Source organism: Oncorhynchus mykiss, chromosome 23 (assembly GCF_057628025.1).
Source record: "Oncorhynchus mykiss isolate SJ-2025 chromosome 23, ASM5762802v1, whole genome shotgun sequence".
NCBI lineage: Eukaryota > Metazoa > Chordata > Actinopteri > Salmoniformes > Salmonidae > Oncorhynchus > Oncorhynchus mykiss.
The window spans coordinates 3,755,204-3,899,382 of NC_143044.1; the positions used below are offsets into that span (position 1 = coordinate 3,755,204).

The 144,179-nt window shown below is 41.6% G+C and overlaps 4 protein-coding genes across 9 annotated transcripts; 3 read left to right on the plus strand and 1 right to left on the minus strand.

Moving 5' to 3' along the window:
• Positions 1 to 607: 607 nt before the first annotated feature.
• Positions 608 to 50,893, plus strand: LOC110502291 (brorin-like). Its single transcript, XM_021580216.3, has 4 exons — positions 608 to 981; positions 18,538 to 19,295; positions 21,698 to 21,827; positions 48,076 to 50,893. Exons 2-4 carry the CDS (start codon positions 18,618 to 18,620, stop codon positions 48,216 to 48,218), a joined length of 951 nt encoding a protein of 316 aa, XP_021435891.3. The 5' UTR covers positions 608 to 981; positions 18,538 to 18,617; the 3' UTR covers positions 48,219 to 50,893.
• Positions 50,894 to 61,955: 11,062 nt separating this feature from the next.
• spmip7 (sperm microtubule inner protein 7) lies at positions 61,956 to 81,750 on the plus strand. The gene is made up of 9 exons (XM_090216647.1): positions 61,956 to 62,492; positions 62,721 to 62,812; positions 62,908 to 62,984; positions 63,217 to 63,355; positions 63,503 to 63,570; positions 63,695 to 63,736; positions 63,933 to 64,040; positions 67,664 to 67,759; positions 81,574 to 81,750. Exons 1-9 carry the CDS (start codon positions 62,000 to 62,002, stop codon positions 81,695 to 81,697), a joined length of 1,239 nt encoding a protein of 412 aa, XP_090072773.1. The 5' UTR covers positions 61,956 to 61,999; the 3' UTR covers positions 81,698 to 81,750.
• A 10,573-nt stretch (positions 81,751 to 92,323) lies between these two features.
• On the plus strand, positions 92,324 to 115,426 carry ikzf1 (IKAROS family zinc finger 1 (Ikaros)). Of its 6 annotated transcripts, none has more exons than XM_090216496.1 (8): positions 92,581 to 92,765; positions 97,448 to 97,501; positions 97,705 to 97,827; positions 108,533 to 108,814; positions 111,194 to 111,361; positions 111,946 to 112,071; positions 113,204 to 113,335; positions 113,909 to 115,426. In XM_090216496.1, exons 1-8 carry the CDS (start codon positions 92,621 to 92,623, stop codon positions 114,601 to 114,603), a joined length of 1,725 nt encoding a protein of 574 aa, XP_090072622.1. In that variant the 5' UTR covers positions 92,581 to 92,620; the 3' UTR covers positions 114,604 to 115,426.
• Positions 115,427 to 125,076: 9,650 nt separating this feature from the next.
• On the minus strand, positions 125,077 to 134,267 carry fignl1 (fidgetin like 1). The gene is made up of 2 exons (XM_021580217.3): positions 134,027 to 134,267; positions 125,077 to 127,343 (listed from the first exon to the last, which is right to left on the minus strand). The coding sequence occupies exon 2, from the start codon at positions 127,324 to 127,326 to the stop codon at positions 125,383 to 125,385; it is 1,944 nt and encodes a 647-aa protein (XP_021435892.1). The 5' UTR covers positions 127,327 to 127,343; positions 134,027 to 134,267; the 3' UTR covers positions 125,077 to 125,382.
• Between the last annotated feature and the right edge of the window lie 9,912 nt (positions 134,268 to 144,179).

Genomic DNA, 144,179 nt, shown 5'->3' on the forward strand with positions numbered 1-144,179 from the left:
GTTTTTTAGAGTCAGTAGAAAGGCCTCTTTAGTGTCCTAAGGTTTCATAACTGTGACCTTAATTGACTACTGTCTGTAAACTGTTAGTGTCTTAACGACCATTCCACAGGTGCATGATCATTAATTGTTTATGGTTCATTGAACAAGCATGGGAAACAGTGTTTAAACACTTCACAATGAAGATCTGTGAAGTTATTTGAATTTTTACGAATTATCTTTGAAAGTCAGGGTCCTGAAAAAGGGACGTTTCTTTTTTGCTGAGTTTACGTGCGTGTGTGTATGTGTGTGTGTGTGGGGGGGGGGGGGGGGGGGGGACTTTGCCTGCTATTAGACTATAGGATTGATCCATCTGGGCACACTCAGTTCACCATGTATTTCTCATATCAGCTCAATTAAATTACAGTCGTAAAACATTACACAGAGACCATTAAAGATTAAACAGGATACTAAAATCAATCTTAATTGGTTAATCTGAGCGTCTTCTCAGAGTTCACTCATTAATTCTCTACAGAGAAGCTATACCCCTCCTAGTGGTCAAGTCGGCGCTCCCATTTCACTGAAAAAAATAATATGTGACGTAAGGACCCTAATATTTTTTTTGTCACTCATACCCAAAAAAGTGCCAACGTAGACGAGGAAGAAAGCTTTGGCGCCACTCGCCTTGCAGTATTTCGAACGAGCGACTGGAAGGGAAGGAGGACCTCTTTATATCAAGGAGGACCTCCCTATATGAAAGAGGACCGCAAGTTGCTCAAGACGCATCTACGGACAATCAAGCATCCTTATTGGAAACTACTAGACCCGTGTTTGCAATAGTGTTTGTAGTTTTGTTTTGTTGTAGGCTATATGCGACAGTTGTTATGTCTCTATAGTGATATGTTGTTACCGTGAGCAGCTTATAGCCTGCACTAAAAAAAGCTTCGACTTCTACCTCAACCCAACGGTCACCCAACGGATAAGGACACATGCAGAAGCTTACAGGTATGCATTTATATTATCTGCCACTCTTTCAATTGTTTCGCAACTTAACAGGTGAATACTCAACCAATTAATCCAATATGAAGTAATGTACATTCATACCAACTTACTTTGTTGCAATAGGAGATAGTATCTATACATATTGATGCATAACGTTACGCCCCTGACGTCCATAGTAGCCAATCTGCAAAGGATTTAAAGGTAGTAAATGCAAATGCACAAGCAATTTTTTATGCATCTGAAAAGCATGGAATCCAGTGAGGTAGTAATAAGAGCACCATTCGAAGACAGTCCACCTGCTAAGACTGTGGTGCTCTATTGTGCCAACCAATTGAATGAACTCAAATTGTGTATGCCGCTATATTCAGAATAATTAACGGTTTTATTGTCATTTTGAAGTGGACTACAGTACGATGTGGATTGGCTGCCCCCCCTCCAAAAAAAAATGATTTATTGTTTGATCGTGCCTCCTGTTTTGCGACGTTTTGCAATGTCTGAAGTGCATGCAGTAGACTAGGCTAGGGCTGTAACAGGTGGGGATGTCAAGACTAAGCATCATCTATTTGATCATACAATGCATTATACAGCAAATGCACGCCTTGGAATGAGCAATTGCAATATGGAACATTGCATTCTCCTATCACATGAATCATTTGTCATCAAGTTAAATCATATTGAAAGGTATGTATGCATACATTGTGTTGAATGACCAGCAAACCCCATTTTTCATGGGGACCCATACATTATCCACCTGCACGATTCCAGACATGCATGGACTTCAGGGGCCAATTTTTTATAATATTAATCAATATCAAAATGATCATGCTTTAAGATTCTGTTCACCCATAGGAGTGGCAATTTTTCAGCCAAAGGCAATATTTGGTTGAAATGCAATATTTCAATTACATAGCATGGGATCATTAATAAAACAGGTTCTTTGCTGTTGCACAATATGCAGTATCATCAGATATCATCAGATACATTCAAATTTGATTTCAAGTTCCACCCAAAAGCAAAGAGATACCAGGGTGGTGGTGGTGAGGGGATACATTTGATCTGGATTACTGGATCAAAGATTTTGCAACCTCACACAATTTCTGAATAATCCCACACATCTCAGATAGCCCACATGGTTAACACATTAACCCCAGCAGACATGAACCTGGGACATTTTGCATATCAGCCTTATTAACTGGCCATTAAGCTTGAGGATCAATATTGAGGATCCAATGTTGTTATTTACAGTTACAACCTTCAACAGGCTTAAAGTATTTGGGCATACACAATTACATTGATAAATTACATTTTGGGATCATTTAATTATTTTTGATTAAGGATTGTTATTGCATGTTTAGGCTTCTTTTTTTGGGGAGTTGGGATTTGGGTCAGTAATAAATATAACAGTCAATGCATGCAATTCAATGAAACACTGGCAGGCAGCATTAGAAACGTATTGGATTCTGTCTCAGCCACTCTCATTGCTTTAATTCAATTTTTCTAATTTCACACCATTTATTCACATAAACATATGGAAGCTTTTCAAGTGAAGGAAAATGTATTCAATGCCGTCCCAACACTGTCAACTCTCAGCCCACTTGCTGTTGGAACACTTTCCATTTCATCTCACTTGATCTACATTGTCACAAAATTAAACCGATCTCAAAGGAAATGCTTGAGTTGCATATGCCTTCTTTGCAGAACATGCAATTTCATCTATGCATACAGTGCCTTCAGGAAATATTCACACCTCACATTTTGTTGTGTTACAGTCTGAATTTACAATGGATTAAATCGAGATTTTATTCAGCTGGCCTACACACAATAACCATTGGCCAGATCAATTTGAATTATGTTTTTAGAAATTGTACAAATTCATTGAAAATTAAAAGCTGAAGCGTCTTGTTATGGCAAGCATAAAATTCAGGAGTAAAAATGTGCTTAACAAGTCACATAATACGTTTCATGGACTCACTCTGTGTGCAATAATAGTGTTTAACATTTCTTTTGAATGACTGCTTAATCTCTGTACCCTACACATACAATTATCTATAAATTCCCTATATTCGAGCAGTTAATTTCAAACACAGATTCACCCACAAAGACAAATGCCTCGCTTAGAAGGGCACCTATTTTTAGATGGGTAAAAATAAAAAAGCAGGCATTGGGATTTCACCATCAGGCCAATGGTGACTTAAAAACAGTTACAGAGTTTAATGGCTGTGATAGGGGAAAACTGAGAATGGATCAACAACATTGTAGTTACTCCACAATACTAAACTAAATGACGGAGTGGAAAGAAGGAAGCCTGTACAGACTAAAACTATTCCAAAACATGCATCCTGTTTGCAATAAGGCACTAAATTAAAACTGAACTTTGAACTTTACTGTGCATTCGGAAAGTATCCAGACCCCTTGATTTATTTCACATTTTGTTACGTTTACAGTCATATTTTAAAATGGCTGTAAAAAAAATTGATGAGAACTCTATTGGTAGATAGTGTGGTCTACAGCTTATCATAAGGTACTCTACCTTAGGCAAGCAATACCTCAAGACTTCTTTAATATTAGACATTGCACACCAGCTGTTATTGACAAAAAGACACACACCCCCACCCCTCGTCTTTGTTCTGCCGGTGCATTGAAAATCTCTCCAGCTCTATATTATCCGTGTTGTCGTTCAGCCACTACTCGGTGAAACATAAGATATTTCAGTTCTTAATGTCCCGTTGGTAGGATAATCATAATCGTAGGTCATCAATTTAATTTTCCAATGATTGTATGTTAGCAAGTAGGATTGATGGCAAGGGAAGTTTACTCACTCGCCTACGAATTATCAAAAGGCAGCCCGATCTGCGTCCTCTTTTCCTCCGTCTTTTCTTCACGCAAATGACGGGGATTTGGGCCTGTTCCTGGGAGAGCAGTATATCTTTCTCATCGGACTCGTTAAAGGAAAAAGCTTCTTCCAGTTCGTGGTGAGTAATCCCCATTCTGATGTCCAGAAGTTATTTTCGGTCATAAGAGACGGTAGCAGCAACATTATGTACAAAATAAGTACACAAATAAGTGACAAACAATGCAAAAAAATGACCAAAAAAGCACAATTGGTTACGGGCATGTAAAATGTCAGCCATCCTCGCTGATGCCATCTTAACATGATTGGAGTTCCTCTGTGGAGATGGGAGAACCTTCCAGAAGGACAACCATCTCTGTAGCACTCCACTAATTAGGCCTTTATGGTAGAGTGGCCAGAATGAAGCCACTCCTCAGTAAAAGGCAGTGGTGGGAAAAGTACTACATTTTCAAACTTAAAGTAAAGATACCTTAATAGAAAATGACTCATGTCAAAGTGAAAGTCACCCAGTAAAATACTACTTGAGTAAAAGTCTAAAAGTATTTGGTTTTAAATATACTTAAGTATCAAAAGTACATGTAGTTGCTAAAATGTATCAAAAGTAAAAGTATGAATAATTTACAATTCCTTAAATTACCCAATCCAGAAGGCACAATTGTTTTTTATTTTTTATTTATGGATCGCCAGGGTCACAATCCAACACTCAGACATAATTTACAAACAAAGCATTTGCATTTAGTGAGTCTGCCAGATAAGAGGATTGGACCATTTTCTGACCTGCTAAGCATTCAAAATGTACTTTTGGGTGTCAGAGAAATTGTATGTAGTAAAAAGTGCATAATATTCTTTAGGAATGTAGTGAAGGAAAAATAAAAGTTGTCAAAAATGTTAATAGTAAAGTAAAGGACAGATACCAAAAAAAAAAAACTTAAGTAAAAAATACTTTGAAGTACTACTTAAGTACTTTACACCAATGATAAAAGGCACATGACAGCCCGCTTGGGGTTTGACAAAAGGCACCTAAAGGACTCTCAGACCATGAGAAACAAGATTCTCTGGTCTGATGAAACCAATATTGAATTCTTTGGCCTGAATGCCTGCATCATGTCTGGAGGAAACATGGCACCATCCCTACAGGGAAGTAGGGTGGTGGTAGCATAATGCAGTGGGGATATTTTTCAGCGGCATGGACTGGGAGACTAGCCCGGATCGAGGGAATGATGAACGGAGCAATATACAGAGAGATCCTTGATGAAAATCTGCTCCAGAGCGCTCAGGACCTCAGACTGGGGTGGTTCACCTAAGGTTCACCTTCCAACAGGAAAATTAGCACACAGCCAAGACAATACAGGAGTGGCTTAGGGACAAGTCTGAATGTCCTTGAGTGGCTCAGCCAGAGCCTGGACTTGAACCCGATCGAACATCTCTGGAGAGACCTGAAAATAGCTGTGCAGCGACGCTCCCCTTCCAACCTGACAGATTTTCAGTGGCTCTGCAAAGAAGAATGGGAGAAACTCCCCAAATACAGGTGTGCCAAGCTTGTAGTGTCATACCCAAGAAGATTTGAGGCTATAATTGCTGCCAAAGGTGCTTCAACAAAGTACTGAGTAAAGGGTCAATACTTACAGTACCAGTCAAACGTTTGGACACACCTACTCATTCAAGGGGTTTTCTTTATTTGTACTATTTTCAACATTGTAAAATAATAGTGAAGACATAAAAAAATATGAGTTAACACATTTGGAATCATGTTGTAACCAAAAAAGTGTTCAACAAATCAAAATATATTTTATATTTGACATTCTTCAAAGTAGCATTTGCACACTGTTGGAATTATCTCAACCAGCTTCATGAGGTAGTCACCTGGAATGCATTTAAATTAACAGGTGTGCCTTGTTAAAAGTTAATTTGTGGAATTTCTTTCCTTCTTAATGCATTTGAGCCAATCAGTTGTGTTGTGACAAGGTAGGGGTGGTATACAGAAGATTGCCCTATTTGGTAAAATACCAAATCCATACTATGGGAAGAACAGCTCAAATAAGCAAAGAGATACGACAGTCCATCATTACTTTAAGACATGATGGTCAATCAATCTGGAAGAGTGCAGTCGCAAAAACCATTAAGTGCTATGATGAAACTGGCTCTCATGAGGACCGCCACAGGAAAGGAAGACCCAGAGTTACCTCTGCTGCAGAGGATAAGTCCATTAAAGTTACCAGCCTCAGAAATTGCAGCCCAAATAAATGCTTCACGGAGTTCAGGAAACACACACATCTGAACATCAACAGTTCAGAGGAGACTGCGTGAATCACACCAAATTTCAAATCAAATGTTATTTGTCACATGTGCCGAATACAACAGGTGTAGTAGACCTTACAGTGAAATGCTTACTTACAAGCCCTTAAACAACAATTCAGTTTTAAGAAAAATGCCAAGAAAACTAAGAAGTAAAATGAACAAATAATTAAAGAGCAGCAGTAAAATAACAATAGCGACGCTATATACAGGAGGTACCGGTACAGAGTCAATGTGCGGGTGTACCGGTTAGTCGAGGTAATTGATGTAATATGTGGGTAGAGTTATTCACCTCTCTGGGATAGGTGGGATGTTAGCGTCCCACCTGGCCAACATCCGGTGTAATGGCAAAGCACCAAATTCAAATTACTATAAATATTCAACTTTCATGAAATCACAAGTGCAATACATCAAAATAAAGCTAAACTTGTTGTTAATCCAGCCAAGGTGTCAGATTTCAAAAAGGCTTTACGGCGAAAGCATACCATGCGATTATGTTAGGACAGCGCTTAGCCACAAAAAGCCATACAGACATTTTCCAGCTAAGGAGAGAAGTCACAAATCGGAAATAACACATATGGAATCATGTAGTAACCAAAAAATTGTTAAACAGCTCAAGAAATATTTTATATTTCAGATGTTTCAAAGTAGCCACCATTTGCCTTGATGACAGCTTTGCACACTCTTGGCATTCTCTCAACCAGCTTCACCTAGAATTATTTATTTTCCAACAGTCTAAAAGGTGTTCCCACGTGTCAGAGGAAAGCCCTAAAAATGGATTTGACTTATCACTTGGGGATAGAAGCTGTTTAGAAGCCTCTTGGACCTAGACTTGGTGCTCCGGTACCGCTTGCCGTGCGTTAGCAGAGAGAACAGTCAATGACTAGGTTGGCTGGAGTTTTTAACCATTTTTAGGGCCTTCCTCTGACACCGGCTTTCATGGTCGAATTGCTGCAAAGAAACCACTACTAAAGGACACCAATAATAATAAGAAACTTGCTTGGGCCAAGAAACACGAGCAATGGACATTAGACTGGTGGAAATCTGTCCTTTGGTCTGATGAGTCCAAATTTGAGATTTTTGGTTCTAGCCGTTGTGTCTTTGTGAGACGTAGAGTAGGTGAACGGATGTTCTCTGCATGTGTGGTTCCCACCGTGAAGCATGGAGGAGGAAGTGTGATGGTGTGGAGGTGCTTTGCTTGTGACACTGTTGGTGATTCATTTAGAATTCAGGGCACACTTAACAGCATTCTGCAGCAATACGGCATCCCATCTGCTTTGCACTTAATGGGATTATCACTTGTTTTTCAACAGGACAATGACCTAACACACATCCAGGCTGTGTAAGTGCTATTTGACCAAGATAGAAAGTGATTGAGTGCTGCATCAGATGACCTGGAATCTACAATCACCTGACCTCAACCCAATTGAGATGGTTTGGGATGAGTTGGACCGCAGAGTGAAGGAAAAGCAGCCAACAAGTGCTCAGCATATGTGGGAACGCCTTTTAGACTGTTGGAAAATAATTCTAGGTGAAGCTGGTTGAGAGAATGCCAAGAGTGTGCAAAGCTGTCATCAAGGCAAATGGTGGCTACTTTGAAACATCTGAAATATAAAATATTTCTTGAGCTGTTTAACAATTTTTTGGTTACTACATGATTCCCGTATGTGTTATTTCATAATGTTGATGTCTTCACTATTATTCTAAAAAGTAGAAAGTAGTCCAAATAAAAAGAAAACCTTGAATGGGTAGGTGTGTCCAAACTTTTGACTGGTACTGTATGGAAATGTGATAAATTCAAAACCTTTTCTAAAAAACATTATTTTTCTTTGTCATTATGGAGTATTGTGTGTATATTGATGAGAGCAAAAAACGATATCATCCATATTAAATAAGGCTGTAATGTGACAAAATGTGGAAAAAGTCAAGCCGTCTGAATACTTTCCAAATGCACTGTATGTCCTGAATACAAAGCCTTATGTTTGGAGCAAATCCACAACACATTACTGAGTACCACTCATCATATTTTCAATCATGGTGGTGGCTGTATCATGTCATGAATATGCTTGTCATTGGCAAGGAACTAGGGAGTTTTTTGGGGGGGTAAAAAAACAGAATAGGGCTAATCACAGGCAAAATCCTAAATAAAAGACTGTTTCAGTCTGCTTTCCAACAGACACTGGGAGTTTAAATTCACCTTTCAGCAGGACAATAGCCTAAAGCACAAGGCCAAATATACACTGGAGTTGCTTACCAAGATGACATTGAATGTTCCTGAGTGGCCGAGTTACAGTTTTGTCTTAATCTGTTTGAAAATCTATGGGAAGACTTGAAAACGGTTGTTTAGCAATGATCAACAACCAACTTTACAGAGCTTGACATTTTTTTAAAGTATGATGTGCAAATATTGTACAATCCAGGTGTGCAAAGCTCTTACCGAGACTTACCCAGAATTCACCCACAGCTGTAATCGCTGCCAAAGGTGATTCGATTATGTATTGACTCAGTATTTCATTTTCAATACATTTGCTAAAAGGTCTAAAAACATGTTTTCATTTTGTCATTGTGCGGTATTGTGTGTAGATGGGTGAGAAAAAATATCTATCTAATCCACTTTGAATTCAGGCAGTAACACAACAAAATGTGGAATAAGTCAAGGGGAATACTTTCTGAAGGCAGAACAGAAATATGAGCCCTCAGTGTGCTTAGTAAACATCTCTCACACAATCCGTTTAGAAAATTGTGTGTCTATGTTATAGTTGTAATAGTGCTTACTATAAGCCTAAGGAGAACACTGCCTTTCCCTTTAATTGCAGCTTAGCTTTAATTGGGGAATTTTGGTTGTAGACTCCATTTATTGATGTATCTTTTTAAATATTTGATTTGACTAGACAAGTCAGTTAAGAACACGTTTTTATTTACAATGACGGCCTACCCCGGCCAAACCCTAACCCGGCCAATTGTGCTCCGCCCTATGGGACCTCAACATGATGGAGTTGAACTACTCTGGAGATTTGTGGGGCTTCATTGCTGATGTGATAGGTGACCTCCAACACACAGATGCTACCTGATTCAGGAGGCAATGCCTCTGTACACACTCACGTTGTACAACTGATACAAATGGTAGTGATACAACAGAAAGTTTTTCTGCACAAAAGAAATACACAAGCATTTTGGAGTCACCCCACAGTCATTGTGTAAACATTATTCGTGCAGTCAAGCTCTCTGTTTGACTCACAAAAAAATATCAGCTGTATCACAACCATTGTGAAAAATTCTTTGTACACCAGTTGTACAACATGAGTGTTGTACACGGCCACAAAAGAGGAAATGCTGTCGCCAGTTATCCTCTTTCCAGCCGTAGTCTGTTATAATACACTGCTGATAATATCCTACCTCGGAGGTAAGAGCACACTCCACACTCATTCCTATTTGCATAAGAGTACATTTTTGGGTAGACACTCCCTGACACAGGAGGCTGAACAACATAGTGTAGAGATGATAATCATTAATAAACAATTATGGTAATTATTTGCTCATTGCCCCCAGAAGATTTTGGCATGAAGTGAGAACTCCACTCAAGAATAAGAGATTGCCCCTTCATAGATGTGTGTTGGACCAACAAGAGCATTAGAACAATCAGCCATGGAACAACCCTAGGCTCACAACGAACCCACTGGGCACAGACGTCATTTCAACGTCTAGCTTTGATTTACATTTGTTTGAGATGTCAACTAACATGAATTCTACGTGAAATTAACACAAAAAAGGTCACCATGTCATTGGATTTAGGTTAAAAGTTTGGTGGAGAAAAAAAAGACGAAATTCCATTACCTTGATGAGTTTTTGCAAATCCCAATCCGTTGATTCAACGTCATCAGATTGCGTTTTTTTGTTGTTGAAATGACGTGGAAACAACATTGATGCAACCAGTTTTTGACCGGTGGGAAGGAAGGAAGGAGGAGGAGGATCAAGTCCCCTATAGTGCTACTTTGCTATGTGTGCCTCCAGTTGACGAACTACACTGCCTCCCCAGTTACGCTTACACACAGGTGTTCCTAGCACGCTAGATAGCTAACTAGTACAGGTGGCCGCCTATGTCTTCCGTCTGTCTTCTGTAAACAAGCAATATAACATGGCGATATGGCCGTGTGGGAACACTCACCCTATAAAGGTGTGTAGTATTTTAGCCTTGTGTTTTTGGAAAATTATTTCTCGCTGATATGAAAGACAAGTTCCATATGTTTCCAAAACCGTACTGCAAACGATACGTTTTAACGATCAGAACGAGTTTCGGGGATTTTAACAAAACTCCTGACCAGATGATAATATCGTCCATAGGCGCGAAAGCAGTTTGCGTCTACGAATGGGTTAATATAGGACAGAGAAAATTACCCAATGAAATGACTGTAAGCAGCCAGTTACATTATATCAAAGTACTGATGTACAAAAAAATAAACAGACAAGCCCTTGTAGAATGGATCATTGTGTAATATGATGAGAAGTAGGGAGAGAGATCAATCTTCAGTCAGTCTTCAATCAGGTTAGATCTTGACCACTTAGCCGGCCACACGGGGACTGACTCTTCCCATCTATCGATGTGGAGCTCCTCTTGATGAGCAGCTTGCCATAAGTCCCTCCCACCTGGCCCATGGTCCAGGATTGACACACACACACAGCCAATCACATCCTTGATGAAGTAGCGCACATCAGGACTGAGGGGTATCTGGCCCTAGCTCTGGAATTTCTAATTTCATCAGCAGGTATAGGGGGTAGTAGCTTCTCTGGGTCAGCATGTGTTTCAAGATGCGTGAGAATCTTTCCGAACCGGCAGCACATCTGATCTCCTCTGCTCCCATGTTGAACACGATGTTCGTAGTGGTCAAGCCAAAGGTCACGTCCTCAATGACAGCGTAGCCTAATGGTTAGAGCGTTGGACTAGTAACCGGAAGGTTGCAAGTTCAAACCCCAGAGCTGACAAGGTACAAATCTGTCGTTCTGCCCCTGAACAGGCAGTTAACCCACTGTTCCTAGGCTGTCATTGAAAATAAAAATGTGTTCTTAACTGACTTGCCTAGTAAAATAAAGGTAAAATAAAAAAATAAAAATGAGCATGGTGCAGGGGTCAGGCACCAGTGTCACGCGCTCAGCATCATGCTTGCTGAGGTTCGGCAGGGTGAAAGGGGGTTGTGGGTAAATTAAGCGATGGAGGACATATCTCTGGGAGGGAACAAATGCCAACCGCCATCCAACTCCTTGTGTGTCCTCTACAATGCTTCCCATACATCTGGAGAAGATGGCGTCAAACGTCTCAGTCACCTGAGATTTCTTTATCTGCTCATGCAAAGTCGCCAAGCAGTATGCAGACGTCGGGGCGGTCCCTGACGATGACGTTAATGAAGTCCACCAGGAGGTGAAAGGTTAGGCTGTTAGACGGGTTTAGGGACCACAGGCCATTAGCTGCTCTGGTACATCAGGAATGTCCATTTCCTGTTTGATGGGATTTGAGTAGAACAGAAGAGGGACTCCTTCATAGAGTTTAGATGCCACCAACTCCCTAATACAGTCTTACAGAATAAGACTATAATATAACATATGTCACAATTTCAATGTCTCAATGAGTGCTATTGAACCTGGCAGTCTCACACTCTTCAATACCTCAGCTCAATTAAATGCGGCTGAAATATTGCTCTGTTCAGTCAGATACGCACTGTATCATTTTTAGAATCCTTTGCACTCCAGTATCTCTACTTGCACCTTCATCTTTTGCACATCTATCACTCCAGTGTTTAATTGTTAAACTGTAATTATTTCGCCACTATGGCTTATTTATTGCCTTACCTCCCTTACCTTACCTCATTTGCACACACTGTATATATACTTTTTTTCCTATTGTGTTATTGACTGCATGTCTGTTTATTCCATGTGTAACTCTGTGTTGTTGCTTGTGTCGCTTTGCTTCATCTTGGCCAGGTCGCAGTTGTAAATGAGAACTTGTTCTCAACTAGCCTACCTGGTTAAATAAAGGTGAAATAAAAAAATAAAAAATCAATAAAATAATTTGAGATGTCAAGACAGCCTTGACCTTAAACAGAATGAATTAAAACTATGTCAACAGGTATGACTTAACCTTCTCTCTTTAACAATGAAGACAAAACACGTTTATTCATTCTGACCGCAGTAGAGCAATAACGCCATACACCTTTAGAAGTCACCGGAAACATTGATAGTCTTCTGTCCGCCAGAGAGGAACCATTCATTCGGTGCTGATAAAAACCACCACGCTTGTTCTGTGCTATACAGAAATAGCTAATAACCACTGTTTGATAACCATTGGGATTTTTTTCTCCACACACACAATTTCCTTTCACATGCACTAACAGATGAAAGGCAATAAGAAAAAAAGAATATGAGCAAAACAAAGATGAACATGCAACTGACTAGGGCCACTAGAACCAAGGAGATGATGGTTAGCCTGAGGGCCATCCAGAGGCAAGTAGGAGGAGAAGAGGACAGCTAGCAGCAGTAGCAGTGTGGGACTGTGACAGCCAGGCACTAGCAGCTGTTAAAGGTAGTGAGGTTATGGAGAACGGAGCCAAATTAAGTACTTTTACTAATGAACTATTGGCTCCGTCTGCTGCGGCACTATCTGTATGGCACTATCACTACCTCGTTCTGCTACCTCGTTCGGCCCAGTCTTAGCCTTGCTCCTTGGATTTTGCCTCTTGGCTCATACACAACAATATAACAGAACAGAATCACCTCACAACTACCAAACACCAGTGGTGTAACAGCTGGGTAGAGTCCATTCATTTTCAAGTCGGGCCTTTTCTGTTCTGTGAATAGATTGGACTGATTTTCGGGCATTGCAAAATTGTCATTATTTTGAAATGCATACAGTGCATTCAGAAAGTATTCAGACACCTTGACTTTTTCTTCATAATGACAAAGCAAAAACAGGTTTTTAGACAATTTTGCACATTTATTACAAATAAAAACAGAAATACATTATTTATATAAATTTTCAGCCCCTTTGCTATGAGACTCGAAATTGTTTCCATTGATCATCCTTGAGATGTTTCTACAACTTGATTGGAGTCCACCTGTGGTAAATTCAATTGATTGGACTTGATTTGGAAAGGCACACACCTGTCTATATTTGAGGTCGACCGATTATGATTTTTCAACGCCGATACCGATTGTTGGAGGACCAACAAAGCCGATACCGATTAATCGGACAATTTTTTATTTATTTATTTATTTTGTAATAATGACAATTACAACAATACTGAATTAATTAACACTTATTTTAACTTAATATAAAACATCAATAAAATCCATTTAGCCTCAAATAAATAATGAAACATGTTCAATTTGGTTTAAATAATGCAAAAACAAAGTGTTGGAGAAGAAAGTAATATGTGCCATGTAAAATATGTACCATGTAAAAAAGCTAACGTTTAAGTTCCTTGCTCAAAACATGAGAACATATGAAAGTTGGTGGTTCCTTTTAACCTGAGACTTCAATATTCCAAGGTAAGAGGTTTTAGGTTGTAGTTAATATAGTATTTATAGGACTATTTCTCTCTATACCATTTGTATTTTATATACCTTTGAATATTGGATGTTCTTATAGAAACTATAGTATTGCCAGTGTAACAGTATAGCTTCCGTCCCTCTCCTCGCCCCTACCTGAGCTCGAACCAGGAACACATCGACAACAGCCACACTCGAAGCATCATTACCCGCTGCAAGGGGAATAACTACTCCAAATCTAAAAGCGAGTGACGTTTGAAACAGTATTAGCGCACACCCAGCTAACTAGCTAGCCATTTCACATTTATTACACCAGCCATTGTTATAAACAGCGCTGTGCTTGCGAAGAGCTGCTGGCAAAATGCACGAAAGTGCTGTTTGAATGAATGATTACGGGCCTGCTGCTGCTCTATCAAATCAGACTTAATTATAACATAATAACACACAGAAATACGAGCCTTTGGTCTTTAATATGATCGAATCCGGAAACTATAATTTTGAAAACAAAATGTTTATTATTTCAGTGAAATACGGAACCGTTCGGTATTTTATCTAACGGATGGCATCCCTAAGTCTAAATATTCTTGTTACATTCTTGTTACATTGCACAACCTTCAATCTGTTCTACTCAAATCCCATCAAACAGGAAATGGACATTCCTGATGTACCAGAGCAGCTGATGGCCTGTGGTCCCTAAACCCCTCTGACTGCCTAACCTTTCACCTCCTGGTGGACTTCATTAACGTCATCGTCAGGGACCGCCCCGATGTCTGCATACTGCTTGGCGACTTTGCATGAGCAGATAAAGAAATCTCAGGTGACTGAGACGAGACGTTTGATGCCATCTTCTCCAGATGTGTGGGAAGCATTGTATGTCATAATTACGTAAAATTCTGGCAAATTAGTTCGCAATGAGCCAGGCAGCCCAAACTGTTGCATATACTCTGACTCTGCGTGCAATGAACGCAAGAGAAATTACAATTTCACCTGGTTAATATTGCCTGCTAAACTGGATTAGTAGTTATAACTAGTGATTATGATTGATTGATTGTTTTTTATAAGATAAGTTTAATGCTATCTAGCAATTTACCTTGGCTTCTACTGCATTCACGTAACAGGCAGGCTACTCGTGGAGTGCAATGTTTAGAGCGTTGGACTAGTTAACTGTGCGGTTGCAAGATTGGAACCCCTGAGCTGACAAGGTGAAAATCTGTCGTTCTGCCCCTGAACAAGGCAGTTAACCCACAGTTCCTAGGCCGTCATTGTAGATAGGAATGTGTTCTTAACTGACTTGCCTAGTTAAATAAAAGTATAAAACAACAAAAAATAATATATATATATATATATATTTTATAATCGGAAATCGGCGCCCAAAAATACCGATTTCCGATTGTTATGAAAACTTGAAATCGGCCCTAATTAATCGGCCATTCCGGTTAATCGGTCGACCTCTAGTCTATATAAGGTCCCACAGTTGACAGCGCATGTCAGAGCAAAAACCAGGCAATGAGGATGAAGGAATTGTCTGTATATCTCAGAGACAGGATTGTGTCACGGCACAGATCTGGGGAGGGGTACCAAAACATTTCTGCAAACCTGGCACCATCCCTACGGTGAAGCATGGTATCATTTTTCAGGGACAGGGACTGGGAGACTAGTGAGGATCGAGGAAAAGATAAATGGAGCAAAGTACAGAGATCCTTGATGAAAACCTCAGGCTGGGGCGAAGCTTCACATTCCAACAGGACGACGACCCTAAGCACACAGCAAAGACGATTCAGGAGTGGCTTCGGGACAAGTCTCTGAATGTCCTTGAGTGCCCAGCCAGAGTCCGGACTTGAACAAGATCTAACATCTCTGGAGAGACCTGAAAATAGCTAGGCAGCGACACTCCCCATCTAACCTGACAGAGCTTGAGAGGATCTGCAGAAAATAATGGGAGAAACTCCGCAATTACAGGTGTGCAAAGCTTGTAGCGTCATACCAATGAAGAATAGATGCTGTAATCGCTGCCAAAGGTGTTTCAACAAAGTACAGGGTAAAGGGTCTGAATAGTTACGTAAATGTGATACTTCAGTTTTTTTTATATGGGTTATTGGTATAGATTGAGGGGGGGAAAACAATTTGATCAATTTTAGAATAAGGCACTAACGTAACAAAATGTGGAAAAAGTCAAGGGGTCTGAATACTTGCTGAAGGCACTGCATTGTCACGTAACTGCATCCCCAGGCTGGAAGTCTGAGGCTGTGGTGTTCGAGACTACACATGAAGTGACTTTCAATCTATGTTTAGAGTTGTCTAGAATTGAGCTTGACCACAGCCCTTATCTCTATCTCTTATCTCCTGCTGTTTTCAACTCTCTAGAGACAGCAGGTAGAGATACTCTGAATTATCAGCTATGAAAAGCCAACTGACATTTACTCCTGCGGTGCTGACCTGTTACACCCTCTACAACCACTGTGAATATTATTATTTGACCCTGCTGGTCATCTATGACCATTTGAATATCTTGGCCATGTTCTGCTATAATCTCCACCCGGCACAGCCAGAAGAGGACTGGTTCCTCTCTAGGTTTCTTCCTAGGTTCTGGCAGTCCTAGGGAGTTTTTCTTATCCACTGTGCTTCTACACCTGCATTGCTTGCTGTTTGGGTTTTTAGGCTGGGTTTCTGTACAGCACTTTGTGACATCAGCTGATGTAAGAAGGGCTTTATAAATACATTTGATTGATTGATCTCAATATACACTTCCCTGAGGTGCCAGGACATGATTTTACTTGTCAGGCACATCCATTTATTAAAATGTAGTATTCCCTAAGAAATACTATGTTTTTATTCTTACTGATAACATACGTTTTTCATTCCCTTTATATTAACCTACTGCATTTTTTAACAAGGCTGACTTGCTCAGGGAAAGCTTAAAGTATTTATATACCTTCTGTTCTTTCTTGAGAATCCTAATTCGGAAACAGCAGTTGTACTCTACTCTATTGAAAACGAATTCATTGCCAGCGGAGTTGACATATTAATAAATACTGAAGGGTTTATTCTTAAATGAGTCCAGACACTCATCTACAGCTAATTGTCAGGTCAGTCAATACAGCTAAAATCTCACCTTTTTACACAAAGATACAAATATTGATTCCACTGCAAGTGTTTTAGTAGAGAGAAGAAAAAAAAATGTACTCAACATACTACTCTTAAGAACATGATTGAAAGTCGAAACAAAACACAGCAAGGCATTCAAACTCAAATCATTAAGATGTCAAGTTAGTTGGGTAATCAAGTCATGTGATTAGTAATGAAACCAAAAAAGAAACTCATCAACTCAATGCATTCATTGTCGTATGTCCTGCTTACCTAAGACCAACTTAGTGGCATTGCGGTTAGTGTCCACCCTGAGATTGGAAGGTTGGGAGTTCGATCCCCGGCCGAGTCATACTATCAGAGAGCGACTCTCTGCTTTTGCTGGTCTGTGACTCTGCCCCCGGTCAGAGGGGAATAAGGCCTCACAAAAGGTACACACAGGGAAACTTTATTCACACACACACACACACACACACACACACACACACACACAGTGAGATTAATTATCTATACATACCAAAGACTGTAAAAATGGGACCAGATGTGGACCCATAGGGTAAACCCTGTCTCACGCTACAGAAACTGCAGAAACCCTGTTCCTACAGCATGAGTCATTCTGGCTCGCAGAAGCCAAGCCTTGTTGCAAGGCTACGACTTAACCAGGATGTTGGTGCCATGATAATATCATAGCCAATGTCATATATAGTCATGACAGTTTGTCTGTTTATGACAGCATGTTTGTCATAAAACAACCATTGTTTGATTACTGAATTCAATAGATTTCATTGTAACAAAAAAACGGGGGGGGGGGGGGGGGGGCATTATTTGACCAATGAAAATAGTGAAATAAATATTGATTCCCTTAACATTAGTGGTCTTAAACTCCTGGCCTGCATGCCACATCAGATCCGTAAGCTGCAGTTTGCTGGCCCCAGGCCTGGTGTGTGAGACCATTGCACATGTACAAAACCAGAGCCATAGATTTAGAACATATAATGGAACACTTCATTTTATTGTTATTTTTGTTCAAATCTATTTTTTGGGGTTGCATACACATATTTAGCAGATGTTATCGCAGGTGCAGCGAAATGCTTATGTTTCTAGCTCCCACAATGCAGTAATGCCTAACAAACACCAAACAATGCACAACAAGTCCCCCAAAAATGTAAAGAAATAAATGAAGCAATATACACTTTTTACTCTGTTCAGTGATCTAAGTTGGTCTAGAAATGTCCTCTAGCTACAGTAAATTCATTCTTCCTGAAAAGAAAGATCTCTTTTCTAATCAATTTCTCCCTGTATAGTTGTCTGATTTTATTTGAACCGGAATCCATTGATTATATTTCCTTTGTTCCGGGTGGGGAGTGAGATTCAGGTTAGTTTTTGGCCATTTTCTCCACAGTCTGTCCCTGCTGGGAGCATTTGATGCAAGGAAGTGTTAGTGTAAGAAAGCCTATTGATTTCCTGACACCGGCAATATGAATGCACTCCGTTCTGACAGCCCAAGTCGCTGAGGTTTTCTTTAGGTCATGTGAGGTGTTTCTTTGATAGGATCCGGTATTGCAATGAAAAAGCAGAACCCTTATTGGGGCTAACATGAAGACAATTAGTCAGATATTTTTATGCTTGTATGGCCAACTCCTGTGGTCATTGTCTTGGTCATTGTTTGGCCATGATAACGACAAGAGGAGTTTGCTATAAAGCACAGAATTAGGACCAGGCTAAGAGACAATATCAATGTCTAGCCTACATATGGTCAAATACTTAATTCCAGTTTCATTCTCTTTTTCCAGATGGACTGGCTCACACCTGAGATATGAAGTGTGTTATGTGAAGCCAAGGTGTCATCCCACCTTCCAGGTGGTGGGGAGAGATGGTGCACTCTGTTGCCATGACAGTGGAAGTCCTCTTTGTTATGTTGTTTCTGACCAGTACTCAGTGTAATCCCCTGGCAGACTTGTCAGTGAGCCGGGAACGCTTGGAGCGTGTCCTGACCCAGGCCAGAGAGGACAAGCAGGACAAGCAGCAGGCCTCAGGGGGGGCGCTCAGCTACAGCACCCAGCAGCAGCTGGAGGAGATCAGCTTCATGGGCCTGGAGACCCACAGAGGGGCCAGCAACAGAACCTCTGTCAACAGATCCAGGCCAAACTCCAGCATCCAGAAACTTGCTGGATCCAAGGGTGGGAAGGCATCACAGGAGTTGTGGGAAGAGCAAGAGGGGGGCCTGAGCCGAGTAGACGAGGGTCCCACGAGTGAAACAAATCTTTCTCTTGACGCTATCGACGAGTACGCATATCCAGATTACAGGGGGAAGGGCTGCATGGACGAAAGTGGCTTTGTGTTTGCCATCGGGGAGAAGTTTACCCCGGGGCCCTCCACATGCCCTTGCCTCTGCACGGACGAGGGACCCCTGTGTGCCAAACCTGAATGTCCCAAAGTTCACCCTCGCTGCATCCGGGTGGACACCAGCCAGTGCTGTCCAGAGTGCAAAGAGAAGAAGAACTACTGTGAGTTCAGGGGAAAGGTCTACACAACGCTACAAGAGTTTAAGGTGAGTCTGGAAATTATATCTTTAAAGGTTGACAGGGTGTTATTCTCTAGGAAGCAAACATAAGAAAATGAGCCAAAACGGGAATGGATTACCTGAACGTGTACAACAAGAAACGCTAGTGTTTGTTATCCGTTTCAAAATGTTTTTCCACATGAATACAACCCAGGTGATGATGACATCCTTAGGCAACCTCTTTTATAGTGCTATTTAATTGAAATGTTTTCTTGTGACAGTTTTCTTATGACAATCTGTGTTTCAAGAGATCAACCTCTGAATTGAAAAGAAACTCCAGCACACTAGTGATCTAGTAGCTGATTAAACGCAACTCCACGATTTACGATGGAGTTGAGCGGCGACTTGTGTGGGAAGACTGGAGCTCTGACGTCACATAAAATGAATTACACACTACCAGTGGTTGAAAAAGTACCTAAATATCATACTTGAGTAAAAGTAAAGATACTTTAATAGAAAATGACTCAAGTAAAAGTGAAAGTCATCCAGTAAACGACTACTTTAGTAAAAGTCTTAACGGTATTTGGTTTTAAATATACTTAAGTATCAAAAGTAAATGTAATTGCTCAAATATACTTAAGTATCAAGTAAACGTATAAATCATTTAAAATTCCTTATATTAAGCAAACCAGACGGCACTATTTTCTTGTTATTTTTTTATTTACGGATAGCCGGGGGGGGCACACTCCAACACTCAGACAACATTTACAAATGAAGCACGTGTGTTCAGTGAGTCCGCCAGATCAGAGGCATGTTCCCTTGACGAGGGATGTTCCCTTGCTTAGTGTATGAATTGGACCATATTTCTTTCCTGCTAAGCATTCAAAATGTAATAATTCATTTTGGGTGTCAGGGAAAATGTACGAAGTAAAAAGTACATTGTTTTCTTCAGGTATAAAGTATTTTTACTTAAGTACTTTACACCTCTGCACACGACATTGTTCTGGGTAGCTATTCTTTGGATGCTAAAATGACGTCGGAGCTCCAGTCCCCACTAGTCGCTGCTCAACTCCATTGTAAATCATGGAGTTGAATTTAGTCGGCTGGCAATCTAGATGTTCCACAGTTTTAGTGGAACTTGTTACCAACGTTTCGGTCTCCGTAGACATTCCATGTGGGAAACTGTTGATAGATTGCCAGTGTATCGTGAATACTATGACAAAATACTTTTCAGTGTAGCGAGCAAACAAGCAGCGAAGCACATTAGATGATGGCAAAAGTCAGCATTTATTTTATTCACACAAAGTTTGAACATTCCTTGGGCTGCTAAATTCTATAGTATGTTTAAGCTTAAGAGCAATTGTGTTAATATTCTTATCTTGATATATTCTAGTCTTGGTGGAGTTATCTATTTTAAGCCAAGCCCAGGAGACCTCAAAAGGGCTTATTCTTTTATTTATTTTAGAAGTTCCATTCACAACTATTCCATCAGCCTTCTATTCTATTTTTGATGAAAGAAAGGTATTATATGTGACTGTTTAAGGCATCCCTTTGTGCTAGCACTGGAGGGTCACACCAGGAGGTTAGGTCTAATATGGGACTTATTTCCATTAATGCAGAGTGATACAAGCAGCTCTGTATTGAGAGGCACAGCTTGTAGCTCTCCTGGGAGAAGTCTGTGCAGAGAGAGAGAGAGATCAAAAAGAGAGAAAGGAAAGAGAGAGAGAGACCCACTTCCACTAAAGTAAATGTCTCCTATCCTCTGTGGATGCCTGCCTAGAGGTTTAGAAACAAAGCAACAGGCAGAGCCTTGTGGTCGATTGCTGTGTTCTGCGGCGGTACTGTTAGTGGGGTCTCTCTCTTGCCGTTTTTCACATTGGAGTGCTGGTCAGAAGCTCGAGCCGCTCTGCAACCGTCTTGATCCATGCTGTTAGGTTTAACCTATGTTCTCTGATTTAAAGGGAAATGCTCACACGGCCACAAGTGGCTTCAGACTAAAGCCTACGGTGGTAGCATCTCCAGTCAAGGGGGGTGACTTGGTGGAAGGCATATTGTCGACACAAGTTGCATCATGGGCCCTGTTTTTCCACAATACTTTCAGACTTGGAAATCTCCATTAATCAAACTGTTCTCTCTAGTTCACAAAGCAAGACATTTGCAGCTTATATCTTCTGTTTCCAACTGAGCGCACAATCAGCACATTGATTTCCCTATTCTCGGTTGATTGTGCACTGAAGTTCATTTCTCAACTCATGTCTCCTTCAAATGAAGTATGTATTTCCAATAAAGTGCCGTGAGATGGGACCTCCCTGTGTTCTATGCTCTGTGGCTGAATGTTTGATGTTCAATGTCCCTGTATTGGCTAGTGGACCAGACAGGCGAGTGAGTGAGTACTTGCATGAGAGAGAGAGAGAGAGATTTTTAAACAGTCTTTTTCCCTCTGCCCCCAGGTGTCTCCGTGTGAGAAGTGTCGCTGTGAGGGGAGTGGAGAGGTGTTGTGCTCTGTGTCAGCTTGCCCCCAGACAGAGTGTGTGGACCCAGTGTATGAGCCTGATCAGTGCTGCCCCATCTGTAAGACCGGTGAGAGATCCTGCTTGTCTCAACATTTTTGGTACCTTAATACGGAACACACGACATTTCATTTACCATTTTGATTTGACTGTATGTCTTTGAGAAATCATACATGATTGGCCTGACAAATTATTGCCAATAGTTGGTTGCAGTGCTAGATTTATTCATATGATTGTGTGCATGTGATAATGTATGACTCTTTATTAGCCAGCCCTGTTTGTTTCCAACGCGAACAGATATTCTAGGTTCGGTGCCACAATATGCTGGTGTGAATAAAAGGCGAAATCAGGGTTTGAGCATCCTGGGTTAGTGTGTGAGAGCTCTCTGATTTGAAAGAATTACACTGTCTTATAAGGGCGCTTCTCTGGCTCACTGTGGACTCTCTGAAGTTGTTTCAGATGATTTTAGACAGCATGTCCTAGATTGTGTCCCCTTATTTTTCTTGGCGTGACTCTAATGCAACATGGCAATGTCAGCAACGTAGCTTCCTTCAGCAGAAAGAATGATGGCTGGTGAGACTCATCTCAGGCGTGGCCTCTTAAAGCGATGATGTTTATCACAAACAAGGGAAATGCTATCAACATTACATTAAATACAGTGCACTTGGAAAGTATTCCGACCCCTTGACTTCTTCCCTGTATTGTTACGTTACAGCCATATTCTAAAATGTATTAAATAAAAAAAAATATCCTCATCAGTCTACACACAATACCCCATAATGACAAAGAGAACTGGTTTTCAGACATTTTTTTACAAATGTATGAAATAATTCAGTACCATGGCTATGAGACTTGAAATTGAGCTCAAGTACATCCGGTTTCCATTGATCATCCTTGAGATGTTTCTACAACTTGATTGGAGTCCACCTTTGGTCAATTCAATTGATTGGACATGATTTGCAGCGGCACACACCTGTCTTTATAAGGTCCCACAGTTGACAATGCATGTCAGAGCAAATACCAAGCCATGAGGTTGAAGGAATTGTCCGTAGAGCTCCGAAACAGGATTGTGTCGAGGCAGAGATCTGCGGAAGGGTACAAAAAAATGTCTGCAGCATTGAAGGTCCCCAAGAACACATTGGCCTCCATCATTCTTAAATGGAAGACGTTTGGATCCACCAAGACTCTTCCTAGAGCTGGCCGCCCAGCCAAACAGCAATCGGGAGAGAAGGGCCTTGGTCAGGGAGGTGGCCAACAACACAATGGTCACTCTGATAGAGCTCCAGAGCTCCTCTGTGGAGATGGGAGAACCTTCCAGAAGGAAAACCATCTCTGCAGCACTCCACCAATCAGGCCTTTAGTGTAGAGTGGCCAGGCAGAAGCCACTCCTCAGTAAAAGCACATGACAGCTGGCTTGGAGTTTGCCAGAAGGCACCTAAAGCACTCTCAGACCATGAGAAACAAGATTCTCTGGTCTGATGAAACCAAGATTAGACTCTTTGGTCTGAATGCCAAGTGTCACATTTGGAGGATGTCTGGCATCATCCCTACGGTCAAGCATGGTGGTGGCAGCATCATGCTGTGGGGATGTTTTCAGCGGCAGGGACTGGGAGACTAGTCAGGATCGAGGCAAAGATGAATGGAGCAAAATACAGAAATCCTTGATGAAAATCTGCTCCAGAACGGTCAGGACCTCAGACTGGGGTGAAGGTTCACCTTCCAACAGGACAATGACCCTAAGCACATAGCCAAGACACAGAAAGGTCGCAAGGAAAGTCTTTGAATGTCCTTGAGTGGCCCAGCCAGAGCCTGGACTTGAACCCAAACGAACATTTCTGGAGAGATCTGAAAATAGCTGTGCAGCAACACTCCACATCCAACCTGATAGAGCTTGAGAGGATCTGCTTGAGAGGATCAGCAGAGAAGAATGGGAGAAACTCCCCAAATACAGATGTGCCAAACTTCTAGCATCATACCCAAGAAGAACCGAGGCTGTAATCGCTGCCAAAGGTGCTTCAACAAAGTACTGAGTAAAGGGTCTGACTACTTATGTAAATATTATATTTCTGTTTATTTTACATGATATATTTGGAATAAATTAAATGTTTTTGCTTTGTTATTATAGAGTTTTGTGTGTAGAATTTTAGAATAAGGCTGCAATGTAACAATGTGGGAAAAGTCAAGGGGTCTGAATACTTTCCGAATGCGCTGTACCTTGATATCATTTACCCTATAGCAGCAAACATTCAATGAAAAGTGGTACCAACAAATATTTTGGGGGGGTGTATTTATTGATACACATCAAATAACCAGTGTTGGTGTGGCATTTCAAGTGAAGTTAAAAGGTCACTATGAACCTTATCAACTTCACCTGACCTATGTCAACTACATTTGAGAAATACAATATTTTAATATTTTTATATATATTTCTAAGTACTGTATTGTTTTAAATTGCAATTTTTGCAACAGATATTTTTGCATACATGTGCATTTGTTCTCTTCAGCAGTAATACTGTCTCTCTATGGATGTTATGGGGTTACTATAGTTACTGCAAGTTCCCTGGTGCAGAGATTTAGACAGTAATCAATGTTTGCCCCAAAGTCAGGATTTAAATGTTTGCCCCAAAGTCAGGAGTTATTAAAGAGGCACAGACTAGCAGAACTATGACATACTGAATGTAGTGTCCATGTATATTCAAAGATCGTAACAAATTCATGTGCTCATTCAGGCAATAAGAGCTTTGTGGTTTCATGCTTTTAAGACAAATCAAGGCCAGTGTCAGGCCCTCTATTACCATAAGATTACTACATTACCATTTTCCCCGTTTCAGAGTGCCACTTTAAAAGTGTCAAGTGGTACTTGACTCTACATTTAACGCAAATGTTGTCATGGCTTCATTGAGAAGTACTTGGATCAGTAGATTATTACATGGGTAGCCACATAGGTCTGTCTGGTAACAATGAAACATTTTCCTCATCCTGAGTCCGTAAGAGGACCACTGTCAGCTATAGTAAAGGCCACTTGTATCTGAGTCAAGCTGAGAAGTTAACCTTTTTCTCATTTGTCTCTGTTAAAATGTCACACCTCCAGCTGCTTTAAAAGGACTATGCGTGAACATTTTGGCACCCCCAGTCACACCCATTCGCCACGTTACGCAAATCTAAAATAATTCAAATCAGTGAGGCTAAGTGAACAAGTGCACACCTTGCTAGGAAGCACAGATAGTTGTGACGTGGCCAGTGTTGATGCAGTAAGTCGTGTTACTGGGCCAGAAGGCAGCATCGTCATTCTGATCTCAATGTCCCAGTGTATCATAGACACTGGGCTGTTTAGGTTCTCATGTTTTTGATTCCCCTCATCAAAGAGATTGAAATACACAAACACATGTTTGGTTGAGCTCATTTGCTTCCCTCGATGGTTCCCTTGCCACCTCATTCACATTTCTTACATTAGGTTTCCTCGTATGCGAACGTGTAGTTAGACAACACACCTTTTCATATTTTCCTACAGTAGGCTACTTTTTGGGCTCTATTTTAACAAACCTAACACAATGGTACATCTTGGAGCCGGCAGTAGCGCTATAGGTACGATGTCGTAGTTGTTGAACATAGCATTCACACTGATATAGGGGCTAGGCCCTACCGTAAATCCATTATGGCTGAGTTATGGACATGCAAGAATGTTGTCAATAAGCAAGATAGAATGCATTATTTATAAGGCCTAAATAGAGAGGGAATAACTCTACTGAAATTCTAATCAAAACAGCTTGTTTTAAATGGGCTATGTCTGAATACAGTTGGGGGGGTGGGCAGGACTGCTGGTGTGTGTAGACAACACTACAAGAAACATGCATGGTCCAATTCCTCATTAAGCCCTTGTGGGTGTAGAGTTTTTAAGGAGAACATCCATAGGGCTTCGCACTGGAGAAGGCACTCATCCGTATTGCGGCATCTGCAGCTTGAGAATGCGGTCAAAGGCACAGAATTTAAGATCAACCACAACATGATTAGCCTCATGAAAACGTCTGGCCACTGGTAACCTATGGATCTTCTCCTTAAAAACCTCAAGGGCTTAATGACCTTTTATGTTTCTTCTAGTGTTGTCTACACAAACTGGTAGTCCGTCCATATCTATTGCTTCTGGTATTGCTATGTAGCCCAGACTGTTGTCTCTTCCCAATTATATCTGACAATGAATTGTCAATTTTTTTTTTTTTATTCCTTTTTATATATTCTTTTATATATTAATAAGCATTGACTCCCTATTTGCCAGTCTCTAATTAACTATCTGCTTGCACCTGTTGCACTTGTTACACACAGCAGGTGTTTTAAGTACGTGTCGTCTTAATTTGTTTGTACAGCACTGATGAAGGCATATGGTCGAAATGTATGCTCTGTTTATTTAAAAGAAATATATATTTTTTATAAAAGCACCACAGCACTTTCACTTTGTGTATTCTTTTGAGCATGGAATAAATGAATTGTATCATTTTTGCACATCGGCCTGCTTGGGTTATTCCTCTTCATGGTTTTGAGTGCAAGTACTTTTTGAACTCTATAAACATAATGGAACCATCTTGTAACGGTTTTCTGTATGAGAAGGAGAGTCGGACCAAAATGCAGCGTGTAGATTGCGATCCATGTTTTAATAAACAAACGTAAAACACAAATCAATACAAACACTACAAAATAAAGAACGTAATGACCGTAACGAAAACCTAAACAGCCCTATCTGGTGAAAACACATTGACAGGAACAAGGACACTAAGGACAATCACCCACAAAACCCAACACCAAACAGGCTACCTAAATATGGTTCCCAATCAGAGACAATGACGAACACCTGCCTCTGATTGAGAACCATATCAGGCCAAACATAGAACTAGACAAACTAGACATGAAACATAGAATACCCACTCAGCTCACACCCTGACCAACCAAAACATAGAAATATACAAAGTAAACTATGGTCAGGGTGTGACACATCTTACGAATCTCATTCACACTTCTCCAGAAATAGCAGACAGCTCCTTAATTCTTATCTTAAAGCCATTACGGTGAATAATTCTAATATGTTTGGTTTTTAATGAAATTGTGTATGTAAAAAAATATATATTTCTTTTGCCATAATATCTCTAAATAAATTGGTCAGGAGCATGATATCATAAAATTGCCAAGATAATAAAGACATGACACATTGCTTTTGAACCAGCCTTCATTATAGTAGCCTAGGCCAAGGGTAAATGTAGCCTATGGAGGGCTTGGTTTTTAATCATATGAAATGGAAAACATGCAATTGTTACAGAAACATTACTTCTAAATACGAGGGTCACCGGCATCATCTCATCTCTCGTTTCATGATGATCATATGGACAAATACAGGACATTTTCCACATTTTGTTACGTTACAGCCTTATTCTAAAATTGATTAAATTCATTTTTCCCTCATCAATCTACACACACTACCCCATTGTGTCGAGGCACAGATCTAGGGAAGGGTACAGTTTGGATCCACCAAGACTCTTCCTACAGCTGGCCGCCTGGCCAAACAGCAATCGGGAGAGAAGGGCCTTGGTCAGGGAGGTGGCCAACAACCCAATGGTCACTCTGACAGAGCTCCACAGTTCCTCTGTGTAATTAAAATATATATTTTTAACTGTAAAGTAAAAATAGTATCAGTTCAACTTCAACTTCCAGAAGGACAACCATCTCTGCAGCACTCCACCAATCAGGCCTTTATGGTATAATTAAAATATATATTTTTAACTGTAAAGTAAAAATAGTATCAGTTCAACTTCAACTTCCAGAAGGACAACCATCTCTGCAGCACTCCACCAATCAGGCCTTTATGGTAGTGGCCAGAAGTAAGCCACTCCTTGGTAAAGGGCACATGGCAGCACACTTGGAGTTTGCCAAAAGGCACCTAAAGCACACTCAGACCATGAGAAAAAAGATTATCTGGTCTGATGAAACCAAGATTGAACACTTTGGCCTAAATGCTAAGCGTCAAGTCTGGAACAAACCTGGCGCCATCCCTACGGTGAAGCATGGTGGTGGCAGCATCATGTTTTGGGGACGTTTTTCAGCTGCAGGGACTAGGAGACTAGTCAGGATCAAAGAAAAGATGAACAGAGTAAAGTACAGAGATCCTTGATTAAAAACCTGCTCCAGAGTGCTCAGGACCTCAGACTAGGGCGAAGCCAATACAACGCAGGAGTGGCTTCGTGACAAGTCTCTGAATGTCCTTGAGTGGTCCAGCCAGAGCCCGGTCTTCAACCCGATCGAACATCTCTGGGAGACCTGAAAATAGCTGTGCAGTGATGCTCCCCATCCAACCTGACAGAGCTTAAGAGGTCTGCAGAGAAGAATGGGAGAAACTTCCCAAATACAGGTGTGCCAAGCTTGTAGCATATTACCCAAGAAGACTCAAGGCTGTAATCGCTACCAAATGTGCTTCAACAAAGTACTGATTAATGGGTCTGAATAATTACAGTACCAGTCAAAAGTTTGGGGACACCTACTCATTCCAGGGTCTTTATTATTATTTTTTTTTACAATTTTCTACATTGTAGAGTAATAGTGAAGACATCACAACTATGAAATAACACAAATGGAATCATGTAGTAACCAAAAAAGTGTTTAACAAATTCAAAATATTTGAGATTCTTCAAAGTAGCCACACTTTGCCTTGATAACAGCTTTGCACATTCTTTGCATTCTCTCAACCAGCTTCATGAGCAATGCTTTTCTATCAGTCTTGAAGGAGTTCCCACATATGCTGAGCGCTTGTTGGCTGCTTTTCCTTCACTCTGCGGTCCAACTCATCCCAAACCAACTCAATTGGGTTGAGGTCAGGTGATTGTGGAGGCCAGGTCATCTGATGCAGCAATCCATCACTCTCCTTCAAAACACAATCCATCACTCTCCTTCAAAACACTTTGTCTGGAGGTGTGTTTTGGGTCAGTGTCCTGTTGAAAAACCAATGATAGTCCCACTAAGCGCAAACCAGATGCGATTGTGTATCGCTGCAGAATGCTGTAATAGCCATGCTGGTTAAGTGTGCCTTGAATTCTAAATAAATCACCAGCAAAGCACCCCCACACCATGCCTTATCGCATTGTTATTATTATGTGTTTAGATTGATGAGGGGAAAAAACTCATGTATCCATGATATATTTTTTTTAACTAGGCAAGTCAGTTAAGAACAAATTCTTATTTTCAATGACAGCCTAGTAACAGTGCTGCTTTGTTCAGGGGCAGAACGACAGATTTTTACCTTGTCAGCTCAGGGATTTGATCTTGCACCCTTTCGGTTACTAGTCCAACGCTCTAACCACTAGGCTACCTGCCGCCCCATAAGGTTGTAATGAGGCTGTATAAGGCTGTAATGTCATAAAATGTGGAAAAAGTCAAGGGATCTGAATACTTTTCGAATGCACTGTATAGCTTACATGAAGGGGGTTTTACGCATGTTTAAAATGGGAGCTGGCTAAAATGTCAGCCTCTAATACATATATAAAAAGGGGATGTCCGCTCACTGTTTTGCTGCTCCCAAGCTTGATCTTTTAATACATCTTTGGTTGTTAAGATTGATTTCAAACCAGTCACACGAGCCAAACCCTTTATTGATAGGCTTGCCTAATTGGCGAACGCATTAGGCAGAACAAAAAAATGTGGCTTCATGCTTGTTTTAAATCTAATGAAACTAAATCGAAAAAAACATTAGTTTTTTATCTTTATTAATGCAAGGGTTACTGGCACAAAAGCAGACCTCTCTTGTTCCAAGAGCATAAAAGGCACTGTGCATCGCGGCCGGATAGGTTGCGCTTCCACTCACAAAATCCATGGCATTACCAACTGCCTTACTGCTATGACCTGCTTTTTGTTGGTCTTTAAAATTCCGATATGCGCTTAATTTTAAGCACACACCTCAAATATTGCCACCTCTCCCACCTCGGCACAAGCGAGCTGTTATTAGACAAGTGAATTGCTGAACCTGGCTCAAGGGTTGGAAAATGCCAGAACGCCAGTTTTTACATGCTGAAATGGCCAACTAATGTGCGTTTGGCACTTGCACCGCCTTAGTAGAGCCCTATGTGATCTTTATGTCCTTATCCACTTCAGTGTTGATTATACATCTACCAATATTCAACAACTCACCCATTCTCCAATAAGTTTGACTCAGGGTAGTCTCAAGTTTTGATTGTATTGTAGGTGTCAGGCTCACACGCAGATGTTGTTTAAGGCGGAAACAGCTGTTGCAACCTCCTGAGAGCTCCGTGCATCTGAAGTGTGACATCAAAGCATCTCTCATTGCTAATGGCCATCATGCTGTAGACAGGGTGGGAGCCTCACAAAAAAAGATTGTGCAGTCATGGAAATACCTTATTCTTACCCTTTCCTTACGGACATGTACAACAGGAATTGTTTTTAGAAGAAAGACTGAGAAATAGAAGTTGGTCATAGAATAGTTGTCATCATTTATGCTGTCATTCTTTTTATCTAATTTTCACACACATTACATTACTATCATTCATTTGATAGTATGCCTTGTATTACCATTGTAAAAAACCTAAGGTTTGGGAAGATTGACACAGTCATTTGGGCTTTTTCAGGCATGCCAAATCCGTTATAATCAGCAGCTAGAGAGCACCATGTCTCAGATGTGTTGTTCACACTGTATGCAAAGAGACACTTGAGGAAGAGCCAGGGAGAGAGATGAAAGTGAGCGGTATTGCTAACATCCACTCCAGGCAGTTGTTCATGAATATCAAAGAACATCTGTGGCATGGCACCTTTGTGAAATGAAAACAGGTTCCACCAGGTTTTTACCTGTTCATTTAACCAGGGTAATCTGTCGTGACGATACAATCATCATGTTATATTTTATTTCATATAACAGCTCAAATACAATTAGTCGATTGTTTGGTCGTTGGGCTGTTGGTCGACCGAGATTGTTTTAGTCGAGAAAGTAACAAATATATATATTTGCGCCCATCCCGAGGCATGCAGAGGCCAAATCGAGCTCTGTACCACATTGCCAGTTCTGTCAATTTAGTCATTGTCTTTTGTTTGGAGCACTCCAGTCAATGTTGAGTAAGGACACACATGCATAAAAATAGGCCTATGGGCTACTTGGCCTGTGCGCAAATGTAGGCATATAAATGTGCCCATTTGGGGATCTGATAGTATTTCTGATTGGCCTTAACTCACCACCACTAATGAATGACCTGTGGAGCTTCTCCAATTTAATGTTTTCTTCACATCAAACAGCAAACAACAAAGTCTGTTTTTACATCCATTGAGATTTACAATAGTTTCTAAATGTATTTGAAAAATCATTCCAGCTCTCTCCCTTTCGATATCCACTCAGCGTGAAAGGAATTTTTTTTTGTGTTCTGATCTAGTGGAAACGTCATAAAATAGGCTTCTTATCAGTGCATGACTTGGACTGAAATAGGTTCCGGTACTCATTTTGGGTGCTGGTACTGTTTTATATTTAGGTGGAGGAGCTCCATAATATTTTTGAGCAAATATTCTACAAGAGGAACAGGAGCTCAAGCAGTAGAACATTTGAGGTACCGCTACTCAGCTCTGGTGAGCTCCTGCCCAAGTCAAGCACTGCTTCTTATCCCTTGCGTAAATAGCCTAAAGCTGTTTCTGCCCCGAGCTCACTGGCGCGGGCAACTGCGGGCCCAGAATATTTTATATAATGTTGTAAGTTTGCTAGCGCAAGCTTTGGACCAGACCCAAGTTAATAGTTGATACAATGTATCAAGTTTGTTGCAGACAGGCCATGTGTAGCCAATGCGATTTATAGGATATTTATTTTTTCATTATATTTTCTACCTGCAGGTTGCAATGTTCATATTTGTTGGCTTTATGTAGGCTATTTTTACATAGTTGGCAATGGCAGTAGAAGTTACTTTTTAGGTTTGTATTATTTTCATTTAGCTTTGGATATAATTTTGATTAGCCACATGACAATGATTTTTGAGATATGAAGACTTAATTATAAAATTAAACTGTTTCACGAAAATGTGCATATGAAAACCATAATTGGCATGCAGATCAGTAGAAATGGTAAGATAATTTGGCATTCCATATGAGAAAGGTTGCCGATTTCCTCGTGTAGCCTATTAACGGCATCTTCAGGAGAGTAATGGCAGAATCTGCGAAAGCCAGCAGGAGCGGGGAGGAGAATAGTTGGGTCAGGTTATTTTATTTCTTCTGGTTATCTAGATCTCTGGCACCCTCTTGAAGCATCAAACCATAACCTTAAAGCATCAGACAACCTCAATGCACATAGTTGATTTTATTAAAACACATAGGGTGTGTCTATATATGGAAAAATACACCTATAACATTTTGAGCAAATGATTGGTCGAAATAACAGAACTTTCGGTCGACCAATATTTTTTTTAGTTGGGGACAGCCCTAGTTTACCATATAGTAGAATCTGGAATGATACAGTAGATGTCAGAATGCATGCACAGTCAATTTTGTAATATTTGTGTTGTGGAGAGTAACACCAGGCAGGAGACGGGAGTACAGGTTAGCGTGTCGTTTAGTTAAACATCTCGTGTAATACCACTTAGGACCATAGTGCGCATGTGCACTGTCTAATAGGTGTCGTAACGTAACACTTTCGTAATGCATTACTGCTTAGTAACATCATTGCAACTAATATAGACAGACGTAGATCACAGATACTGCACTCCTGCGCCATAGCTTTTAACTCCTAAGAATGAGGTAAGTATTTTGGAAATACTCTAATGCAATACCTGAACAATGCATATTTAAAATGTCTCAACTACTGGGTGGAAGTAGACTTATCAGAGCCCAGCACAAGTCCAGGGGATTATTCTGCCCTGAAGGAGGAACTTGTGCTCTATTAACTAAAGACAGGTAATGTCCTTTTTCTTTCACTTTGCTTTTGAACGTATCAGTCTTTGTTATTTCACTGTTCATTTTTCAACTCAAAGGTCAAGCTTTCGAGGTGCTCTTTGCTGTTGAAAAGGATACCTCCGCTCTTCCTGGGCTTCCAGTGGTAGGCCAGGTTCGGGTGGAAGGTCAGGCTCTGTCTCTTTTGTACGTCCACAGTCAGGAGCATCGTCCTGGGGGTCGTTGTTGTCGTTGTCTCTGCTGGGGCATTGGACAGTAGCAGGTGATCCACATAAACGTTGAAATGGCCAACTTGGATATGGAAGGTAAAAAGAGCTATGCGTCGAAGGATCACACCTTCTTGGGGTGTCTGAAATCATGTACATCACCCTTTTCTCCCTCTTTGAATTATCTGACAGTCTGAGTCTGTCATGAGCTTTCTTCTGCTGTATCTGGTGCTTAGCCACAGTGTTGGACAACTCTGGTTTCAACAGTGTCAGGTGGGTATGTGGTTGGCGTTTCAGAAACATTTCAGCTGGTGTACATTCCGTTACTGTGTGTGGTGTGTGTGCCGGTAAATGAACAGCAAGTGGGCAAGCCTTTGGTGGGTGGGCACAGACTGAACCTTGAGTCTAGTCCTTCTTAAAGGTTTGCACTGCTCTCCGTTGCTCCTTTTGATGCAGGATGGTAAGGTGGTAGCAGGATGTGCCTTAATCCGTTGTTTTGCAAAACATTTAGAAGTGGTTCCAGATAACTGCGGGCAAGTGTTTTAATTTGAGTGACCCCTGGAAGTCCCTCATACAGGTCAGACAGCAGTCTCCTCCAGAACTTGGGAGGTAACACCACCCTTGATCCCCACAGAACACAGCCTTGATTCGTAGATAACTGATATTTGTTATTGTTGAATGGACAAAGGCTATTGTCGCTTACAAATGTTGGCCCGCCCACCTATGTTAAGTCCAAGACTTTTGAAAGCACTGGGTCTTTCTTGGTTTCCTTTGCCCTGTCTGAAGGAGATATATGCAGTTTGTCGATGAGAGAGATCTGGAAGTCTGCTCCATTACTTCAATGGCGGTGTCACTTTTGCATGGTAGTCTTGATAGTGCATTGGCATTTGCGTGATCACTGGATCGTCTGTACTCGATCTCGTGGTCGTAGGCTAGCCCTATCAGAGCCCAAAGTTGCATTCGAAGTACAGCCATGGTTGGTATGGCTGATTTTGGTCCAAGGATGGCCAACAAAGGCTTGTGATCTGTCAGCAATTTGGAAGTTCATTCCGTAGAGGTATTTGTGAAAGTTCTGCACTCCAAATATTATGCTCAGGGTTTCCTTCTGAATTTGAGCTGAATTTTTCTCACTTGGTGACAGTCTGTGTGTCACGGTCGTCGTTAGAATGAGGTGAGGACCAAAGCGCAGCGTGGTAAGTGTTCATCATATATTATTAAGCCGAGAACATTAAACAAAATAACAAAGGAAAAACGAAACGAAACAACTAACGACACCTGCCTCTGATTGAGAACCATACCAGGCCAAACGCAAAACACAACATAGAAAAGGAACATAGACAACCCACCCAACTCACGCCCTGACCATACTAAAACAAAGACATAACAGAAAGAACTAAGGTCAGAACGTGACACTGTGATGCAAATGCGATGGGGGTGTTCTTCACCTGATGATAAAATATCTGAGATGACGGCTCCTACTCCTTATGAAGATGCATCACAAGCGAGCCTCCGCTTCGTCTCTGTGTCGTAGTGGTCAAGCCGCTTGCTCTTTCGAAGATGCTGTTCGGAAGTTTTGAATGCTTCTTCTAATTGCGAAAACCATTTCCACTTTGTTGGCCTGCAGCAGTTGGTGAAGTCGATGCAACAGTGTGGATAGGTTTTTGTAGGGGATAATACATTTTTCGTAACGAAAAAAATCTAGTCTGAAATTTCAAAGTGGAAATTACAAACTTCATATGCCTTTTTAAATCTCAAATACACTATAGAAGTTTTACATTTCCTACATTGCAGGGTGATCAAATTAAGATCCTACGTCTGTAGTTCAGGAACCCCAACAATTATCTCCGCTCTGATACATTCGTGGTTGCTGTTGCTGTCGGTTTGGTGCAATCCTTGTGCATTGATCTTGTATCTGAGATACCTGGAGAAACTCACGCAATTGTCTGCGTTTAATTCTCACTCCAAAACATTGAGAAACACGTGTGCTTTTTTTCATCTTTTAAATTCATTTGCAGCCAGCCAACGCTCAAAGCACTCTAAATAGTAATCCTCTTTTGTAGCCTCAAACTCTGGTACTTGACCAATGGTTGCCATTTTCATAGTTATTTGTTCTGTTTCTACATTCACTTGTATTCCTTAATTTTCAGAATGTTCATCTAATTCTTCAAGTTTTTGCAATTTCTTCATTCTCTGCACACATTTGTAATCATGCACACACTGTTTTACGTTTATTTTGTCTTCGTATGCCTATTTTTTTTGTTAAAAATATTTCCCCCTTTATCAGAATACATATTCTCCACTGAGATCACCTTTTTTTCAATGGGTTCAATGCCAGTTCTTACTTTCCCCACCAGTGTCGATTTTCTGGACTCCAATAGGATCACTATTAGCAGCTTCCGATCACTGTGCTATTTAGCAATGCTTAGCTAGCTTTATAGCAGTCTTCTACTGGTGGTAAAAACTGGCGATTGCCCATGCCATCATATTTTCGAGTTTCATTACTCACGCGACATTCTTCCCTTCAAGCAATGTCTGTTGATGAAGTTTTATCACCTCATCGCCACTGTAATATTTGTGTTGTTGAGAATATCCCCAGGCAGGAGACAAGAAGTGTGTCGTTCATTAAAACATCTTGTGCAATATCACTTAGGACCATTAGGTGTCTGTCTATTAGGTGTTGTAACATAACACTGCCGTAATGCATTACTGCTTAGTAACAGCATAGTAACTAATATTGACAGATGTAGATCACAAAACTAAAAATGTAAGTCTCGGTAGTTCTAAAGATTCCATTTCCATATTTTGTACACACAATCAATTATACCTGTCAACACAATATATAAAAAGCATGCTGAGGAACTTCACTGCTGTACATTTTCAGTTTCCTGCACTCTCCAAGAAGGCATGAAGAAGAAAGTCAATCCGGTAGTTGACTTGACTGACTTTCAATCAGTGTTGGGGAAGCTACATTTACATTTAGAAAATATAGTTTACCAAGCTACCAATTACTTCCCATTGGAAGAAGTTAAGCTACCCTTAAGAAAAATATAGTTTACTTAACTAAAGTTACCTTGAAAAAGTCGTTTTTTTACGGAAATAAACTGAACCAGAGCCAAAACCACTTCAAACAGCGAAACATGATGAAGCCTGGTCGTCAGGGGAAGCCTAGTCATCAGGGGGAACAGGAACTCTCATTTAAAATGAGGTAAAAATATTAATGGAATAGGTTTAGAGATGCTGCAAAAATATATTCTTCTTGCTTGGACTATAAATGGAATTAAGTGGCTATAGTTTACAAATGTTTTGTTATTTAATGAAATGTTGTTTTTATAAATGGGCTGTTTTCCCCAAGTACCAGGGCAATAACAATAACGAGGTAATAAACAGGGGGTACCGGTACCAAGTCAATGTGTGGGGGCACAGGTTAGTCGTGGTAATTTAAGTATTATGTACATGTAGGTAGGGGTAAAGTGACTATGCATAGATAATAAATAGCGAGCATCAGAATTGTAAAAAAAAGGGAGGGGGTGTCTAGACTTGGTGCTCCGGTACGGCTTGCCATGCGGTAGCATATAAAACAGTCTATGACTTGGGTGGCTGGAGTCTTTAACAATTTTTTTGGGCCTCCCCGAGACACCGCCTAGTGTAGAGGTCCTGAATGGCAGGAAGCCTGGCCCCAGTGATGTCTGTGCCGTACGCACTACACTCTGTAGCACCTTCTGTTCGGATGTTGAGCAGTTGCCAGGTGGTGACGTAACCGGTCAGGATACTCTCGATGGTGCAGTTGTAGAACTTTTTTAGGATCTGGGGCCAAATCTTTTCAGTCTCCTAAGGGAGAATAGGCGTCATGCCCTCTTCACGACTGTCTTGTTGTGTTTGGACTATGATAGTTTGTTGGTGATGTGGACACCAAGGAACTTGAAGATCTCAACCCGCTCCACTTCAGCCCTGTTGATGTGAATGGGGGTGTGGTCGGCCCCCCTTTTTCTGTAGTCCACGATCAGTGTGGCAGATGTGGTGTTGCCTACCCTTATCACCTTGGGGCGGCCCGTCAGGAAGTCCAGGATCCAGTTGCAGAGGGAGGTGTTTAGTCCCAGGGTCCTTAGCTTAGTGATAAGCTTTGTGGGCACTATGGTGTTGAACACTGATTTGTAGTCAATGAACAGCATTCTCACGTAGGTGTTCCTTTTGTCCAGGTGGGAAAGGGCAGTGTGGAGTGCAATTGAGATTTAGTCATCTGGTGCTGATGTGAGCCATGACCTGCCTTTCAAAACACTTCTTGGCTACAGACGTGAGTGCTACATGGCGGTCGTCATTTAGGCAGGTTACCTTCTCTGTCTTGGGCACAAGGACTATGGTGGTCTGCTTGAAACGGGCAAGTGTCAGTGAAGACACGTCCTGGTAATCATCTGTCCCCGCTGCCTTGTGAATGTTGACCTGTTTAAAAGTCTTACTCACATCGGCTACGGAGAGCGTGATCGCACAGTCGTCTGGAACAGCTGGTGCTCTCATGCATGCTTCAGTGTTGCTTGCCTCGAAGCGAGCATAAAAGGCATTTAGCCCATCTGGTAGGTTTGCGTCACTGAGAAGATCACGTCACTGGGCAGATTGCACAAGGTTGTGCTATTTTCTTTGTTTTTTTGCATTGTTTGTAACTTTAAAAAATATATATATATTTTGTGCATAATGTTACTGCTACCGTCTCTTATGACCAAAAATAACTTCTGGACATCAGAACAGCGATTACTCACCTCAAACTGGAAGAAGATTTTTATTGTAACGAGTCCGATGTGAAGGATATACTGCTTTCCCGGGAACAGGCCCAAATCCCTGTCATTTGCATGAATAAAAGACGTAGAAAAAGGAGGCGGAGGTCGGGCTGCCTTCTGAGAATTCGTAGGCGAGCGAGTAAACCCCCACTGCCATCCATTCTATTGACCAACGTGCAATCATTGGAAAATAAAATCAATGACCTACGATCAAGATTAAACTACCAACGGGACATTAAAAGCTGTAATATATTATGAGTTGTGGCTGAACGACGACATGAATAACATACAGCTGTCGGGTTGTACACTGTATCGGCAGGATAGAACAGCAGCCTCTGGTAAGACAAGGGGTGGCTGTCTATGTATCAAGGTTTTGCTTGCCTTAGGTAGAGTTTTCATCTATACTCTTCGTAGCAGTCTGTTTACAACCAAAAACCGATGCTGGTACTAAGACTGCACTCAACGAGCTGTATACGGCCTCCTAGTGGCCGCGGACTTTAATGCAGGGAAACTTAAATCTGTTTTACCTAATATCTTACAGCATGTTAAATGTGCAACCAGAGGGAAAAATAACTCTAGACCACTTTTACTCAACACACATAGACGCATACTAAGCTCTCCCTCGCACTCCATTTGGCAAATCTGACAATAATTTTATCCTCTTGATTCCTGCTTACAAGCAAAAATTAAAGCAGGACGCACCAGTGACTCGGTCAATAAAAAAGTGGTGATATGAAGCAGATGCTAAGCTACAGGACTGTTTTGCTAGCACAGACTGGAATATTGTCTGGGATTCTTCCTATGGCATTGAGGAGTACACCACATCAGTCACTGGCTTCATCAATAAGTGCATTGATGACGTCGTCCTGACAGTGACTGAACGTACATACCCCAACCAGAAGCCATGGATTACAAGCAACATCCACACTGAGCTAAAAGGTAGAGCTGCCATTTTCAAGGTGCCGGACTCTAACCCAGAAGCTTATAAGAAATCCCGCTATGCCCTCCGACGAACCATCATACAGGCAAAGCATCAGTACAGGACTAAGATTGAATCGTACTACACCGGCTCCCACGCTCTTCGGATGTGGCAGGGCTTGCAAACTATTACAGACTACAAAGGGAAGCACACCTGAGAGATGCCCAGTGACACGAGCCTACAGACGAGCTAAATTATTTCTATGCTCGCTTCAAGGCAAGTAACACTGAAACATGCATGAGAGCACCAGTTGTTATGGACGACTGTGTGATAACACTCTCCGCAGCCGATGTAAGACCTTTAAGTAGGTCAACATTCACAACGCTGCATGGCCAGACGAATTACCAGGACGTGTACTCCGAGCATGCGCTGACAAACTAGCAAGGGTCATCACTGACATTTTCAACCTCTCCCTGTCTGAGTCTGTAATACCAACATATTTCAAGCAGACCTAAATGACTACTGACCCGTAGGACTCAGGTCTGTAGCCATGAAGTGCTTTGAAAGGCTGGTCATGGCTCACATCAACACCATTATTCCAGAAACCCTAGACCCACTCCAATTTGCATACTGTCACAAACAGATCCACAGATTATGTTATCTCTATTGCACTCCACACTGCCCTTTCACACCTGGACAAAAGGAACACCTATGTGAGAATGTCATTAATGGAATAGAGCTCAGCATTCAACACCATAGTGCCCTCAAAGCTCATCACAAAGCTAAGGACTCCGGGACGAAACACCTCCCTCTGCAACTGGATCCTGGACTTCCTGACGGGCCGCCCCCAGGTGGTAAGGGTAGGAAACAACACATCCGCCACGCTGATCCTCAACACAAGGGCCCCTCAGGGGTGCGTGCTCAGACCCCTCCTGTTCTCCCTGTTCACTCATGACTGCATGACCAGGCATGACTCCAACACCATCAAGTTTGCCGATGACACAACAGTGGTAGGCCTGATCACCGACAACGACAAGACAGCCTATAGGGAGGATGTCAGACCTGGCCGTGTGGTGCCAGGATAACAACCTCATCGTCATTGTGATGGACTACAGGAAAAGGAGGACCAAGCATTCCCCCACTCGGCAGGTAGCCTAGTGGTTAAGGCGTTGGACTAGTAACCGAAAGGTTGCAAGATCAAATCCCAGAGCTGACAAGGTAATAATATGTCGTTCTGCCCCTGAACAAGGCAGTTAACCCACTGTTCCTAGGCCGTCATTGAAAATAAGAATTTGTTCTTAACTGACTTGCCTAGTTAAATAAAGGTAAAATAAATTAAAAACAGGGTTAAGATCAGGTTGAGAGCTTCAAGTTCCTTGGTGTCTATTTCACCAACAAATTAACATGGTCCAAGCACACCAAGACATGTTGTGAAGAGGGCACGACAAAAGCTATTCCCCCTCAGGAGACTGAAAAGATTTGGCATTCGTCCTCAGATTCTCAAGAGGTTCTACAGCTGCACCATCGAGAACTGGTTGCATCACTGCTTGGTATGGCAACTGCTCTGCCTCCAACTGCAAGGCACGACACGGCCCAGTACACCCCTGGGGCCAAGCTTCCTGCCATCCAGGACCTCTGTACCAGAGGAATGTCAGAGGAAGGCCCTAAAAATTGTCAAAGACTCCAGCCACCCTAGTCATAGACTGTTCTCTCTGCTACCGCACTGCAAGCGGTACCGGAGCGCCAAGTCTAGGTCCAAGAGGCTTCTGAACAGCTTCTACCCCCCAAGCCATAAGACTCCTGACCATCTAATCAAATGACTACCCAGACTATTTGCATTGCCCCCCCCCCCCCCCTTTACGCTGCTGCTATTCTCTGTTATTGTCTATGCATAGTCACTTTAATAACTCTACCTACATGTACATATTACCTCAATTTCCTTGACTAACCTGTGCCCCCGCACATTGACTCTGTACCTGTACCCCCTCTTTATAGCCTCGCTATTGTTATTTAACTTCTGCTCTTTAATTATTTGTTACTGTTAATGCTTTTTTTAAAGATATTTTTCTTAAAACTGCATTGTTGGTTAAGGGCTTGTAAGCATGTGACAAATACAATCTTATTTATTTTTTATATGTTAGGAACCCGTAAAACGGCAGCCTTCCCCTCCCGCGCCATCTCTCTCAGCACTAAATAAATCAAATGTTGAAACAGAATGGCATTGCACATCTCACTGTTAATATTCCCACTATGATGCGGTTTTAATATAAGGTCCTTATTTTTTAATTTTGTCCAAATCATCCTAAAGTATCAACAAACAAAAAAATATTTTTTATCTGTGTAAATAGACTTTATTAGGGCAAGTCTACAGTGAGCACAAATCAGTTCACTTGCAAGACCTATTACGCTGGAAATATTTTAATGTTAATTTCAAGCACTTTTGATTTAGCTAGAGTGCGCTTGCCAAAGATCAGAATGAGCACAATCACTTTATAACGCAACATTTTTACAGACAAAACCATCAGTAGAGACATTTTTATTTGCACAGCCTTTTATCCCCAACAAGTCAGTTTGATGGAAACACCCCTCTTGTGGGACAATGTGTATAGTGTTTTTATGCAGATTTTTTGAATATTCTGTCGCCACATGGATGGCAACCTAGCTAGTAACCAGATTTCCATCCAACCTTTCTATGTGAGGAAAGTACATGTACATAATCATTCCGTGCCTACTTGTTCGGTCTGTGGTTGTTTATTTTATGCCTGCTGGTTAGTCGGGCAGACACAGAGAGAAGTGACAGAGGAATGCATTATCAAGAAGGATAGAGAACAGTTGCTTCACGAGGTATCTCTACCTGAAAATGCATGATCTAAGTGATTGATAGTTGTTATTAAGCATTCATAAAAGTATGCCTTATTTACTTTGAAGACCTACTAAAATAGTGATTTTTGTCAGACAGCATATGCAACAATTGAAATATTTTATTAAAGAAAAGTAATGTGAACAAATTATGGTTAAGTAATGGGCAGTCTACCATCATGAGACTTTTATGAATTGCTTTATTCTGTCTGGTTACAACATTCAACCCACATAATACATTTCATTTAGAAATGCATTTCATTTAGAAACTGAAAACCGTGATCATTTTTTAATAATAGATCAGAACCCAAACCGACACTAATCGCTTAGCACTAGTAATCGCTCAGCATTGATGGTTTTGTGTTTCATGACAAAACCACTAGTAAAGTTCAAAAGCCATTTAACTTTTTTTTGGGGGTACATAGGAATTTAATCAATTTTTTTTGGGATGTACACTATTTCATTACACACAGTCAATTTGATGGAAACACATCTCGGGTGGGAAAATAGGCATATTGTTTTTATGCACTGGTGTAAAGTACCTCAATAAAAACACTTTAAAGTACTAGTTAAACTTTTTTGGGAGGGCATCTACTTTACTTTACTATTTATGTTTCTGACTAATTTTACTTTTACTTCACTACATTCCTTAAGAAAATATTGTACTTTTTACTCCATACGTTTTCCTTGACGCCCAAAAGCACTTGTTACATTTTGAATGCTTAGTAGGACAAGAAAATTGTCCAATTCACGCACTTATCAACAGAACATCCCTGGTCATCCCTACTGCATCCGATCTGGCGGACTCACTAAACACACATGCTTTTTTTGTAAATTATGTTTGAATGTTGGAGTGTCCCCGTGGCTATCCGTAAATCATTTTAAAAAACGAAAAAGTGGTGCCGTCTGGTTTGCTTAATGTAACGAATTTTAAATGATTTATAATTTTACTTTTGATACTTAAGTATATTTTAGCAATTACATTTACTTTTGATTACTTAAGTATATTTTAAACCAAATACTTTGACTTTTACTCAAGTAGAATTTTACTGTGTGACTTACTTGAGTCATTTTCTATTAAGGTATCTTTACTTTTACTCATGTATGACAATTGAGTACTTTTTCCACCACTGTTTCCATACGGATTTTAGAATATTCACATTAAAATCTGTAGCCAATTGGATGGAAACCTAGCTAGTGACAGCTTATGAGATAAACAAGAATGGAAAACGCTCTACTTCTAGATCAACACTAAAACCTAATATACCCTGTCGCTTCACAAGATAAAACCTTCTGCTGTCTTACAGCATTGTTCCGGAATAATAAGATAAAAAGAAAGAAACAAAGTCACACACTCTAATTATTCTCATAGTTTACTCTCCGTTAGTCAGCACCTCTACAAAACAAACATTTTTGGGTGTGCGTCAGCTTATGCCTTTTACTAGACTAGAATAAAAAGAGGACTTTTAACATGTGACAGCACATATTCAAGACTACACACTCATTCTATTGCAACATGTTGGGAAGTAAATGATTCATACCATAGAAAAATCACTGCTCCAAAGGCTTCTCCCCTTCAAACACTTTCACTTACCATTTTCACAAAGCCAAGGCATTTTGCTGCATTCATAATGCATATGTACTAAGGAACTGCATTACGGGGAAGTGATTTTTGTCTATTCTGCTATTTCCCTTACCTCAGCTCGCAGAGCCAGAAAAGTGGAGCATTAAGGTGTCCCTGATTTCTCTCATATGGCAATGGCTGTTCCTTTCACACTCAGTCCACCTGCTTAGTGACATATTGGGACAAGTTTTCAGTACCTGCATATTACACAAGCACATATTACACCAATCCATTTGTGTTTTCTGATACATTCTGATGCTGGAGGTTATTAATGGTGGATAATGCTCTTTTGAGTCCCTTTTTAATGTGTTCGGATAAAAACACGATCTACTGTCAGAGAAGAGAGATGTGTTAATGAAGCCACTGTGACTAAAAGGTGGGTGTTCAAGTGCTAAGCAAAATAAAGGGTGACAGCAATGAGTAAGCACAGCGAAGCACAGAATGGGTGCATAAATTAATAGCCATGAGTGTCATGCTAATCATTCTGTGCACAAATTGATGACCGGCTGTCGCTTAAGTCTTGGCTGCATAATAACGTTTCGTCTGATTTGTATTGGGGTGCAGTCTACCTCTTTATAGTGTCAAACATATGATTATATGCCAGTTTGTTCATTCAGAAGTGTGTCTCAATAATTTTGACTGACTATCCTTGAGGCAATATTTTGCTTATTATTATTAATGAATCAATTGCGACAGCAGACAGGGACATGTGGTGAGTTGTTATTCAGGGAGTGTTTCTTCAGTTTCCATTTGAAGAGTTATAAATGTGTGAGTGCTCACATTTTTACAGCCTCAACAAACTGTTCATTATTGATTGATGCACCAGCATGCTTTTCCTTAGTATTTCTGTCCAGTGAAGATTCCTTTGCTTCAGCTGAAAGACTTGCAATTTATCAGTGGCAGTGGCATCTTAATACTATAATAGTGTTGCTCAAGCCCATGTTAAAGGAGAAACCATTCCCTGCAGCTGTATGCCATGTTGTGGCTGCAGCTCCAGGAGTGGGTATTTGGGTCCATGCTGCTTGAAGGGGTGATTTATGTGAATATATTTTTCGCCAGTTGGGGAAGACAGATGGGGTTTTTCGAGACAATGGCTAATGTTTCACATTGGGAACCAGAGCTAAGTAGGTTATAATGTAGGTTATGTGTAACTGAAGATTGATGAACAGAGATTGTACTTTTCATTGCAACTGCATCATTTATCAAGTCAATGTTTTATTTGTCACATGGGCCGAAAACAACCTTACCATGAAATGCTTACTTACAAGCCCTTAACCAACAATGCAGTTCAATAAATAGAGTTAAGAAAATATTTACTAAATCAACGAAAGTAAAAAATAAAATGAAAAGTAACACAATAAAATAGCAATAACGAGGCTATACACAGGGGGGGGGGGGGGGGTCAATGTAAATACAGTGGTTTGCGAAAGTATTCACCCCCTTGGCATTTTTCCAATTTTGTTGCCTTTACAACTGGGAATTAAAATAGATTTTTGGCGGGTTTGTATCATTTGATTTACCCAACATGCCTACCGCTTTGAATATGCAACATATTTTTATTGTGAAACAAACAAGAAATAAGACAAGAAAACAGAACTTAAGTGTGCATAACTATTCACCCCCCCCCAAAGTCAACACTTTGTAGAGCCACCTTTTGCAGCAATTACAGCTGCAAGTCTCTTGGAGTATGTCTCCATGAGCTTGGCACATCACAACTCCTTCAAGTTGGATGGGTTCCGCTGGTGTACAGCAATCTTTAAGTCACACCACATATTCTCAATTGGATTGAGGTCTGGGCTTTGACTAGGCCATTCTAAGTCATTTTAATGTTTACCCTTAATCCACTCAAGTGTTGCTTAAGGTCATTGTCCTGCTGGAAGGCGAACCTCTGTCCCAGTCTCAAATCTCTGGAAGACTGAAACATGTTCCCCTCAAGAATTTCCCTGTATTTAGCGCCATCCATCATTCCTTCAATTCCGACCAGTTTCCCAGTCCCTGCCGATGAAAAATGGATGCTGTTCTCGGGGTGATGAGAGGTGTTGGGTTTGCGCTAGACATAGCATTTTCGTTGATGGCCAATAAGCTCAATTTTAGTCTCATCTGACCAGAGTCTCCCACATGCCTTTTGGCAAACACCAAACATGTTTGCTTATTTTTTTCTGGACACTCTTATGTAAAGCCCAGCTCTGTGGAGTGTACGGCTTAAAGTGGTTGTCACACCCTGACCTTAGATATCTCTGTTTTCTATATATTTTGGTTAGGTCAGGGTGTGACTAGGGTGGGTACTCTAGTGTTGTACAGTATGTCTAAGGTTTTGTATGTCAAGGGTTTTGTATGTCTAGGGTTGTTGTAGGTCTAGGGGTTTTTGTATTTATATGTTGGCCTGATATGGTTCCCAATCAGAGACAGCTGTTTATCATTGTCTCTGATTGGGGATCATATTTAGGCAGCCCTGTTTTCTACTTTCTGGTGTGGGATCTTGTCTACGGTTAGGTGCCTGTGTGCACACTAGTAGCTTCACGTTTAGTTTGGTTGTTTGTTTTCGATGAGTTTCAGTTGATTAAAAATATGTGGAACTCTATTCACGCTGCGCCTTGGTCCCATCATTTCAACGAACGTGGTCCTATGGACAGATACTCTAATACTCTAGATACTCTAACTCCTTCAGGGTTATCTTTGGTTTCTTTGTTGCCTCTCTGATTAATGCCCTCCTTGCCTGGTCCTTGAGTTTTGTTGGGCAGGTTTGTTGTGGTGCCATATTCTTTCCATTTTTTTGATAATGGGTTTAATTGTGCTCCGTGGGATGTTCAAAGTTTTGGGTATGTTTTTATAACCCAACCCTGATCTGTACTTCTCCACAACTTTGTCCCTGACCTGTTTGGAGAGCTCTTTGGTCTACATAGTGTCGCTTGCTTGGTGGTGCCCCTTGCTTAGTGGTGTTGCAGACTCTGGAGCCTTTCAGAACAGGTGTAAATATACTGTGATCATGTAACAGATCATGTGACACTTAGAGTGCACACAGGTGGACTTTATTTAGCTAATTATGTGACTTCTGAAGGTAATTGGTTGCACCAGATCTTATTTAGGGGCTTCATAGCAAAGGGGGTGAATAGATATGCACGCGCCACTTTTCCATCTTTTAACATTGTAATTTTTTTTGAAACAAGTTATTTTTATAATTTCACCTCACTAATTTGGACTCTTTTGTGTTTGTAATGCAACAAAATAGGAAAAACACCAAGGGGGGTGAATACTTTTGCAAGGCACTGTAGTCCTGGGTGCCATGTGATTTAATTGTTAAGCATTCTTTCGCTTGGGGGAAGAAGCTGTTAAGGAGCTTTTTGGACCTAGACTTGGCTCTCCGGTACCTCTTGCCATGTGGTAGCAGAGAGAACAGTCTATGACTTAGGTGACTGGAATCTTTGAAAAAATGTTGGGCCTTCCTCTGACACCGCCTATTATATACACTTCCGTTCAAAAGTTTGGGGTCACTTAGAAATGTCCTTGTTTTTGATAGATAAATGATTCATACCATAGAAACATCACTGTTCCAAAGGCTTCTCCTCTTCAAACACTTTCACTTACCATTTTCACAAAGCCAAGGCATTGCGCAGTGAAGAGGCGACTCCAGGATGCTGGCCTTCTAGGCAGAGTTCCTCTGTCCAGTGTCTGTTCTTTTGGACATCTTAATCTTTTCTCTTTATTGGTACTATTTGATGAAGCTGCCAGTTGACACTTGTGAGGCATCTGTTTCTCAAACTAGCCACTCTAATGTACTTGTCCTCTTGCTCAGTTGTGCACCGGGGCCTGCCACTCCTCTTTCTATTCTGGTTAGAGACAGTTTGTGCTGTTCTGTGAAGGGAATAGCACACAGCGTTGTACAAGAACTTCAGCTTATTGGCAATTTCTCGCATAGAATAGCCTTCATTTCTCAGAACAAGAATTGACTGATGAGTTTCAGAAGAAAGTACTTTGTTTCTGGCTATTTTGAGCCTGTAATAGAACCCACAAATGCTGATGCTCCAGATACTCAACTAGTCTAAAGACGGACAGTTTTATTGCTTCTTTAATCAGAAAAACAGTTTTCAGCTGTGCTAACATAATTGCAAAAGGGTTTTCTAATGATCAATTAGCCTTTTAAATTTATCAACTTGGATTAGCAAACACAACGTGCCATTGGAACACAGGAGTGATGGTTGCTGATAATGGGCCTCTACGCCTTTTCCAGCTAAGATAGTCATTTACAACATTAACAATGTCTACACTATATTTTGTATCAATTTGCTGTTATTTTAATAGACAAAAATGTGCTTTTCTTTCAAAAACAAGAATTTCTAAGTGACTCCAAACTTTTGAATGGTAGTGTAGGTCCTGGATGACAGGAAGCTTGGCCCCAGTGATATACTGGGCTGTACGCTTTACCCTCCTTAGTGCCTTACGGTCGGATGCCAAGCAGTTGCCATACCAGGCGGTGATGCAACCGGTCAGGATGCTCTCGATGGTGCAGCTGTAGAACTTTTTGTGTATTTGGGGATCATGCCAAATCTTTTCTGTCTCCTGAGGGGGAAAAGGTGTTGTTGCGCCCTCTTCACGACTGTCTTGGTGTGTTTGGACCATGAACCTGCTCCATTGCAGCTCCTTCAATGTTAATTCGGGCCTGTTCGGCCCTCCTTTTCCTGTAGTATCCATTGGATATCTGTGTTTTACAAAGTTGTACAGTGTGTTGTATGGTATGTTGGTTGATATACTCATGATGTTGAAATGGTTTTGTTTGGATAATCCCTCAACTATTAGTAAATATTTTTGGTTAATGGTCATTTGTGCATCAGTAACATTATCTTTCATCAGAGAGATGAACCAAACGAAAAACAGCTCTGTGGGATCGTGGGTGGAATGGCCCTACTGTGTTTGCCATTCCATCCACTCCAACCACAATCCCACTAAACATTTTTTCAGGTCTTGGATTGACTGTATACAAGATCATGAGATATTGACTGAGACCAATTTAACAGTTTATTCAATTCCTCTTTTGCCAGGGCCAAACTGTTATGCAGACACACAAGTGATCCCAGCTGGACGTGAGGTGAAGATCGATGAGTGTTCAATCTGTTACTGCACGTATGAGGAGGGCACGTGGCAGATTGAGCGTCAGGCCACCTGCAGCAAGAATGAATGCTAGCAGAACTAGAGACTGGCACTGGAAGTGGGCATGGGGGCAGGGGTTATGGGGCCATGGGTGCTCCCGTCGTGATAATTGCCAGTAAGTACGCAACTCAATGCTAGCCTGACTAAACCAAAGTGAACTCTGTTGAGCACAAACAATGGTGAGCGCAGTGTTCATTCTGGTTTGACCAGGCTAACTCAACGCAGCCTTCACTCAGTCTAAACCTGAGGTCAGGGTCACCCTCCAGACCGTATGATTTCTGCATTTATAACCACATGGATTATTAAATCAAGCTTTGTATGAAGATTTGTAATCCACATACAGAATATCTATTTATCTATGTACTGAATTATTTATGGAGATATACAGTAGAAAAACTATAAACTAGCCAAAATATATTTTTTATAGGCACTGTATTTTATTAAGCTGCTATGTATTGGGTTAGAGGTCAAATAAACATCATGGAATGTATAGAATCCTTACTGTACAGCTGTCTGTGTTTTATAGAGGTAGAAACCATAGCCTACAGACAGGCAAGTGTCATTACCTGAAGTTAACCAATTGGTAAGGTTTCAATAGGACAACTTTATGTAATTTTGAAAATGACTTGTTGAAGAAATGTAAGAAGTTACTTGACTGTTTAAAGATTTAGCTCTCTTTTCTTGCCATTTTGATGTGTTTTGATTTTATGTGCATTTTGTAAGCAGTTCTCTATTACGGTGCCTTGCGAAAGTATTCGGCCCCCTTGAACTTTGCGACCTTTTGCCACATTTCAGGCTTCAAACATAAAGATATAAAACTGTATTTTTTTGTGAAGAATCAACAACAAGTGGGACACAATCATGAAGTGGAACGACATTTATTGGATATTTCAAACTTTTTTAACAAATCGAAAACTGAAAAATTGGGCGTGCAAAATTATTCAGCCCCCTTAAGTTAATACTTTGAAGCGCCACCTTTTGCTGCGATTACAGCTGTAAGTCGCTTGGGGTATGTCTCTATCAGTTTTGCACATCGAGAGACTTAATTTTTTTCCCATTCCTCCTTGCAAAACAGCTCGAGCTCAGTGAGGTTGGATGGAGAGCATTTGTGAACAGCAGTTTTCAGTTCTTTCCACAGATTCTCGATTGGATTCAGGTCTGGACTTTGACTTGGCCATTCTTACAACTGGATATGTTTATTTTTGAACCATTCCATTGTAGATTTTGCTTTATGTTTTGGATCATTGTCTTGTTGGAAGACAAATCTCCGTCCCAGTCTCAGGTCTTTTGCAGACTCCATCAGGTTTTCTTCCAGAATGGTCCTGTATTTGGCTCCATCCATCTTCCCATCAATTTTAACCATCTTCCCTGTCCCTGCTGAAGAAAAGCAGGTCCAAACCATGATGCTGCCACCACCATGTTTGACAGTGGGGATGGTGTGTTCAGGTTGATGAGCTGTGTTGCTTTTACGCCAAACATAACGTTTTGCATTGTTGCCAAAAAGTTCAATTTTGATTTCATCTGACCAGAGCACCTTCTTCCACATGTTTGGTGTGTCTCCCAGGTGGCTTGTGGCAAACTTTAAACAACACTTTTTATGGATATCTTTAAGAAATGGCTTTCTTCTTGCCACTCTTCCATAAAGGCCAGATTTGTGCAATATATGACTGATTGTTGTCCTATGGACAGAGTCTCCCACCTCAGCTGTAGATCTCTGCAGTTCATCCAGAGTGATCATGGGCCTCTTGGCTGCATCTCTGATCAGTCTTCTCCTTGTATGAGCTGAAAGTTTAGAGGGACGGCCAGGTCTTGGTAGATTTGCAGTGGTCTGATACTCCTTCCATTTCAATATTATCGCTTGCACAGTGCTCCTTGGGATGTTTAAAGCTTGGGAAATCTTTTTGTATCCAAATCCGGCCTTAAACTTCTTCACAACAGTATCTCGGACCTGCCTGGTGTGTTCCTTGTTCTTCATGATGCTCTCTGCGCTTTTAACGGACCTCTGAGACTATCACAGTGCAGGTGCATTTATACAGAGACTTGATTACACACAGGTGGATTGTATTTATCATCATTAGTCATTTAGGTCAACATTGGATCATTCAGAGATCCTCACTGAACTTCTGGAGAGAGTTTGCTGCACTGAAAGTAAAGGGGCTGAATAATTTTGCACGCCCAATTTTTCAGTTTTTGATTTGTTAAAAAAGTTTGAAATATCCAATAAATGTCGTTCCACTTCATGATTGTGTCCCACTTGTTGTTGATTCTTCACACAAAAAATACAGTTTTATATCTTTATGTTTGAAGCCTGAAATGTGGCAAAAGGTCGCAAAGTTCAAGGGGGCCGAATACTTTCGCAAGGCACTGTATGTATTCATGTTTAAAATAAACAGCAACCTGGTGCACTGTAGGCGCTTGTATGGTAATATCAATTCCTTGAACCAAATACAGTTTTTAGATGTCGCAGCACACATCCTATTGATTCATGTTGATTTAGATGTTTCATTTTTGCAACTGTTATCTCACAAGACCGTTTTTATATGCTTGATGCAAGAGCTGATGGTTAATATTTCATAGACTGTCAAGAGAACATAGAAGAAATGAGTAAACAATTGTGCCAATTAATATGCAACCGCTATCTGCATTACAATAGAGGTTCAATGGTAACTGAAAATCTTGAATTTCCATAAAATCTGCCTAAGGACATAAGCTGGAATCATGTTCTTTTTAACTGAATTAATAAGGAGGAGACTGGGCTCTAATTACGTTGATCCCCACTTCCTGCTCTCTTTTCCAGCTGTAAAAGGTTTGCTTACTGGGAAGGTGTAAGTCGGAATTAATATTTAGGGAAGAGAAAAGGTTGTCTTTAATCATTACAGGTAGGCTAAGGATGAAAATACAGTACAATGTCATGATACAGTGCATTTGGAAAGTATTCAGTCCCCTTCCCTTTCCCCACATTTTGTAACATACAGCCTTATTCTAAAAACCCGTCTTTGCTTCATCAGTATGGGGTATTGTGTGTGGATTGAGGGATTGTTAAAAATAAGGCTGTAATGCAACAAAATGTGGAAAAGGGGTCTGATTACTTCCCGAATGCACTATATGATGGAGTACTAAAACCAGCTCCAGGGTTGGAGACACAATCTGCAATGGTGGATTTAGTGTTGAGCTGTGTTTTTGTATTGAACCATTTTCACTCACAGTGTGATCGGTTGCAGTAGTACCAGATGTTTATACAGCTAAACTCAGCAAAAAATAAACGTCCTCTCACTGTCATCTGCGTTTATTTTCAGCCAACTTAACATGTGTAAATAGCTGTATGAACATAACAGGATTCAACAACTGAGACATAAACTGAACAAGTTCCACAGACGTGTGACTAACAGAAATGGAAAGATGTGTCCCTAAACAAAGAGGGGGTCAAAATCAAAAGTAGCAGTCAGTATCTGGTGTGGCCACCAGCTGCATTAAGTACTGCAGTGCATCTCCTCATGGACTGCACCAAATTTGCCAGTTCTTGCTGTGAGATGTTACGCCACTCTTCCACCAAGGCACCTGCAAGTTCCCGGACATTTCTGGGGAGAATGGCCCTAGCCCTCACCCACGATCCAACAGGTCCCAGACGTGCTCAATGGGATTGAGATCCGGGCTCTTCGCTGGCCATGGCAGAACACTGACATTTCTGTCTTGCAGGAAATCACGCACAGAACGAGAAGTATGGCTGGTGGCATTGTCATGCTGTAGTGTCATGTCAGGATGAGCCTGCAGGAAGGGTACCACATGAGGGAGGAAGATGTCTTCCCTGTAACGCACAGCGTCGAGATTGCTTGCATAGACAACAAGCTCAGTCTGATGATGCTGTGACACACCGGCTCGGTGTAATGCTCATTCCTTCGACAATAAATGGCAAAAACCATGACTCGTCAGAGAAGAGCACTTTTTACCAGTCCTGTCTGGTCCAGCGACGGTGGGTTTGTGCCCAAAGGTAACGTTGTTGCCTGTGATGACTGGTGTGGACCTACCTTACAACAGGCCTACAGCCCTCAGTCCAGCCTCTCCCAGCCTATTGCGGACAGTCTGAGCACTGATGGAGGGATTGTGCATTCCTGGTGTAACTCGGGCAGTTGTTGTTGCCATTCTGCACCTGTCCTGCAGGTGTGATGTTCGGATGTACCGATACTGTGCAGGTATTGTTACACATGGTCTTCCACTGCGAGGACGATCAGCTGTCCATCTTGTCTCCCTGTAGCGCAATCTTAGGCGTCTCACAGTACGGTCATTGCAGTTTACTGCCCTGGTCACATCTGCAGTCCTCATGCCTCCTTGCAACATGCCTAAGGCACGTTCACGCAGATGAGCAAGGACCCTGGGCATCTTTCTTTTGGTGTTTTTCAGAGTCAGTAGAAAGGCCTCTTTAGTGTCCTACGTTTTCATATCTGTGACCTTAATTGCCTACCGTCTGTGAGCTGTTAGTGTCTTAATGACTCTTCCACAGGTGCATGTTCTTTAATTGTTTATGGTTCACAAGCACGGGAAACAGTGTTTAAACCCTTTACAATGAAGATCTGTCAAGTTATTTGGATTTTTACGATTTATCTTTGAAAGTCAGGGTCCTGAAAAGGGGACGTTTCTTTTTTTGCTGAGTTTATGTCTGACTCTACTACAGACTACTTTTGGACAATTACCCTTCTTAATACTGGTGGAAGAATTTAGCCTAATCCCATTATGGTTTTACAAAGTAACAGCACAGAACAGTGCATGATGAAAAGGAGGCAAATGGACAGATGTGGTGATGTTTTGTCGGAGAGGGTCTGCTCTTCAGCTTGGCTCTCGGTGCCCCGGACCCTAATGAGCAAGCCACACAGCAGCGTTCTTTGATCCAGGGTTGCCAGACAACGGTAGTGTGCCTCCAGCAGTGAGACGTGCCTGTGAGCCAGCCCTGCAGGATCGAGGTAAATAAGCCCAAATGTGTGCATTTACATGACAAGCTCCGCTCAAGCAGCAGGGGAGCAGTGCCACACATCCGTTTCTGTCTCTCCTCATCTACCCCTGTTCCCATACGCTTCCGCTCCCTTTCCAATCACATCTCAATTCACTCTCAAGATTTATGGATTGGGAATGTACTTGTGTGAAATGAATGCTCTTCTTTCCCTCTTTTCCTGTATACAATAGGTTACACTTGCTGGTGTGCACTGTGCATACTCCAGTCTCCATTTAGATGTTGATCTCTTTACTTTGTTTGGATAGTCCATCTGTAGATGCTTTACAGACTATCTGCAGCTTCTCTCTCCCCCCTCCCTTCCGTCTGTCTCCGTCTGTCTCTCTCCCCTCCCTTCATCTGTCTTTGTCACTCTCTCTCCTCTCTCTAAGTTAGCAATGAAAGAAAATGTAAGATTCACTTCCAAATGACTAATTGTCAAAACAGAAGAGAGGCCAGCTGTGTATCCACTCCAAAAGTAATGAATGTGTGCATGGACTTTATTTTATATCTCTGGTGATTGTGGATCCAATATTAATGAAATATTGGTTTTGGGATTCAGCCATTTATTCAACAGTTATCCATTCAAAGTTGTCTGACGTGAAGTTTAAGATTGAAAAGCATGATTAAAACCATCTCGAATGTTTACATACTCTAAGAGAGACTAAATGAGTTATCTACTTTGAAATGAAATTCCCAAAGTATCGTGCTTCAAGACTGCCGAGTCTTCCTTCAAAGAGTGTACATTAATTGGAGACATATGTCTGGGAAAAACACAAGAGATTATCCTGGTTCTCTCGACACAGTCACCTCACAATGAATCCCTATCGTTCTGGACAATGCTCATATCAGTGAGCCTGCATGCCTTTGCTCCTATTGAATGACGAAATTCATTATTCTTTAATGGCACCCAGCCATGGACCTCTGTCAAATTAAAAAAGTGCCTGCAAGGGTTGAAGGACCATTTGAGTAGTCAAGTGTTCAAATAATGAAGGCACCATCAGTTAACCAGTATCTGCGACAGTATACCAGTATTTGAGACTAGAATCTGTCATTAATTACATGTTGTTAGGATTACATTGCTGAGCTATCTCTTATATTAATGTGTTAGTAACATCTACATAAATTACTTACAATATCCATACGGCTGTGGAATAAACAAGTTGGGATAAATACCATTTACATGTGGATGCCAATGTAGCTAATCTATGCATACTGTACACACACACATATATATATATATATATATATATATATATATATATAACTCTTTGAATGCTGACATATATATATATATATATATATATATATATATATATATATATATATATATATATATATATATATATATATATATATATATATATATATATATATATATGTGTGTGTGTCAGCATTCAAAGAGCTACAGATCACTGCATTTGAGCTCCTCAAAGGTTCCAGGGATATTACAAGGACACCTCAAACAGAACATGTAAAGGGTCTGTGTGCGTCATAAATACGGCGGATTCAAATGATGTATGATATCAAACATAGGCATAGCCTGAGATAATTTGTTTACAGACACATTCTCTTGATATTTTTCATCATTGCCCCCAGTGGAAAAGTCTGGCAAAGAAAAAGTCAAGAGTTTTACGGTACTGTACTGGAGGTTTGGAAACAGCCCAGACCTAGACTACTGCCTGTGTATGCCAAGAAGAGTTGAGGCATTTTGTTGGCTAATCTGTTAGGAGTGCATCTCATGCAGCTTGTCAGTTCTCAGAGTATAGGATGCAACATCGCTGAATTCTGAATGTGCCCAAAGGAAATATCTGTAACAAATGCTTGTGCTGAAATATGTTTTTTTTCTTTTTACTCTTTAAGTTTAGGAGATGTGAGTCATTCTGAGTCTCCTTTCTATCTGTTTATGACATTGAAAGTAATATTGTTTACCATTTTACATCTTTCTTGCTTCATGACCTGTACCTTTAATGGGAGCTAAAGGCCATGCTTCCATGTTGTCATGTAGAGGCCAGCCATTTAAAATGATTTCTGCTTCTGGCAGAGTTCACATTGATAAGAGGATTCTGTTCTCCAGGTTCATAACCCAATTGAATTATGTTACTCCGTCTGCAAACCAGAATTTGTAAGATCCTGGTCGAATGAAACAGACGGAGGCCCAGCTAGGTCAAAAAGGTTTATTCACGGAACGTTCTAAAGTCAAGAATACAAAACAATTCATTTTATACTGACTTCTCACGCGCACACATACACACAAACATACGCACACACATACACACAAACATACGCACACACATGTCCTGCTACGCACACACTGTCTGTCTCACTACCCTTGTCCTTGAGACGTACTCCCTGTTCTCTCCCAAATCTCTAGACAGGTCGGCACCAAGCTCAGACAGTCTGTGTTTGAAATACCATAAAGACATTGTTTTACCCTAATTCTGACTAGGACTACACATTTATTATTATGATTTTATACATTCTAATCAATTCCATACAATTATATGTTTCAGGGCGGAATATTCTAATCATTCAATTAACAGATAATTCTCACCTATCACACATCCACAAACAAATCTACCTTTATACCATTTCAGTCCGAATATTAGGAATGTGTGTTGCTTGTGAGTGCATTGAGGTGTGCTGTTTTCTGTAATGTGTGGCTGTTATTATCAACACTCTGACTCGTTAAGATATTTCATATACACAGACTTCGAGACTAAAGTTGCAGTAATTCAGTCAGTCCTTCTTTATGTATAGATAGAATCGTTTTTTCTGCCTTTGTGTATTTCAGTCATGCTCTTCACTTTATTTCTTAAGAATTCTGCAGTGCAGCTGTACACACTGTACATGAATTACACCAGACAGCAGCCTAATGCTAGTAAACAGCTTCTGAATCAGATCTGTCCAAATCCATTAAATCCATCTCACACAACACGTACAGTAACATTCCCATGTGACCTGGCACTCCTTGATCAATTTAAGTTCATCTGTTCATGATTGAATGCTGAGCTCTAGAGAGTCTGACTGGCCTGAAATTGTGCTTTAGATTCAGTGTTATATTTCGTCTGTTGCTATCAGCCACACGTTAACATTTTGAATTTCACATTTCTGGATGGGGTTACATTCAGCTGGGGTTGACACAGTCACAGGGGTGAAACGCCAACATCTCTGTAACATACCCTACCATAGCATTATATTCCAGAATCCCAGTCACCATGTTTGGTTGAAAAGGGTCCAGTTGTGGTATCAGAAACCAGCATCAGCAACAGACAATGCTTTACCTCCATATCAACATCAATCACTAATGAAGAGAGGAAAGCATGTCTCCGTCTCCCCTTCTCCCAAAAGTAACTGTCTAATGGATATTGGGGATTTAATCTAGCTCTATCCATCATGGCTTGTTTTCCGTCCAGATGGGTGAATGATAAGATAAGGACTACACGTCTTCTAGGACAACACTGCAACACCATCTCCTCCAGAGAGAGGCAGCCAAACTCCGGTGTGACCTGATTACTGGATGCATGCCAGGTGGTTCAATAACGAAGAGCATTGTTTTGATAGGCACATCTGCGTAACTAGCTGTCAGTCAGATTGCAGGGAGGATTGTGTTATCGTAAAGAAAGCAGCCTTTCTCTTCGCTCGACTGAGTTCCACATGTTTGTATTTATAACCCACCATTTTATATGCCCCTCGTATTGTAATTCATCATCTAACACTTGATACGGGCTGTCAGAGCACACAGTGCATATATTAACTTGGCTTACAGTAATATCGATGGCCCATCTTCTCCCCTGCGGGTACCTAGTTTGTGAACAACACAGGTGTGTCAGAATTAAATGCAAACAACTCTTGACATTTTTAACGGAGTCTTTCCTTAATGATATCTATCCTCCAGATACCTGACAGCAGTTATTGGTTAGCGAGTGACTGACTGAGGCAGTGCATTTGCTGCATTTAAGTTTCAAAAGCAGGTAATTCCACTTTGGTCGGTGGGAATGAAAACAGCTTGGCTAGGCAATAGTGGGGTTGTTTAATAATGGACACAAGGTCTCTGAAGACAAGTCCATTTCTCTGAGCAACAGAGAAAGTCCATTACCCTCGGGGTTTCTTTGCCTAATGCAAACGCGTACTATCTTAATTCAGAATCAGAGATGTATTATTGCACACAGATAAAGAGCTTTTAGCCACATCCAGAGCTGTCTCTTTCTTCTGCCTCACATATGGAAAATACTACACAACAAAATATATACAAGGAGAATGGGTCTGAAATTCCTTCGGGTAGATTGTTTCCTGTGAGCAATTTCCTATTGTTTCCTATGATAAACCATCTGAATATACTTTGTTTCTGAGGAATAATTGTTTGATTGATTTTTCTATAGCCTTGTAATGCTGGGTCATAGTCTACATGTTAAAAACCTATTTGATTTAAGTACAAATGGGTGTAAACATGGGCGCTTGCCAAAAATGGAATTCCATATTTCAGTCATAGACCATTGACCTAAACAGTTACACATATTCAGTCATCACTGTTCTATTACTAAAATAATGCATCTTATTGGTTGATGCTGATGCATTATTTTAGTAATAGAACAGTGATGACTGAATATGTGTAACTGTTTAGGTCAATGGTCTATGACTGAAATATGGAATTCCATTTTTGGCAAGCGCCCATGTTTACACCCATTTGTACGTAAATCAAATTGTATACTGCTAGCTAAGTGTACTGTTAGCTAGCTAGCCAACGTTAGCTGGTTGGCTTGCTAGCTAACATCACGTGCATGATCTTATTATTCGTATCTCAGAGCCATTTGCTTGGCTAGTTACAGCCTAATGTTAACATTGAACCTGGTTGCTTAGCTACCTGCAGATTCATGCAGGGTAGTAACGTCATGAGTTGGGATTATGGTTCATTATTTAGCTGGCTAAATAGCTACATGTCTTAACAAAAGACTAAGACTAAGTAACCATTTTGCGTGTGTTCGTAAATTCAATCTGGCCATCTACTCCGGTTACAGAGCACTCTCGTCTGACTGTGCAAGAGCACGGAATAACTGATGAATTTACAAACGCTCAACACCTGTTGAATATGGCCGGTGTCAGTAAACGTCGTTAAAAAAGCGGAATTCAATTGTTGCCAGCAGCGCAATTAGTCACCAACTCTCTGGATAACATGAAAACAGCCTAATCAGCTTTGCTAGGGCGAGTAAAATGGTCAGAGTTTGGGTGGGGCTAAAGCTTAAGAGGGTGTGATTGGTGCTGAATGGGTGTAGACAAAGAAGAGCTCTCCAGTAGGTACCAAAACATTCAAAGGCCATTTTTTTCAAAAGTGAGGTCACAAGTTGATCAACTTTCAAAGCAGAATTACGTACCCATTGTTCCTCAAATGCAGTGTATGATATACCATTTTGTAGCGAGTCTCTACTTTTATCCAATGTAAAAAAAAACACAATTTAAAATGTTGAGTTAAGACTGAATCAATTCGGTCGGTCACATATGGTTGGATTTTCTGCTAATAAAATTGTTTTTAACATTGCTTATGTACATTTGCATTATTCTTTGAAGCGCTATGCTTTAGTTGCATAATCCAGGTTAGGTTGAACACCCACTAAAAGCTTTAATTAGCAGTATGTTTAGTGGAGACTCCACAGCTGAATTAGTGATGGGAATGAACAGGATAAACTTAATGAGGTGACTCATCACTTTTCTCCAGCAGGTAGACCTTTGTTTGCGTAGGTAGGCTGCTTACTTTTCTTTTGTGAGTTCTATCTACTCATGAATTCTTCATCTGCATGTTCTGTAGGTTTCCTAGTCTCTGACAGCTTCGCTGAGCGTGACATTGGTATATGATGATTTTCAGTAATATTCAGCCTTGGGGAATCTGAACATTAACCATCATGCTCATACAGCGTCATGATGGCGCCTTAGAGGCTGGACTGGGGAAATAATGTGTGTGAAAAGCTCCATATTAGAAGCATTATAAAGTGGAGATTTTCCGCCCCCCACCTCCTTCATGAAAAATGTACAGAGGCATATTTATGACTTCATTGAACTAACTGAGTGTGACAAGTACAGAGCAGGAGCGACTGAGGGCAGGGAAGCAGTAGCACAATAAAGCCCTTGGCCACTCTCAGAGGACATGACTGCCCCTGGTGCTCATGGGAGTTTTCATCTAAGCATTCTGTTAGAATTGTTTTTCCCAGTGGTTGGAGGTACAACATGAGACCGAATCTACTACATCCACTTTGCCCTGAGTCAACTCTTATGCATGGCCAGTGATCAATTCACTGCCTCTTTACAATATGATGCATACATCCCAAGTGCCATGACCTACAGCACGAGGCTATAAATATATGGCCATACATTTTCACGAGTTTAGATAGACATATGGACATACTGTACTCCAAGTAACCAGTACAAAGAAACACCATGTATGGACAGTGTTTGATTCTCTTTGCTTCTAGCTTATATATAAGTGGACATTCCTCACATACCTCATGTATAAGGATCCCTATAGATCAGATTTCTCTCAGGCCATCACAAGACCCAATAACTTCTTCTGGAATGCTCCACTAATTCTTTATTTCCTTTTGGTTATCAGCTTTTCTGGCTAATTTATGTATTTATATGTTACATTGAGACTTTGGAATTCCGTTAATGATTAAAACAATATCAAATTAATTGTTGCTGGATCCGTTTTATTTCTAGGTCTGCTATGTACTCTCGAACCCAAGACCCCAGAGATCCATGCCCTCCTAACAGTATCTGTCTCTCTTTCTCCCATCAAGATTGCCTGATCTGTAGGTGTCATTCTGGGTCACCATCAGTCTTCAGCCCGTTGTCTGATTGCTTAAAATAATCCCTGCCCAGGAGGAGAATCAACCCCACACACATTGCCTACGACAACAACACTGAAATCATGACTTTGCTTTAATGACCCTCTTCATCACAACAGCTCCAAATTCCAAAGCTGCATTTTCTTACAGAGGAATGCAGCCAGTTCAGATCTGTCGCTGCAGCGCGGTAGTGTTAGGACCGGCACTATGGGATAGATGTGAGATTTAAATCATTTCCGAGACTGCAGAGGAGGAGGAGAAAGAGGCAGACAAGCTGACTAATAGTAGAGAATTCTGTAACAAGGACTGCTTCAACGGAAATTTCTCACTCCAGAAATACCCTTGTCCCTGCCAAAAATACTTTCATCCTGGGGCAAAAGGGGAGGGTTTCAATTCATTAATAGCTTTTCCCGCTACATAACTAGAATTTTTTTTAAAACACATTCATTGAAATAAATGATGGGATATCATATAGAATACACTTTGAATGGGAGTGTAATAAATAGGGCACTGGGTGGAATTAATTATTTGACCTCAGGAGTAATGGACATGGAACTTTTCAATATTATTCTATGCCAGGGCAAATGTATTGTACTTGACACATACTACCTGACACATTCTACAAAGGGTATATTGACTTGGTAAATGGTTGTATTATTAATACGGTAGGCCTATTCAGTTCTGTGAAACGCCAGTGTCATTTGAGACACTGTGAGAGACAAGCAGTGTGATTTTTCACAGCACATGGTTATCAGAATAACTAATTAGGTTATTTTTAACCCAGCACTTTTAACATGTACAGCTCTTGAAAGGTTTACGTTAGCTAAAGACAGCCTGACTAAAGATCATCCATCAACAGACGTCACCATCATCACTATGACAGCCTAGATTAGAATGAATTACCGCTCAAGATCAGAGCATAAATAGGCCTTCATTTAGCCACAATGAACAATTGAGATTGAGACGACCATATTGTAAGATAGTGTTTAATATGGAAGAGTTTCAATTTATTTGCACAAACATTTACTTGTCAAATTGCAATTTTAACAACCCAAGCATCTTCTAATGTATGGGCACTGAAGCAGATTGTATGTGATGTCTTTTGCTCCACTGCACATAACAAAACAGCCCTTTGCAGGCAGAACAGCAATATCACCAGATCAAGCAATTTACAAATGAACAACCCTTGTGTATCCAATGCACCTACTGTATTTGTCTTGCTTCAAATTAAAAGTCAGCTATTCCTTATAGTCATGTCAGACTGTCAGCACTATCTTTGTTTTGAATTTTGACTTTTAATTTTCACACTGGATAGTTTACATGCAACAACTTCAAACGTATTATATTATTTTCACCAAACTGGTTCTGTCCAAGAAAAACTATCTGGTAGTCTCACATATCCACTAGGCCTAAATTGTAGGTCTACAATTACTATTAGGATACTGAATTGTCATGGATAGTGGATCTGTGCCTCCATCTAGTGATGATTTACAGGTATTGCTAAAAATAATGCACACATTAAATAAAGAGAATGCCCGCTGTGCAGTGCATACTTAAGTGGGTAAATGTATTTGTTATAATTTTGAATTTCCTCCAAATTACAGGGGAGCTCCATTCTGCAAATTCTCCTTGTAATATCCTCTCCTGTGTTAGATCCTTTTTGCTCCACCAACCCTCAAACCGCCACCACAAATGCACAGAAAGTGTTTATAGCTAAACGATATTACAATCTAAATAAATGTAATCTTATTCTTATTTTCTCTCTCTGATTAAATCATTGATTTGCTTAAATCCTTGAAAGGGTGATCCTCTTTCCAAATCAGTAATTTGACCCAGCAGCCAACATAGCAGTCTCCAGGCAACAAGATACTCAGAAAGTCATTACCTGCCTTGACTCCGTCATAGTTATCCAACAAAGGCTCTGTGACTCAAGCAATCGTGGGTTGATTTTTTTTATTTTTTTTTATCTTGGTCTGTCACTCGGTGTCCGAATAAACGATGGCTGGAGTGTGCGTTCCATCTGAGCCATCCTCTACGGATTTGCACCGGGTCAGACTTCTGCAATCAAATGTAAACCGAGTTAGTGCAAGATGGATGCACAGGCAAATGAACTTGCCCTGCGAGAGAGGTCCGGAGGGAAGATATTACTTTAAAAGTTTACTAGAACAACAGAGGAGTGCATTCTCGAAATTCAACCTACTGGCCCATCCACCTGCGGACAACGCGCCCTTGTCGCCTTTACGAGATGAGGTCTTGTTGATTGATCCGTGCTCTGGCCATCTAAGTGCGGGGGCTGAGGTGGATTTGTCAACTAAAGGAAGACCTCAATTTATAGATATCCCTTATATTCCGTCTGGATTATGGGTCGCCGCCGGTTCCAGAGAAAGGCCCCAGACTCCTTCAGTCAGGCCATCAGCCTGCGACCTGTCAGAAAACAAGGCATGGAACTCAAGGACAATGCCAGACGCAGCTCTTCGGGCCAGTCTTGGAGGTACAAATTTAAACTAACCTAGGCCTAATTATAAAGTTAAATGTCAAGTACACTTATAAGGCTAACAGTATAGCATAATACACATAAGCCGACCCAATTCTTTAGGCAAATTTATTTATTTTAGTTATAAAGACTGTATGTATATAAATCCAACATTTCACTGTAGCCTACTATGCCAAATAGGCTTGCAGTTTCCCGCACTTTACTAGCCTGATATGTCGTCAACAGGTTGGACAAGTCATTCGAAGGTGAAACCAGGGCCTCCCAAAATGCCATGTACCTTGAAATCCTTCAGTTTTTTCCCTGAAAGAGATAACCTGGTATAACCTCAAGCGTTTACATAATGATACATTTTAAACGGTTTCAAAGCAGTGAAGTGAAATCTTGTTGATTGTTTATGTGTTTGATTTTGAAGGATGTCAGCCCCTCTGGCCCCAGTCAGTGGATAGAGAAGGCAGCACAACGTTATATCTACACTTCAGTGGCTCAGAGGTCAGGTGCCAACCAGGACCTTCATATTTTCTCCAAAACACATTGTGCAGCATAATATAGTCACTGTGTTCCATTCTGATATGTATCGTATGGTTTCTTTGACCTTGTGCATGATCAAGACATTGCAACCATAGCATCCAGTTATATTCTAACTTGTGTGCGCTTTTTTAATAAATCACAAACAGTGTAGGCCTAAGTGTGTCACCCTGCTTTGTCATATATTAACTTGCAGGGGCTATGAGGACGTCGGTTGGGACGCAAAATTACCGCGGCGCGTGAAGCCCCCAGCAACCACCCTTGAGAAAATGGCGGACCCTGTGAATCAGCATTTCACCCAGAAGTGTTACCACAGCAAACCAGAGCTGTGGCAGGTGAGTGCATGTGTTTGGAAAATACACAACACTGAAGTTAATTTAAATGCTGTCCATCCCAGTTGGAATGAGAGGATTTGGTTTTAATGGGACACCCTAAACTAACAAATAATGCAGAAATAGTGCTGCCTCTAACTCTTCTCTAAGGCGATTGGAGCCCATTGGAACAGACACCAGCTTCGTGCTAGGAATGAAGTGAGGAAACCTATAACATTGTGAGTGTTTTGGCCTAGCCTTATTTCATGATGTAATTACATGAACGGATTTTGCTAGATGCTCGTCTTGTTGAAAAAACAAGCCTGTTTCTTTGTTCTAAGATTGTTTCATTTTATTTCACAGCACCAGCCCCTGCCCAAACACCTGTCAAATTCCATTGTATGGGTAAGAAGTTCTAGCCTCTGTTTGTGCTCTTGCCAACATTTTGTATTTTACTATTTTTGTTATCTTTTTTTCACGTCAATTTGTTTTGTTTGTAGGTTCATGTGTAGGCTAAAGCAGTGCCTCTGAGGAAGAGTGAAAATGTGTCTCTGAGTGTGACTGGACGTGCTTGTTGTGTGTCCTCTTTATGTCATTGGAGTGGTGTGGTGGGGTCCATGAACATGGACAACATAGATAAGACAGGACATGACTTCTACCCCTTGACTATGCAGCGGACCACATTGCCCCCATACACTCCCACGGCACAGTATGTATCTTCATGATGTACCTTCGCTGATCATTATACCACACTTGCCCAATATAAGGGAAAGGGGGATACCTAGTCAGTTGTACAACTGAATGCGTTCAACTGAAATGTGTCTTCTGCATTTCACCCAACCCCTCTGAATCAGAGAGGTGCGGCGGGCTGCCATAATCGACATCCAATTCTTTGGCACCCGGGGGTTAACTGCCTTGCTCAGGAGCAGAACAACAGATTTTTACATTGTCAGCTCGGGGATTCGATCCAGCAACCTTTCAGTTACTGGCCCAACGCTCGAGCCACTAGGCTACCTTACACAAGATACCTTGACTAATAATACACTAAGCATTATTGGTGGCATTGAAGATTCTAGTAAGATTGGAATCACACACATTCAAACATATTATCTGTTTGTTTATAGTGTCATTCATTAAATTGTATTCTATTGGATATACACTACCGTACAAAAGTTTGGGGTCACTTAGAAATGTCCTTGTTTTTGAAAGAAAAGTACATTTTTTGTCCATTAAAATAAAATAAAATAGATCAGAAATACAGTGCCTTGCGAAAGTATTCGGCCCCCTTGAACTTTGCGACCTTTTGCCACATTTCAGGCTTCAAACATAAAGATATAAAACTGTATTTTTTTGTGAAGAATCAACAACAAGTGGGACACGATCATGAAGTGGAACGACATTTATTGGATATTTCAAACTTTTTTAACAAATCAAAAACTGAAAAATTGGGCGTGCAAAATTATTCAGCCCCTTTACTTTCAGTGCAGCAAACTCTCTCCAGAAGTTCAGTGAGGATCTCTGAATTATCCAATGTTGACCTAAATGACTAATGATGATAAATACAATCCACCTGTGTGTAATCAAGTCTCCGTATAAATGCACCTGCACTGTGATAGTCTCAGAGGTCCGTTAAAAGCGCAGAGAGCATCATGAAGAAGAAGGAACACACCAGGCAGGTCCGAGATACTGTTGTGAAGAAGTTTAAAGCCGGATTTGGATACAAAAAGATTTCCCAAGCTTTAAACATCCCAAGGAGCACTGTGCAAGCGATAATATTGAAATGGAAGGAGTATCAGACCACTGCAAATCTACCAAGACCTGGCCGTCCCTCTAAACTTTCAGCTCATACAAGGAGAAGACTGATCAGAGATGCAGCCAAGAGGCCCATGATCACTCTGGATGAACTGCAGAGATCTACAGCTGAGGTGGGAGACTCTGTCCATAGGACAACAATCAGTCGTATATTGCACAAATCTGGCCTTTATGGAAGAGTGGCAAGAAGAAAGTCATTTCTTAAAGATATCCATAAAAAGTGTCGTTTAAAGTTTGCCACAAGCCACCTGGGAGACACACCAAACATGTGGAAGAAGGTGCTCTGGTCAGATGAAACCAAAACTGAACTTTTTGGCAACAATGCAAAACGTTATGTTTGGCGTAAAAGCAACACAGCTCATCACCCTGAACACACTGTCAAACATGGTGGTGGCAGCATCATGGTTTGGGCCTGCTTTTCTTCAGCAGGGACAGGGAAGATGGTTAAAATTGATGGGAAGATGGATGGAGCCAAATACAGGACCATTCTGGAAGAAAACCTGATGGAGTCTGCAAAAGACCTGAGACTGGGACAGAGATTTGTCTTCCAACAAGACAATGATCCAAAACATAAAGCAAAATCTACAATGGAATGGTTCAAAAATAAACATATCCAGGTGTTAGAATGGCCAAGTCAAAGTCCAGACCTGAATCCAATTGAGAATCTGTGGAAAGAACTGAAAACTGCTGTTCACAAATGCTCTCCATTCAACCTCACTGAGCTCGAGCTGTTTTGCAAGGAGGAATGGGAAAAAATGTCAGTCTCTCGATGTGCAAAACTGATAGAGACATACCCCAAGCAACTTACAGCTGTAATCGCAGCAAAAGGTGGCACTACAAAGTATTAACTTAAGGGGGCTGAATAATGTTGCACGCCCAATTTTTCAGTTTTTGAACTGTTAAAAAAGTTTGAAATATCCAATAAATGTCGTTCCACTTCATGATTGTGTCCCACTTGTTGTTGATTCTTCACAAAAAAATACAGTTTTATATCTTTATGTTTGAAGCCTGAAATGTGGCAAAAGGTCGCAAAGTTCAAGGGGGCCGAATACTTTCGCAAGGCACTGTACAGTGTAGATATTGTAAACGTTGCAAATGACTATTGTAACTAAAAATGGCAGATTTTTTATGGAATATCTACATAGGCGTACAGAGGCCCATTATCAGCAACCATCACTCCTGTGTTCCAATGGCACGTTGTGTTAGCTAATCCAAGTTTGTCATTTTAAAAGGCTAATTGATCATTAGAAAACACTTTTGCAATTATGTTAGCACAGCTGCAAACTGTTTTTCTGAATAAAGAAGCAATATAGCTGGCCTTCTTTAGATTAGTTGAGTATCTGGAGCATCAGCATTTGTGGTTTCGATTACAGGCTCAAAGAGGCCCAGGTGCACAACTGAGCAAGAGGACAAGTACATTAGAGTTTCTAGTTTGAGAAACAGACGCCTCACAAGTCCTCAAGACTGGCAACTTCATTAAATAGTACCCGTAAAACACCAGTCTCAACGTCAACAGTGAAGTGGGAACTCCGGGATGATGGCCTTCTAGGCAGAGTTCCTCTGTCCAGAGTCTGTGTTCTTTTGCCCATCTTAATATTTAATTTTTTTGGCCAGTCTGAGATATGGCTTTTTCTTTGCAACTCTGCCAACTCTGCCTAGAAGGCCAGCATCCCAGAGTCACCTCTTCACTGTTGACATTGAGACTGGTGTTTTGCTGGTACTATTTAATGAAGCTGCCAGTTGAGGACTTGTGAGGCATCTGTTTCTCAAACTAGCCAATCTTGTCCTCTTGCTCAGTTATGCACCAGGGCCTCCCACTCCTCTATCTATTCTGGTTAGATCCAGTTTGCACTTTTCTGTGAAGGGAGTAGTAAACAGCATTGTATGAGATCTTCAGTTTCTCTGCAATTTCTCGCATAGAATAGCCTTCATTTCTCAGAACAAGAATAGACTGACGAGTTTCAGAAGAAAGTACTTTGTTTCTGGACATTTTGAGCCTGTAATCGAGCCCACAAATGCTGATGCTCCAGATACTCAACTCCAAATGCTGATGCTCCAGATACTCAATACTCAACCTGAAGAAGGCCAGCTTTATTGCTTCTTTAATCAGAAAAACAGTTTGCAGCTGTGCTAACATAATTGCAAAAGGGTTTTCTAATGTCCAATTAGCCTTTTAAAATGACACACTTGGATTAGCTAACACAACGTGCTGTTGGAAAGCAGGAGTGATGGTTGCTGATAATGGGCCTCTGTACGTCTATGTAGATATTCCATACAAAATCTGCCGTTTCCAGCTACAATAGTCAGTTACAACATTAACAATGTCTATGCTGTATTTCTGATACATTTTTAATTTTATTTTAATGGACAAAAAAAATGTGCTTTTCTTTAAAAAAAACAAGGATATTTCTAAGTGACCTCAAACTTTTGAACGGTAGTGTATGTCAATTTTTTCCCATTGTACAGTGGACTGTATGCAATTTATGAATAATGTACAAATGTACAATATTTTTGTCCCAGCCGCCCCACCATCCCTGGCTATACCGGCAAGGCTCACTGTGATGGTGCTCGGTCCTCTGGGTTCAGTCTGCCTCTTCTACCCAGCTCTGCCCCATGGTGAGTCCCTAGTACCCTACATGTAGTCATACACAATGATTCATTACCATATTGCATATATGTCAACCTCATTCAGCTGTGTGGGACATACAGTATGTGAAACAAGTGTTTTTTTCCCATTCACATTGGACGAGGGTTACCACTATAATCCATTAGAGGGCATCCTGAACTCTCTAACAACATCTGCCGCAGGCTACGTCGATGACTGTGAACCCCAAGGCATCCATGGGCTTGCCAGTGATTAGACCGACAATTCCTTGATAACAAAATTAATGTTTTTAATAGTGTGGGCCCTATGGTACCTTTATTTCACAAAGGAATGTTCTGTTTTGTCCTTGAGCGACGCTATATATACAAAAGTATGTGGACACCCCTTCAAATTAGTCAATTTGTCTCTTTCAGCCACACCCGTTGCCGACAGGTATATAAAATCGAGCCCACAACCATGCAATCTCCATAGACAAACATTGGCAGTAGAATGGCCTTACTGAAGAGCTCAGTGACTTTCAGCGTAGCACCATCATAGGATGCCCCCTTTCCATCAAGTCAGTTAATCAAGTTTGTGCTCTGCTAGAGAGCTGCCCTGGTCAACTGTAAATGCTGTTATTGTGAAGTGGAAATGTCTAGGAGCAACAATGGCTCAGTTGTGAAGTGGTAGGCCACACAAGCTCACAGAATGGGACCGCCGTGTGCTGAAGCGCGCAGCATGTAAAAATCGTCTGTCCTCGGTTGCAACACTCACTAGAGAATTCCAAACTGCCTCTGGAAGCAACATCAGCACAATAACTATTCGTCGGGAGCTTCATGAAATGGGTTTCCATGGCCGAGTAGCCACACACAAGCCTAAGATCACCATGCGCAATGACAAGCGTTGCCTGGAGTGGTGTAAAGCTCGCCGCCATTGGACTCTGGAGCAGTGGAAACCCTTTCTCTGGAGTGATGAATCACGCTTCACCATTTGCAGTCCAACTGACAAATCTGGGTTTGGCAGATGTCAGGAGAAAGCTACCTACCCGAATGCATAATGCCAACTGTAAAGTTTGGTGGAGGAGGAATAATGGTCTGGAGTTGTTTTTCATAGTTCAAGCTTGGCCCCTTAGTTCCAGGAAAGGAAAATCTACAGTATACAATAACATTCTAGGCGATTCTGTGCTTTCAACTATGTGGCAACAGTTTGGGGAAGGCCCTTTCCTGTTTCAGCATGACAATGCCCCGGTGTACAAAGCGAGATCCATAAAAAAAATAGTTTGTCAAGATCGGTGTGGAAGAACTTGACTGGCCTGCACAGAGCCCTGACCTCAACCCTATCGAAAACCTTTGGGATGAATTGGAATACCGGCTGCGAGCCAGGCCTAATCGCCCAACATCAGTGCCACGAACGACCTCACTAATGCTCTTGTGGCTAAATGGAAGCAAGTCCCTGCAGCAATGTTCCAACATCTAGTGGAAATCTTTCCCAGAAGAGTGGAGGCTTGTAGCAGCAAAGGGGAGACCAACTCCATAATAATGCCCATTGTTTTGGAATGAGATGTTCAATGAGCACATACTTTTGGTCATGTAGTGTATATCAGTTCAGAACCACAGCAGGTAGAGGAAAAATATGTTTTTATTTAAATAATAATCCTGCAAAAAAAAAATCAAATTCGAAACAACAAACTTCAAATAAAAATATAGTTATTTTGAATTGTGACATGATAGCTCAAAAATCATATACTGTATTATTTAAAATGTTAAGGAGTTCTGAATACAATCTAAGCAGCTAGTTACCAATCGTATCACTTGGAAGTTTTGGGAATTAAAGCTGATCCACATGACTACTTGTTTATCAAATGGAGAATTCGTATTGGCTCAAGCTTTTCAAGTCCTGTAGCAATCAGCACCAAGCAAAGAGTTTGGGCCTTAGTTATACAAGTTTTCTAAAGGTTCCCCCAGTATTGTTGCCCGAACACAATATGGATGTTTTGAGAATGTGTTTAGGATGACTTTTGTGTCCCCAATATACCCATAGGAACCATGTTTCTTTCATTAATGATTGTATGCAGTATGACAATATCCCATACTAACCGCAATATAAATACTCTGCTGTACATTGTAGCTGAAGATTAGATATCCAACTATTACTAAAATGAAAATAACTGCTTGCAGTTTGAAATTAAAAGTATTTATGTGGTTACATTTAATTTCACCATGAAATCTAAATTCCATGTAATAACATGGTATCTGTGCGACGCCCATTTAAAATGTGGGGAATACCTTTAGTTTTTAAATGAACCAAGGCCGGGTTCAAATCCAATCAGCAGCAGATCCACGTTATAGCGCGCTTTACATTTATAGGTCATTTCCGATTGAGCAGACGTATGCATCTTTTATCGTGAATGTGGTCTCTGTGAACGTGGGAACATTGTCTTTAAAAGGTGCTATTGCTGTCAATGCGCAGTAAGATTGAATCCCGGGCCTAAATGTTTCTGTTAAGAAGGACAGTAAACTGAGGGCAAATTGCAATCTTATAAGTACTGTATCCAGGCCCGGCTTTAGGATATGTCTGAGGAGTTATTTTAAATCCTTGGGAGGCACAACTAGTATCACTTTCGAGTCCTAATATAACAAGGCAGATTGGTCCTACTGTAACGAGTGCGCTGAGAGTTGGGAAACAAGTTCAGGGAGTGAGTGTTTTAATAAGTAAATTAAACAATAAACATGTAACACAAACCGACATGAAAACAGAGTCAATAACACCTGAGGAATCAGATATAGGGAAGACAATTAAGGAGGTGATGGAGTCCAAGTGAGTGTCATGAGGCGCAGGTGCGCGAGACGATGGTGACAGGTGTGCGGGATAATCAGCAGCCTGATGACCTAGAGGCCAGAGAGGGAGTATACAGTGGGGCAAAAAAGTATTTAGTCAGCCACCAATTGTGCAAGTTCTCCCACTTTAAAAGATGAGAGAGGCCTGTAAAATCACATTGTAGGATTTTTTATGAATTTATTTGCAAATTATGGTGGAAAATAAGTATTTGGTCAATAACAAAAGTTTATCTCAATACTTTGTTATATACCCTTTGTTGGCAATGACAGAGGTCAAACGTTTTCTGTAAGTCTTCACAAGGTTTTCACACACTGTTGCTGGTATTTTGGCCCATTCCTCCATGCAGATCTCCTCTAGAGCAGTGATGTTTTGGGGCTGTTGCTGGGCAACACGGACTTTCAACTCCCTCCAAAGATTTTCTATGGGGTTGAGATCTGGAGACTGGCTAGGCCACTCCAGGACCTTGAAATGCTTCTTACAAAGCCACTCCTTCGTGGGCTCATTGTCATGCTGAAAGACCCAACCACGTTTCATCTTCAATGCCCTTGCTGATGGAGGGAGGTTTTCACTCAAAATCTCACGATACATTCATTCTTTCCTTTACACGGATCAGTCGTCCTGGTCCCTTTGCAGAAAAACAGCCCCAAAGCATGATGTTTCCACCCCCATGCTTCACAGTAGGTATGCTGCAACTCAGCATTCTTTGTCCTCCAAACACGACGAGTTGAGTTTTTACCAAAAAGTTATATTTTGGTTTCATCTGACCATATGACATTCTCCCAATCTTCTTCTGGATCATCCAAATGCTCTCTAGCAAACTTCAGACGGGCCTGGACATGTACTGGTTTAAGCAGGGGGACACGTCTGGCACTGCAGGATTTGAGTCCCTGGCGGCGTAGTGTGTTACTGATGGTAGGCTTTGTTACTTTGGTCCCAGCTCTCTGCAGGTCATTCACTAGGTCCCCCCGTGTGGTTCTGGGATTTTTGCTCACCGTTCTCATTTTGAGCCCCAGATCGAGGGAGATTATCAGTGGTCTTGTATGTCTTCCATTTCATAATAATTGTTCCCACAGTTGATTTCTTCAAACCAAGCTGCTTACCTATTGCAGATTCAGTCTTCCCAGCCTGGTGCAGGTCTACAATTTTGTTTCGGGTGTCCTTTGGCAGCTCTTTGGTCTTGGCCATAGTGGAGTTTGGAGTGTGACTGTTTGAGGTTGTGAACAGGTGTCTTTTATACTGATAACAAGTTCAAACAGGTGCCATTAATACAGGTAACGAGTGGAGGACAGAGGAGCCTCTTAAAGAAGAAGTTACAGGTCTGTGAGAGCCAGAAATCTTGCTTGTTTGTAGGTGACCAAATACTTATTTTCCACCATAATTTGCAAATAAATTCATTAAAAATCCTACAATGTGATTCTCTGGATTTTTTCTTCTCATTTTGTCTGTCATAGTTGAAGTGTTCCTATGATGAAAATTACAGGCCTCTCTCATCTTTTTAAGTGGGAGAACTTGCACAATTGATGGCTGACTAAATACTTTTTTGCCCCACTGTACATGACATTTACTGCTGTTTAAATGTACAAAAAATGTATCTGAAATGTAACCGGACACATCAACAACTGTTGTTTTATACAATTGTGTTATATAAATACAAGGAAGATATGAGCCCCCGCTATGACATAAGTGTGTCTAAAATGCAGCCGTAGCTGCCATAGGCCTACACATAATTTGCGCCTACCGACACGCACAGATCAGCTCGACAGAATGAGCACCACTACCCTATCAAAGATTCTTATGAAGCTTCATGGCTTCAACTTGAATCATTACAACTATATGCTACATTTCTGTCGAATTTGTGACGCTACACAATGTGCGCAACCTACAGTAAGCCATGCCGCCACTTCTCCAGGTGTGCAATATTTTCTGTGGGAGAGTTTCAGAAAAGCAAACTAAATTTAACTTAGTGCATATTCTATATTCATAGCCAATTTGCCATTTCCTACCTGACAGTAGCCTATTTGAATCTGCCGTGAATAACAGTAAATGCCCATTCACATTCAGAAAGCAACACACACGCGCACACACACGCTAAAGCAAGAGAGCAGGGAGGTTTTGAAAAAGTAGGCTGTGTGTCGTTTTCATACTATTGACATCACTTGTACAGTAGCCTATCACACAATGACTGTGTGTAATGAAAATGAATGACGACAGAGGGAACTTCTTTGAGTAGGCTAGGCACAGCAATGGTCCTGTACTACTGCGACATCCAAAATGTACAAAAATGTAGGCCTATCTGAAATGCAGCCATATACACAAACGTTTTCATTTTTCCGCAAGAAAGCACACAATGTTGAAGAGAAGCCCCACAAAGACTGGCAGGCCAAGATGCGCTCATTAAACAGCACACACCATACCCATCGATTCAGGACCACGGACAGAAGGCTACCGCCAGTCAGCGCGATGAAAGGATGCGCTGCCAATTTCAGCACCACCGCAGTGGACAGCCAGGACAGTAGGAGGACCGCGCCAGGGCTGACCTCAGAGCACAACAAGAGGCTTCATTGGTCATTGTCCCTATACCCATAAAATAACGCAAAGCTGAGAATGTTAAAGCTCACTGAACCCTACAATGAAGCAATTAGGGTTGCAAACCGTTGGTAATTTACCAAAGTTACCAAATATACACATTAAGAACTTAAAGTGGTAAAGCTTTCTGATCCCTACAATATATATACAATATATAACAAAAGCAGCGGCATCCGCCGTACGCGCGGTAAATCAATTAGTCTAATTCATTTGATCAATGCAATTTCATCTTTGTAGACTGCAACCACCACATAATTGTTCACTCAACCCCCCCCGCAGAGCACAAATTAATGCTGCTAATTACAACTTCCTCGTCTTCTTCAATTACATTTGCCTCCACAGTTCACCACACACTAAAAATGTATGGAACAAACTGACCAGGCCCTGTCACACTCCCAGTGGTTGTGGTGTTGCACCTTGTGGAGGGTTTGTGGCCACTTGTCTGCTTCTATCCATCTGCTTCTATTCGTCTACTTTCTAATTTGACATTTCTTCATTGCTGGTTCTGTTGTGTTTGGTGGCCAGCTGGCTGTGGCTATCATGGTGGCATTCGGTTTTGATGTGTCACTGTTGGCGCGTAAAGCTGGAGCTTGGGTTGGTGGTAAGTGCGGGAGGAGAGAGAGACAAAGGTGGGTCCATGCCTCATTATAAAGGGACCCAGGCAGGTGCACCCGTGAGGGCAATCAGAGACAACCAAACCGGGGTTGAGTTCGGTATTACAGAATGGTGTGCAACGTTGAATTCAACGGAAACGGTACTGTACTGAATGACTAGTTGGAAAATGTTGTGATTATGGTGACCCAGAGGCTAGTTACCATATAGTGTGCTGCACAAGTTTTGCAATTTCAGATGGTCACACCCATATTGATCAGGTCAGACCTCGCCACAACCACCAGACATGAGCAAACGTACCTCAAAGGCTGTTGAAGAACGGTGCACACTGTTTTGGAGAAATGTGTTGTTTAGTACAAGCTATCACGCAACATAGCAAACATTGAAGCGAAACTGAAGGCACCCCAGAGTTGGCCTCACACACAAAGGGTCGGGTTAACAGCATGAACTTGACACATCGTATACAAATCATAATAGCCCCTTTTCCCACATATGACATAAAATCCTTGAAAGTTCCCAAGGTTCCGGTAGTTTACTGGTACATTTCTAAAGTTACTGTTAATATTCCCTCCCTTTGCAACCCTAAGAGCAATCAAATGGAACCTAATGTAACTATCACTCAATCCTCCTTTCTCCTTCACTCTCCCAAATTGGCAGCCATGATTAAAGTTCAAGTTGAAGTTGTTGGACATAAGGAGGCTTTTATAATAGGGACCTTGCAGCAGTCAAAGTAGATATACTAAATATACACAAACAACAGCCCAAAAGAAATAACCTCTGTATCAGGCTTAATCTGTCCTATCTACACAGAAATAGGTAGAGGGCAAGACTGTGCAGACTGTGTCGTCTTGATTCAGAATCTGCCTAACAGGACCTCAAAAGCCTTGTTCACGCTGTAGGCCTTAATGCTCAAATCTGTTTTATTTTTTCAAATCCAGTTTTGTAATTCTGACAGCAAGTTACGAGTGATCAAATTGTATTTGTGTGTTTAGACTGTGGTCATTTGCTGACATGGCTATGCTAGTTGTCATGGTAATGGCCGGTGTGTGTCCAGTTGCATAGGCTGAGGGGTGGTGGTGCTTGTGCTTCCTCCGACTCAGACGTTGCTTGGTAGCAAGCTTTGGTTACAACAATGCTGGCCATGGAAGTCTCCCAGTTGCTTTGAATGTTCGAAATCATAGTGTAAGAACACTTTTAAAGCCTCAAAGGATAAGTCCTTTTTGGCTAGCCACAGCAGTCAACTAGCTAGATAGGTAGCTGTTTAGCTTGCTAGCACATTCCCTCATTTGTTTGTAAACAATTAGCAAGGTAGTTACAGTACCTACCACATGTTCTTGTCAAACTGTCAACAGACTACAGGTAAATCCCAACATATTGTCTTGATAGGGCGTTGGGCCACCACAAGCCGCCACAACACCTTCATTGAGCATTGGCATAGATTCTACTGTCTGGAACTCAATCTGAGAAATGTGACACCATTCTTCCCAGGAAATTCCATCATTTGGTGTTTTGTTAATGTTGGTGGAAAACGATATCTCAGGCACCGCTCCGCAATCTCCCATAGGAATTGAATTGGGTTAAATCTGGTGACTTTAGACGGCATATAGTGAGACATCAGTAAGTTGAGCAGTCTTCGCCACTGAAGCTCCTGCCAAACGTGCCCCAACAATCACACCAGTCACTGAGATCTCTTCTTCTAGCCATGGTAGCCAAAATAATGGGAAACTAGGCCTGCCCAGAATTTTTACTCATAACCCTAAGCATGCTTTCAATATACTTTGTATCCCTCATTTACTCAAGTGTTTCCTTTATTTTGGCAGTTAGCTGTTGGTACCGAGATATGCAGCCACAAGTCGCATGGCCGGTATTCAGATTTGTATCTAATTTCAAACCACCTGCGAAGGTGGTTTGAAATGTGGCTTGGAATATCTGATTCCATGTGCTTTTTGGCTGTTCAGATTGAAGGAAAAAGATCTGATTAGAATCGGATATACAAAAAAATGTATTTGTGTCACTTCAAACTGCTAGTGTGAACAGGGCCGGTACGTACTGTATACTCACTTGGCACCTACCAGGACCATTCAATTACGCAATTGGCAATTGAAGAGTTTATTTCCAAAATGCTATCTACACCAATTTTTCACATTTGTGTTTTTTCATCAGAAATAATTGCTTATGGGTACATTCATGTGTGTATAAAATATTACTGTTCTCAGATTTTGTATTCATAGATGTTAGATGTGTATGAAAAATATTTTTTTTTTGCTAAATTTTTATATATCCATTGTTTAGCTGGAATTGAATGTTCGTATGCTGTATATTTTACTGTGTTATGTGGTTGTCTCACCTAGCTATCTAAAGAAGAATGCACTTACTGTGTGTCACTCTAGATAACAGCATCTGCTAGAATTACCAAAATGTAAAATTTACATGTTTTACATATACAGTGCATTCGGGAAGTATTCAGACCCTTCACTTTTTCCACATTTTGTTACGTTACAGCCTTGTTGAAAAATGTATTTAAAAAAAAAAATCCTCATCAATCTACACACAATACCCCATAATGACAAAGCGAAAACAGGTTTTTAGAAATGCCTTATTTACACAACTATTCAGACCCTTTTTGCTATGAGACTCAAAATTGACCTCAGGTGCATCCTGTTTCCATTGATCATCCTTGAGATGTTTCTACAACTTGATTGGAGTCCACCTGTGGTAAATTCAATTGATTAGACAAGCATGTCAGAGCAAAAACCAAGCCATGAGGTCAAAGGAATTGTCCGTAGAGCTCCGAGACAGGATTGTGGCATTCTTAAATGGAAGAAGTTTGGAACCACCAAGACTCTTCCTAGAGCTGGCCACCCACCCAAACTGAGCAATTGGGGGAGAAGGGCCTTGGTCAGGGAGGTGACCAAGAACCTGACAGATCTTCAGAGTTCCTCTGTGGAGATGGGAGAACCTTCCAGAAGGACAACCATCTCTGCAGCACACCACCTATCAGGCCTTTATGGTAGAGTGGCCAGGCGGAAGCCACTCCTCAGTAAAAGGCACATGACAGCCCTCTTAGAGTTTGCCAAAAGGCACTTAAAGGACTTTCAGAACATGAGAACAAGATTCTCTGGTCTGATGAAACCAAGATTGAACTCTTTGGCCTGAATGCCAAGCGTCATGTCTGGAGGAAACCATGCACCGCTCATCACCTGGTCAATACCACTCCTTCGGTGAAGCATGGTGGTGGCATCATCCTGCTGTAGGGATGTTTTTCAGTGGCAGGGACTGGGAGACTAGTCAGGATCAAGGGAAAGATGAACGGAGCTAAGTACAGAGAGATCCTTGATAAAACATGCTCCAGGGCGCTCAGGACCTCAGACTGGGCGTTCACCTTCCAACAGTACAACGACCCTAAGCACACAGCCAAGACAATGCAGGAATGGCTTTGTGACAAGTCTCTGAATGCCCTTGAGTAGCCAAGCCAGAGCACGGACTTAAACCCGATCGAACATCTCTCGTGACCTGAAAATATCTGTGCAGCAATGCTCCCCATCCAACCTGACAGGGCTTGAGAGGATCTGCAGAGAAGAATGGGAGAAACTCCCCAAATACAGGTGTGCCAAGCTGGTAGTGTCGTACCCAAGAAGACTCTAAGCTGCCAAAGGTGCTTCTACAAAGTCCCAAGTAAAGGGTCTGAATACTTATCTAAATGTGATATTTGCGTTTTCTATTTTAAATACATTTGCAAAAATTTAAAAAATCTGTGTTTGCTTTGTCATTATGGGGAATTGTGTGTAGATTGATGAGCAAAATATTTTTTTTATAATACATTTTAGAATAAGGCTGTAACGTAACAAAATGTGAAGGGGTCTAAATACTGTCTGAATACACTTATTACTCATATTATAATTTTTTTTTAAATATTGATTTCCCTAATGTATCATTTGTACAGTTCTTTACACAGTACATTTGACTGTGTAAAACCTAGCAGTACGTCTTATTTCTCTGAGAATGAGGCAGATATGTACAATTTTGCACAAAGAAAACATGATTTTTTGTCCCTCTGAAATGAATACATGCCATGATTAGATAGTGAAAAAACACACCAATCTCTTTCATAATTCCTTTAAACAATAAAAGCTAATTTACCAACATTTCTGAAAATGGATATACAGTATACCATTTTGTAATGAAGCTCTTCAATTACAACCAATAAACCGGTTCTACAACGTAAAGGCGATTTCCACATCCCTTGTTACATTTGTAAATTTGTCGAAATCAGACTTAATCTTAATATTTCATCATCATTCATAATTGAACACAATTTAATTTACATCATAGTAAACTCATTCATATTAGTGTCCTCGCAGGAAGGGAGCGCACCCACAGACTAACAGCAAACAAGCACATTTTCAGAAAATAAAATTAGCTTATTCCTCAAGAGTCTATATAAACACACTCAGAAGAGAGGAAATGATAGGCCTAAAGGAAAATGTAACTTTGGTGCCTATCGTAGTCTACCAAACATGAAACAGAAATGTCTAAATGTTGTAATAAACGGTATGGAAATGGAATGAGGAAACGCTAGCAAGTATTGTATGCATTTTGAACTTGGGAAGGAAACATAAAAAGAATGTCGATGCGGAAACTCTCTCGTTTGGTGGGATTTTGAAGGGTGCACAGGCGGAGAGACATGCCTAAGTGCGTCTTGGCCACAAGGCTGCTCTGTGACATAAACTCAAGAGCGACAGGGAAAGAAAATACGATGAACCCTTCAATGAGTGGCCTGGGAATATAACATAATTGATGTTCAAGGACATCTGACCTCCTTCACCTTGCCTTTGGCCCTCTTCACCCTGTCTTTGCCCCTCTTCCCCTTGCCGTTGCCCCTCTTTACCTTGCATTTGCCCCTCTTCACCCTGCCTTTGCCCCTCTTCCCCTTGCCTTTGCCCCTCTTCACCCTGCCTTTGCCCCTCTTCACCCTTCCTTTGCCCCTCTTCCCCTTGCCTTTGCCCCTCTTCCCTTTGCCTTTGCCCCTCTTCACCCTGCCTTTGCCCCTCTTCACCCTGCCTTTGCCCCTCTTCACCGTGCCTTTGCCCCTCTTCCCCTTGCCTTTGCCCCTCTTCCCCTTGCCTTTGCCCCTCTTCACCCTGCCTTTGCCCCTCTTCACCTTGCCTTTGCCCCTCTTCACCCTGCCTTTGCCCCTCTTCACCTTGCCTTTGCCCCTTTTCACCTTGCCTTTGCCCCTCTTCACCTTGCCTTTGCCCCATCTTCACCTTGCCTTTGCCCCTCTTTCACCTTGCCTTTGCCCCTCTTCACCCTGCCTTTGCCCCTCTTCTCCTTGCCCTTGCCCCCACCTTGCTATTGCCCGTCTTCACCTTGCCTTTGCCCCTCTTCCCCTTGCCTTTGCCCCATCTTCACCTTGCCGTTGCCCCCTTCACCTTGCCTTTGCCCCTCTTCACCTTGCCTTTGCCCCTCTTCACCCTGCCTTTGCCCCTCTTCACCCTTCCTTTGCCCCTCTTCCCCTTGCCTTTGCCCCTCTTCACCCTGCCTTTGCCCCTCTTCACCCTGCCTTTGCCCCTCTTCACCTTGCCTTTGCCCCTCTTCACCCTGCCTTTGCCCCTCTTCACCTTGCCTTTGCCCCTTTTCACCTTGCCTTTGCCCCTCTTCACCTTGCCTTTGCCCCATCTTCACCTTGCCGTTTCCCCTCTTCACCTTGCCTTTGCCCCTCTTCACCCTGCCTTTGCCCCTCTTCTCCTTGCCCTTGCCCCCACCTTGCCTTTGCCCGTCTTCACCTTGCCTTTGCCCCTCTTCCCCTTGCCTTTGCCCCATCTTCACCTTGCCGTTGCCCCTCTTCACCTTGCCTTTGCCCCTCTTCACCTTGCCTTTGCCCCTCTTCACCCTGCATTTGCCCCTCTTCACCTTGCCTTTGCCCCTCTTCACCCTGCCTTTGCCCCTCTTCCCCTTGCCTTTGCCCCTCTTCACCTTGCCTTTGCCCCTCTTCACCCTGCCTTTGCCCCTCTTCACCTTGCCTTTGCCCCTCTTCACCCTGCCTTTGCCCCTCTTCCCCTTGCCTTTGCCCCTCTTCACCTTGCCTTTGCCCCTCTTCACCCTGCCTTTGCCCCTCTTCACCTTGCATTTGCCCCATCTTCACCTTGCCTTTGCCCCTCTTCCCCTTGCCTTTGCCCCTCTTTACCTTGCCTTTGCCCCATCTTCACCTTGCCTTTGCCCCTCTTCCCCTTGCCTTTGCCCCTCTTCCCCTTGCCTTTGCCCCTCTTCACCTTGCCTTTGCCCCTCTTCCCCTTGCCTTTGCCCCTCTTCCTCTTGCCTTTGCCCCTCTTCACCTTGCCGTTGGCCCTCTTCAACTTGCCTTTGCCCCTCTTCACCTTGCCTTTGCCCCTTTTCACCTTGCCTTTGCCCCTCTTCACCTTGCCTTTGCCCCATCTTCACCTTGCCTTTGCCCCTCTTCACCTTGCCTTTGCCCCTCTTCACCCTGCCTTTGCCCCTCTTCTCCTTGCCCTTGCCCCCACCTTGCCTTTGCCCGTCTTCACCTTGCCTTTGCCCCTCTTCCCCTTGCCTTTGCTCCATCTTCACCTTGCCGTTGCCCCTCTTCACCTTGCCTTTGCCCCTCTTCACCTTGCCTTTGCCCCTCTTCACCCTGCATTTGCCCCTCTTCACCTTGCCTTTGCCCCTCTTCACCCTGCCTTTGCCCCTCTTCCCCTTGCCTTTGCCCCTCTTCACCTTGCCTTTGCCCCTCTTCACCCTGCCTTTGCCCCTCTTCACCTTGCCTTTGCCCCTCTTCACCCTGCCTTTGCCCCTCTTCCCCTTGCCTTTGCCCCTCTTCACCTTGCCTTTGCCCCTCTTCACCTTGCCTTTGCCCCTCTTCACCCTGCCTTTGCCCCTCTTCACCTTGCCTTTGCCCCTCTTCACCCTGCTTTTGCCCCACTTCCCCTTGCCTTTGCCCCTCTTCACCTTGCCTTTGCCCCTCTTCCCCTTGCCTTTGCCCCTCTTCCTCTTGCCTTTGCCCCTCTTCACCTTGCCGTTGGCCCTCTTCACCTTGCCTTTGCCCCTCTTCACCCTGCCTTTGCCCCTCTTCACCTTGCCTTTGCCCCTCTTCACCCTGCCTTTGCCCCTCTTCCCCTTGCCTTTGCCCCTCTTCACCTTGCCTTTGCCCCTCTTCACCTTGCCTTTGCCCCATCTTCACCTTGCCTTTGCCCCTCTTCCCCTTGCCTTTGCCCCTCTTCCCCTTGCCTTTGCCCCTCTTTACCTTGCCTTTGCCCCGCTTCACCTTGCCTTTGCCACTCTTCACCTTGCCTTTACCTCCCCTGTTGTCTTGTCATTTTTTCATCAATATGGCTATTTTCTCCTGAACCATTTGGTCTATCCACTGGAAACTCAAGAACAATATAGACACATACAGTATATAAAGAATCAGATTTTTTTTACGTTCAAAAAATATATATAATTCAAGTATATTTCTATAGATGTTCAAAATAAACTGTTAATTACCATCGTTTCTGAAAATTACCAGGAGTTTTGCAACCCTACCATTGAAACATTTCCAAAATTAAAGTGGGTAAGTTAAATGCCGGGCCAATGTTTGTAAAGTCAGGACTGTAACTTTAGGTGAGCTCCATATATATATATATTAAAAAATCCCATTCATCGTAACTTATTACCTTTTTAATTGTGCAAATTGTTTCATTATTTTTTTGTATGGTCAGAGAGAGTTATGTTCACAGTTAAGTATGTGTTAGAATTCTGCTTTTAATATTATTTATGCTCCAACTAACTCCCTCAGTGTTGATGTGTTTCACAGGACCAATCAGGGTTTATGGAATCCTCCGGTTTATGCTCGCACTGCACCTCTGTCCAGAATGGTGACCACTGTGCCTCCACAAAACCCATTCCTACACTCCAAGCGACCAGTTTTTCCTATTTAATGCCTCTTCAAGAACACATGAGAAATATTAAACAAAGCGTATGAGAAACTTTGGAACGTGTAGTCGTCCATTTTATGCCATCCAATCTGTGTGTGTGAATAGATCTATAATGATGTGATGTCAATGACTGATTCTGGCGGAGTTGGAGAATAATGAAAGACCTCATTAGCATAATTCCCCTGATTTAGATGAGTGGTTTTGTGACTTCAGGGCTGTGAGCTTTTAGTTATCATTGTCCTCTCCAGCCTGCGCGCGCGCGTGTGTGTGTGTGTGCATGCGTGCGTGTGTGTGTGTGAAGGTACAGTTGTTTAGCTGTCGAGAAGAGGCGTCCAGAGAATCCGGCCACGCAGCCACTCCGAATAAGAAAACAGTGAGAGCACTAACCAAAGACCCAGTTCTTTAGGAAGAATAAGAAATAAGAAATGTGTATGTGTGTGTAGTCAATGTAAATTTCCCCATAAGTTATCTATTTTACAGTAGGTATATCATGCAGGTATAACACTTACTGAGTAATAAAAATCTACACGGGTAATTTTTGAAGTGAACGCTTAGATCTGCAGTAAGGTGAATAAAAGACAGAGTGCTGTTACAGGTTCGTCTGTTGACAGGAAACTGGGGTGTGCGGCTTTCCTGTCTCTTGTCCATCATCTAATATGTGTTTCTGCGTTGAAAAGGGTCTTGCCAGGATTTAGCTCTGTGAGATTGACTCGAGAGGGTTGTAGAATGGGTTGGAGTAGTAAAAATTCTCCAAAAGTAATTTTGTTGCGCAGGGGTGGAAGGAATTGTAGAATGGGTTGGAAGAAATTCACAGTGAACTCAATCAAATAAAACTCTAGGATTTACCTTCAAAAAACAACAGACATGCTCCTCTTCAATACCACCCCATGGTTATGCACCATTAGAAATCAACATGTTCCTCTTCAATACCACCCCATGGTTATGCACCATTAGAAATCAACATGTTCCTCTTCAATACCACCCCATGGTTATGCACCATTAGAAATCAACATGTTCCTCTTCAATACCACCCCATGGTTATGCACCATTAGAAATCAACATGTTCCTCTTCAATACCACCCCATGGTTATGCACCATTAGAAATCAACATGTTCCTCTTCAATACCACCCCATGGTTATGCACCATTAGAAATCAACATGTTCCTCTTCAATACCACCCCATGGTTATGCACCATTAGAAATCAACATGTTCCTCTTCAATAATCAAACACAGTTCACGAGGATACAATAGTTGTTTAGCTAGTGGTTTAAGACCTTTTCAATTCACATGAGCTTTCACTACCTGTAGGGCCTCTGGACCGATTGAAGGATTTCCTCCCTAATGGTTCGACAGCCTGACTGCTGACACCTCTGGTGTCAAACCTCGTGTGTGAAACAGTTGGGGCTGAAATGGAAATGTTTTCACTCTCTCCTTCCACAGAGAGAGGGAGTTGATAAGGTTCAAATGTGAATAGTGTCTTCAGTTTTATGTTTGCTTTCCTTTACATGCAGCTGGTCATACAGCTCCTGGAGTCCTACATACTTGAATCTTTTATCATATAACTTATCTGTATATGCTTGATCATCGTGCGTTTTTTTCTTATATTTTAAGGATTTTTCCCAGTTTTATTGACTAGAATAGGCATGGAATGAAGATGACAGATAGATGGAACATATAACGTTGAGTTTATTAGGATCCCCATTAGCTATTGCACATGCCGCAGCATGGAGTCCACACAAAACATAAAATACAGTGCATTTTTCAGAAAGTGTTCAGAGTCCTTTTTTCCACATTTTGTTAAGTTACAGCCTTATTCTAAACTGTATTACATTGTTTATTTCCCCTCATCAATCTACTCAAAATACCCCATAATGACAAATCAAAAACAAGTTATTAGAAATGTTTGCAAATGTATTAAAAAATAGAAAAACTGAAATATCACATTTACATAAGTATTCAGAACCTTTACTCTTTGTTGAAGTACATTTGGCAGCGATTACAGCCTCGAGTCTTCTTGGGTATGATGGTACAAGCTTGGCACACCTGTACAGTATTTGGGGAATTTACCCCATTCTTCTCTGCAGATCCTCTCAAGCTCTGTCAGTTTGGATGGGGCACGCCGCTGCACAGCTATTTTCAGGTCTCTCCAGAGATGTTCGATCGGGTTCAAGTCCGGGCTCTGTCTTGGCTGTGTGCTTAGAGTTGTTGTCCTGTTGGAAGGTGAACCTTCGCCCCAGTCTGAGGTCCTGAGCGCTCTGGAGAATGTTTCATCAAGGATCTCTCTGTACTTTGCTCTGTTCATCTTTCCCTCGATCCTAACTAGTCTCTCAGTCCCTGCAGCTGAAAAACATCCCCACAGCATGATGCTGCCACCACCATGCTTAACTGTAGGGATGGTGCCAGGTTTCCTCCAAACGTGACGCTTGGCGTTGAGGCCAAAGAGTTCAATCTTGGTTTCATCAGACCAGAGAATCTTGTTCCTCATGGTCTGAGAGTCCTTTAGGTGCCTTTTGGCCAACTCCAAGCGGATTGTGTAGCTGGATTCTCAGGATGCCTTTTACTGAGAAGTGGCTTCCATCTGGCCACTACTATAAATTCCTGATTGGTGAAGTGCTGCAGAGATGGTTGTCCTTCTGGAAAGTTCTCCCATCTCCACAGAGGAACTCTAGAGCTCTGTCAGGGTGACCATTGGGTTCTTGGTCAACCTCCCTGACCAAGGCCCTTCTCCCCCGATTGCTCAGTTTGGCCGGGTGGCCAGCTGTAGGAAGAGTCTTGGTTGTTTCAAACTTCTTACATGTATAAATGATGGAGGCCCCTGTGTTCTTGGGAACCTTCAATGCTGCAGAAATGTTTTGGTACCCTTCCCCAGATCTGTGCCTCGACACAATCCTGTATCGGAGCGCTACGGACAATTCCTTCAACCTCGTGGCTTGGTTTTTGCTCTGACATGCACTGTCAACTGTGGAACCTTATATAGACAGGTGTGTGCCTTTCCAAATCATGTCCAGTCAATTTAATTTACCACAGGTGGACTCCAATCAAGTTGTAGAAACATCTCAAGGATGATCAATGGAAACAGGATGCACCTGAGCTCAATTGTGAGTCTAGTGAAGGGTCTGAATAATTACGTAAAAAAGGTATTTCTGTTTTTATTTTAAATACAATAGCAAAAATGTCTTTCTTTGTGTGGACATTTTTTATTGAATCCATTTTGGAATAAGGCTGTGACGTAACAAAATGTGTAAAAATGGGAAGGGACCTAAACATAGCCCTAAACACATTAAATCAGTTTTTGGTTTAGGTACAGTGAAGAAACCCATAGTGGTGTGTCTGGTGGGGTATTTTAAGGTAGTAAGATGGCGCCGACAGATAGGAAAACTCTGCTTCTAGCTCCTAAGACACGTTGCACTAGTTTTTTGTGTGTGTTATTTCTTCATTTTTTGCACAGAAAATCTTTTGTGTTATTACATACAGCCGGAAATAACTTTTGGAAATCAGAGTAGTGGTAACTCACCAGCATCACCACCAGGAATACGACTTTCCCGAATTGAATCTTTTGTTTGTAACAATTTAACTTATCCCAGAGGCTGTTCCAAAACACCGCCGGCGAAGAAGAGCTAGTCAGAGTGGACTTCTAGTCTGACTCAGGAGGCGTGCACACCACCCATCACTTCCGAGTATATTACTTGCTAATGTTCAGTCTCTGGATAATAACATAGACGAGCTCAGGGCGAGGATCTCCTTCCAGAGAGACATCAGGGATTGTAACATACTCTGTTTCACAGAAACATGGCTCTCTCGGGATATAGTGTCCCCATCCATACAGCCAGCTGGGTTCTCAGTACATAGCGCAGACAGGAATAAAGAACTCTCTGGGAAGAAGAAAGGCTGGGGTGTATGTTTCATGATTAACTACTCATGGTATGATTGTGATAACATACAGAAACTCAAGTCCTTTTGTTCACCCAACCTAGAATACCTCACAATCAAATGCCGACCGTATTACCCCCAAAAGATAATTATCTTTGGTTATAGTTACAGCCATGTATATTCCCCCTCAAGCCAAAACCACAATGGCCCTCAAAGAACTAAACTGGACAAAGCAAATCTGAGGAAAACGCTACCAACACATTGACTGTAGTACTCGCATTGGGAAAACATTGTACCACTGCTACTCAACTTTTCGAAATGCCTACAAGGCCCTCCCCTGCCCTCCCTTCGGCAAATCTAATTCCCCTCCTTTCCTATAGGCAGAAACTCAAACAGGAAGTACCTGCGCCAAGGTTTATTCAATGCTAGTCTGACCAATCAGAATCCATGCTTCAAGATTGTCATGACTCTCCTGTGAGGATCCAAAGATCAGGTTACAGTGGATCAGTGTCTACTGAGCCCTCTCACCCGCAAAGGGGAGGGATTGATGTGAGGGTTTTATCACGTTTGATTGTAAATTGTAGGCAGCAGACTACTCCTGTTGGTGTCTAGAATGGGTGAATGGAATGTCTCTTTGTTACAGATTATTTTTCTGCCCAAAAACTCTTAAAATCCAACAATGAACACTGGGACAATATATTTCAACATCCGAATGTTGGGAATGATGAGAGATGGAATATGGGAAATGAATGTCTATTTTCTGACGTCATAAAAAATGCTATTAAGACGTTATAACGAAAATATTGTAACTTGATGAGCTTTTACACTGTGTATATCAGGTTTACATCCTTTACATTGTGTAGAAAATGGATGAAGAGAATATTTTTGTGACAATAGGATTGTGATTTTAGTTCTCTAACGAGATCATAGAAGTGATGATACTTTGCCTCGTAACTAGCCACGCCCGAGGGAGCTCAGAGTGTGTCAGTATGACGGAAATTACTATTTGTACCCAAGGTTATAAAAGATTGATTTAAGAATTAACATACCAGACTAGAAGGACCACCAGCTCCAGCTAGATCTACATTGGTCATGACCCTGAAAATCAACACGAGGTTGGAGAAGACAAAGGAGCCTCTAACAATCAAGGTTACAGTTGAGTAACTGTATCTAAGAAAGGGAATTTAAGTAGGACCATCCAGTTATTCTCTTCAAATCATCATCACCTACACTGCTTTCATCACCACTCTGGGGATCATCGACACAGCTGATTAGCTGTCCTCAGAAGACCACTGAAAGTAAACACAGACAACTAAGAAGAGGGACACTGTGACCTCTTTTGGACAATCACAGCCTTATACTGAAGAATGAAGGAGAAGGCCCAATCGAACCCTTCTAACAAAGCGGAACCCTTTTCACGAAGGCCCGGATCCAACAGAGATACACAACAAAGACCTTCAATGCGTAAATATATGCATTACTTTCGGGGCAAGCTATTATGATTACTGTAAACGTACTTCCCAAATGGATCCAAGTGTTGCTTCTCTTTCTCTCTCGCGTTCTCTCTATCTCTTTAACTCTACATCATTTGTAACAAGTGTCATATTGTGTTAGTCCGCTAGGGACCTGTTGTCATCGTATTAAGTTTCTAATCAATAACCTATACTGTGTGTGTATGTATCCTGTGTTATCATTTTGTTTGTTAGTAAATAAATAATCAAATCAATTTGTGTGGTACGGAATGATCAGTAAGACTCGGTTTGTGCAGATTCAAGAAGTCTGCAACGTTCAGAATGAGACTGATATGAGGTAATGATTAATACGTGACTGCATCGATATAAACAGTTAAAGTCGGAAGATTACATACACTTAGGTTGGAGTCATTAAAACTAGTTTTTCAACCACTCCACAAATGTCTTGTAAACAAACTGTAGATTTAGCAAGTCGGTTAGGATATCTACTTTGTGCATGACACAAGTAATTTTTCCAACAATTGTTTACAGACAGATTATTTCACTTATAATTCCCCTGTATCACAATTCCAGTGGGTCAGAAGTTTACATACACTAAGTTGACTATGCCTTTAAACAGCTTGGAAAATTCCAGAAAATTATGTCATGGCTTTATAAGCTTCAGATAGGTTAATTGACATCATTTAAGTCAATTGGAGGTGTACCTGTGGATGTATTTCAAGGTCTACTTTCAAACTCAGTGCCTCTTTGCTTGACATCATGGGGAAATCAAAAGAAATCAGCCAAGTCCTCAGAAAGAAAATTGCAACGTTCATCTGTACAAACAATAGTACGCAAGTATAAACACAATGGGACCACGCAATGGTCCTAACGCTCAGGAAGGAGACGCGTTCTGTCTCCTAGAGATGAATGTACTTTGGTGCGAAAAGTGCAAATATATCCCAGAAGAACTGCAAAGGACCTTACAAAGGACCTTACCTTTCGGGTAGAAAAATTACTTGTGTCATGTGTTAAGTAGATGTCCTAATCGACTTGCCAAAACTATAGTTTGTTAGCAAGAAATTTGTGGAGTGGTTGAAAAACTAGTTTTAATGACTCCAACCTACGTGTATGTAATCTTCCGACTTCAACTGTAGTTGCATTTAAGAGGTTTTTAAAGCTTACCTCTTTATGTGTCTGTAGGCCTACTCTGTCTGGGGTGGAAATGTTGGCCTAAATTTTGAAAGTACCATGCCCAGATTCCTGATAACTTCTCAGATAGTTTCATTGCAAACAAGACACACTGATTTGGAATTGCAGAAATGTGAAAATATGAACTTATCTCTGTCCATTCTTAGCCTGTAATTTTGGTAATTTGAGAGGTATTAAAAAATATTATTCTAATATGTACAATGTCATAGAATTTCATGAAATGTTTATAAAAAGCCATTTTTTCACGGATCTGCAAATACGATGATAGATTCATGCAAAAAGGTAAAAATGTGCTCTTTTAGGGTACAGTTACAAAGCCATTTGTTTTTTTAAGTGGTAGAAATGTTCCTCTTCTCTACGCCAAGTCCTTCACGTGTACACGTCTTTCCGCCATTCCACTTCTGATGCCAATTTAGCAAATTCTGCGCGTAACCTCGACTGGGACTCGAACCTGGGTCCAGTGACTGTCAAGCCAACACCGTACCTCTTGACTAGGTCGCTCAGTGTTGGTTAAGGTCACTACAATATTTATTACAGCTCTTTATTGTCACATGCTCTTATGTCAGCCTTTATAAAGGCTTCAGAACTGGCTGTGACATGTTCAAACTGTATTTAACATAACCATAGATCACTTAAACTGGTAAAACACTTCCACTCACGGGTGGCCAAAAATAACTAACTTAAAGCCACACCCCCACTAAGCCATACCTTCAATTATTATACCTTTATTTTCAAAATATTGGGTGCAAAAATGTACCATTATACTAGATTATCTACACATGTACCCCAAAAGGTACCAAACAGTACCATGTGAGATCATATGTGTACCTCTGAAGGTACATTATGTATATTTTCATCTTTTTTTACCCCAGGGAACAATACTGTATGCTAACCTTGCCCTTTTTTCTGAGAGTGTGGGTGTGGACCTCTCTGCTCAACATTCAGTGATTGGCATGTGCTAATGACCATCAATATGCATGGTTCTGCTCTGTTCCTGTCTCTGACTGAAGAAACAAGACGTCTCTAACTAGCCTGGTCCCAGATCTGTGTTTTTGCCAACTTCTATCGTCATTGTCACAAAAAGGTGTCTCTGACTATTAGCTCAATGTCACAGGTATCAGAAACTTTCTTACTTGTCTTTGATAGAACTACTTGACAATCACAATTTCACACCTATGAATTCATTTTAAAAAAATTAAAAAGTCAGTTTAGACTCTGTTTTCATCCTGTTCTTTACTGTGTAGTTTGTTACTAATTGCCAGGGTAGCAGTTTAGCAGCAGATTCTCTATAACTTTCCTAAGGCTTCAGATACACAAACATACTGCAGACATAAATGTATGCTTCGGGGGCTGTGCACATTGTTTACTGAGATAATAAAAAATATAAACTGAGATTTTTGCATTTATTATCATCATGCCTCTTCATTGCCAAGGAGCGTATTGATAGTTTTGCTTTAGCTACCTCCCCCTAAAAACATCCTCCCTTTCCCACAAGATTGCCAATGGACTGCATCTCATTATTGGTCCCCTTTTCAAAGCAGAGTTTACTAACACAATGACTAAATCACCCACTATCCTTCAGGATCTTCCAATGCCTGCCTAGCCAGTAGATTAATTTCTCTTCCTCATCTTATTTTTTTTTTGTCTTCGTTTCTCCATACAGAGGCTAAATGTCAAGCATGCCTGACTCCTTCTAGTAACACATTCATTCCAGCAGATAATTACCATAAGGAAATTGATGCTTCAGTGTGCAGAGGGGAATTTAATTTACTCTGACATTCCACAGCATAATACATTCCAAAAGAAGTGTTTTTCACTTTCCAATTGACTTTTTAGATAAATTTGACTATTTAACGTGATTGCCGGTCTTGAACGTCTTTGACTTATAAAGGTGTTGAAACCAATTAAGGGCTACATGCTGTTCGTGCTTCCAGATTTGAAGCTGTGAATACTGCTTACAGATCCATGAAATCAGAAACAGGATGGATATTTTGTTCATTGGTCTGTGTTTGTGTTTGGTGTATGTGGTGTGGTCTATATGATGATCATTCCACAACAAGTAATTACTGTATGTTTATGAAAGCCACCGTGTGAAATAAAACATTGCGATTAATCATTTGGTAACACTTAAAGCCTGCCAGCATAATGCTTCATAACTTGTTATAAGCATATATGATTATGTATCATGTTTTATAATAAGGCTTATAAATAAATGTTATGTCTCTCAACGTAGGACATTTTTAACTAAGGGCTTTTATCCAGTCAGTATCAATATAAGATGATATCAAGACATACCCAAGCTCAGTATAAGTCTTACAATGCATTATAACCTCATCATAACCCATTATGCCTGTACACTTTATTAATGTCACTACAGGTTTCAAAAGTAATGCTCAAGAAACAAAACTGTGCCACCTGCTGAGAGAAATACAAGTACTGTAAATGTGATGGATGAAACCTCTCTTTAAACTAGACTGTGTCCCTGTGTCCTGGTGTCGCCCCACACGTGAGAAGGTCTGCTGTGTCACTGGAATAGGGTGGTATCTCTACAGCTGGGAAAACCATGCTCCTCTGCTGGACATGATTAGAATGCGCATTGTGCTGATTCACACTTCTGCTCTGAGATTCCCTCTGTCTGGCCTCTGGTCAGGAGTTGGGCTACAGGGCCCTTAATTCTGCTATGACACAGCTCTTTATGTTGGCCTCGCACTCACAGTGAGTTCCTTACCAGACCTGTACTGTAGCTAAAGGTACCTAGCCTTCATAGAGACGGAATCAAAATAACTCTTTGGAGGCTGTTGTAATCCATAGTAGCATGTGGAAACAACAGACCAAAAACACACTCCTGCTAAAAGTTCCTCTTTTGCGCCAATGACCAGCCCAACTGCATGTGAATGTTGTGCTGCTTTTGAGATAAGGGCTGCCTTCCACTGTACCGTTTAGGGGATTTAGCTATCTAGAACATGCAGCATCTCCACAGATAGCACCACTCAGAAAGGTTAGAAAAGAATGGGATAATGGGAGAAACAGTCACTTTTCTCATAGTATATTGCAGCACAGATTCACTGTACCAGAAACTTCATTTAAGGTGTAATGACTAAACATGGCAGAGAAATGAGCCGATTTGTTTGAATAAAACAAGAGGTATAGTACTCATTATTTATTGACTATTTCTATAAATATTAATCCACAAATTATATCGCTTTGAATAATTTGAGGCAATATCCCATTTGTGCATGCAATACTGTAATAGACCAATATTCTTAACAAGTTCGTTTTTTAAATATGCATTTACAAACTACTATGAATTTTCTGAAGAAAAAAAAAACTAAAGTTTATGTGCCCTAAAATATGTTGGCTACAATGCTGCTACTATGTTGGCAGAACTTTAATTCAGTGCACTAAACAAAAATGCAATTATATAGTAGTGACATGAGTAAAAAGGTGGGGGGTTTGGCGAAGAGAGGCAGCACTTCTTCGTGCAATCTATCCACACTGCCCAGTCTGCCAATGGAGGGACATGCTGAGGTATTCCTAAACAAGGAAACAGCTGATACAATATCAGTATATATACAGTATCAATGAGACAGTAGCAATGAGTCAATTGGTTGCTTGTCTTTAGGAGTCTCTTTAAAGAGTTATTAGGTGTTTAATACATTTGACTTTTCTTTCACATTTTTTCAATCGCAGAGCTGCTTGGAATAAATTATTTCAAATGAGACTTCTAGACCAGAGCATTATCCTCAGTTAGCATCACCTGATCTAGAGACTTATCTATTTTTTTCTCGTTTTTCAGCAAACCACTGCCACCTCAAAGGTCTCTGTCCTACTGGAAATATGGGATAACAATGTAAAACCTTGGGTCATTAAGCGCATAGGCGTACTAGCCTACATTTCTATAATGTCACTGAATTATTCATGATTCAATAATGAAATGTGTTCGAATGGTATAAAAGTATAGGGTTGAGTATACGTGATAATATGCATTTGTTGTTACAAAAGCACATGGAAAGATGCAACTTTACACAATGGTTGTGGTGTACCTGTCACAATATTTGTTTACACATAATTTGAAACCAACACAGTTGTCGTTTTAATTGCGCTGTGACTCTTATAGGATGCCAGAACAGGTGACAGAAGGGGAGCTGCTCATATGCAAGTGAGGAGTCCCCATCCTTCTCTACGAAATAAATAAATAAACAATGAATCGTCCAGTCTCCTGTGCGCCTCATCCCATCTCATGCATGGCTGCCAGTAATGGTCTACTGGGTGTCAGCTTTTATTGGCACGATACAAAGCAAGAGCTAAGGGCTGCTGCCTCCACTCCCCAAGCAGACTCGACCTCTGGATAAAAGCAAGCAAAATGCCTCAGTCGAGCACAGAAACATTGAAATGTTAGGCTGGAAAGAGGAAGTACAGTGGAGAGGGGAGGGACCGAGGGCAGAGTTCCATGGGGCTGCCGCGGCGCTTCGAACTTCTGCACATGGAGCGGGGGAGAGTTGGAAGAACTTCATATTGCAAACTCAAGGAATAGCAGGTAGAGTAACTTTCACGATGCTTGTTAACTTCGAACTCATTTAAAGCGTTTATTCGTATTTCTAAATAGTAAGAAAGGGCCTTACTCGTAAAAAAAGAAAAAGAACTATGTAGCGGATTGGAAAACATTGTCCTGAAGTCTGGTGCAGGTGCGCGAGCGTCTGAAATCCTGTGATGTGAGTGTTTGTATAGTGGCGCATGTAACGGATTTGACCAAAAAGTCCAGGGAAATTGTCATGTTTAATGAATGTTATACAATTTTGATCAGCATTGTAGTTAATTTCAAACGCACTTAGGAAAATAATGGAATAATGGAAAATGTTCCTCTTTTCCCATACTCCTTTTTGGAGATTGCAGGAATTGCTCACAATTATCTTGACCATATAGAAGTATCAGGTTATATTTCTTGCCATTGACGATTAAAGTTTAAAATAATTATGGTTAATATAAAAACAAAAATACGTTTTTGTGGTTTGCAAGTTTTACATAGACTCCTTTCACTTTTCGTACCAGATCAACACCTGTTGCAACTGTGCGCATCCAGAATGAATATCTAATTATAACTATTTTGCTTCATGTCATTCAAGCTTCATGTCATTCAAGAGTTCTTATTTCAGAAGTCCACTTCATATTATTACAAATCAAACGAAGTAGGCCTGAGTTCAAATAAACGCAAAAACATTATATTAACACTCCTCAATGAGACTGCTGAAACTAATTAGCTATACTACGTTGCCTACAAGATAAAAAAAACGTGGTGTTTCTCTGCTTTCTCAAAGTTACATGAAAAAGAGACACACACACACACACTTCGAAATCCTGTTTCAAGGTGCCCAAGACGTTCGCAACCATTGGTTGGTCTGAGCCGAACATGACTTGTGTGTTGAGATAGTATTGGTGGGCAGGACTCAAGTAACTGTTAACATGTTGTGAAACTGACATTCAACAAAAACACCAAAGGAAGATTCATTTTGAGAGAAAAATTGGGGAAACAAGTCCACAAAACTTCTCACACTTCTGTGCACTGGGACATAATAATTCTACAAACTTTAACTCGTAGGTTATTATATTCCTATAACGTAGAACTATATAAATAAACAATGCAAAATCCAACTCAAGTCTAATTAATTTGGTTAAACATAAGAAGGTATATCATTTGCGCATTGTCCAGTTTGTACTCACAAAGCATCAAAAGCCACGTTGATATTGTTTTAACTTGATTTAATGTGTTGATAACAATATTTCAATTCTGTTAACATAGCCTCCCGCTGGGCAAAAACTGACTGACGTTTTCATTTGGATTGACCTCGTCAGTCTGTCATGGAAAGAGCAGGTGTTCTCTAAGGTACTCACTTTTTTTAGGGCAGCTAAACACTTGCATTTCAATTTGATGGTAGTAGCCTACATACTTTTTAAAAGTGGATTTTAAAAATGAATCCAAAATTAAAAACACAACAACTAGTCAAATGTACTTGCCCTCATATGAAATCAACTCAGTATATTGAAATTACTATTAGTAAATCAAACAATGACTTGCACCCCACCCCATAGCACAATTACGACATTTTATGTATCTGCTTCTTCGGATTGAGGATGGTTGAAATGCTGCAAACACATGCTTATGGACACATCCACTTCCTTGTTACGAGCAGACTGAGGAAGGGGAAAGCGAAAGAAAGGCAGTTATTAAAATGATCGTCACTGAATACGAGGGTAATGAAGTGTGTCAGATGCAATTGAAGACCCTATAAGGAAACTCATTTCGCCCCTGTAATGTAGCCATTCCAACCCTTTACAATAGGTGCCCAAACATCTGCTCAGTAAGATTATCATCTTTCAATTCATGGCGACACATTTCCTTAATTTCCAATGAGAAATTGCTGTATAAATATTAAAAGATGACTGTTTTGACTGTTTATTATATTACGTGGTATAGTGTAGTAGGGCATGGTTCCCCAAATTGTGGGTTTGGAACCACAGGTGGGTCGCTGGTAAGGCATGAGCGAGTTATGGCACAAATGTTGTTTTATTTAACACCGCAATGGATGAGGTGGGACTCAGTACACAAAATGTCATATCCATTTTTTTTAAATCTCCTTATCAAAATATATTAATCAAACTGATAACATTGTATTTTAGGAAAAAATTGCCACAAAAGCCACTGTTCTTAATGAGTGATTGTTTTTTGTATGCCATATGTCAAAATGAATTTTCTGGAGAAACACATTAGTATTTTCAAGTACAGTCTTGAATCACACTTCTCACAGAAGCAGCATATGCTAATAATAGTTTGGGAACAAAAACATTTCAAGTAAGAATACCTGATATGATACGTTTCTTGTTTTAATTTTCACCAACAACAAAAACGTCTGAAAAACTTAGCCTGATGTTCTATATCACCACCTAGATTGTATTGATTTTCATATATGACTGTTTGATTCATTGGTATTAGCCCCCATGTAATTTGCATATGATTTTTGTTGATATTCCAACATTTAAGGATGAATATGAGTTGCTAGATTATAGTTTATGTTATAAAACCCTGTCTGTCCGTTTTTACTTCCTCCCATTATCCAAAGTGTGCTGGTGTAGTCCACTTTGGCTGTTTAACGGTTAGGCTGTTTCAGTCTCCACCCTGCTCCCCCCCCCCCCACACACACACACACACACACACACACAATCCCTTGAGTTAGGACTGAGGGTGTTGTGAACCCACAGCCCTCTTCCTGTCTCTCCTCCCCTTAGTAAGCGCACTCAAACCCACTGCCATGACTCTTCCTGACCTTTATGAGGCACTTTCATAAAGCAGCTGTTGCCGTTAGTGCCTTGTTTTGTCATACTGGACTTTAGAAGGTGGTGTCATTCTGGAATATTGTCTGAATGAAACCATCCACAAAATATACAACATATTGAGAATTATCAACAAGGGGGAAAAAAACATTAGAGCAAGAAATTCAACTAATTGTATTTTTTCACAAACGCCTGTGGATCAAAATGAAACGTTACGGTGAACCTTAGACAGGGGATAAAAGTATGATAAGAAAAATGCTCCCCGTCCCCCAAAACATTACTTGAATCTAGCATCAGGTACTAAAAGTAAGAACGGTGTCACTTTGGGTGAATATACAACTTCCTGAATGTTCTCATGCACCTTGCTCTCCACATGCCTACACAACTCGCTTGTGGTTTAACATGGGAATGCATTTCTCACTTCTGTCAAAGTCCCCCACCAACACCATCAGTATTTCCCTTCGCACCATCTGCCCAGAAAAAAAGGGCACATGAGAATACCACCCCCTCTCGACCACCAAACTCCAGATGCTAAAGAATGATGACGCAGGCATGGCCTCCTAGTCTTATATCGACACACATCAGCACGCAACACCAACTGCGCTTTCTGCGCCACATCTCCTGCACTAATGACCTCTGCCCTTCCCACCCCCTCGGCAACCTCCCCACCACCTCCCCCACGTGAGTCCTGGGTGTCTGTGGGTTGTGGAACTCAGCCTCGACTCGCCTGTCCGCTGAACATTGTGCGTTGCAACAGTGGCGGGGGCTGCTTGGTGGCTTCCCACTATTTGTTCCAAATGTGTGGAGCCATCTGTCAGTAAAACAGGAAGGCCTAGGTTCCCCTTCTCCCTTGGGCTTGCTTCGCTATTTTAGGGAGCTTCACTTCTCCCTGTGTGGCTGGCTGGGCCGGGCAAGCGGCTCCACCAAGGGCCTTCTTGAAGTGGCGGAGCCGAGGCTGAGGCTGTTGTGCCCATCTGCTGCAGGCTTGAGGGGGATGCATTATTAATGGGGCCACGCGCACTGGTGACTCCTCAGATATGCAGCAGGCTCTGGCCAGGGGATGTGCTCTTCTTCATTAAACTGCCCCCTCTTGTGCGAGAGAAACTTACTTCGGGGCCCCTCGGCCTTCCTCTATCGATCTCCCTGTCCCTGGTTCTCTCTCTCCACTTTCGCTCTCTGGCACACTCCCTGTCAGTCTTAGTTCCCTCCCCTCTCTATCTCTGTATCTTCCCCCTCTCTATCTTTCTCTGTCTCGCTCTCTCTTTCCGGGTCCCGCTCTGCATCTCTCTCGGACTGTCTGTCTCCCTCTTCCTCTCTCTCTCTTTCTTATCTTTCTCCCTCTCCTCTCTCTTTGTTTCTGATTGTGGCTCCTCTCGCACATGTCTGTGCTCGAGGTAGTGGCGCGCTCAGCGATGCATGCTCAGTAAATTAGAGCGAACACGAGCGCCGATAAGCTTGGCACGGGCAAACAGACGCATCCTCAGTGACCTAGGGCCAGTTAATTTTCTGCTTAATTTTGCGGCAGTCAGTTTGCATTTGTGGATGATTACGTGGCAGGAAATTAACAATAAATAACAAATGTGGTCTGAAAGCCCCTTCCCAGCACCCCCATCGCCATAGCCCATCATGCGGGGCCAAGCCACTCTCCCAGCCCGCCCTCTCTGTCAGACATGTAATGAAAATGTCTGTAATTCTTTGTAATGTAATGTGGGGGACAGTGGTGTGTCTTTCGGTGTGACAAGAGTGATCTTGCCGGGGTGACGGAGTTGTACAGAGAGAGGTCACCCCTTTAGTCAGCTGTGGCTTTTTATAATGTTGTGTTTTTTTCAGCCCTGCGGAGCCGTTGATTGCATTTAAACACATCTACATCGCTGTGTCTCTCTATCCCATTAGAGTACCTGCACCGAATGGAGATGGAGGAGGCACAGGAGATGTCTCAGATGCCAGGTAAGAGCTTCTGTTTTCAGAACTGGCACTGTAGGAGCATGTCTGGTAGAACAGAGAAGCACAGCGTGAGTTGCACAGAGCCCAAGCTGAGTGGCACAGTCATACCACATGTAATAGATTATAGATAATTATGGTTCTATATTATGAGCAATAATGAACCATGTTCTGGTGGCTAATGGGTTTGCTGGTGTTTCCCCATGTAGGCAGGGACAGCCCCCCTCCCAATGATGTGTCTGAGGAGAACGACGAGGCCATGCCCATCCCAGAGGACCTGTCTGCTAGCTCCAATCTGCAACACAACAACAGGGGTGACAAAGAAGGCTTGGGTGAGTGACAGATCACATGAGTTTCACCGTGCTTCCCTAATGCACCACTCCTACATCAGTAGGCCTATGAACCAGTTAAGTTGCTGCACCTAGACCAGTATATCCATCAAACCTTTACCTGTATACCCCAAAACCTGGACGTTTCCAGAGCACCTTCAGAAATATCTAAACCCTCAAAAGTAGTAGCACTGTTGTTGCTAATAATAATAATGAAAATAATGATCTTTTTAAAAATGATGTGGAAATACATGACGAAATACATGAATAATTAACAATACATGTGTTTGTTACACCCGCCTACACTTAAAATACATTTCAGCACTTTTTGTACATAGTCCTCTCATTTTAGGGCACCAAAGGTATTGGGACAAATTCACTTATATGTGTATTAAAGTAGTCAAAAGTTTAGTATTTGGTCCCATATTCCTATAACACAATGACTACATCAAGGTTTGACTCTATAAATTTGTTGGATGCATTTGCTGTTTTGTTCAGATAATTATGTGCCCAATAGAAATTAATGGTAAATAATGTAGTGTCATTTTGGAATAACCTTTATTGTAAATAAGCATAAATATGTTTCCAAACACTTCTACATTCATGTGGACGCTACCATGATTACGGATACTCCTGAATGAATCGTGAATAATGAAAAGTAAGAAAATTACAGAGGCGTAAATATTATACTCCCCCCCCCCCCAAACCTCTCACCAATACAATAACAGGGGAGGTTAGCATTTTTTTTGGGGGGGGGGTTAGATATTTATGCATCTGTAACCTTCTCACTCTTTCCATGACAGACAGACCAGGTGAATCCTCGTAAAACCTATGATTCCTTATGTCACTTGTTAAATCCACCTTAAATCAGTGTAGATGAAGGGGATGAGACAGGTTAAAAAAATATTTTTAAGCCTTGAGACAATTGAGACATGGATTGTGTATGTGTGCAATTCAGAGGGGAAATGGGCAAGACAAAAAATGTAAGTCCCTTTGAATAGGGTACGGTAGTAGGTGCCAGGCGCACCGGTTTGAGTGTGTCAAGAACTGCAACACTGCTGGGTTTTTTTGCGCTCAACAGTTTCACTTGTGTATCAAAAATGGTCCACTACACAAAGGATATCCAGCCAACATGACACAACTGTGGGAAGCATTGGCGTCAACATGGGCCAGCATTCCTGTGGAATTGTCTTGAGACCTTGTAGAGCCCATGCCCCAACAAATTGAAGCTGTTCTGAGTGCAAAAGGGGGTGCAACTCAGTATTAGGAATGAGTTCCTAATGTTTTGTACACTCAGCATAAGTGAATATGTCCCAATACTTTAGGTCTCTTCAAATGGGGGACTATGTACAAAATGTGCTGTAATTTCTAAACAGTCCACCTAATATGGATTAAAATACGCCCCCCAAAAAGCTGACATACTCTACAAAAAATCAGCACTTTAACCTCGTAGTTATTGTATAATTTCAGAGTACAGAGCCAAAACAACAACAACATTGTCACTGTCCTAACACTTTTGGAGCTCACTGCACATATCATAAAAACAAATGTCTTAGTAACATAACTATTTTGTTAGTAACATAACATTTCGTAACGGCATCCCAACAAGCGGTTGCCACATGTAACAACAATCCCTTAGATCCACTCATTACTTGCAATCTGGCACTTTCACCAAACACAGTTCTTTTGAACATGCAATCTAAAAGTTATTGATGCATTTAGGTCATTGGCAGGAAAGGTTGCACATTTCTCTGATCCGTCTCATGATGTGCAAAACCTTAAGGAATGGCTAATGTGCCCTTGATATGAGGATGTTACTAAATTAAGCCAGGGAATATCATGGACATAATATTAGCATTAGTTGATGTACACGTTTATTTCAACTCGGGACATGACTGCGATATCAGGGGACACCAGGCAGCATTTACCACACGGAGTTTTGGAATTTTAATTGTTGCTTCATGGGAACATTTGTGAAAAGCACCCCTACCTGCATGCAAGGTGAACCATATCATATTCTATGCCTAAAAGTACAGTAGCTCATGCAACCAATAGCTAGGGTGTCTTTGTGGGATGTGTCGGTGATCCATTGTGATAACTACAATACACCGTAAGTGTTGCTATAAAGTGTGGCGTAAAATTAGAATGTCGCTCCTTCTGTATTAGCTCCAGATAGCGGTGTGGTGTCGTGTACCGTTGCACTTTGAGGCGGCGTATGTCAAATAACATGTCACAGCAGAGGAAACTGAAATAGGATGTGCAAGAGTTTCCTAAGAAGAACTTGCCATCAGTCAGTTTCAACACTCCAGGAGATAAAGACTTCAGGAGCAGAGTCGAGTTCAGAGATCAGCACCGCACATCCCAGCGCATCGCACCACCGCACTGCTAACGCACCTGCAAACACACACACACACACACGCTTTCACTTCAACTGTCAAGCTGTTAACTCAGCAGCACACATAAGGAACTCCAGCCCTTGCCAGCGTGCCATAGTTTACGACAAGGATGCCCATTGTCATGCACCGGGGATTTATTGTAACTGCCCTACCTATCATGAAGTACACACGTGTCTTTATCAAGATTCACCTTAGTTGACGTGAACACGTCGGTCAGTATTTGTTGTGGAGCAATCATCATAAGACATGATGAGACTTTCACGTCCAGCAGCTGCAATTCCAATTTTTATTCATGATCCACCAACTGATTACATTTCTGAAAGCATTACATGGACTAGCCCCTACTACTTCCTGATATTTTGGTCATAAATGCGCCTTTTTTTTGGGGGGGGGGGGGCTCTGTGCAAGTGTGCAGTTGAGCTAGAGATAGAAGAGTAGGCCATGGGGAACACAGGCATATGCTGCTGTGGTTTGCCCTAGTCAGCCATGGCTTTCTCCATATGACTGTCTTTGTGGCTGAGCCTATGATTAGTCATTTCACTTGCCAGATTTGACATATTAGGAAAAACAGCTCAAATGACTCAAATCTTCACTGATGCACAATGGGGACTATGACTTAGAGATCACAGTCAGACAGTTTAGAATTTTTACGAGCGCTTCCTAAGTCAATCGAATGATATTTGTTGATCAATTTGGGAATGTCGTTACAGACATTATTCCATAGTACTTTCAACATGTTTTTGTAAATTCACTGAGAGGTCATGAGAGGTCATCGGTGATAAAAGTTACTGTATTGTGTTCTTTGTTGAGTTTGTTTTTTAAGGACGGGTTGAATGATTCCTCATCTCTATATCTGGTCTTATAGTATTTTGAAGAGGTCCTGAATCAGGAGAGAGGTCGGCCTAAACATAGACAATAGGGTGTGCGTCTGTTGGTATGTGTTGGTCTTTGAGTGTGAGCGAGTGTAAGTGTTTGTGTATATGTGTTGCTCTGCACTCCCTGAAGATCTAATCACCAGTGTGAGAGGAAGTGACTGTTATATCTATGCAGTGCATCGCTGGCTCGCTGATCAACCCCAAATGCATCAGGGAGTTATTATTATCTGTCAGGATCATGTGGTACAAAGGCTATGGGCCTGAAGTGCAAATCGCACACAGGATCGTGTAACTGAGACAGGGAGGCTGAAAGTATAACGGAAGCTCAAGGCCTCAAAGCCTGGTTGCTTTTTGCAGTTTTCCATTTACTTTCCAAAGCTAGCATAGGTTCGTCCTACAAAGCGTCTCCAGGTTCATCCTTCATTGCCTCACCATACAAGTCAACAAGCACAACAAGTATTCCCCTTGTGTGGGGAGTACAAGACATATCATCTCACAAGTATGCTTTACAAGTTGCCTTATTGAATTCCATTGTTAATAAAACATATATTTGGTCATTACAGTCACACAGACAGTAAAATGACATGTCACAGTAGGTCTTTCTGGTGACACAATTTCTTTTTCGCTATGAATCATTAGAGTTATTAAGTCATTCACGACAAACGTGTTTATTTCATCCCCGAGTGCTAAGCTTTTGAGTTCTCGGAAATTCAAGGCTAGTAGAAAAGTCCACTTTGTTTTTGGTGCTCCTAATCAACACTGACACACTCAAAGGAGTCATGTTCAGTGTGGCATTAACATGGTTTTACACACATGTGGTTGTTTCCACAGTCAGGCAAGCACACACTGGCCTATTTTCATCAGGCAGTGAGAAAAAAAGCCCCGTTACAGGAACCTCCAACAGGCTATTTTTACTTCCACACTAGATATCTAAGCCAACACCAATGACTTGTTATCAGTTACCTGTGTTTCCTGTGTATTATTTTCTTATACTGAACAAAAATGTATTTTACTGAGTTACAGTTCAGTTCAGGGGGGGGGGGGGGGCTGGGAGGGCATAGGCCCACCCACTTGGAAGCCAGGGCCACCCACTGGGGAGCCAGGCCCAGCCAATCAGAATTAGTTTTTCTCCACAAAAGAGTTTTATGACAGACACATAAACCTCAGCAACCTCCCTCCACCCCCACTCAGACCTCCACCCCCATTCAGACAATCTCGTAGGTGAAGAAGCCGGATGTGGAGGTTCTGGGCTGGCGTGGTTACACATGGTCTGTGGTTGTGAGGCCGATTGGACGTACTGCCAAATTCTCTAAAACGACATTGGAGGCCGTTTGAATGTTAATTTCTACCGTTAATTCTCTGGCAACAGCTCTGGTGGACATTCCTGCAGTCAGCATGCCAATTACATGATCCCTCAAAACTTGAGACATCTGTGGCATTGTGTTGTGTGACAAAACGTGGACAATAAAAACGTTTTGTCACACAACACAACCAACACAAGGCGCACCTATGTAATGATCATGCGGTTTAATCAGCTTATTGCCACACCTGTCAGGTGGATGGACTATCTTGGCAAAGGAGAAATAGGGATCTAAACTAATTTGTGCACGACAATTGAGAGAAATACGCTTTATGTGCTTATGGAAAATGTCTGGGATTTTTTTTTCAGCTCATGAAACATGGGACCAACACTTTGAATTTATATTTTTGTTCAGTATAGCTTGTGAATTTAGAAATGTGGCGTCTCTTTTGTACCAATGTATCAAATCAATGAAGCTGGAGCTGTTACTAAGTAAACTCAGCAACAAAAAGAAATGTCCCTTTTCAGGACCCTGTCTTTCAAAGATCATTTGTAAAAATCCAAATAAGTTCACAGATCTTCAATGTAAAGGGTTTAAACACCGTTTCCCATGCTTGTTCAATGAACCGTAAACAATTAATGAACATGCACCTGTGGATTGGTCGTTAAGACACTAACAGCTTACAAACGGTAGGCAATTAAGGTCACAGTTATGAAAACTTAGGACACTAAAGAGGCCTTTCTACTGACTCTGAAAAACACCAAAAGAAAGATGCCCAGGGATCTTTCTCATCCACGTGAACGTGCCTTAGGCATGCTGCAAGGAGGCGTGAGGACTAGGACTAGATGTGGCTAGGACAATAAATTGCAATGTCTGTACTGTGAGACGCCTAAGACAGCGCAACAGGGAAACAGGACGGACAGCTGATCGTCCTCGCAGTGGAAGACCATGTGTAACAACACCTGCACAGGATCGGTACATCCGAACATCCAAACCTGCGGGACAGGTACAGGATGGCAACAACAACTGCCCGAGTTACACCCGGACGCACACCCGGATGCACAATCCCTCCATCAGTGCTCAGACTGTCCGCAATAGGCTGAGAGAGGCTGGACTGAGGGCTTGTAGGCCTGTTCTAAGGTAGGTCCTCACCAGACATGACCGGCAACAAAATCGCCTATGGGTGCATACCCACCGTCGCTGGACCAGACGGGACAGGCAAAAAGTTCTCTTCACTGACGAATCGCGGTTTTGTCTCACCAGGGGTGATGGTCGGATTCGCGTATATTGTCGAAGGAATGAGCGTTACACCGAGGCCTGTACTCTGGAGCGGGATCGATTTGGAGGTAGAGGGTCCGTCATGGTCTGGGGCGGTGTGTCACAACATCATCGGACTGAGCTTGTTGTCATTTCAGGCAAACATGATCCTGCAGCATGACAATGCCACCACCCATACTGCTCCTTCTGTGCATGATTTCCTGCAAGACAGGTATGTCAGTGTTCTGCCATTGCCCGCGAAGAGCCCGGATCTCAATCCCATTGAGCACGTCTGGGACCTGTTGGATCGGAGGGTGAGGGCTAGGGCCATTCTCCCCAGAAATGTCTGGGAACTTGCAGGTGCCTTGGTGGAAGAGTGTGGTAACATCTCACAGCAAGAACTGGCAAATCTGGTGCAGTCCATGAGGAGGAGATGGACTGCAGTACTTAATGCAGCTGGTGGCCACACCAGGTACTGATTGTTACTTTTGATTTTGACCACCCCTTTGTTCAGGGACACATTATTCCATTTCTGTTAGTCACATGTCTGTGGAACTTGTTCAGTTTATGTCTCAGTTGTTGAATCTTATGTTCATGCAAATATTTACACGTTAAGTTTGCTGAAAATAAACGCAGTTGACAGTAATAGTACAGTATAGTAATAATATTTTTTGCTGATTTTATATGATAGCCTACAGTGTTGAAAAGTATGTTTATTTCTTTAACTTCCAAGTAAAGTGAATAAGACCAGGGTTTTGTCATGGAAAGTCTCTGGAAAGATACCTGAGCTTCAGTGTTCTACACTAACCCTCATGTTGTCGCTCAGGCCCCTCTCTTACTCACTATCACATAGCTGAGACAGATAGCACTGAACCTAGCAAGGCAGAGGGAACTACTACTGCTGTGCTGTAGCTTCTCAGCGATATACAGTATGGGGAAATTGCGACAAAATTCGGGATGGGAAGAAGGGGGGCTCCCGAGTGACGCAGCGGCCTAAGTCACTACATTTCAGTGCTAGAGGTGTCACTACAGACACCCTGGTTCAAATCCAGGCTGTTTCACAACCGGCAGTGATTGGGAGTCCCATATGATGGCATACAATTGGCCCAACGTCGTCTAAGTTTGGACGGTGTAGGACATCATTGTACTGACATGCCTGGTAAAAAAATGGAAGGGTTTTTACTTTATATCATGTTTGTCACACAGTCCCACACCTTGATTTACTTGTTTTGGGAAGCAAGTGTTAAATCACACAGAGAAGGGCAAACAATGAGAGCAATAAAACAGCTACCATTAATCTCTAAATCTGCCTCTCAATGTCAACGTCAGACATTTAAGTCAAATTAACAATAATTATAAACGTGGTAGTTTGGGTTCTCAATGCTGATTGGCTGAAACAACATTTCAGCTGTGTGTATATCAGACAATATGACACGGGTATGATGCAAAAATACTTGTTCAGTGTTTTATTTACATTGGTCTAGAAGAAAAAGAAACGCACACCTATTAAGACGAGGTGCTGGCTAGCGGAGTAGAAAACTTGAAAATAAAATAATAAAATAAAAGTTAATTACCAACGTTTCGACATAAACCCTGATGAAGACAGCTTGGCTGTCGAAGCGTTGGTAATTAAATTTTTGCATCTGAGCTCCTAGAGTGTGCGGCTCTCTTTTATTTTATTTTCAAGTTATTTACATTGGTAACCAGTTTATAATAGCAATAAGGCACCTCAAAGTTTGTGGTATATGGTCAATATACCACGGCTAAGGGCTGTATCCAGGACACACTTACTCATTCAAGGGTTTTTCTTTATTTTACTATTTTCTACATTGAATAATAGTGAAGACATCAAAACTATGAAATAACACATATGGAATCATGTAGTAACCAAAAAAGTGTTAAACAAACCCAAATATATTTTATTTTTGAGATTCTTTAAAATAGCCATACATTGCCTTGATGGCAGCTTTGCACACTCTTGCATTATCTTTACCAGCTTCATGAGGAATGCTTTTCCAACAGTCTTGAAGTAGTTCCCACATATGCTGAGCACTTGTTGGTTGCTTTTCCTACACTCTGCAGTCCAATTCATCCCAAACCATCTCAATTGGGTTGAGGTCGGGGGATCACCTGATGCAGCACCATCACTCTCCTTCTTGGTCAAGTAGCCCTTACACAGCCTGGAGGTGTTGTTTTGGTCATTGTCCTGTTGAAAAACAAATGATAGTCTCACTAAGAGCAAACCAGACGTGATGGCGTATTGCTGCATAATGCTGTGATAGCCATGCTGGTTAAATGTGCCTTGAATTCAAAATAAATCACCAGCAAAGCATCCCCACACCTCTTCCTCCATGCTTCACGGTGGGAACCACACATGCGGAGATCATCCGTCCACCTACTCCGCGTCTCACAAAGACACGGCGATTGGAACCAAAAGTCTCAAATTCTCAAATCATTCAAATCAGACCAAAGGACAGATTTCCACCAGTCTAATGTCCATTGCTCGTGTTTCTTGGCCCAAGGAAGTCTCTTCTTCTTATTGGTGTCCTTTAGTAGTGGTTTCTTTGCAGAAATTTCACCATGAAGGCCTGATTCACGTAGTCTCTAGACCTTTGTGAAGCATTTATTTGGGCTGCAATCTGAGGTGCAGTTAATTAACTCTAATGAACTTATCCTCTGCAGCAGAGGTAACTCTCGGTCTTCCTTTCCTGTGGCGGTCCTCATGAGAGCCAGTTTCAACATAACGCTTGATGGTTTTTGCGACTGCACATAAATAATCTTTCAAAGTTCTTGGAATTTTCCAGATTGACTGACCTTCATGCCTTAAAGTAATGATGGACTATCGTTTCTCCTTGTTCATTTGAGCTGTTCTTGCCCTAACATGGACTTGGTCTTTTACCAAATAGGGCTATCTTCGTATAACACCCCTACTTTGTCACAACACAACTGATTGGCTCAAACGCATTAAAAAGGATAGAAATTCCACAAATGAACTTTTAACAAATGTTTTCCAGGTGACTACCTCATGAAGCTGGTTGAGAGAATGCCAAGAGTGTGCAAAGCTGTCATCAAGGCAAAGGGTGGCTACTTTGAAGAATCTAAAATATATTTTGATTTGTTTAACACTTTTTTGTTTACTACATGATTCCATACGTATGTGTTATTTCATAGTTTTGATGTATTCACTATTATTCCACAATGTAGAAAATAGGGGTGCGCTCTCTCTTTCTGTTCTATTTCGTGCCTTTCTGCTTTCATCTAGCTAGCTTCCTTTGTGTTCTATAGGCGTGTGGTTTGTGTTCTCTTCACCTCGCCTGCTCAGTGGAAAAACATGTAGGCTATGTGTCCAATTGCAAAGTGACATCAGGGCAACAGACAAAATGTTGTAAGGCGAGGGAGGAGCATTGTACTGCCCTGAACTTACAGTATTTCAGCAGTTAGCATAATATAACTAATTCTAACACGAATTGTTCTTTGGTCAATCCACTATCACCAATGTGATGTTGAATTTGATTATTTGAATAGCTAGCATAGTACTGTACACCAAATGCTGATTTCATCCAGCATCACCAAGATGGTGGTGTTGGGTTGATAATGAAGTTGTGTTTGAGAGCAACAGGAAGTCACTGTGTTCACACCAGTTGCCTTTCCGCTTTCACTGGATGAATCACGCACTATGGAAGCTTGTTCCCTCCAAGTGTCAGTGAAAACAAGCGTCCTGCAAAAAAAGACTCAAGTTTCAGTTACACCGTTTTACAATTCCTTGTCTGTGCTTCCCTTTCTGTCACTTCTCCATAATTCTTGGTATTTTGGTTAGGCAGGCCTCGTTTCTGACGCTTCCCCTTTTCCCCCCTATAGATTCCTATAATTCATTATTTCCACTTCTTCCTCTTTGGGTGTACAAACAAGGTAGACACATGAGGAAATCAGCCACCATGAAATGCAAATGAGGTTGAGGGGTTTGCAAGGTTTCAAGTGTTTATTCCCTCCAGTATTTAAAATCGGGCACAATCACATTTACTTATTTACTTTGATTACTTAAAAAAAAAAATCCAATCAATTTTCCACGTTGATTCAACATTTAATTTTTATTGTTGAAATGATGTGGAAACAACGTTGATTCAATCAGTTTTAGCCTATGTGTTCAGATATTGTGTTTTTAAGTTAGCGTTTTATGTGTATTTGTTTGTGTGTGTGTGTGTGTGTGTGTGTGTGTGTGTGTGTGTGTGTGTGTGTGTGTGTGTGTATGTGCATGCGTGTTTGTGTGTGCCTTTATCATAGTTTGTTGGTCTGGTTGACACCGCTGCCATCCTTAGTTTCACACGGCTTCCTGTGTCTCTGTTTCCTGTTTATCTTGCTGTCATTTTCACAGAAGAGTGATGATGAGAGATGCAGTATATAGTTTCACCATCTTCTTTAGCAAAAGTTTAAAAGAAATCTATATTATTCATCTGTTATGTTTGATCTGGAACATTGATCACAAGAACCCACTGCATGAGTTCAGCAAATTTGTTTCAAAGTTTTGTCCTAGTGTACTCAGCCAATAAAGTTGAATTGAGGATTGCTGCACAGAAAGTGCTGATATAAATGCTCTCACGCCGCAATTAACTATTCCTATCAGTAAGTTAATTGGAGGTGAGGCATGCTCTCACAGGTGTTCATAGACCTCATAGACTAAAACAACCAGTCAAGTAGAGGGAGACATAGACACATGCCCTTAAACTAAAAAGTCACATATTGTCCCATAGAAAGTCAAAGATTTACATCTAGTCAAATAGTAATATAGTAATGTACTCATATTTCTACACAGTTAGTTAGGCTATAGTCCCCCAGAAACATGTTCCTATTCTAAACAGTGGCCCACTGCCCTCTTTTCCAGCCTGTAACATTAAAGTTGAGGCTCGCTGTGACGAGGAGAATGGGCTCGCCATTGACATGATGATGAATGGCGAGGAGGAGGAGGAGTGTGCGGAAGACTTGCGCGTGCTCGATGCCTCGGGGGCCAAAGTGAACGGCTCCCATGCAGGCGGCCCCGACAGCAAGGGCCCCTACTCCTCGGCTGGGGGTATCCGCCTGCCCAACGGGAAGCTCAAGTGTGATATCTGTGGGATAGTTTGCATTGGCCCCAATGTGCTGATGGTGCACAAGCGAAGCCACACTGGTAAGCCATCCGCGATACTCATCGCCCTTACTTTGCACCCACGCTCACTGGTAGCCTTACAGAGAGATTATGTGTATGTGGGGTAGAGAAGATGAGATGGATTCTGTCAGTGTCTTTATCTTCACTTGAGACACCGAGAGCAGTAGACAGAGCACTGCGAGGGTTAGTCTGTGTTCTTAGGTCTTATTCCAAAGTTGCCTACAGAGCATGAGTTATAGGCTTCAACACAAGTAATTGGGGTTTCACACTATTTTAGAGTCCGCCATTTACGTGGTATTTACTTGGAAATCTAAAGTGGCAATTACGTGCTTATCACCTAATAAGTATGTTTTTGAATATTTGACCACTAAGCACCACTTAGTAGGCTACCATGCTACAGTGCTAGGCATCCACCGATGGTGTTAAATTCAACGAGATAAGCACCAGGAGCTGCTAACTGTTACCATGTCACTTCTCCGTAATTGAGGTGCAATGAAGCAGTTGAATACTTGTTTTTGTAAAAGTTATTACTTAAACAATTGGAGCTATTTGATGTTGGCAGAGCTTAACATGAGTAGATAATGTGTTATTAAACATTGTTGAGTTTTTTTTATGTGGATAATATATAGCTTTCATTGGTTTGGATTAGTTTCAGAGGCATATTTTCCCATAGTTACTGTGCTATAGTCATTATATTGGTCTATAACGCTGTAAAGGGATGTTTTAGACTGAAATATCGAAATTTGGTCAAGTATGTCATCTGTCATTTGTAGTATCTACACTATATTCTGTATTGGTGACTGAGGAAGCCACTATACAATTATAATTCTCGGAGTGTTCTTTTAAATGATCACGTGAGAGAAGTGGCTCGTGATCAATTTGTTGTGTGATAAGATTGAAAAAGTATGATGAATATAATCCCTAAACATGCCCTTATATCACAGTTGAAAAACAGGATATCTGCAGCAATTAAATGGAATCTCCACAAAATGGCAATTATCCGAGTATTACAAGTTTTTCAAAATTCAGAATTGATATTCTATTGTAATGAACCCAAACCAGTGACGGGGAACATTTTTCAAAAAGGCACTTAACTGTCAAGCTTTAGAAACTAATGAAACCCAAAATGGAAGAAAGGAACACTAGACTAATGTAAATGCAAAATAACATATAATAAAATATATAATGAAGTGCCTCCTATTTAAATAGAAAATATTCTGTGGTGGGTCTGCTCCTGAAATGCATTTTTAATGAGTTTCCTTTTTTCTATATTTTTGCTGCTTCACTGGTAACTCTTATTTTATGGGGCCTTTTGAGAAAAAAAAGCCATATTAAAACCTTCTCACAGAATGCCACAACACTCAGAGAGGCTAGATATTGGTTTATTCCAGAACCACTGATCAGGAAGACTGGCTCTCAACACAAAGTGTTTCCTTCACTTTATTCAAATGAGCTTGAATTTGCATTGTGATGGGCTGCTCTTATTTTAGAGACGAAGAAGAAGAGAGAAAAAAAAGAAGAGATTTTCTGATCAAATTGACCCAGGCACTGGTGCATTACGGAACTGGCAGCCTGAGTCTGAAAGGCTCTTGTTCGATCAGAGCGCCATTCGGCTCCGAGGTTCAGGGCCAGGGAGTGCATGGAGAAATGGAGTGTCACTCCGCTCTCAAACCCTCATAGGCTGGTTGATTGGCCTGTGCTCAGAGTTCCTCCATCATTCACCGTGTTCTAGTGCTTGGGAGTCTTGCGGTACAGTGACCCCCACATTCACATCCACAGTGGTGCTATTGGTTGGAGATGCTTTAGTTCTTGCATCTAGATCGCAAAATTCAAACAATGGCTCTATACCTGGGCCCATTATTCTCTGAAGAGAGGCTGTTCTCGTTGAGCCGAGCCGACATTGGTGCGGCTCAAAGCAAAATGACAAACTCGGAATGGTTGCTAAACTGATACAAATGACAAAAATGGGTCCATCTCATACTGTAAGATGACAAAAGAGAAAGCACGTTCATACATTCCCCACACACTGTCAACACTTTGCATTAACCCTCGGTTATATAAAGCATAGAATTTCATTCATACAGGCCTACTCTTACAAACAAAATACTAATCTGCTGTAATGTACATCATTGTCATTTTGTGTCCGAGCTCATAAAACAACATTTTGCTGAAAAGATTCCTATTTTCTACATGATAATATTTGCATAACTCACAAAAACACCTATACTGCAGTTATGTATTTGTGAGATTACAAAAGTGTGCTTGTCAGTGAAAAATATGCCAACACTCATTTGCAACGAGCCAATTACATTTAAAGTGTTGATACATGCTGTAGATGAGTGGCAGCTGCTCCTGTGTGCTGGCCCTAACAACCTGCTGTGTGGTGTTTCTTGTCCTCAGGAGAGCGTCCATTCCAGTGCACCCAGTGTGGCGCTTCTTTCACCCAGAAAGGCAACCTGCTACGTCACATCAAGCTCCACTCAGGAGAGAAGCCCTTCAAGTGTCACCTGTGCAACTATGCCTGTCGCCGGAGAGACGCCCTCAGCGGTCACCTGCGTACCCACTCTGGTGAGTTAGGAGGGTAGGATTAGTGGTCAGTGTGTTGTGGACATTAGGGCACGCAACATTTTAAAAAGGTTTTGAAACAGAAACAAAAAATGGACCATGTAATCCATGTAGTCCCTCCCTGTTTCAGTCCAATTTCTCCCGTTTAGGGCCTAAATCAACTTTCCAGGTGGTGGTACTTACCCAGTGGAATTGTGAGGGAACACCTGCCCTGTACTCTGTGGTCTTAGTGTGGAGTGGGAACCATCCCACTGGGCGCACACTGGTTGAATCAACATTGTTTCCAATGTGATTTCAATGAAATTAAGTTCAATCAACGAGGACTTAGACGTTGAATTGGCGTCTTTGCCCAGTGGGATATCAGTCATCTGCAAAGATATGATTATAAAGCCATGACATTTATCATGTCAATGAAACATGGGACTGGGTCTTTTGGAGAATGAAACAGAATGCCATTATTATAAGTCAAAATACAACATATGCACATGTACACCACTCACAATATGGACAGTACAATGGACATCTCACATGCTTGAAAAATGGCTCTCAATTAAAATGCTGTCAATACTCGCTGTCACTTCTTGCAGTTGGAAAACCCCACAAGTGTGCTTACTGTGGGCGGAGCTACAAGCAGCGTAGCTCTCTGGAGGAACACAAGGAGCGGTGTCACAACTACCTCCAGTGCATGGGGCTCCAGAACAGCATCTATACAGGTTAGTGTGTGTCAGTCTCTCACCTTCACCCACACTGTTGACCTACTTTGAACTTGACTACTCGTCACCACTCAGGACTCACTCTGGTGGCAACATTAATGCACCAACAATGTTGAAATTGCAACAATACTTCCAACAGGTCAGGCTCGATTTGAATGACATTTACCTGCAGAATAAATGTTTCTCTTCCGATGCAAGGCTTCCATAATATATTGGAGTGTTTTTTTGCTGTTACTGATGACTCATATCCAGTTATTCTAAAAGGGGGAAACACTTTATTCAGTAAGGAAATGTGGTAAAAAAATATATAAAAAAGCGGCAGCTTATTTTCTTGGATGATCTTCAAGTTCTCATTCTGTGAGTCCATGAACCATAAATAAGAGCATGACAAAAAAAAAATGCTGTGCTCTTCTCAGTTCATGTTTTGTTAAAGAATGTGTTGACAGTTCTGCTTAAAATCTTATAAGACTTTTGTGAATGTGGAACATGGTTTAAAGTTAAATAAATACAGTAAGATAATGTAGCTTTTTACAGTAAGATAATGTAGCTTTTTACAGTAAGATAATGTAGCTTTTTACAGTAAGATAATGTAGCTTTTTAATAGTAAGATAATGTAGCTTTTATAGTAAGATAATGTAGCTTTTATAGTAAGATAATGTAGCTTTTTTATAGTCAGATAATGTAGCTTTTTATAGTAAGATAATGTAGCTTTTTATAGTAAGATAATGTAGCTTTTTATAGTAAGATAATGTAGCTTTTTATAGTAAGATAATGTAGCTCACGTAAAAAATGACCTCTTTATACAAAGGAGAGATCCATTGTGGGCGGATGTACATGTAGCCTACTGAACTGACAACATTAGGAAGTGGGGCAAGAGTGCAGAGGTTAAGAAGAGGAAATGATGAGAAAGGCTGATCACTCTGCTTTGCTTAGTGAGTAAGGCCAATGTATACCAACTGCAGCACATCTGTCAATAAAGGCCTCCTCATCATTGTTCCATGTATCTACAGTCAGGGAGGGATGCTTTAGCAAATTGTAACAAGATCCTGTTATACAGTAATTATACTTTTTATCAGGTCAGATTTCACTACTTTGATTCTGAAACCTACTTTTCTGTCTTGCTTTCCAGTAGTAAAGGAAGAAAGCAACCAGAATGAGCAGAGGGAAGACTTAAGCCAGATGGGATCTAAGAGAGCCTTGGTGCTAGACAGACTAGCTAATAATGTAGCCAAACGTAAGAGCACTATGCCACAGAAGTTTGTAGGTAAGGGATAAAGTCTTCTACCTTCGCATACCAACAAACATGTAAAGCACAGGACTTAGGTTCCAATTGTCAGAATTGTGTATTTCAGTTTGATGCATTCGGATTTGCTACCTTTGCGCTGCAGAATAAGCAATAAAAAAAAAAAAAACAGCACATATTCAGCATGATCACCCTTGTGCCTGGAATCTGCATATCATTATAACAATGTTTGAGCTTTATTTAAGTTGTGCAAAGATAATATTTTCATTGAGTTCAACTTGATCCTTACCCTTGGTGTATTATACATGTATCTGAAGATTACTCTTTCTTAAACTAACAATACAAATATATTTACAAAACATGTCAGAAATAACAACTAAAACTAAGTAATCAGTCATGAGAAAAATGCAAAGAATGGAATATTCTAAATAAGGAGAATCACTTTTCAATGTCAAAAGTGGCCAATAAATTGACCACTAGAACCACAATTAAACATAAGTCCTTGTAATGTTTGATATCAGGAAACTGAGTTTTTTAAAATTTGAATTGTAGTCTAACATTGGTATTCATCTGTTTTCTCTTTCTAACCCTCAGGTGAGAAACGCTTCTCCAACATCTCCTTCGAGGGTGGCCCGGGGGAACTGATGCAGCCTCATGTCATCGACCAGGCCATCAACAGTGCCATCAACTACCTGGGTGCCGAGTCACTCCGACCGCTCATCCAGACATCCCCAACCTCCTCTGACATGGGGGTCATGGGCTCCATGTACCCCCTCCACAAGCCCCCTGCAGAGGGCCACGGCCTGTCAGCCAAGGACAGCGCAGCCGAAAATCTTCTGTTGCTCGCAAAGTCCAAGTCAGCCTCCAGCGAGAAGGACGGCTCCCCCAGCCACAGTGGCCAGGATTCCACCGACACGGAGAGCAACAATGAAGAGAAGGCAGGTGTCGGGGCCTCAGGCCTCATCTACCTGACAAACCACATCACGTCCGGGGTACGTAATGGCGTGCTGCCCCTGGTGAAGGAGGAGCAGCAGCGGCAGTACGAGGCCATGCGGGCCAGTATCGAGATTGCCTCGGAGGGGTTCAAGGTGCTGAGTGGAGAGGGGGAGCAGGTGAGGGCATATCGCTGTGAACACTGCCGCATCCTCTTCCTAGACCATGTGATGTACACCATCCACATGGGCTGCCATGGCTTCCGAGACCCCTTCGAGTGCAACCTCTGTGGCCATCGCAGTCAGGACCGTTACGAGTTTTCGTCACACATGACCCGAGGGGAGCATCGCTACTGAGTTGCCAACTGAACACACACTTACTCATGAACATACATACACATGTACTAAACACACACACACGATTTTTATACATTGTCAAGAAATTGCATGTTGAAGAACAAATCTAATTAATGTGTATTTCACATGTTCAGGAGGAAAAAAAAACTATTCCTTGATCTGCTTTTTTAGAAAACAAAAAGGTGTTCAAATAACTGAACAAACAACTTAAAAAAATCATTGTGCCTCAGCAGTAAGTATCATGTGTCACATACTGTATAGTTTTAAGTCATTCATCTACCCTTTGATGTCTGTGTACATTAAATACATGTCTGTTTTTCTGATAGCCTACCTAGACAGGAATATCTGTATATTTTATTCTAAAGAATACAAGGTATTGCTTGACATTTAAGTTATAACTTTACAGTGTTATTCGTCACTGTAATAACCTTTTTGAATTCCACCCAAGGAAATTTAGCTCCTTATTTTACTTAAATGTTTTTTTTATATGGACTTTTTATATATTATTTATGCCGTGTTTTTTTTTGGTAATTTATTACAGTTGGTGTTAGGGTTTCCCGTTTGATTTATTTAGTTCAAACATTCCCTACCATTAATCAAATGTGATACATTAATTTGAGTTGAATAAATGACCGAACTAGAGTGTTTTTACTGAAAGATGTTTGTTTGATATAATGTACGGATGGGATTCGATTTTGTCCCAGCTTTTTACCTCGGTGGCAAAGAAAATGTGACTCTCAATTTGGACTAAACTTTTAAAGTCTTTTCACCCATATATCATGCTTGCAAAATATCAATAAAGGATATTTTACATACACAAAAATAACACTGATTTGTTATTCTTTCATAGTAAGCTTCACCAGGATTACATTATATACCTGTTCAAATATTTTCAAGGATATTTCAAAGAAGGTTGCACTGTATTTTCCTACTGGAGGAAATGGACAACTTTTCACACTATTCCATTTCTACCCCTGGACATTTGAATGACAATCCATTGTAGTTATTCAAAGCAATTCATAAATCATTAGGGTGCAACATCTGGCACATGAATACATTTGACTTTTAATGTAAATGATCTAACAATATCCCATGGAATAGATAACGGTGTTTGCTCTGTACATTTCAGCCATTGAGAATATACCCTAGGCAAAAAGATACAAGTATAGTACATGACCCGAAACATGAGTCAGCAACCTTCTCAATTCTTTCATTACCAAACCATGCTGCCATGGTAACCAAATGGCTAAATAAATTGATAGAAATACAGAAATGTAATTGCACGTTCTCAAACTTTCCTAAATCGTTAAGTTAACAATATGCCAGTCATTCAAAATGTAGCTGCTAATGGTCAAGGAAAAACTGAGGGAATGATTGACATGTATATTCCTGGTAAATATTTATATTTCTTTTTTAAGTAAAAACATTGTTGCCAATTTAATTCATGATGAATAAATGAATACTTAGTGTATTTAAAGTGCACATTAGATACTTTACATGGTTTTAACCCCAATATGGGTTTGCTACAGTGTCCTTACTATCATATTCAGGCAACTAAAGCATTTTGTATATGTACCCAACCTATCTGCTATTTTCAGAAAGGAATATTAGGGTAGTTTAGAGATTGAAATGTAAAAGTATTAATGATATAATGAAACCACATCATCACCAAGCAGTGGTACACCATGGCTTAAATGACAGAGAAGTTGATTAAGCAATTCACTATAGTTTAAAAGATCTAGCAATAGGGCAGTAGGGCTCAAATAATTCAGGTAAAGAACCACAGGGCAGGACACTGAACACCGGACAGCAGAGGTCCAGACCAGGTGTGTAATTATTAGTCCAAACCGTTAGAAATTCAGGACGGTCCCTCCCTGTTCCGCTTTGTTTGCTTACGTTTGGATCCGTCTGGTCCCGAGTGAATACACCCCAGATAACTTGAGAGAAAAGTGTGCTTACACACAAAGAACCAGACTGCCAGGACAAAGAAAACCAGGGAGCAAAGATCCACTGTCGCACACAGAGAACAGTGGGTGAACGCTAACACACAGAAGACCAGAGAGGATTGCCAGGCCACAGAGAAGATGTGGGTGAATGCTTCATGTCGCACACAGAGATAACCTAGAAGAGTGAAATGCCAGGAAAACACAGATAACAAGAGAGTGGACAACTAGCTTGAGGATGAGGCATTGAGGATGAGGCAGTGGAACATGAGGCTGGGGCCAGGGCTCAGAGGACCAGGCCTAGCTGCCTGGAGAGAGAGGCGAGGGACGGCAGAGGAGTTCATCAGGGCTGTGCAGCGACAGGGGCATCCGTCCAGATGGCTGCAATGTGATCTGGCCAACAAACGCTCCCCCTGCCAGAATCCCAAATCTCACCTCCACTTTCGGACAGTTTGCTAAAATAGGACTACTCAACCACTTAAGAATCAGAGTTAACCATTCCATTAGGGAGGATCCTATTTGACAGATTATGTTCAGAGTAAAAGATTGGGCCTGTAACTGAAAGGTCACCACCAATAATGGCTGATCCCTGGCCGTTACCCTACTCTCCGAGGGTGTCTCGAGGGGAGTTGGATATGCAAAAAAAATCACATGTCCATTTCACACCACACACTTGTACATGTGTAAAACAATATAAGCACCTCCTATTTGACCTTTGACATCAAGGGAAAAAAGCATCAAAGTTTCCATCTTATGAATGGATGGAAAGGGGTCCGTCCATGGACTACAAATGTTAGACTGGTGTTCATAGGTTTAGATTACCTGCTAATGGTCAAGGAAAAACTGAGGGAATGATTGACATGTATATTCCTGGTTCCCGGCTGTGATAGCTCAAACTGGGGTGAGTTTAAGGACAAAAATACTGTGAAAGACGGATGTATGAGATTATTTGGCAGTCAGCAACACAAATAAAAGTTAGAAAACATTTATAAAAAAAAAAATCAGCCATACCTCAACAGGCAGACCAACAGGCAGTCCAGTTCGCGGTCAAATTGTTCAAATTACTGCTGTTGAGGTTTGTAAACGTAGAACGCACAAGGTGCAATTTCGAAATTTGGTAGTGCATGGGCAGTTGTCTAGTTATGTCATTCACTGACAGACGTTAGAGAGCTATTTATAACCTGTCAGAAATGTCCAGTTGACTACTAGCTAGATAAGTAAATTAGGCTAACAAGCTACCTAAATATTGTATCATGGCCAGATTACATGCCCAGGGGCTTTTATCCCAAATGTGCCCCGTCACTCAGGTATCATATGAACACTCATAAGACATGGCAAAATTGCAGGAATTTAGCTTTAACTGCTAAATAAATATATTGGGCCCATGGCAAAATGTGTAAAATTGCAGGAAATTAGCTTTAAAATGAACAAATGCTCTCCGCCAACAAGAAGGGTGTGAGGTGGGCCCATTACTACACCGTTAAATGACAATATACATCCGGACCTTTTCCACCTAGGACATTAGTGTGACCGGACTTTCTCAAATAGCAGTCGAGTACCCCTGACCTATGTCATCTTCAATAAACTTGACAGGGGTCCTTTTCCTTTGTAATGTAGCCTAGTACTGTTTAACTTAAATTCAAAGCCAAAACTCAACCCAACATTCCTAGAATTAGAAGTTGTTAAACCTACAGCGGCAAGAAAAAGTATGTGAACCCTTTGGAATTACCTGGATTTCTGCATAAATTGGTCATCACATTTGATCTGATCTTCATCTAAGTCACAACAATAGACAAACATAGTGTGCTTAAATGAATAACACACAAATTGCACTTTTTTCTTGTCTACATTGAATACATCATTCAAACATTCACATTGTAGGTTAGAAAAAGTATGTGAACCCCTAGGGTAATGACTTCTCCTAAAGCTAATTGGAGTCGGGAGTCAGCTATCCTGGAGTCCAATCAAAGAGAAGAGATTGGAGATGTTGGTTAGAGCTGCCTTGCCCTATAAAAAAAACACTCACAAAATGTGAGTTTGCTATTCACAAGAAGCATTGCCTGATATGAACCATGCCTCGAATAAACTAGATCTCAGAAGACCTAAGATTAAGAATTGTTGACTGGCATAAAGCTGGAAAGGGTTACAGAAGTATCTCTAAAAGCCTTGATGTCCGTTCATCAGTCCACGGTAAGACAAATAGTCTGTAAATGGAGAAAGTTCAGCACTGTTGCTACTCTCCCTAGGAGTGTCCGTCCTGCAAAGATGACTGCAAGAGCACAGCGCAGAATGCTCAATGATGTTAAGAAGAATCCTAGAGTGTCATCTAAATACTTACAGATATCTCTGGAACATGCTAACATCTCTGTTGAATAGTCTATGATACGTAAAACACTAAACAAGAACGGTGTTCATTGGAGGACACCATGGAAGAAGCCACTGCTGTCCAAAAAAAACATTGCTGCACGTCTGAAGTTTTCAAAAGTGCACCTGGATGTTCCACAGTGCTACTGCCTAAATATTCTGCGGACAGATGAAACTACAGTTGAGTTGTTTGTAAGGAACACACAACACTATGTGTGGGGAACAAAAAAGGCACAGCACACCAACATCAAAACCTCATCCCAACTGTAAAGTATGGTGGATGGAGCATCATAGTTTGGGGCTGCCTCAGGGCTTGGACAGCTTGCAATCATCAATGGAGAAAATTAATTCTGAAGTTTATCAAGACATTTTGCAAGAATCTGTCTGCCCATGAAACTCATCAGAAGTTGGCTGATGCAACAGAACAACAACCCAAAACAAAGAAGTAAATCAACAACAGAATGGCTTCAACAGAAGAAAATATGCCTTCTGGAGTGGCCCAGTCAGAATCCTGACCTCAACTCGATTGAGATTTCCTCAAAAGAGCAGTTCACACCAGACATCCAGAGAATATTGCTGAACTGAAAGTTTTGTAAAGAGGAATGGTCCAAAATTCTTCCTGACCGTTGTGCAGGTCTGATCCGCAACTACAGAAAATGTTTGGTTGAGGTTATTGCTACCAGAGGGTCAACCAGTTATTAAATGCAAGGGTTCACATACTTTTCCCACCCTGCACTGTGAAGGTTTAAACAGTGTGTTCAATAAAGACATAAAAACGTATAATTGTATGTGTTTTATTAGTTTAAGAAGACTGTATTTGTCCATTGTTGTGACCTAGATGAAGATCAGATCAAATTGTATGACTAATTTATGCAGAAATCCAGGTATTTCCAAAGGGTTCACATACTTTTTCTTGCCACTGTACATGATGGTAGAATATGACATTATTCTGGGTATCAAGTGTCTGGATCTGCCATCCCAGCACCAGAGGAATTCTGTGTATCTGTCCCGGTCCAGCTGTGGGGAGCCTTGCTGTTCTGACAGGCTTCCACCAACCCTCTGGCATGTGCGCACTACTTGCATTGCTGGCTGATTTTACAAAGTTTCAATACTGCAGCCAACCCCAGAACTCTGAAATATTAATCAGCGACTTGACAAAAATATAATGAAAAATACATGAAACCTTTTCATGGTCTTCCAGTTTTTCAAAGATTGTTTTATGAAAATCGTGCGCACAATCTATAATCGTCTCCTTCTCAACCAGTGACAGTCTATTTACAGAAAGGCATTCAACTTAAAAGGAGATAAACTACATTCAAAATCTCTGTTGACTCCTTGTACATCTGGAGAACTAAGACTTGGCAGAGAGGGCAAGTTTCAGCTTTAAGGGGAGGACAGACAGTCTTGCATTTGGTGAAACACGACTGAATAGCTTAGTGAGAGGAGAAGGATACCAAAAGTACTTGTTTTGGGATCATTCAAATATGGATTCTTACAGAAACAATTCAATTACAGTTTTCCTGTCACATACCAGCTTAATAGCATATGGTCACTGTGACAGGCAGAGGCAATACAAGGCAGATCAGTGGGCGAGCCTCATCATGAGATCAGGACACTCCAATCCATAAAATTAAGTCAATGTTTCAGCAACATTTTGGATTCTCTGTTTGAGAATTCGTTTTTATTTAAGTAAAATTCTTATTTACAATGACGGCCTCCTGCGGGGATGAGGGCTGGGATTAAAAAAATATATATATATATAGGACAACACGTCATGACAAGAGACACCACATAAAGAGCGACCTAAGACGACAACACAGCATGGCAGCAACACATGAGAACACAGCATAGAAGCAACACAACAACAACATGGTGGCAACACAACATGGCAGCAGCACAACACATGGTACAAAAAATTGGGCATAGACAACAGCACAAAGGGCAAGAAGGTAGAGACAACAATACATCAGGTGACACAGCCACAACTGTCAGTAAGTGTCCATGATTGAATGAAGAGATGGAGATAAAACTGTCCAGTTGGAGTGGTTTTTTGCAGCTCGTTCCAGTTGCTAGCTGCAGGGAACTGACAAGAGGAGCGACCCAGGCATGTGTGTTCTTTCAGGACCTTTAACAAAATGTGACTGGCAGAACAGATGTTGTATGTGGAGGAGGAGGGCTGCAGTAGGTATCTCAGATAGGGGGGAGTGAGGCCTAAGAGGGTTTTATAAATAAGCATCAACCAGTTGGTCTTGCGACAGGTGTACAGAGATGACCGATTTACAGAGGAGTATAGAGTGCAGTGATGTGTCCTATAAGGAGCATTAGTGGCAAATCTGATGGCCGAATGGTAAAGAACATCTAGCCGCTCGAGAGCACACTTACCTGTCGATCTATAAATTACGTCTCCGTAATCTAGCATGGGTAGAATGGTCATCTGAATCAGGGTTAGTTTGGCAGCTGGGTGAAAGAGGAGTGATTATGAAAGAGGAAACCAAGTCTAGATTTAACCTTAGCCTGCAGCTTTGATATGTGCTGAGAGGACAGTGTCTAGCCATACTCCCAGGAACTTGTATCAAGCTCTAAACCCTCAGAGGTAGCAATCACACCGGTGGGGAGAGAGGCATTCTTCTTACCAAACCACATGACCTTTGTTTTGGAGGTGTTTAGAACAAGGTTAAGGGCAGAGAAAGCCTGTTGGACACTAAGACAGCTTTGTTGTAGAGCGTTTAACACAAAATCCAACGAGGGGCCAGCTGAGTATAAGATTATCATCTGTGTATAAATGGATGAGAGAGCTTCCGACTTCCTGAGGTTTGTTGTTGAGGTATGTTGTTGAGAAGAGAGTGGGGCCTTGGAGTACTCCCTTGGTGACAGGTAGTGGCTGAGACAACAGATGTTCTGAATTTATACACTGCACTCTTTGAGAGTGGTAGTTAGGAAACCAGGCCAAAGACCCCTCAGACACCAATACTCCTTAGCAGGCCCACAATAATGGTATTGTCTACCGTATCAAAAAGCATTAGACTGGCCAATAACAATAGAAGCACAATATTGCTGAGAATAAAAGGCAATAGTGGCATAATTTAGGACCTTTAACGATGCAGTGACACATCCATAACCTGAGCTGAAACCAAATTGCATACCAGAGAGAATACTAAACATGAAGAAAGCCAGTCAGTTGATTATTGACATGTTTTTCCAAAACTTTTGATAAACAGGGCAAAATAGAAATTGGCCTATAACAGTTAGGATCAGCTTGATCTCCCCCTTAAATAAAGGATGCACCGTGGCTGCCTTCCAAGCAATAGGAACCTCCCCAGAGAGGAAAGACAGGTTAAAAAAGGTCAGAGATAGGCTTGGTGATGACAGGGGCAGCAACCTTAAAGAAGAAAGGGTCTAAACCATCTGATCCAGATGTTTTTTGGGGGTCAAGTTTAAGGAGCTCCTTTAGCACCTTGGACTCAGTGACCGCCTGCAGGGAGAAACTTTGTAATGGGACAGGGGGAAAAGAGGGAGGAGCATCGGGGCTTGTCGCATTAGAAGGGGTGGGAGATGAGATGTTAGACGGGCAAGGAGGCATGGCTGAGTCAAATAGGAATCCTGAATTAATGAAGTGGTGATTAAAAGAGCTCAGCCATGTGCTCCTTGTCAGTAACAACCACATCATCAACATTAAGGGACATGAGCAGCTGTGAGGAGGGTTTATTCTTCAGGTCTGTAACCATTTTCCAGAACATCTTGGGATTGGATCCACAGAGAGAACTGCGCTTTAAAGTAACTAACTTTGGCCTTCTGGATAGCCTGAATGCACTTATTTGCCTGAATGAGAGCTAGTTTGTCTGAGTATGCATGTGCCTTTTGCAGACCTGCCAACCCTGTCCAACTTTTTTTTTAGAGTACCAGACGCACGCAGAAAATTGGAGATACAACTCACCTGCATGGCATGATGGATGGTCTGATCGCAATTATAGAATTGTACCAAATCAAATATTCTTGACAGCATTCCATTTACACAAAGTTACTAACGAGACATAATTAGAAAGAAGACAGAAAGGGCCTTTATTCTTGGAGATGTTTAATTTTACTAAACAAATAATAAGTTATTTGTTTAGGTACAAACGTCGCATCCACGATAAAACTTTTAAAAAAAAACTCTGATATGATAAGAACAAATGTTTGAAGAGCATCAGTATGAAATAAACATGTTATCCATAATAAAACTGAAAAGGCTATGATAGGAAACAGTGGGTGAGAACAAATCTTCTGGAGACCTTTAAATGTTCAGGAAATCATTTCCTAGACAGATTTGCCTGGTAGCTAGCAGATTTAGCCTTACGCAGCAGGGCATCAGGGTAGACTTCTCTGTGGCAAACAGTTCCTTTGGCAATCGTTGAAACCGTCGGGGGTTTTGTTCTTGGAAACAAGACTGAATATTCGATGCAGTCTGCATTGCTGTGGAATATGACCAATATCCCCAGCATCACAGCCGAAAGGTGGGAGTAGACAAGGCTGCCCCTCCCTTTTCATTGTGCAGATTTCTATCTAGGCCTGATCCCTGCGCATGTTGACCAGACTCTGCTCAAAGGTTGTTGCCTGATAATAGTCTAAACTACTCTTCCACCAGATCAAGAGAGGCTCCCTCAGGAATAATGAAGGGAAAGCATGCCATGAAAAAGTTGAGGGATGAGGACTTGTCAGTCTGCCTTTTGGCGATGTCAGCGACCACTGCATGCTGAAGGAGCACATCTCCAAATGTAAATTTCAGCAACATGTAGTCTACTGCAAAATACATTTATTTTCTGACATCTGCATAGGTCTTCAGATACAGCTTGCCTTGGCCCCCAAGTTTAGTCTCTAAAGCAGAGGAACGCTTGTGACCTTACAAACAGGGCTAATCACTAGGGCCAGCTCACAGGTTTTTAGACACGTTCCTAATCAACACTAAAAGCTAAATAATTTAGAAAACATAAAAATAAAAACAAATGATCGCATCGACACAGAGCGCAGACTGGTTACCGCAAAGGGAATCTGAACGCTGTTCGCTAGACGTAGAGGTGCCTATTGTATTTCTTTGCAGCGCATACATCAATTCAGATTTTCAAAATTGTCAAAATCTAAAATCTAGTGCAAAGGCATTTTAGAAGCATAGCTTCTATAGCTAATACCGGATACTCATTCATTCATCACGCATCACGTCTTCTAAACTCCCGACTCCATTTAATGCCAATATATTTATATATCTTTTTTTACATTTATTATACTTTTGTAATGCTTTTTGTGACGTGGATCATAATTACAGTTAGTCTACCAGGTTGTGTGATCCTCGTAATGTTACGTGGAAAATACAACTAATGGGACGCAGAATTAAATGTATATCACACTCGCACAAATGAAGCTATTTTTCGTATTTGCATTTCAATTTCCTTCACTGGCAAATGCGAGTGAACTGCTGGTACTTTAGAGCCCACTGAATGTTCATCTTATGTTCGCTTGAAACAATTAGTGTTTACCTTTCCACAACACACGGAGTCAAAAAGGGATTTCTCCATGTATTTACTTACAGCTGACGTCAGCATCATAACAAACAGGAGGGGCAGACACGGGGTAGCTACATCGAATAATGATGTTTTAATCTCCTTGTCCATTGACTCAAATTCCATACACGTCTGTGTGTTGCCGCTCGAGAATCAGGATGTTAGATTTACTCAGTGGATGTATTTTTTTTTATTAAAATGTAAATACAATTACAAAAATAAATAAATCAGGCCCTATTCATTTCTGCGTACTTTTAAATCGGATCTCGTACCTGCATACATGGACAGAGAATTGCGTAGTTGGTACGCAAAATTTGTGCGTGCTGGCAGGTCTGCTTTCGCCAAATGGAATTTTTGAGGTGGAGTAACTTTGCCAGATCACGGTCGAATGTAAACTGTAAGGGATGAAGATATGCAAGTGACAGGGAGACACTAGACCTCATTTAACAAACATTGATGATGACAAGAAACTGAAAGCTGATGTAGGCCTGATTTCATCTGCTTTGGATAAACAGGTAGCTAGCTAGCTAATGGAGTGAATAGGGAATATTTCCCGTAATCCGTCTTCAGAAAAACACTGTCACATTTCCTCTCTGTGTTACAAAGGAAAACCTGTTTGCTGTGCAACGCAATAGAAAACATTTAGAAAATTTATTAGGAACATATTACTTACACCAACATCGTATTTAGTGAATCAACAGTGTAGTAAAACAAATAGCCTATCTTTGGAAATGAACATTGTGCCATGGATTAGTAAATGAAAAATCAAGTTAACATTGAGACAGATTATTAAAATAGACTCATTTTATGGTGGAGTCTGTTGTGGGAAATCTAAAATGCAATTTTATTTACTCAACATAAACTAAATATATCCACAACAGCAGTAAATGGCAAATATAGGCTAATATGTGTAATGTGAGTCCATACTGCTTCCCTGATCAACGACCACAACCAAAGGTATTGTTCCACTCCTCATAGAGCTCCAGGTCTTTGGCTGAGACGCTGGGCCTCACGATCCTCAGGGCCTCCTGGAAGTCACAGTGGAGGATGGGCCGCACCTGGTCGGGGGTGATGGTGGCAATGTCACTGAGCTGGATGCTCCGGATGGGGCCCAACGCTGCCTCCCGGCACAGTCCTGTCATATCGGCCCCGGAAAAGCCCTCCGTCCCTGTGACCACGTTCTCCAGCTCTTCCTCTTCCATCTGGCTTTTCTCGCAGGCCATGAGGTTAGAGACTATCTGCCGTCTTGCGGCTGCCTCGGGAAGGGGGATGTAGAGGCGTTTGGAAAGGCGGCGCCGAGCCGCCTCGTCTATCTCCTGAGGGCGGTTGGTGGCCCCCACCACCAGGATGCGGTCGTCGGCTGAGGTGGCCGCCCCGTCCAACTGAACCAGGAACTCAGTCTTTATCCGCCGGGATGACTCGTGCTCCCCGTCCGTACGCTGGGACAGCAGAGAGTCTATCTCGTCGATGAAGATGACTGCTGGCTGGTGGCAGCGGGCAATGGCGAAGAGTGCTCTCACCATTTTCTCTCCCTCCCCCACCCACTTTGAGGTGAGAGATGAGGCGCTGATGCTGAAGAAGGTGGCGCCTGACTGGCAAGCAATGCATTTCCCAATCAGAGTTTTTCCTGTCCCCGGGGGCCCAAATAGGAGGATGCCTTTGGGTGGACCACGGAGGCCAGTGAAGATGTCAGGCCGGAGCATAGGCCACACAACAATCTCCTTGATGGTGGCTTTGGCAAACTCCAGGCCAGCAATGTCATCCCAGGCTACGGGCGGCCCGTGGTCCATAATTTCACTCATGATCAACTCGATGATCTTTGGCTCAAAGTTTTTCAGACGCTCGTCTACTGGCTGAGTCTCCTGGGCATTGTTGCTCCCGACCCCACCCTCCTTGTCCTCTTGCCTTGGCATTGGGGACACAAATTTGGAAAATGTCCCCCGTGGCCTGTTGGCCCCCAGTGACTTCTTCGTGGCATTCCCCATGGCAACCACCATCCCAGGGGGCTGCTGAGCTCTCTGGGGCTGGTTGGAGTGCTTTTTCTGCTGATCAACAATAAACTGCTCCCTTGCAGTTTTGAAGTTAGTGCCACCACCACGTGGGTCTTGCCCTCTAGATGCCCCCCCTCTGCCACTCTCTCCACAGGAGTTATAGAATGTCTTCCTCTTGGAGGGGTTAGAGTTGAAGAAGACAGATTGGTTCGCTTCAGGGCCTGGGTTTGGATGTGGTGGAGCTGAGGCGTGCTGGCCAAACAGAGACTGAGCACTTCCTGAGGGGCCAGCAGAGGAATTGTGGTGGCTGGGGAATCCCTCAGGGCCTCTTGGTCTCTCTGCAGTAATACTCTGTAAATTGCTGAAAGTGCTGTTGCCCGCAGCCTTGGGCCATGATGTGGGTCCCAGGGGTTTGAATGGAGGCTCTGCAGCTCTGAGTCCAGTGGAGGAAACAACAGGCAGGGAGCTGCCTCTGCTCTCTTGTCCAACAGTGATGTTAACATCTGCAGGTGCCACCAGGGACTTTCCACCCCCTGTCCCAGCCTGAATCATCTTCTGCACGCAAGGCAGCTCCAGCACATTCACAGTTGTCAGGGACGACTCCCATTTGTCGCTGTGGTTCCTCTGACTGCGGGCCAGGTGCAGTGCACTCTCTGCATAGTTGTTAAGCCCCGTGCGAGGGTCGTCCGAGTCCAGCACTGCGGCATAGCGTTCAGAGTAAGTCCTGAGCAGGCTGGCCGTGCCGGCCTGAGAGAGCTGGGAGCTCGCCCATGCATATTGAATGGCGAGGATGTGCGCCCGATAGGAGTCTGCCGTCTGCTCAGGTGCGCAGGTGCCAGATGAAATGTCAAAGGACCTCCTCTGCCACTCGCCTAGGTGTGCACCACTCATGCCTGGCGTGCTCCAACCTGTTTGAGAAATGAGGGACAGGACTCATTAAAAATGCATGACCCAAGAAGCAGCCAGGCAAACAATAACACACACACACACACACACACACAGAGAGAAGACAGTCATTTTATAAATTCCATGAGCCTCAGTAAGTTGTGTTGACAGCCTGGTCTCATAGACTAGACTTAACATAGTAAATCTGGGACACTCAAATGTGTATGATATGTTACGTTTGGTATGGTTACATTAAGACAGAAGGTTACTTAAGGCAAAAACAAAAGAGGGTGGTTGGTCAGGGTGGGCGTATAATGCTAATGTCTTTGCAACCCAAAGGTTGCCCGTTCGAATCTCATCGCAGACAACTTTAGCAACTTATTACTTTTCAGCTACTTTAAAACTACTAGCATGTTAGTTAACCCTCCCCCGAGCCTTAACCCTTTAACCAAATGCCTAACCTTAACTCCTAACCTAGCTAACATTATCCACCTAGGAAAACATTCCATCACAGGTAAGATATAGGGGTTAAAGCAACAACAACAAAAAACATGGCTGAAACTTAAGTCGATCTCAGATCGATTGTTTGGGGCCATGTAAGAAAGTCATGACCATCATGCTTTTAGCGAAAGAGGATCATTTTGTACATATATTAAACTGCAAGTTTGACCAATTCCAGTCCCCTTGCTTAGAGGGTTCAGGCTCCTCACCAGGATCATTTTTATGTAGGACTGAGTAGCTTAGTTCTGGTGACTTTTTAAAAATACATTATGTTCCAAAATTAATGAAAATAAAATGATGCTGGCACCATCTAAAATATAATTTGCACCTCCTGAAATGGGCACAATAATTTACTAGTAAACACTTAAAAATATTTGTTACATATTCAAGCTTATGCATGGTCTATATTTTCAGATGTGCTATGAGCAATAGGCATGATCACCTGTAACCAACTGCTGAAGCATAGTTTGTCCATCTGCATTTACCCCATTGGACACATCCTAATTTTTATTATTAAAAAAAACATACATAAATACATTATTAAATACTTTTCAGCCCAAAAATGTAATAGCTTTTTGTTTCAAATCAAATTTTATTGGTCACATACACTAGGTTAGCAGATGTTATTGCGAGGGTAGTGGAATGCTTATGCTTCTAGTTCCGACAGTGCAGCAATATCTAACATGTAATCTAACAATTCCACAACAACTACCTAATACACACAAATCTAAGTAAAGAAATGGAATAACAATATATACATATAAATATATGGATGAGAAATGACAGAGCGGCATAGGGAAAATGCAATAGATGGTATAAAACACAGTATATACATATATGAGTAATGCAAGATATGTAAGCATTATTAAAGTGACAAGGGATCCATTTATTAGCAGCCAATGATTTCAAGTCTGATTTCAGCAGCCTCTCTGTGTTAGTGATGGCCTTGAGAGATAAGCTATTTTTCAGTCTCTCGGTCCCAGCTTTGATACACCTGTACTGTCCTCGCTTTCTGGATGGTAGTGGGGTGAACAGGCAGTGGTTCAGGTGGTTGTTGTCCTTGATGATCTTTTTGGCCTTCCTGTGACATCCTGAGGGTGTCCTGGAGGGCATGTAGTTTTCCCCCGGTGATGCGGTGTGCAGACCGCACCACCCTCTGGAGAGCCATGCGGTTTGGGGCGGTGCAGTTGCCATACCATGCGGTGATGCAGCCCGACAGGATGCTCTCAATTGTGCATCTGTAGAAGTTTGTAAGGGTTATAGGTGACAAGCCATATTTCTTCAGCCTCCTGAGGTTGAAGAGCCACTGTTGCGCCCTATTCACAACACTGTCTGTGTGGGTGGACCATTTCAGTTGGTCCATGATGTGTACGCCGAGGAACTTAAAATGTTCTATTACAATGTACAGTGCTTTCAGAAAGTATTCACACCCATTCAATTTTTCCACATTTTGTTGCATTACAGCCTGAATTTAAAATTGATTAAATTGAGATTTGTATTTGTCACTGGCCTACACAAAATACCACAATGTCAAAGTGGAATTATGTTTTTCGAATTTTTACTAATTAAATGAAAAGCTGAACTGTCTTGAGTCAAAAGTGCCTTCCACACCATTTTAAATAAGCATGCCCCGTTCAAAAATTTAGAACCAGGAACAGATATAGCCCTTGGTTCACTCCAGACCTGACTGCCCTTGACAAGCACAAAAAACATCCTGTGGCGTACTGCATTAGCATTGAATAGCCCCGTTTTAGGGAAATTAGGAACCAATATACACAGGCAGTTTGAAAAAGCTAGCCCACTGCACTGAGGCTAAGAAACATTGTACCATGGATGGTGTCTATTACTGCTGGTCAACATCTCCCATTTGTCTCACCGCAAAAACTGTTGCTTGCTTTATTTTTCTTATTCACACAATGTAATACACCCCCAGTGTATTACATTGCACTATTTTTCTCTGGTGATAGTAAGTAAATATCTAAAAAAGTATTTGTCTGGTTATTTGTACTTGTGTTTGAATCAAGTCACTCAGTAAAATTGTACTGCTTTGTACATGAGCTATGTAGATGAGGGCTTGGGGGTCTAGCCTTACTGTCTACAGCTGGACAGCCATTCTCACCCATTTAACATAGCAGGAAAGATCTCATTGAAAGGCCACGACACAACCCAAGTTAATGGTAAATGTCTTGAGGGTCTTGTCACCCAAAAAATATGAAAAACTTTCTTGGCATTCTCTTAACCAGCTTCACGAGGTAGTCACCCGGAACACATTTTAATTAACAGGTGTGCCTTGTTAAGTTAATTTGTGGAACTTAATGCATTTGAGCCAATCAGTTCTGTCACAAAGGGGTGGTATACAGAAGACAACCCTATTTGGTTAAAGACCAAGTCTATATTATGGTAAGAACAGCTCAAATAAGCAAAGAGAAACAGTCCATCATTACTTCAAGACTTGAAGGTCAGTTAATGTGGAAAATTTCAAGAACTTTTAAAGTTTCGTCAAGTACAGTCACAAAAACTATCAAGCGCTATGATGAAACTGGCTCTCATGAGGACTGCCACAGGAAAGGAAGACTCAGAGTTACCTCTGCAGCTGAGGATAAGTTCATTAGAGTTAACTGCACCCCAGATTGCAGCCCAAATAAATGCTTCACAGGGTTCAAGTAACATACACAACTCATCATCAACTGTTCAGAGGAGACTGTGTGAATCAGGCCTTCATGGTGAAATTGCTGCAAAGAAACCACTACTAAAAGGACACCAATAATAAGAAGAGACTTGCTTGGGCCAGGAAACACAAGCAATGGACATTACACCGGTGGAAATCTGTCATTTGGTCTGATGAGTCCAAATGTGAGATTTTTGGTTCCAACCAGTGTCTTTGTGAGACGCAGAGCAGGTGAACATATGATCTCCGCATGTGTGGTTCCCACAGTGAAGCATGGAGGAGGTGTGATGGTGCTTTGCTGGTGATACCGTCTGATTTATTTAGAATTAAAAGGCACACTTAACCAGCATGGATACCACAGCATTCTGCAGCGATACACCATCCCGGAGATACAGCATCCGATCTGGTTTGCGCTTAGTGGGACTATCATTTGTTTTTCAACAGGACAATGACCCAACAGACCTCCAGGCTGTGTAAGGGCTATTTGACCAAGAAGGAGAGTGATGGAGTGCTGCATCAGATGACCTGGCCTCCACAATCCCCCGACCTCAACCCAATTGAGATGGTTTGGGATGAGTTGGACCGCAGAGTGAAGGAAAAGCAGCCAACAAGTGCTCAGCGTATGTGGGAACTCCTTCAAGACTGTTAGAAAAGCATTCCAGGTGAAGCTGGTTGAGAGAATGCCAAGAGTGTACAAAGCGGTCATCAAACCAAAGGGTGGCTACTTTGAAGAATAAAATATATTTTGGTTACTTCATGATTCCATGTGTTATTTCATAGTTTCGATGTCTTCACTATTATTCTACAATGTAGAAAATAGTAAAAATAAAGAAAAACCCTTGAATAATTAAGTGTGTCCAAACTTTTGACTGGTACTGTACGTGTGGACATGTTTTCCTAACCACACTCCAACATTTACTGTAGGGTGCCATGTGTGAAAGCAGCATCCTGGAAAGACACTTGACCAGCTGGTGTGAGGATGTAGTCCTTTGTGTTGTTGCACATGTCTATTGCGTCTTCTGGCTCTTGAGCGGCAGTAGTTGTAGATCTTCTTGGCGTCATCAAGGCCAGAAGAACCTTTGAATAAAAGAGTTACCATTAGTATTGAAAAGGACCATGAAAGTTATTAAATGTGTACGGTCATAACTGTGTAGCCTATCCTTTGGACATAGGACCTATCCTCTTATTGGGATGCCAGATCACTTTTATGTGAGGCATAGCATTACAATGTTTATATTGGTATAATTTTCACATAATATGTATATAGTCACATGTATTTTGAGCATCTTACCTGGATATGGTCAGTACCTTGCATCGCAGACTGCCATCAGGACCATTGATAAAAATCCCTTTTAGTTGTCGTAATTGCTGCCCGAACTTGCCGGATCTCGGATCTGAAGATGTTTTCTGTCGACAGCTCATGCACAAAACTGATAATTCCAGCAACCCCCCGAATCTCTGGCGATTTCTGCCCATTGTGCCATAGAGGGATAAGCAACTAAATCTACCTTCAGGACATGCCAGATAGCGTGGCACACTTCCATGATGATGGCGCAAACGGTTGAGATTCCAAAGTTAAATATTTTAACTCTCGGCAATACTTTTCTGTGTTGTGCCACTCGCTAGGGTCACAGACAGCCTTTCTGCAGCACAAGCTGTGAGTTCTCTCGTGTGAGATGTATGGGGCAAGCTGCTGAAGCAAGTCGTCAAATCTGGCAACCGACATCCGAAAGTATTGAAAATGTCTTTCAGCGTCACTGCTTCGCAGAGGTTGGACAAGAGAAATGTAGTCATCCACTCCAAGTGTTCAGTGGATTTACTTGCCATTTTCTCTCCCCCCCCTCTCGTCTTGAGTAGTAATAGCAATACAAGCTCTAGCAAATGCAATTCAAATTAGAGACATGTTTGCTTCTATGGCTAAAAGGTAGTATCATTAAGCATAGAACACCAGACTAGCCTGGCATGCAACTAGCATTTGTAAACAGGCATATAATACCAGATCCGGAAGTTCAAACGCCTTTGCTAGCTAGAATCAAAGAGTGCCTCATCAGCCCCTCTTGAATGGTAAACTACTTTGGCTCCCCAAGCCCCCAGTGGATATACACTACACAAAACAGACTTCCTCTCTGGGTGGAATGCAACATAGAGTCCGCTGCCACCGTAAACCATTATTGAATGCCACAATTGAACGAGTATAGAAATAAACGTGGTGGCAATGTAAAACTGGGATCCTTCTCTTTTTAAAAAAACAACAAAGACCAAAAGTTTTTTCAAACGTGTTCTCCTGCTGTTTGCATTAAGAATAGTTGTGCATTGACTGCTTAAACACGTTTCTTTCCTTTGGCTCTAGCATTAAATGCGTCTCAAGAGGAATATTTATCTCGCATAGCACACACAAGCCGACTAGGTAAATATGTCAAAGATGTTACTATGGGTTTGTCTGATTTTGTTTTAGTAACATTACAATCCAGTAGCACTGGAAGGTTACATCCTGAGTGACAAAGTATAGGCTTTGAATTACTTTGCCAGCAGCTACAGTAGCCTACACACTGCTGTCTGAGTTGAGCGCATTATTATACTATTTAATTCCCTTCATCGGAACATCGGAGTGTCATCAACAATCATGCGGTGAAAATAAAATATTTGATTATATATTTCATGGAACAGACATGCTTCTGTCTGTATTAGGCAATGCAATTTCCAAAACAGCACAGAACAAGAAAGTTTGAAAAAGTTTACGTTTTTGCTGTGAGCCAAGATGACAATGGGATATTTACACCCCTAAGGCGTGCGGAGCGCAGACGTTGTGTCTATTATCTGACTGTAAATATACCAAACATAACATTTCATACTAATCTGAGTGTCCTGGATCTACCCCCGAGTCCAGTTGGTGTTGAAGAGATCGTCACATAACTTCACTTATTCAATGTGTCATGTCAAGTAGCTAACTTCACATTTTAGCCATATGGCACATTTCCGAACTCCAGTCGGGATTATGAATATAACGTCCGAAAGTGGAAGATAATGTTTTTGGAAAATATTTACCCACTAGCCTCGGCGTCACGGGTCCCCTAAATTACTGTTGTCATTTGTGTTCAAGGTTGTCTTTATTTTTATTTTTTACTCGCTTCGAGCATATTTTCGTAACACCTGGCTGGATATCGAGGTGCAGCGCGACTGAATCAAGATGAACTGTACATTTAGCGGGTACATTTTGCAGGCGACCAGGCTAGGCAAATGGACAGCTTTATCAAAAAATAACTGCTTATTCTGTTCACATTTTGGCTCGCAGTATTTCAATCTTCTCGATGGAGTAGTGTGGATAAAGATAACATTTGGAGTACAGTGGCATTTCCCATCCCTGCATTGAGGTACGCGTCGGATCCACGGTGTCTTAATGTAATGTAACCATGATTGCGTTCCGACCCAGTGCACGTCGTAAACAGGCGCGATAGGGTCGGTATCTTCTAGCTAGCTAGTTGGCTTAGCTAGCTAATTTACAAATTTAACGGGCGTGTTAGACAGATCTCGACTTACCACAGATACGTAACAAACAGTTGTAGCTGGAAAAATAGTGAATAACTTTTTTGCACCATGGAAAAGTGGTTATATCCCATTCACAGGCCCAGCTGGTACAAAACAATGCTTTCCGTCCATAGGAAGAGGAGAAGCGAGAGGTTTTACTCCGCCCACGAAGTGACGAAATGTTTTATGGAGGTAAATGAGTGTCGAATTTGGTCAACAATGAAAGATATTGCTACGTGAAGTTTATTTGTTCGAATATAAGTTTCGTAATGGTTAGGTTGTTACGAATGCACTGATATAAGTGGACGCACGAGGCATTTTGGCAACTTTGGAGCAAAAAACGACTTTATAGCCTGTTGTCATAGCAACAGATAGGACTCGTCAAAGATATTTCAATGTGGAGTGCCAGAGGGCGTAAATTCAGATAATTATCAGATTGTCCGTTTGTAAATTCAGAGCGTTTTTGCTCTGAGCGTTCAGGGTGCACACTGGACGCTCTGGCTGAGGAGAAGCGTTGATCCGAGTGTTCTGACATCACAACTGCAGTCAAGCACCCAAGCTAACTGGCTAAAGTTAGCTAGCTTGTTAGCTACATCCAGACATAAATGAGAGAACACCTCACTCTGACCATTTTACTTGCCCTAGCAGAGCTGGTTAGGCTGTTTTCATGTCATCCAGAGTGTTGGTGACTGTAACTGTGCTGCCGGCAACCATTTAATTAGGCCTCTTTGCTGATGTTTACTGACACCAGCCATGTTCAACTCATCAGTTATTCTGTGCTCTGGCACACTCAGATTAGAGTGCTCAGAAATCGGAGTAGATAGCCAGAGGGAATTTACGAATGCACCCTTAAGCAATAAGGCCAGAGGAGGTGTGGTACATGGCCAACCTACAATGGCTAAGGGCTGTTCTTATTCACAATGCAATGCGGGGTGCCTGGACACAGCCCCTAGCCATGATATATTGGCCATATATCACAAACCCCTGAGGTGCCTTATTGCTATTATAAACTGGTTACCAATGTAATTAGAGCAGTGAAAGGAAATGTTTTGTCATACCCATGGTACACGGCTGTCTGACAATCAGCATTCAGGGCTCGACCCACCCGGTTTATAAAACACATTTTAGCATGGACATTGCAAATTGAGGGCTTCCACTATTTTAAAGTAGTCAACTGGGTGGGGATTCCTATGAGTTGGGAGCAATCAGCCAATTCAAGAATAATAAAATTGACTATTTTTATATCGAGATAGCCTCAATGCTGTCACAGATGCTATAATGGCACAGATACAAAGATGAGTCCTCTATCTGATGTTCTGAAAGAGTTGCAAAATCTGGACCCCTACAAATCAGCTGGGCTAGACAATCTGGACCCTCTCTTTCTAAAATGATCCACCACAATTGTTGCAACCCCTATTACTAGCCAGTTCAACCTCTCTTTTGTATTGTCTGAGATCCCCAAAGATTGGAAAGCTGCCGCGGTCATCTTCCTCTTCAAAGAGGGAGACACTCTAGACCCAAACTGTTACAGACCTATATCTATCCTACCCTGTCTTTCTATGGTCTTCGAAAGCCAAGTTAACAAACAGATCACCAACCATTTCGAATCCCAGCATACCTTGCTATGCAATCTGGTTTCCGAACTGGTCATGGGTGCACCTCAGCCACGCTCAAGGTCTTAAACGATATCATATCTGCCATCGATAAAAGACAATACTGTGCAGCCATATTCATTGATCTGGCCAAGGCTTTCGACTGTCAATCACCACATTCTTATCGGCAGACTCAACAGCCTTGTTTTCTCAAATGACTGCCTCGCCTGGTTCACCAACTACTTCTCAGACAGAGTTCAGTGTGTCAAATTGGAGGGCCTGTTGTCCGGACCTCTGGCAGTCTCTACGGGGGTGCCACAGGGTTCAATTCTCGGGCCGACTCTTTTCTCTGTAAACATCAATGATGTCGCTGTTGCTGCTGATTATTCTCTGATCCACCTCTACGCAGACGACACCATTCTGTATACTTCTGGCCCTTCTTTGGACACTGTGTTGCGACTCTAGGGGCAGTATTTTCATTTTTGGAAAAAAAACGTTCCCATTTTTCGTCAGGACAAGATGCTAGAATATGCATATAATTGACAGCTTTGGATAGAAAACACTCTAACGTTTCCAAAACTGTAAAGATATTGTCTGTGAGTATAACAGAACTGATGTTGCAGGCGAAAGCCTGAGAAAAATCAAATCCGGAAGTGCCCCATATTTTGAAAGCGCTGCGTTCCAATGAGTCCCTATTGAGCTGTGAATGTGCCATCAACCAGCTTACGCTTTCTACGTATTCCCCAAGGTGTCTACAGCATTGTGACGTAGTTTTACGCATTTATGTTGAAGAATAGCCATAGGCGGCTACATTGCGTAAGTGGTCACCTGATGACTCCCAGAGTGACTCTCACGTAAACTACAGAGGTAGCCATTACTCCAATCGGTCCTACTGAAAAACGAATTGTCCCGACAGATATATTATCGAATAGATATTAGAAAAACACCTTGAGGATTGATTATAAACAACGTTTGCCATGTTTCTGTCGATATTATGGAGCTAATTTGGAATGTTTTTTTGCTGTTTTCGTGACTGCAATTTCCGGGCGATTTCTCAGCCAAATGTGAAGAACAAACGGATCTATTTCACCTACAAAAATAATCTTTCGGGAAAAAATGAACTTTGGCTATCTACCTGGGAGTCTCGTGAGTGAAAACATCCGAAGCTCATCAAAGGTAAACAATTTAATTTGATTGCTTTTCTGATTTCCGTGACCAAGTTACCTGCTGCTAGCTGGACAAAATGCTATGCTAGGCTATCGATAAACTTACACAAATGCTTGTCTAGCTTTGGCTGTAAAGCATATTTTGAAAATCTGAGATGACAGGGTGATTGACAAAAGGCTAAGCCGTGTCTCAATATATTTAATTAGGAATATTTTCTAGGGATATTTATGTCCGTTGAGTTATGCTAATTTGTTTCAGGCGATGATTACGCTCACGCATGCGGGATGGGGAGTCAGTAGAGGTTCTTAACAAACCTCCAGACGAGCTTCAATGCCATACAACTCTCTTTCCAGGGCCTCCAACTGCTCTTAAATGCAAGGAAAACTAAATACATGCTCTTCAACCGATCGCTGCCCACACCTGCCCGCCCGTCCAGCATCACTACTCTGGATGGTTCTGACTTAGAATATGTGGACAACTACAAATACCTAGGTGTCTGGTTAGACTGCAAACTCTCCTTCCAGACTCACATTAAGCATCTCCAATCCAAAATTAAATCTTGAATTGGCTTCCTATTTCGCAACAAAGCATCATTCACTCATGCTGCCAAACATACCCTCATAAAACTGACTATCCTACCGATCCTTGACTTCGGCGATGTCATTTATAAAAAAAACTCCAACACTCTAATCAGGAAATTGGATGCAGTCTATCACAGTGCCATCTGTTTTGTCACCAAAGCCCACCACTGTGACCTGTATGCTCTCGTTGGCTGGCCCTTGCTTCATATTCTTTGCCTAACCCACTGGCTCCAGGTCATCTATAAGTCTTTGCTTGGTAAAGCCCCGCCTTATCTCAGTTCACTGGTCACCATGGCAGCACCCACCCGTAGCACGCGCTCCAGCAGGTATATCTCACTGGTCACCCCCAAAGCCTATTCCTCATTTGGCCGCCTTTCCTTCCAGTTCTCTGCTGCCAATGACTGGAACTAATTGCAAAAATCACTGAAGCTGGAGACTCATATCTCCCTGACTAACTTTAAGCATTAGCTGTCAGAGCAGCTCACAGATCACTGCAACTGTACATAGGTCATCTGTAAATAGCCCATCCAACTACCCCATCCCCATATTGTTTTTTTTGTTTTTCCATTGCACCCCAGTATCTCTACTTGCACATTCATCTTCTGCACATCTATCACTCCAGGGTGTTAATTGCTAAATTTTAATGATTTCACCACTACGACCTATTTATTGCCTTACCTCCCTAAACTTACCTAATTTGCACACACTCTATATAGATTTTTTCTATTGTGTTATTGACTATACAGTGGGGAGAACAAGTATTTGATACACTGCCGATTTTGCAGGTTTTCCTACTTACAAAGCATGTAGAGGTATGTCATTTTTATCAATGGTACACTTCAACTGTGAGAGACGGAATCTAAAACAAAAATCCAGGAAATCACATTGTATAATTTTTAAGTAATTAATTTGCATTTTATTGCATGACATAAGTATTTGATACATCAGAAAAGCAGAACTTAATATTTGGTACAGAAGCCTTTGTTTGCAATTACAGAGATCATACGTTTCCTGTAGTTCTTGACCAGGTTTGCACACACTGCAGCAGGGATTTTGGCCCAAACCTCCATACAGACCTTCTCCAGATCCTTCAGGTTTCGGGGCTGTCCCTGGGCAATACGGACTTTCAGCTCCCTCCAAAGATTTTCTATTGGGTTCAGGTCTGGAGACTGGCTAGGCCACTCCAGGACCTTGAGATGCTTCTTACGGAGCCACTCCTTAGTTGCCCTGGCTGTGTGTTCCGGGTCGTTGTCATGCTGGAAGACCCAGCCACGACCCATCTTCAATGCTCTTACTGATGGAAGGAGGTTGTTGGCCAAGATCTCGCAATATATGGCCCCATCCATCCTCCCCTCAATACGGTTCAGTTTACCTGTCCCCTTTGCAGAAAAGCATCCCCAAAGAATGTTTCCACCATGCTTCACAGTTGGTATGGTGTTCTTGGGGTTGTACTCATCCTTCTTCTTCCTCCAAACACAGCAAGTGGAGTTTAGACCAAAAGGCTCTATTTTTGTCTCATCAGACCACATGACCTTCTCCCATTCCTCCTCTGGATCATCCAGATGATCATTGGCAAACTTCAGACGGGCCTGGACATGCGCTGGCTTGAGCAGGGGGACCTTGCGTGCGCTGCAGGATTTTAATCCATGACGGCGTAGTGTGTTACTAATGGTTTTCTTTGAGACTGTGGTCCCAGCTCTCTTCAGGTCATTGACCAGGTCCTGCCGTGTAGTTCTGGGCTGATCCCTCACCTTCCTCATGATCATTGATGCCCCACGAGGTGAGATCTTGCATGGAGCCCCAGACCGAGGATGATTGACCGTCATCTTGAACTTCTTCCATTTTCTAATAATTGCGCCAACAGTTGTTGCCTTCTCACCAAGCTGCTTGCCTATTGTCCTGTAGCCCATCCCAGCCTTGTGCAGGTCTACAATTTTATCCCTAATGTCCTTACACAGCCTTCTGGTCTTGGCCTTTGTGGAGAGGTTGGAGTCTGTTTGATTGAGTGTGTGGACAGGTATCTTTTATACAGGTAACGAGTTCAAACAGGTGCAGTTAATACAGGTAATGAGTGGAGAACAGACGGGCTTCTTAAAGAAAAACTAACTGGTCTGTGAGAGCCGGAATTCTTACTGGTTGGTAGGTGATCAAATACTTATGCTATGCAATAAAATGCAAAATAATTACTTAAAAATCATACAATGTGAATTTCTTTATTTTTGTTTAATATTCCGTCTCTCACAGTTGAAGTGTACCTATGATAAGCATTACAGACCTCTACATGCTTTGTAAGTAGTAAAACCTGCAAAATCGGCAGTGTATCAAATCTCCCCACTGTACGTTTGTTTATTCCTTGTGTAACTCTGTGTTGTTGTTTGTGTCACACTGTTTTGCTTTATCTTGGTCACGTCACAGTTGTAAATGATAACTTGTTCTCAACTGGCCTACCTGGTTAAATAAAGGTGAAATAGAAAAAATAAAAACATCTCTATGGCCTGTTGTTCACACACTTATCTGCCCTCTTATTGGCTAGAATGGTCCCTCTGATATAGCCTCCTCCCGCCTGCCTTCCATCTTTGAGTACATGTGTTTCCATCGTTAGAGCGGTCACTTTACTATCTTGTCAATATAATAGGCAATCGCCTGGCCTGCAAACCTCAATGCGTGTTCATCTCAGATTGTATTTTTGCTTCTCAGATGGTATGGTTGCGCAACCTGTGTGTTGGTCACATGTATCGCCTGAGTCTGTAGCTTTGTTCCAGGGCATCACTGCACTACTCACATACCAGTCGGTACACTGATCCAGGGCTTAATGTTAACCACTGTTGCAGCTAGCTAGCTAGCAAGTATACATTAGCTAGTACTCGCTAGCTAGGTTGCTTTGTCGCCACCTAGTGTTTGTTGTTGGAAGAGAGGCTCACAATGGTTCCTCCTTGGACTGCCAGGACACACAGACAGGAAGGTTGCATTTGGCTTCTGGTTAAGAGCTAGGCCATTCCCAGGTTGGTGGAGAAGGAGCGGACTGGGAGGAATGTTGTTTACGTCGGAGAGTCGGAAATGGTGGAGGGTAGTGCAGATGAAATGGAGGAAATTGAGAAAAAGTTGTTGAAGCAACAGCTGTGCTGGAATGCGAACAATATGGATGTCAGTTCTAATGGTATGGAGCGGAAGGATAAGGGTCAAAGACCGGAATGGTCAGTAGTGGAAAGACATAAGAAGAGAGACCACGATTCAGAAAGCAGTGGAGCATTTCGTAAAGACAGCATAAAGAGGGCCAAGGTAGGAAGCAAGAGTAATAATGTGTTGGAATGGAAAGTGATGATTGTGTTCGATGAGACCACAAGGCCTCATTTAACCCTATCCAACTAACTAATGCTGTAGAGAAAGACGTTTTTGAAGTCAAATTAGCTCGGATCATTGGAATTGGTAGATTGTTCACATTTTGTGGTAGCCAGGCTCGGCAAGAGAAGATTCTGAAAATGGAAAAGTTGAATGTGAAGGAGATCAGGGAAGTAATCAATGGAGTCCCAATATCTATGTCCATAGGTTAAATTAAAGAAAATGTTAAGGGGGGAAGAGAAATTGAGGCCAAAAGCGTGGAAAAGCATGGAATGAGAACTACAGCATGGATAGATGGAGCTTCCATGGCTGCTCCTCCTGTACTAAGTGGACCTAATGTCGGTGCTGGTATTTCTACTGGTCCTGGCATGGCTTCAAGGCCTGTTATGAAATATTGCACTCATGAATGTATGGTGTCAAAGGACACTTTGATAATGAATAAAGTTGACTTCATAGCTTTTATTGGTAAAGTTATCACATGGTAAAGAAAATCACATTGTAGGATTCTTAATGAATTTATTTGCAAATTATGGTGGTGGTGGGGGGCGAGGGGGGTGTGTGTGGTTTTTATTTTATTTTCATGGTAGTACAGAATTGGGAAGATCATGAGTGATCGTACATTCCAGCACAGTAGGTGGGGAAATACACTTAAACGATTGTTTGCAGACCTCCATGATATCAGAGAAGAAGAAGATAGCTTAGCTAGCTAGTGACTGTAGACAGAAGTCGAGGAGTAAAGACGGGCGAGGTGCATCTGTGACAGCCGGAAGTCGGACACTTATGTGATTTTCTAACAGCAAGGCTCAGATCAACATGGCAGTGTTGGTTGATTTAGTGAGTTTTTTATGTTTTTATTGTAGAATTATAGATCCTTTTTAGTCAATGTTTTGTTGATATAAAATTTCTGTTGATTTCAGCTTTATTGAATGGAAAATTGCCCTCCCTGGAATCCTGTGTTTCAGACATAAGGAAGTGGATGGCAGCAAATGTTCTACTTTTAAACTTGGACAAAACAGAGATGCTAGTTCTAGGTCCCAAGAAACAAAGAGATATTCAAAGAGATATTGTGAATTTAAGTATGCTCTCTCTAATTCTTTATCCTTTTCTCTCTCTCTTTTTCTCTGAAGACCTGAGCCCTAGGACCATGCCTCAGGACTACCTGGCCTGATGACTCCTTGCAGTCTCCAGTCCACCTGGTCGTGCTGCTGCTCCAGTTTCAACTGTTCTGCCTGTGGCTATGAAACCCTGACCTTTTCACCAGACATGTTACCTTGTCCCAGACCTGCTGTTTTCAACTCTAGAGGCAGCAGGAGCTGTAAAGATACTCTGAATGATTGGCTATGAAAAGCCAACTGACATTTACTCCTGAGGTGTTGACCTGTTGCACCCTCTACAACCACTGTGATAATTATTATTTGACCCTGCTGGTCATCTATGAACATTTGAACATCTTGGCCATGTTCTGTTATAATCTCCACCTGGCACAGCAAGAAGAGGACTGGCCACCCCTCACAGCCTGGTTCCTCTCTAGGTTTCTTCCTAGGTTCTGGCCTTTCTAGGGAGTATTTCCTAGCCCCCGTGCTTCTACACCTACATTGCTTGCTGTTTGGGGTTTTAGGCTGGGTTTCTGTATAACACTTTGTGACATCAGCTGATGTAAGAAGGGCTTTATAAATACATTTGATTGACTGAGTGTTGCCATTGTTTATAAAAGTTATTTTTCTATAATGTCGAAATAAACACGTAGCTAACCTCCATATCACACACACAAACGGAAATCATAATACAATACTATGTGTGTACACATAGTACGATCAATTAGAGAAAGCCTCAAATATCACATTTATTCGTATAAATCCATTGTAATCCTAAATCACAGCAAATTGTTTCGTGTTTCCAATGCAATGTTATTTGTCACATGCTTCCTAAATAACAGGTTTAGACTAACAGTGAAGTGGTTACATGTCCTTTTTCAACAATGACGAGTTAAAGATAATTAAAAAAAACATTATATATACAGTACCAGTCAAAAGTTTGGACACACCTACTCATTCAAGGGTTTTTCTTTATTTTTTTACTATTTTCTACATCGTAGAATAATAGTGAAGACATCAAAACTATGAAATAACACATATGGAATTATGTAGTAAACAAAAAAGAAGTGTTAAACAAATCAAAATATATTTTAGATTCTTCAAAGTAGCCATCCTTTGCCTTGATGACAGCTTTGCACACTCTTGGCATTCTCTCAACCAGCTTCATGACGTAGTCACCTGGAATGCAGGTGTGCCTTGTTAAAAGTAAATTTGTGGAATTTCTTTCCTTAATGTGTTTGAGCCAATCAGTTGTGTATTGACAAGGTAGGGGTGGTATACAGAAGATAGCCCTATTTGGTAAAATACCAAGTCCGTATTATGGCAAGAACAGCTCAAATAAGCAAAGAGAAACAACAGTCCATCATTACTTTAAGACATGAAGGTCAGTCAATGGGGAAAATTTCAACAACTTTGAAAGTTTCTTCAAGTGCAGTCGCAAAAACCATCAAGCACTATGATAAAACTGCCTCTCATGAGGACTGCCACAGGAAAGGAAGAGCCAGAATTACCTCTGCTGCAGAGGATACGTTCATTCGAGTTACCAGCCTCAGAAATTGCAGCGCAAATAAATGCTTCACAGAGTTCAAATAACATACACATCTGAACATCAACTGTTCAGAGGAGACTGCGTGAATCAGGCCTTCGTGGTCTAATTGCTGCAAAGAAACCACTACTAAAGGACACCAATAATAAGAGACTTGCTTGGGCCAAGAAACACAAGCAATGGACATTAGACTGGTGGAAATCTGTTATTTCGTCTGATGAGTCCAAATTGTAGAGTTTTGGTTCTAACCTCTGTGTTTTTGTGAGATGCAGAAAAGGTTCAACGGATTATCTCTGCATGTGTAGTTCCAACCGTGAAGCATGGAGCAAGAGGTGTGATGGTGTGGGGGTGCTTTGCTGGTTTTTATTTATTCTATTTACCCTTTAATTAACTAGGCAAGCCAGTTAAGAACAAATTCTTATTTACAATGATGCCCTACCCCGGCCAAGCCTGGACGACGCTGGGCCAATTGTGCGCTGCCCTATGGGACTCTCAATCATGGTCGGATGTGATACAGCCTGGATGACACTGTCTGTGATTTATTTAGAATTCAAGGCACACTTAACCAGCATGTATACCACAGCATTCTGCAGCGATACACCATAGCATCTGGTTTGTGATTAGTGGGACTATCATTTGTTTTTCAACAGGACAATGACACAACACACACCTAGGCTAAGTAAGGGCTATTTGAGCAAGAAGGAGAGTGATGGAGTGCTGCATCAGATGACCTGGCCTCCACAATCACCCGACCTCATCCCAATTGAGATGGTTTGGGATGAGTTGGACCGCAGAATGAACGAAAAGTAGCCAACAAGTGCTCAGCATATGTGCGAATTCCTTCAA

What these genes read in the sequence shown, in the direction of transcription:
- LOC110502291 (XM_021580216.3), top strand. Translation starts at nt 18,618, where the DNA reads ATGGTGCACTCTGTTGCCATGACAGTGGAAGTCCTCTTTGTTATGTTG. An exon ending in CAACGCTACAAGAGTTTAAG is followed by an intron (nt 19,296 to 21,697) that starts GTGAGTCTGGAA and finishes CTCTGCCCCCAG; the next exon opens with GTGTCTCCGTGTGAGAAGTG. An exon ending in CTGCCCCATCTGTAAGACCG is followed by an intron (nt 21,828 to 48,075) that starts GTGAGAGATCCT and finishes CTCTTTTGCCAG; the next exon opens with GGCCAAACTGTTATGCAGAC.
- spmip7 (XM_090216647.1), top strand. Translation starts at nt 62,000, where the DNA reads ATGGCTGGAGTGTGCGTTCCATCTGAGCCATCCTCTACGGATTTGCAC. An exon ending in TACACTTCAGTGGCTCAGAG is followed by an intron (nt 62,985 to 63,216) that starts GTCAGGTGCCAA and finishes ATTAACTTGCAG; the next exon opens with GGGCTATGAGGACGTCGGTT. An exon ending in CTACCCAGCTCTGCCCCATG is followed by an intron (nt 67,760 to 81,573) that starts GTGAGTCCCTAG and finishes TGTGTTTCACAG; the next exon opens with GACCAATCAGGGTTTATGGA.
- ikzf1 (XM_090216496.1), top strand. Translation starts at nt 92,621, where the DNA reads ATGTTAGGCTGGAAAGAGGAAGTACAGTGGAGAGGGGAGGGACCGAGG. An exon ending in TCACCTGCGTACCCACTCTG is followed by an intron (nt 111,362 to 111,945) that starts GTGAGTTAGGAG and finishes CACTTCTTGCAG; the next exon opens with TTGGAAAACCCCACAAGTGT. An exon ending in CCAGAACAGCATCTATACAG is followed by an intron (nt 112,072 to 113,203) that starts GTTAGTGTGTGT and finishes GCTTTCCAGTAG; the next exon opens with TAAAGGAAGAAAGCAACCAG.
- fignl1 (XM_021580217.3), bottom strand. Translation starts at nt 127,326, where the DNA reads ATGAGTGGTGCACACCTAGGCGAGTGGCAGAGGAGGTCCTTTGACATT.